This window comes from Phaenicophaeus curvirostris, chromosome 6 (assembly GCF_032191515.1).
Source record: "Phaenicophaeus curvirostris isolate KB17595 chromosome 6, BPBGC_Pcur_1.0, whole genome shotgun sequence".
Taxonomy (NCBI): Eukaryota; Metazoa; Chordata; class Aves; order Cuculiformes; family Cuculidae; genus Phaenicophaeus; species Phaenicophaeus curvirostris.
This window is the reverse complement of record NC_091397.1, coordinates 11,071,652-11,181,857: the sequence shown is the minus strand read 5'-3', so window position 1 is coordinate 11,181,857 and position 110,206 is coordinate 11,071,652. Positions and strand designations below refer to the sequence as shown.

The window sequence follows — 110,206 nt, the reverse complement described above, 5'->3', positions numbered from 1 at the left end:
TGTATAGTAAAATAATAAAGGAGACTTTGGGGGGCATCTTTAACAATTTCAACTAAAATTAAAAAAACACAAACAAAAACTCCAAAAACATAACAACTTTTTTCTCCTGAAACTAGCAGGTCTTGCCAGGTCTTATTTCTGAGAAACTACTTCCGTTGGTGCCCCTCCTTCAGCCCTGACAGGGCTCCAGGCCAACCCTCCCTGCCTGCAGCTCATCCCCAATAGCTCTTTCTTCTAGGAGCGGCTGTGGGAGATGCTCCAAGGGCAGCATCACCAGCACGGACCTTCAACTCCTCCAGGCACCTCACTGGCAGCAAGTCTTGACCCCCAAAATAAGTGAGCCTGCTTCTTAGGGCTGCATTTGTAAGAGCTGGAGCTGGATTCAGAGTCCTCTCATCAAGTCCAACCATTCCTATTCCTATCAAACACTAAACCATCCCCCTTAGCACCTCGTCCACCCATCCCTTAAACACCTCCAGGGAAGGTGAACCAACCACCTCCCTGGGCAGCCTGTTCCAGTGCCCAGTGACCCTTTCTGTGAAAGATTTTTTCCTAATGTTCAGCCTAAACCTCCCCTGGTGGAGCTTGAGGCCATTCCCTCTTGTCCTGTCCCCTGTCACTTGGGAGAAGAGGCCAGCACCCTCCTCTCCATGACTTCCTTTCAGGTAGTTATAGAGAGCAATGGGGTCTCCCCTCAGCCTCCTCTTCTCCAGGCTAAACACCCCCAGCTCTCTCAGCCATTCCTCATAAGGCCTGTTCTTCAGCTCCTTCACCAGCTTCATTGCTCTTCTCTGGACTCGCTCCAGAGCCTCAACATCCTTCATGTGGTGAGGGGCCCAGAACTGAACACAGGATTCAAGGAGCGGTCTCAGCAGTGCCGAGTACAGAGGGAGTCCCTCCAGAGAGAATTGTTTTATTCTGCAGGGCCTGGGTGTAGGCTCAGGGTTTAGGGAGCAGGCAGAGCAGAGCCACAGTGAGAGGTAACACAGGGAGAAGGTCTGCAAGTCCCATCCTGGCTGCCTCCAGGGCAGGACCTGGCAGTAAAATGAGGACATGACGGATGCAGCCCTTGGAGACTCATGGCCCGGAACAGGCCAGAGATTCTCTTCTGGTACCAGGAGGTGTCTTTAAGTGCTCAAGCCCTTGCATGGACCTGGCATCTCACCTTGAGTCAGGAGCAAGGTCCTCATGAGTTCAGGCACAGCTTCTCTCACCCACAGCCCTGGTCAATTCCAGGTGAAAACAAGAAAAATCACAGTCTCATGCACGTCCATCCAAGAACCTGAGGACGACCGCACAAAATCAACACAGACACTTTCAGTGAGGGCTTTTGTTTTTTTTTTAAATACATTTATTAACCAATGTTAACACATTAAATGACTCTATATATTGCTAGTCAGAGCAGCTTACAAAATGCCAGAATGCATCATAAACTGGACAGCCACAATGAATAATTACAATGTGCATAGTGGCTAAGCTCAACACTTTAATATAGCTTTATGATTTGCAGAAAAATTAATTTTAAATCATGGTTCCTAAAACAATCAATTGTAATTTTACCTAAAACTTATACAAAACCAGGCCACAATCTTTTTTTTTGTTGTTTTGTTTTTTTTTTTCTTTAAAACACACAGTTTTCACACTGTAGTAACTTGGAAATGTGCAACCGTGTCAACAGAGACAAAAAAGCCAAAGTAACACGAATCTTACTTTCATGCAGCTATCAGTTAAATATTACATATTCTGGAATGATTTTACACCAAAAATATTTCCACAATAACTTGCTTTCATAGGGGTGGATCGAAGTTTTGGAACTTGTAAAGTAATCAAACAAGATTGATTTTTAGTTGTGAAGTGTTTGACAGTCACAACACAGAGGCGACAAAAGTTAATTACACATTTATCAGGCAATAACGTAGCTGTGGTAATAAAGTTACCATCTACTTACTATTTTTTCCAATCGACTTACCACTTAATTTCTGCAACATATTGGGCATTATTTGGCAGTATCTAGTCAATTAGCTTACATCACCACTGTAAGTAAAAAAGATCAGGAATTCAGTGGTAGTTCACAGAAGTCTTAGTTATATTTTCATCTTTACATGACCCTGACAAATCCTAGAGAAAACTTTTTTAAAGGCTTTCCTCCTGATTCTTCAGCATCCATCGTTCCATCATGTAATTGCTTTCAATAAATATCAAAGATCTAAATAAATATTTACAAATTATTCCTCTAACTTCTCAAAAAATAGCTGGATGATTAATGGGCGTATGACTCAGTCTAAGACCAATCTTTAAAAGAAATTAAAATGCGAAGACACTTTAAAAGAAAAGCTATTTAAGTAAGCTTTACATCTATTTAAAAAATTGTCTCTGAACATGGATGCAATTCATATATCTATATATAAAACAAACAAAAGGAAAATAATTTTTCAACTATCGATCCATTCCTATTGGTAATGCTTCTTAATCCAGACATTCCGCAAAATACAGACTTTTTACAAATCACGGCATCTTTAATACAAGAAAATTAACATGCATTATTCTTCATTCTGAGTACAGTGATGGAGCTCATTATTAGGCAATGACCCATTACTACAAACATAACGGCTTCTGTGAAACTTAAGTGCTTTCTCTCCTTTTATTATCAAGTTACAATGGACCAGGTGACACCAGATTGTAGGCGATCAAAGGACGTTTGGGGAGGCTGAAGGGGGGGTGCACTAAAGAAATTTGTATGCCTCATAATTCCATGTATGAATAAAGGTAGTTGGATTTTTTTTGTTGTTTTTGGCTTTTCTTATTCTTCTTACAAGCACTCATGTTAGGACAAAAATGAAATGTGCAAACTTCAAAATTTAAATATTCATTTTTCTCTAAGATCCAGCTCAGTAAAAGATTACCCCAGTTCCCTGTGATTTTAAACTACAAGATCAAAGCTAATATTTTGTTATAAAAGTTATATATTGAAAAGAAATAATGAAAATAAAACACAGTTGGGAAATATTTAAGAAAAAATACGCAGGACTAGCACCTGCTGTGTCAACCCTGTTCCCTAAATTCAATCATGTACCCACTGGTATAACCAATAGATAATGCCTTTAAACAGTAAAATTAAGCTGAACAAAACCAGCTCAACAAGGTTAAGAAATAAATGTTACATCAAGGTAGTATGCTTCGTTTTTCTGAAACAGTTCTATACTTCTTACATTCAGATCTAGTTTTTAAATGTTCCTTTTGTTAAACTTGTATGATTTTTCTAGTTTTAGATCTGCTGTTTTTAAAGATTAAAACCTCTGTAAAACCTAAAAACGTTTTAAAATTTGCCGAAAATGCAACAAATCCTCTAGTTTAAAATTATTTAAAGTAACCTGCTCCCACAGATGTTAAATTCCTTCCGCTGACAAAATTTTGGAGGAGCATTAAACAGAAGACTGAAATTACTGTGCAAAATTTCTTTTACGAAAAGTGTTTAAAGGCTGGTGCAAAATGGGAAGCAAATTCTAAACAATTTTGGCTTCTTGGAAACAAAAACCGCTGTGTCTGAGAATAGCAATCATCGGGGTGGTTTTCTAGGGGAAGAATAACTCTTTCATCTTTTTCTGCGGCAGGTACGTTTGTGTTCAGCATGCCAGTGCTCCTGCTGACACTTGATGGAGCAGTAGGAAGTGTTCCAGCAGCAGTGGTACATGGCCTCCTCTTCACAGTTGTAGCACTGGAGAGAACAAATGAGAAGAGATTACCACCCTCGCAGGGTCCCTCTGTATCAACACACAAGTGTTCTCACCGGCTCGTGGATTCACCAGCACATGCAGAGCAATACTCCTCTTTTATTTATGCTTGGGGCCTCCAGAGGCAGGAGGGCATTTTTCACACATGCTGAGTAAAGCAGCAGTCTTTAGCAAACCTGCACAATGCTTTCACGTCTTCCGGAGTCTGGATGAAAAAAATCATCTCCCGTTTAAGAAAACTCCTCTCTTCAGGCAGTGGATGGACATTTTTCAGCCACACATTGCAGGAGCCATATTATACGCTACACTTGGATAACAGCATCTGATCCATGTCTTAAAATCTACGATAAATTGATAGGCACTTCTGGTGTGAACAGGTTCTGTGCAAGGTCGAAAATCTGCTTTTCTGAGGTCTGTTCACAAGCCTAACTTGTCCAGAGGTTGTAGGGGAAGATGTTTTTCAGGCAGAAAAATCTCAAAAGTCACACCAGCACCACTACTAGAGAAGAGAATAATTCATTACTGAATGGTTTGTCATAGCCCATTTAGGGCAGGTCTGCAAGGAGGCTACTGTTGTTGGGCACTGTTGGCTACCAGAGAGCACTGCAATCTGGTGAAACCTAACCCTTGTACTACACCAGTGCTACTGACAAGAGCAAGAAAGTGCCTTTTGCTTCAAGTCTTCCAGAAGCCAGAGAAGACCTGGCATACACGGGATGGGCTCTTGCCCCTTGTCATGCCTGCTAGGACAGTACAAAACTTCTGAAAGAAGAGAGGCTGCACAGCCCATGGTTTCAGCAGAAATGCTTGCTTCTAGGGAATGCTGCAGCAAAGAGGATTTCTACTCTAGAACACACAGAAAATTTCCAGTTTCTTGATAGCTGGAAGAGCTACCTGGAAAACAACCCTGTGGCCTTTGAGAAATTGGAAAAGGAAAACAACACACTGGTTAACACCAGTGGTGGTCATCAAGGAGGTACGGGACCCAGACAGACAATGTGCTCTGTCTCCAGGTGGCTTTATACCCCTTAAGGGAGTGCTGCAGAAGCATTAACTATCATTCTGACAAAATCCTATAATGTAGGGTGGCACTGCAGCTACACGAAGCAATTACACTCAGCACCCTTGAAAGCCAGACTCTAGAGGTCACAGATTTGTCTCTCTGAATTTGGCCTGCTCAAAATCAGAGAGCATCTTTACGAATCCAGTCTGAAATGCCTATTGCACAATGGGGAACAGAGTTACCACACAGTGTGTCCAGGCTGTTTTCAAACCACAGAATAATACAAAATTTACTTTTCATGTCCTGTCTAGCTACAGCATTGTTAATAAAACAGAGAATTACAAGGAAAACAAAGCCAACCGCCTTAAAACAAAGCAAAATCACAACAACTCTACTCAAACTAAAAGACAGATCCAAGAAAGTAAATATTTAGATCAGCTAAACTGACAACTACTTCTTTACTATGTACCTACAATCAGCAATAGGGAGACCGCCTTAGCTGCATGTGAAGGGAACCTGTCCATTTTCCTTCTGCAGCTTAGGTCCAGGGATGTCTATTTGTAGAAATTCTACAAACAAGTGTCCCCTCGAGAGCTGTTTTCCTGTTTTTTAATGTTGCTGGCTGCCCATAAGCCTGTGGGAACCATTAGGATCATCTGCTGGAAAGGTGCAGGGAACAGCTGTCTCTTCATTATGTACAGCATGGGCCTCAGCCCAGAAACCAGCTTCACATCTGCTTGCTGAGAGAGATCAAAAAAAAGCTAAGACAGGAGAGGACAACTGATCTATGGGTCCCACACTTCACTTTACATATGCTGACCAGAAATGTGGGATGTAAATCTCCATTTACAAAAGGAAAATAGTGTCCTTCAAGCTGGTACAGGACACGTGGCAGAAAAGGCAACATGCCAGCTGGCCTCAGGCCTCCTCTCTTCTTTGTATTTTCCTCTTTTTAAACATTACCAATCATTTGGGTTTTTGTTTCAGACAGTGCATGTCATAAGAATGCTCATGCACTTAAAACCAACCTGTTGCAGGTTAGAATAACTATACATGTAAATATGACTGAAAGAGAGAGAAGTTAAAAATAAACCATGCACCAATTCAAATCAGGCTTACAAGCAAATAAAGAACCTAGGAGGAGAAACTAAAAAAGAAACATCAAGATGACCTTTAGCCTGTATTTTGGAGGCCATCAAACCACATAATCTCATTATGATTATCCCTGCCTTTACATTTCTTCCTTTCTTTTGCTATTTACTTGAGGTATCTGTATCAAATCCAAATTTTCTGGAGGCATAAACATGAGACCGGTTTAAGCCAAAGGGATTGTGACCAGCTAGAGTAGCAGAAAGCACTGTTCTTTAACTATGTGTTAGGCTCCTTAGGGGTGGGAGCACATCTTCTCGTGTGCCTGTATTCCACCAGCAAAATGACCTGTTCATCCTGACTGGAATTTTTTTTTTTAGGTATGAGAAACAGACAAATATAGCATGAATAATAGCAGCTGTATTCCCAAGCCTAGACATCTGCATCACAAAAAAACCCAGAGGTCTCTCCTAATTAAAAAGCGAAGCCACCAAAACTCATTTAGTATGTCTGTTAATTACATGCGATTTTGGTAAAGGGGTATCATTACTATTATAGCAGCATACAAGAGTGGTACTACACACCAGGGACTGTCATCAGTACCACTGAAGGAAAAATCACTGGGGAGTTGTGTAATTGGACCAACTCCAGCCGCCTGAGGCTGTGTGTTGGCAGGCAGATCCATCAGCTTGAATACAAAGGTGTTTATCCCCACCCTCTCTCTCCTACCACATGCAAACCAGCTGCCTGTATGATGCCTTCATTTAAGGTGGTAGGGCCCCCAGATAGTTCTGGGGCTGCAGATGCAGGCACGACTGTCAAATGCTCTTTATACCTTTAATTGTCTTGCTGGGAAAAAAAAAGTCTATATGTACATGATTACGAGACACTGATGTGGTACCAGGACACTCCCTGATCAGGCTAGGATAAAGGATATGGTAGAGGCACTTTGCAACAGATGAAAGTAAGTTTTGGGAGTCTCTTTCATAAATTTTGCCTTAAAAAAAGGAAAAAAGCAGCTATAGCTACAAATCCAGACTTAAGCAATAACTCAGTCATGGTAACTTGACTCTATCAGCTGAATAGTGGCAACAGCTCACATGTCCACTCCTAACTTTTGACAGAAGAGAGCTAATTTGATGTAGTTCCATACAGTACGCAAAGGCAATTTGATTTGCCTCTCAAGTGCCACAGGCAAAAGCATGCATACAGACACCAGCAGCCGGTGACTCATTAAACCGAGTAACTTGATCAAGTCAAAGACTTAAATAACTTCTCTGGTTTGCAGGGACAGGTAGTCAGGGAGGAATTTTCTGACTGACAGAGACGCATGCACTGCAATGTGGTAACACCCACAGTAAAATCCCTACGAGGAACAGAAATTAAGACTTTACAGGAGCTCTGGCATTTAAGTAATTTTTCACTTTACAAAAAAAACAAACTTGTAGTAGTGATAGTCAGCAACCAATTGTCTGGCCTTAGTATTTATTTCACTCTTCTACAGAGCAGAGTATTCTCTGCAGGGACCATCGTTTCCTCTGTAAGAACAAGAACTAATGAGGCTGAACACAACAAACAAACAGCGCTTTACGGTGGAAGACAAACTGGAGCTGGGGCTGGCTGTCCCCTGACAGTGGGATGGTGGCTGTCCATCACTGCTCAGATCAGTGTGCCATCTTGTGGCAAGGAATCCACATGCTTCTCAGCTGCATCTAGCAAAATCAAAGCTCAAAAAGAGGCAAGCAGCAAATCTTGTACCCACCCTGCTGTGTTTTATAGCTAGCTAGTACAATGCAGTGCGATTTCCTGAATGGTGGCTTTCATTTCCTTGTTCTATGAAAATCAGCAAAGAAATAGCAAAGTTTGTGTGATAGGCTCACTGCTCCCCACTGTAAAAGTTTCCACCAGTACTGTTACAGGCTAGCAACACAGTATTATAGTACCTGCAACGTTTGAGTAGATGCCATACAGCCCTGTGGGTGAACATACTTCCAGCTTGGAAAGAAAATATGAGACACAAACCAAAAAAGAACCAGGGAAAAGTCTGCAGCGTGTAATAGAGTGGTAAGTTATATGTCTGTTATCACCTTTCTAAAGGGCATACAAATATGTTTTTTATAGGCAATGCTGCAGATTTCAGCTTAAGGACTGAACAATGGAAGGAAATATATTTCAGAAATTCTTAAGACTTTCTAGAAAGTAATTTAGACTTAAAATATGAAAGAATATATAACAGCTGCAGAAGAAGCTGAAAGAAGAAAAGGCCAAAAGGATATCACCACCAGCATTATTAGCAGGGGAATCCAAACTGACGCAGCCAGCTATTATATCCTCTGGGGCCTTGAGATCAAAGGAGTGTGAACATAATACAAAACACGTCTTATATGGAGTAAAACTGCATTTAGAAAAAATATTTTTATACTAATATCTGACTGGACTCAAGAAGATGGTGCTGTTAACACTACATAATTAAGACAGGAAGTAATCAGAACTTTGAGTTGAAATTTGGAGGTTAGGAAAATTTCAAAGCAGTAATATGAAGGAGAAAACCTTAAAGCTGAAAGACCCATGAAAGAGCAGTTCAGTTAGAAGTAAGAAAAAAACCACATTGAATTGGCCTGCAGTATGCATTATACATTCCCATTTATTCTCTTGTAATAATTTTTTGACACTTACCCACTGCTTCTTCTTGGTCTGGGAAATCAGTTGCTTATGCTGGCCTGCTAGCTTCTTAATTTCTTCTAAAAATTCTTCTTTGCACTTCTCCTTTACCTGCTTACATTTTCTGTCCATTTCTCCTTGTGCGTTGGCCACAGCCTTGTTTACAGCCTGCCTTTTCTCTTCTTCCATCTCTGTACGCAGCTGCCAGAAAGTCAGCAAAGCAAGTCAATGGACAGCTATTGGAACAAACGTATCTTTTTAAAGCCTCCATTCTTTAAACTTCCATTACTGATGTGGGTGGAGGTTGCATGGTTAGAAATTTCTCCTATTTAGAAAACAGAAAGTTCTGTCCTTTAGAGTTAGAACTTCCGTCCCATAAGAAAAGTTCAAAATAAAAATGTTGCTGTGTTTCTATTCTGCTAGGCATCCACAAAAACAGTTAAGTGGTTCCACGTATATTTTGTCAATGATCAGTTTATGAATTTATCTTAGATGAAGATTTTGTCTTTTCCAAATCTACAGCTGCGTATAAATCTACAGCAAGGGCATAACGGAAAACACATAACAGAACATCCATGAGTTCAGTAAGCGGTACCTTTTAGTATTCATTGCCAGAGGGATTCCCTTGCCCTTCCTTAGTTATCTAAAATTTTGGTGTCTTAATCCTGCAGGATTAACACATTAACTCCCTAAATTCATTCTATATTCCTTTCCTCCAAAGGGAAATTCATCTTGCCTTAAGATTGGTACTTAAGAGAGGCAGAAAAATCATCTTCTAAGCTGTCCTGCTCTGTACAGCCAAAGGTAATCAGCTCAGGCTTAGATATCAAATTTTAAACAGGTCATCACTAGCTAAGAAAATTCAAACAAATTTCAGTGAATCTACTCAATGTTCAGGTAAGAAGGTCGACAAAGGAAGAATTATTTATGAAGAGCATTCAGACAATGCAATTGTTTACAACCACACTTGACAATGGAGTCAAATACTTTGGAAACAGATACGAATGAATGAACAATTAGTTTCTTTTTTTTGATCACAAATTGATTTTACTGGACAAATATAAAGAAAAGCAGGAGTTTTCTATTTAGACTATGATCTGTTGATATAGCAATGGCCCAAAAAAGCAATAATGAAGACCATTTTGACGTGGTCTCTTTGGAAAAGGTTTTTGATTCACAGAATCACAGAATCACAGAATCACAGAATAACCAGGTTGGAAGAGACCCACCGGATCACCGAGTCCAACCGTTCCTACCAAACACTAAACCATATCCCTCAGCACCTCGTCCACCCGTGCCTTAAACACCTCCAGGGGAGGTGACTCAACCACCTCCCTGGGCAGCCTGTTCCAGTGCCCAATGACCCTTTCTGTGAAAAATTTTTTCCTAACGTCTAGCCTAAACCTCCCCTGGCGGAGCTTGAGGCCATTCCCTCTTGTCCTGTCCCCTGTCACTTGGGAGAAGAGGCCAGCACCTCATTTTCTTAAGAGTGGATTCATTTTCTTAAGAGTGGATGTTGCAAAAGTAGGTAAGAATGTGAAAGAATCCACACTCCTCCTCTCCTCAAACCAGAGTGTAGGTGGTGTTTGACAAGTATTACCTTTTCCACTGCTTCTCGCACAACTCTTTCAGTTTCTCTTTTATGATCAGCTTTCATCCTGTCCTTGAAATCATTAAAGATTTTGGTGTATTTGTCGTGGCACATGTTCTGACACACTCCATCATTACTGGTCTGGGTGCTCCGATGCAGCATTTTTGGAGAAGAGGCACTTAACTTCTTGGTCTGAGTTGAGACTGAAACTTTTTCAATGGGCTGAGGCATTGTAGGAATTTCCTGGCTTGAACTTACTGCTTCAGTTTCTGGTTCTGGCTCCTACAGAGAAAGAACAAATTAGTAATCCCAGATATCAAAACAGAACAACTTAACTTTCAGCTCTCCCTGGAGATGAAGTGTTATATGACTAATGCCAGCGCAATTAATGTGAAAAGTCTGTTGAAGACCTTCAGTGCTAATGGGACACGGGATGCCTGAGGAAAACCAGCATAAGACTGGGTAGGATCTTTGGTCAGGCTCTTCTGACTTCAGCTAGAAGCACTCCAGAAGTAAGCACATGTATGGCATCAGTATGCCACACTCACCAGCCCTGCTTCCCAAAAAATACCACCGACATCAGAAGCTACGCTGAATCACTGCAGATCCCGTGGGATTACAAAACGGTTGTTATAGACTTTCCCCCTACCATTTTTTTCTGAAGAGACTGAGTGGCCAAGATATCTGAATTGTTTTAGAAAACTCTGGGCTTCCCCTGGCCCAAAAGGCTCCACTGGAGTCTGTAATATTCCTCTAATTTCACAGAACTGCTTCAAAGATTGATTAGTACTTCAAAGATGCTTTGAAGATGAAAGGCTAATGAGCGTCTAAGTCTTGCTTCCAATAATATAGAACTAGACTTGAATGACCACAGAAGCTTTCTGTAATTACAAAATTATCAAGAAAGAAATCATAGTTACTGTACTCTACTGTACTGTACTGAGTTTAGGAGCTTATGTTATTACACTGTAACGGAAATTGTTCCTGCTTTTTACAACAGGTAGAAGTAATTTCCCTGCAAGCTCTTATTGATATTTGAAATGTCTGAAGACACAGATGAACATTATTTCATTTTTTTTTAACTTAGATTATTTAAAGCTCATTATAACAGTGTACAAACAAAGCATACAGTCCTTGTGACATCAGACTTGCGCAGGACCAGACTTTGTGCTTGACTGTGTGATGGGGCACTCCTCACAGCAATCAAAAGGCTAACTCTGTATTCCCTCTCTAATAGGTCACCGTGATTGACTTATGGATCACTGATCAAATATGAGGAGAGCTAAGAAGGCAAATGTTAATGCATAAATATATGAAGCTAATTACAGCATTTGCTTGACAGAAAACACAATAAAATATCGAGGCAACCTAAACTGCAGCCTCTCTATCTGGCACTCAAATACAGTTTGTGCCCCAGGAAGCACAAACTGTGTGTTGCTGTCTCCACTGATGGAAGTGCCTCATGGAGCTAGCCTTGCACTACTCAGCACAACAGGAGGTAGATATCAGGAGTGGCAATGTCTGTAGTTCAGGCACCAGGGCCATCCCACAATACTCTGGGGCTAAAATACCTTAACACTACTTTATAACGGAGCCTTCAGTCTTCTTCTGAGGACGGTGGGTATGTGCAGCGTTTTCTTAGTGTTAAACAAGGGGCTGAAACAGGGCCAGGAAAAAGTACTCAAAAGTTAGGAAATACGACATTTATGGCTGTCTCAGCATCTGCCCCCTTGTGTACAAGCATAATAATACAGTCCGTTGCTTACATGATCACAGGTTTCTGTGTTCCCCACTCCATTCAGCGTGCAATTTGGATAATCAAGGGAGGAAGTTCCATGGATAAGGGTGGATATGACATTTAATAAACCTAATGTTCTTGGTTGTGCAAAATACTTCGTAATTTCTGCTGTTTATAGACTTAGTAACTAGCTTGAATTTGTTATTTAAAAAAAAATATGGTGAGCTGACTGTTGATTTATTCATGATACGTAATATTACCACAGTGATACCACTTGCTTGCATGTAGGAGGTGTGATCATGTTTGTTAGGAAGGAGGACCAGGCTATGGGGCTGGAAATTCCAAGACTAATACCGTAAAATCAGTAGAAGGTGATAGAACCTGAAAGACTGTCTATTAAAATGTCAGACTTTTTGCACTTTGCTACCTGTACAAATATGGTAATTGAGGTTATTTACCTCTTTCTTGAGTTCCACGCTCTGGTTACGTCGCCCTTTCTTTGCTCTTGGTTCCTGAGTAACCTTCAGCTGTGAACATCAAGAAAAGCATATTGAATCATTCCAAAACCCAGTTCATATAAGTAGCATTCATTGTAACATAACTGATGCACCTTTTATTTTCTATTTAGCAAATAAAAAGCTGAATACTGTTCTTAAATGAGAACTGCACGCAATAAACTTTCCACGTTACCACTAATAACTATGACTGCATGAAGGAAAAAAATTAATGAACAAGTTTTAACATTCGATAAATATTTGCTATAACATCCTTAACCATTCTTTTCTTAATTTCACACACAAGTCCAAACATTTGTTTTCTGGAATATTCTGACCATAACTGGGTAGTAGATCTTGTTGGAAGCCAGAAAACAGCAGTAATTGTAAAAAGAATATATATATGTAAAGATAGTAAGATTATCCAGACTTGCTACAGCTGATTATAACTGTGTGCTTAGAGGGGTATGAAACTATGCTTTAGAATAAAAGTCAACCTCCAGCGAAGGAAAAAAGGCTGAGATCTAAGTGGATGGTGTATTATCTTACAGTGGCTTAGAGCAAAATTTTTATTCTTGTCTTTGAAGTATCCAATAGAATACTGCAGATTACTACAGAGCACTGACTTTGATGGCTGTTATGTTCCCGTAACAGTAAAATCAGCCAAACAGGTGTAAGTGTTAACCAAATGAAGGATGAATGGCTGGAGTGGGACAGAAAATATGCAAATAGACACTTTAAACCCTACGACTGACCCTTCTGACGAACTGGGAAAATACTTCTGTTAACTTTTATAAATCTTATTTGTGACTGCTTTCCTGTTTCATCATATATATTGGTGTATGACTGGATACATGACAATAAATAAAGGGGCTACAAAGGGTTAGCTAAGAAAATCAGGCTAAAAAAAAACCCTAAAACTTTTTTTATAAAAAGCGTCTCCTTAAAGCATCATCTAGTTCTATAAGCTTTAAGTTTTTAGCTACAAATGGGACAATAGACCCATTTGACAAAAGAGCAAATGAAGAGGGTCAAAACACTGATTTTTTAAAATACAAACCTTAAGAGAGGATAATGGTTTTAAATAAGGAATAAAGATGTTGCCAGGGAAAATGCTGCCAAAAATACAGAGAAGCATCCTGCAAGCTATGAAAGTCTTACTGCCAAGTCAGTAATAGTGAATACATAACACCCTCTTGGACAATGAATGACTAGCAAGGTTCAGCTGTGATAAGGGAATTTCCACATGGCAACACAAAGTTTTGTATCTTGTCTCTTTGTGCTTTTCACCTTTGTTAAAGCAATACAATTTTTCTTGTTTTGCAGAATGATTTTTAATGACTTTAATCAGTTGCTGGTCACATGGTCCTTAAGTGCAACGTTTGCACATAATTTTAGTTGGACTTCCTGAAAATGTCATAGTTGGTGTTACTCAGGGATCTGTAATGCAGAATGCAGTCCAAAGTGAATGCACACCAGCTGTAAAAAAGAAGGCAGTGTTGCAGTCTATCTGATATCCATAACATTTAATCTGAACATTCCTGTTCAGCTTTTGAAATCTTAGTTTGTCTTATCAAGGTGCTGTAGTTGATGAACATTTTAAAACTTCTCAGAGGTCATCTAAGAAACTGAGGAAAGAGGAAAGCTCTATATTCTTGCCATTACTGAGTCACAAAGTATAGGTAAAATAAGCCTTTAAACCCTCTTCTTGTCGCCACACAACTACAGACAGAGCTCAAGGCTACTTTAATAACAGATTAATTAAAAATAAGGCATCTTTCTACCTATCAGTAAATTGCCCCTATTGCTGACGTTGTGGCAGTGCTCACCTGCTCATTGCTGGTGGAAGAGATACTTGACTCTGCTTCTTCTTCCCCTTTATCCTCATTCTTGGACTTCCAGAATCTCCCCTCGCGAAGAAAGCGCTGGTGCAGTTCCAGCTCATCACAGGCCTTCTTCCACCCCATACTGCGTTTCACATGCAGCCGATGGATGTTAACTGTGATATCTTGAATGTTTTCAGAGGGGATCCAGGCCCTTTTGAATAGACAATACAGAAAGGTTCAGAAACACTAAATACAGATGAAGGATCTTGACCTGAGAAATTGAATTCAGAAGCAGTTTTTCACAGCGTTTGATTGCTGACAATTCCTTTTTACTCAGAATTTTGTATATTCAACACATTTGAAAGAAAAGGGACCACATACCATTAGATTTTTGTGTTATTATAAGATCGTGTTAGCTGTGGGTGCTATGGCTAAAGGCCTCCACCAGCACCATGAGCAGTCTCATCTCCTACCTGCTTTCCTGCTAAATGCCCTGAATCAGACACAAAAACAACTTTACTGAAGGTTAACATTATAATCCAATTTACCCCTTTCCCTTTTTGCTAAAACTGTCAAAGAATGTACCTTAAGTAGAGACATTTTGTAATTTGGGCCCCTGTCTATCAGGACTGGACTCATGTGAGGACCATTATGCTCTTTTTTTTTTTTTTTTTCTGGACTAAATTTGCACCAGTGAGTTGGCTCCTAAGGTGCTTTGTCCACTTAAATACTTTCAGAGAGTCTGCACCGAATTAGATGCGCAGCTCTTGACATTTTGAAAGGTTATACCAAGCAGCATTGGACATTTAAGAGAAAGAGTCACTGCCATGCATGTCTACATAACAGAGTAAGTACTGTAACAAATTAAATGTCTGCGGTCAGTCTCCTAATTCTTGCAATACAAATTTCATTTTCATGCAGTCAATGAAACAAAGCTAATTTACACCAACCAGTAATCTGGCCTTTCATACAAGCCCAGCACAGCAACTAAGCAATGGCACTCAAGTAAAATGTACTTTGCCTATCCTATCAGCACATGTTTAAGAAGATGCAAGCACCTCATCCCATCAGTGTCATGTTACTTCGTTAAAGAGTTTGAAGCTGTGTGGACTTAATGCCAGAAGTACTAATGAGATAAGCTGCATTTGCAAACAGATTCATGGTAAATCATTCTGTGATTGTGGCACAAATTAAGATTCTTTACTCATTTTATGCCTATCAGAAAGTCTTGGTAGTTCATATAACAAATGAAAACAAGTTACACTAAAGCAATTTAAATAAACAGCCTCATAAAATACTGTTACTAAACTGTCTAGGCCCTTTTGGGATGCACCAAATTATATCACCTTCCTTTAACCACAAATTATTTTGCAAATGTGTCCTCTCCTCACATTATAGGCACATAAATCAAACAGCAAAAAAAATTAGAACATTCACTGTACTAGCACTACCATAACCTTCCCCAAATGCCAAACAAACACTGGAGATAAAAGTAAAAGTTGATCTCAGAGAGTGAAGTTTCCAATGTAAAGAGTGATTCTCTGAAACTGCAAACTGGCTCACAGCAGGAGCTCTGTCAATGTTCTAGCAACTAGACAGAAACATTTGTGATGTATATTATGTTACTAAACCACGAAATTGCTATGTGCCTGCTCAGAAGAGAAAATGGCACGAAGTCAATACTGCTGGTAGTAAGAGCACATTTCTGTCCAATTTTCACCTTGGATTAGCAAGCTGCTACTGATTGGAATAAACAGCTGAAGTTCGCTTGCCTTCTTTAATTAAAAATGCATTAAGTACCAAGCCTATGGCAACTATGGAGAGGGAATCTCCTAGCCACTTGGCAACTTTGGATGTGTTAGACTGAACTTTAAACTTTCTGAAATAATTATGGCAAAGTACTCAGTCTTTCTAATGTTGGCAACTAGCTTAGCCAGGATTTATAACATGATAGATGAGATAAGTTCACTTAAGTTTTGTTTGTAAAAAGCAGCACATGGAATTAATAAATTACCTTTGGTGGTGATGGCCAAAAAAGCGAACATCAACTTGATTGTCCTCTTTCTGCATGACTTTGGCTGGCCAAAACCCAAAGCCTTTCATTTTGGCCCAAACCAACTCATGATTAGGTATCTGGAAAAAATGTTGTATTCATTATTGAATATGAAGTATTACATTGATTTATCCCATAAATATTTCGCTGTATACATGGTTGCTGATTATGTGTAATGTTATTTTCATTTTTTACCATACACATTTTCCTGCTAGATGTATTGCTGGGATCAAAGTAAAAAAATACACAAGTCTGGAAAGGGCATAAATGTCTATTGAAAACAGAGATTTTAAGCACCCCCAAAATCAAACTTGGCTTTGCAGCTTTATCCAGGAGCAAAGTTTTATTTCTGTAAGCTCCTTATTTTCTTGTGAGACTGTTGTAACTGGCTGATAACCAAGTTTTATAACCTATATTGTTAAAGCTTTGAACTTCAATCAGCATTTCACTCATGTAAAATATCTAGGCTTAAAGAGTCTTAACCATGTTTTTGAAACAAGCCTACTGAAATGGAATATTCAATACATTAATGACACTAAAATTGCAGGCTTTTATACAGAGAAACAAACAAATAAAAATCTGTGTCAGCAACATACACAAGGATAGCAGAACCAATTGTCAGGTCGTGCATTTGACAAATAGAAACAGTTCTTGCAAAGCTGCAGTTCATCCAGCTGAAAAACAAACAAACAAACAAACAAAAAATAAGAGCCCAAAATCCTATTTATGTGACTTCAGTAGTATTCCACAATCTTAAATAGTTAATTTTTTTTAACTTCCTTGCTAATTTGGTGGAATTAATTCTGTATGTGCAAACTAAAGGTGTGAAACTCAGAGTGGATGAAAGACAAGCTGAAGAAACATTATTTATATTTTAGCAAAACAAGGCAGAGTGAGGAGACTAATTCAACTCTTAATGATTTATTATAGCTAAAATGCAAAGAATAGCTCTTTAAATTAATCAAATATTTAAAGTACATTCTGAAAGAAATAATTCAACTGTACAAATGGTGAAAATGTAACAGCTCCCTAACTTTATTTTTTCACCTCCTTTGAATGTTGAGAAATTCTTCAATGCCAATTACAGAATTTGGCAGGAATTTCACCTCAGGTTCAGTTTATATTAGCAGGTACAATTAATTTGAGTCCAGTTATGTATTGCTAGATTATTTTAAAAACTAGAATTTGAATATCACTATCTTGCAAATGATAGTTTAGATGCAAAAAAAAAAAGAATTCTGAATCAACTGGTTAGAAAGTTAGAGGAAAGTTTAGAACACACCACACCCTTTTTATTTTTGTCACATGAAGAATAATTTTCTTAGATTCTGAAATGAAAATCAAGTATCTTGTCCATATATTTGTTACTTGGAACTACTTACTTCATGACATGTGTCTTTGTAAAGCATCCTTGCTATATCAGCTTGTTCACTGTCCGCTATAAATTAAAAATAAAAGGTATGAACAATTACAGTACGATCACAGTCCTCACAAAGACTTGATACTGTCATTGCTATGACTTTTGTGCTGTAATTGTCTTGCTTGAGAATCTAAAACATAATTTAGTCACTTGGGTAACCCTTCCATTTAAAATATTCTGACAATCAGTTCTATATTTGTTTTCTCTCTCATATTGATACGCAAAAATACTGTTGGGAGCTTTTAAACTGCAATAAAATATATATCCAAGGAGCAGCAGCAGGGAGACAGGGTTGCTTTTAACATGAATCCAGTTTTTTTCTGCTAGTGTCTTAATGACACACTGCAGTTGTCCTTAAACATGGCTCTCTGCTGTCACCACTTGACAAGAGCACAGGTACAATCACACAAATATTTCTGCTCAGAATTATGCTTCACAGTCTAATTATCACTATGTGTTTCTCTTTACACCCATGTATTTCTACACACCTCTCCCTACCATCGGCAGTGTGGATCTCCTGATGCTGCAGAGAGGCTGATCCCACCCTCCTCCCAGTTTCCCTGATGCAGTGAGCCATGTTTCCCTATGGTGAGCCATGTCTGCAGGGAAGAACTGCTCCTTCCTGAAAGGGTGGCTCTAGAGAACCTTGTTACAGGACCTGGGTATAGCTTCTGGACACGGTGGTGATGTTTTTCTACTTCCAATCAGACCACCCCACCCTATCAGGCACTTATTACTTTCCCAGTGGCTGGCAGCTTCTCCGATGGCTGCACCTCCACACGCTGCACCAGCAGGAAATTTCTAGTGTTGATGTAGCTATATTTGTTGTCAAATACGGCAGATATAGCTCATGAGTGAAAAACACGTGTCTATAGTACGTTTTGGCTTACACAGCACATCAGAGGTCAGACCTCTTTCCACCCTAGAACAATGTATGTATATTGGCAGAAATCTGCAGTGTAGACTGACTTCTCACTTAGGCTGCAGGGGAAACAGGATGGCAAATGTGTGAATTCCCACTAACAGGTTTAGCCAGAAATAATGAAAATAGTTGTGTAGTAGGTGGGCCAGAAACGAGCCTGCAAAGTCCTCTTGCAGCTTACTTTGATTTTAAGGGCTTTCAAATGACCTCGTCCAAACTTATGATTATCTAACACCAATTTCAACCCTGAACTCGTGAGTGTCCTATAAAGATAAATTAAACAGACCAAGCAATAAATGTAGTACTTTACCTCCATAGAAAATCACTGTATTGTGTAGCAGCAGCTGAGCATCTGCTTTGAACTCCTCATAACTCCTGTACTTTCCTTCATTTACTTTCTACCAAAAGAAAACACAGGACCGTGAAAAAAATTGTTAAAGTGCTGTACCTGTTTTATGTACAGAGCTTTCACAGAAATCTGCATTATGCAACACAGATCAGACACTGCCTTTCCTGCATAAAGAAGGAATACTTATACCTCTCTGACAGTGTTTATTAGTAATTCTGGTAAAGGTAGATCTGGAGTAGCTTCATCACAAAGTGTAGCCCAGTATATTTGCACAAATTAAAATATATTCCCTGAGGTGTAGATTTTGTATCTTAAAATACCAGCTAGTTTCAAATCAATGTTGGCTGTCTTTATATTGTACTTCCAGGATCTTCACTTGACAGTCAGTGTTTTCTGACAAAGGCTGATTATCTTAGTCATCCAAACTCATACAAATGTTTATATGGAACCATGCAGTTCATGTTTCTAGTATGGTCATTTGTGTGATAAAGAATGCAGCATTTTCAGTTACGCTCTGTCAAGAACACCTATGAGAATTCAAACAAAACATCACCTGTTTCTAGGATGTTACCGAGGCCAAAAGACCTTCTGTGGAAGCAGGTGAAGGTGACACAGTGAGAGGAAAGCCTGACCCATTTTCAGGCTCAACCAATGTTGCCAGTACTTCAGGTCAGCCAGTAGTGCTGGTCTCAAAAACTGATAGTGAAGCTATTGTTTATCCATGTGTTTCCATAACGGTAATAATACAACAGCTTTTCACATATGTGGTAGTAAAGGGCAATTTATACTAGAGCATTGCATGGTAACCTAGTTGCAGCAATGAATAAAGATGAATATGCTGTTCACTTTGGTCATGTACAGTTGATTTACGTGAGTCATGTTAACACTTTTGGGGTTTAGAAAAAAGGACAATGTATCTACTAGTACCTTATTTTTGGAACAATTAATGCAAAACAGATGTTTCAAGAAAGTGTTGGTTTTTCATAGTCAACAAAACAATTGGCACTTTATGAATCACTTAGATGTTTATAAAGTTGCCACCTACACAAGGCCTTAATGACTAAAACTGGAATATAGTCAAAAACACTGGGCCAGACATGCAAACATGGGCACTCAAGTCCACATTCAGTGACTTAGATAAAGAGTACTTTCTCTGAAGATTTCGGGTACCTACAGCTCCCAGTAAAATCACAGTACAAAATGAATATAGGATACTCTATACCTGAAAAATAGGCACCATTCAAAATGGCTTTTGTTGGTTACCTATTTATGAAGAAAAGTTTGAAATTTTAAGTTTCCAATACTGAAATACTGATCACAAGGAGAATTAAACAGGATTAATACTTTAATTCTTAAGGTTTATCTTCAGTGCTAAAAATACACCGTTACCAGTGTGGAAGCTAGAAAGTAAGCCACTCTACCTCCTGTATAGTAGGAACATCAACAGCTGAGTGCACCAGCCTTCTATACATTGGGTGTTTGTTGTCCTTCCCTTTCTTGTTTAGATCTATAGCCTGAAAGGACCATAAGACAGTGTAAGTTACTGCATTTAGAATCAGCTGAAAACAGACACACACAAATTTTAAAAAGCCAACATTTGAAATATTTCAGGTGGGGAATACACAGGACCAAACTGCAGATTCACAGTCTGAGAGATTACATATGTGTCAAACCTGAAAAATGTCCATTTCAGAGGAGCCACAGGCCCATGGCATCAACTACTCCTGCCAGAATATTAATCCAAGCAAAGAGACATGGTAAGTCTATATTGACATACACACACCACTTATGACGGGAGAAATAAAATAACACTGTCTTGTACCCCTCCTCCCTGCACAGTCACACACGGCCAAACGCAATGCATCCTCTGCAGTGCAACCCAACACCTCAATAAACTTCCCTGTTTCAGACTCACCCGCTCCTTCATACGAGAGACTATGAATCGCAGGTATGTGCTCATCTCTTGTTTACTTGTGTTTTTTTTCTTGATACTCTGTCAAAGAAAAAGAGGTTTATATTACTATTTTAAAATACTACTTCAAAATTCATCCAATAAAAGTTTTCGCTGCATCACATTATTTGAAAAGGTAACTTTGAATGACATATCATATAATTCTTTAGGGAAAATCTTTTCTGGGAAATTAGTAACACTAACATGTCAAAATAACTATGTATATTGCTTTGAGTTATGTCTGGGCTGAGGACTTCAGCTACAGAAGAATTACAGGTTTTATATCCACTTGTATGCACAATACTTTGCAAAACCTCTCACGTAAAAAATTGTCTAATTAGAATAAAGCAATAAAGAAAGTCATTTTAGGGAGCAGCTTAAAATTTATTTAATGGTCCTTTTATTAGCAAGGCATTAATATTTCAGGTAAAATAAGAAATTATTTTAAAAACACTATCCAGTACCATCTACAAATTCTGTACTTAGGCACAATGACACCATCTAGGAGGAAGTCAAATAGGCTCTAGCCAGTAAATAGTCAAAGCACTTCTTACAGCTTGAGAAACAGCAGCTGTTGATTTTTGTCATTCTTCAAAAAAAAAATCTAGTTCAGATTCTGGAACACAGACTGCTTCTTTTTAGCAGTTCAGGATCCAGTTTTCTCCCCTCATCTTAGACTAGTATAGAAATTTATATCTACCCTTTAAAGTCAATCGAGGCTAGTGGGAAGCACTGCATACAAAAAATGCTCTGCTAAAGAGAAGATGGCTCTCTGCAAATACCTGGCCTGCTCCTACAAACCAGCCTTTCCAATTTCAGGTCACAGCAGCTGTGCACAGTTCTGCCTGGCCTTACAACAGCTGGCTGAAAAGTGCCATCTCCTCCCTGCTCTTTCCTACAGTAGTTCTCAAAAACAAAAGGGAAACAACAACATGGGTTCTAGGCTTACTATTCTGAAGTGATTTCCAGCTGCTCATATCTCTTGCAAAATGTTTACAACTCTGAAAGCACCGAGTGCCAAGCTGAGCTCCCCCCTTCTCATGCCTCACATCACCACCAGTATGCAAACTGTGTGGACCAAGTGGCGCAGTTACACCTGCATATTCAAATTTTGATGGTCCTTCGGAAGTTCCACATAACTGTGCAGATGACTGTTGCTTAGCAAACACAAGAAAAAAAAACCCCAAAACCAGAATCCATGTCCTAATAATAAGCTATAAGAGGTATGAGGCTTACAAACTATTAATCACTAGAAGTGTCATATTTCTTACTGAATTATTTATGTATGACCCTGAACATATAGAGGGAGCAGACACATTGAGTACAGGCCAACTACTTTTACATATTTACTTGGGAAGAGTATAAATTACACATTAGTGTGATAAAATTGGATAAGATTTGATTGTGTGCCCTCTGCTTATGTTCCTTCTGCAAGATACCAAAGATTGAAAATCACAGTCTGGCCCTTGCACTACAATAAGCACACAATGTGTGTGTCCCAGGATTGTACTTACTACCTCCTTAAATCAGAAGTGTACACAACACTACTAGTGAAGGTGTTTATTTTATTTGCTTGCTTAACAGTATGCATAGGTTCATTACAAACTATGCTGAAATACCGGTTCAGTCATGAGCCTGTATAGATGCTACAGTATGCATAACAACACTATAGCTTTTTCCCGACAGGACACTAGCACTGTTGGATAAAACTCACTATTGTGAAAAGGGCCAGCATCTGGTCTTTCTAACACTTAAGTGCTTAAGCATTATTTTCACAATATTAAAGGTTCCCAGACCTTCCTTCCAAACACTGGAATGAGACAGAATTTTACTCTGCATTTATGTCTGAATCACCTTCTGTATATTCATGTTATACTTTGTCTGCTGTGCGAGCGTGCATTCTGCTGGAATTCAATTCACCTATTCAGCTTTGCATAAACCAACATCGCTACTGCAAATGCAAACCCAAATGTGCATTAAATTATCTGCATTATGAAAGGCTGCTGTCATTTTGTCATTTTAGGCAGTGGAGCGCTGTACGCTTGCTAATGACACAGCATTTAAAAAGACTGAAACTTATTAGGACACAATAAAATGCACTTGCACTGACTAGTTCTTCTGCACTTCTTTTTCTGACATGGTTCTGCATTTATCATCCTTTGCAAGTACTTTAGAATTCATGCGAACAATTTTTCATGCCCTGCTGGGCAATGCAGTTTGTAAGAAACTGTTAAGATAGATGGTTTACAGTATTATCCTTCAGATCATAAGAAAAGATAGATAACTGTCTTTGTATTGTTATTGATGTCAGCAATTAATACCATCTTAAGCACCAATGAAAATATCATTAACTTTCCAATTCAGGCAAACTTGAATTTCTCCACTTTTCCTTCAATTCCCTGTATTGATTTATTTTTAGAAAAAATTGATCTCCAAGTTCCTCTACTAAATGCTGAAAGGCAATGAATTTTGGGAATTGGAGACTATGAGCCAGCAAAATGCCTTTTTATGCCCAGATTGCTGACCCTTTGTGGAAAGCAAGTTATAATCCAACCCCTTCATTTACTTTACAACAAAGGTTAGCCCTTTAGGAGGCACCACTCACAAATTCTTCAGAAGCTATAATGGAAAATGTGGGGTTTTTTAATAAAAAACTCCCTTTGACATCTTGCAGTGTTCACAGAGAAGTCAACCTAGAGTCACGTAAAGCAAGAAAGTAGATAATATTGGAGGGGGCATATGATTTACATAAAATCTGTTCATATATCTCTGACACAAGAATATATATCCACTTTCAGGTCTCTCTATAGCCAGAGTGAAGTAGAAAGTATAAATGAAAGTTAGGTCTTTCCATTCCCTACTTTTGGGAAACAAAAGCACAAAACCAATGACGGTGGCTTGTGAATCTGCAAAAGAGGCAAGATCCACTGTGTATCTTTTCCCACAGTCAGACCTACCAAGATACGCCACTGCAAACTGTGTTTAAGTTTCTTTCAAGGAGTCTGCTAAGATTCAATCCAGCCCCAAAAAATTATCAGTATCCTTATACTAGTAGATATTCTATTTGTAGGACATATTATCTTAATATATGAATGTTACTATGTCTGGCTGGGATTAAGTTAATTGTCTTCATAGCAGCTCATATGGTGTTAAGGTTTAGATTTATAACCAAAACAGTGTCAATAAGGCACTGATGTTGTAGCTCTTGCTAAAAGGTGTTTGCACAGTGTCAAGGCCTTTGTTGTTTCTCACTCTGCCCCCACACTGACACTGGGGAATACACAAGAGCTTGGGAGGAGACACAACCAGGCAGATGACCTGAACTAACCAAATCTTCCATGCCCTGTAACATCATTCTCAGCATTAGAAAGACAGAGGAGGGAGTTTAACGGGATTAGCCATCTTCTGCCTAGAAATTGGCTGGGCATCAGTCCACCCCAGTCTACCCATGCAGGGTAACGAACAATTGCCTTTGCATCATTTGTTTTGTTTTCTTTCTCTCTTCTTTTATCTCTTCACTTATTGAACGATTTTTATGTTGACCCAAAAGTTTTCTTGCTTTTACTCATCCTTTTCTCTTCCTCTGTCCCACTGGGAGTTAGAAAGAAGCAAGAGAGTGGCTTGTGGTGCTTAGATGCCCACTGGGGTTAACCCACTTTCCTCATGTAGAAGATTAATGAGATCTGGTACGTGGAAGGCCAAGGCTGCAAACCAACTCTTTGCTTGTGGGTGCAGGAGATACGTAACATATACCTTATCCTCCATGGCACATCTATTTCTTAGAAGCTGGTACCCGACAGTTGGTTTTACATTGCTTTTTGTAGTCAATAGTCCAGATAAATAGTACTGCTTAGCTGTTAAAGAGGCAAGCAATATATTGCACTGTGCAGGTGCGACTTATTTAGCAATTCTAACATGCTTATAGAGCAGGAATTCACTGCAAGACTTTATGAACAACACAAGGTCAGCAGCACCGAAGGGTACTGCCACTGAACACCCCATGCTGCAGCAGCACCATTTATGACAGAAGTGACTATCCTGTGCACCCTGAGTTTGCATGTAGTTCTCAACACCCAGGGTGACAATGGTCACGATGCTGCATTTGAAGAGAAAAAAATAAAGAAACTTTAAGAAATGAAAGGTGCTAGTGCCAGCATTCTGTCTAGCTACAAGGGCTTCAATTACATTTACCCCACATAAAGACGTCTCCTTATAATCTTCCATTAACAAGTATTTTTTTTTTGCTTCCTCCCTCAACTGTCATGTGTATACACACATCAAAGAGCTTCATATCAGTTCAGTGATGGATTAGGTGAAGGCTGCTCAATGACAGATGCATATTTCTAAGGCACCAGTTCCATTTTCAGAAGCAATTCAGACTCCAGGGGCGTATCTGCAGAGGGGAACTATGCACAAGATTCAAACATGCATACACCACCGTTGTTCATAAACTCCATGCTTTACTGACTGGCCCCTGGATTTTTTTTAGGGCTTAACTTTCCAGAGGAATTTGGTGCTACATATGGAAAGCTTTACTGCTCTGCTGCCTCTCAAACTCCCAACTCTCAGGTCCTCAATTTTCCTATAATATTAAGAAAGGTATACAAGCACACAGGATGGGTCTCAGAGTAACCAGTGTACCATATGCCCAAAGCAGCATTGAGAAAACCATCTACCTGAGCAGAATGTGGCATTAGACCTGCTTCTTTCAAGACCATATACAGTTAAACTATATTTTTCAATGCATTAGGTGCTTTTTTAAACACTACGGCCAAATCCACAAACTGGTTTGTACTTGTATGGTGCATAGAGTGCCTTCTGAGAAAGAAGCATCTTTTAAACTCAATATACTTTTACATGCACAAAGGAGATGGTAGGAGGCTCTAAGTGGAAGCTTCCCAGTTTTCTCACTGCTGTGGGCAAATTAGTTTATTAAATATGCCTTATGCAGTGGCCAGTTCTGCTGTCTAGCTGACTTACCCAAGGGCGCACGCAGCTGCAAGGTGCATGAGGGGGATCTGCTGAGCACTAACACCTCCCAGGCTGTGGGCTCTGTGCACTAAGCCATGTGGTACTAATACAGGTCCTGTACTGCGACTTCCCTTCACCCACCAATCCATGGCTATTATTTGTGTGATTACACCAAATCCTGTTTATAGAATGTTTCATCATATCGCCATCTAACAAACACTTACTAAAGTAAGTCAGTAGAGCCATATTCTTTCTTTCTTCCTTTTATTTTACATTAACCATACTGACTGGCAGCTAGTACCTACACCTCCCTGACTTAAGTACTTGTGTTACTTCACTTAAGTAACTTTCATCTTCCTGTGCTTCTATCTTTCTAATGTTTGTTGTTCTCACTTGCCGAATTATTTCTAAAGTTGATTGCGAACTGCGTGATAGTGTATTTTTATGCACTCCATGAAATGCTTAGTACAGTACCACAACTCAAAATTGCCTATTTATAGAATACTTATCAGCACAGCATTTAATATTTAAGCTCTACAGTTTACTTTACTCTCATATATATATATAAACCAGAAATACTGAAACACCTATCATGATAGGTAAATTGGTTATAATTCCTTGCAAAGCACATGCATAGAAGATCACACTGATCAGGAGATTGTAAAAATTTAGCAAGCAAAACCTCATGATTAATTATTTCTTTTTGCTTCACAAAGCAAAATTCATTCCTCTGGGACAAACTATATGTCACCATGCCTAATTTTGCCTTTCTATAAAACTATTTCAAAATTTAAATTAAAAAAAGAAGTTACCACAACATGTGATCAATATTCTCCTACTCAGATTTTTTTACATATCTATCCCCCCTGCCCCAAAACCCACTAGCATTTTTGCGGTACTTTCTGCAGACTTTAGGTGCAGAATTAACAGCTGAAGAAAATTAATTTCCTCCTTTTAACTAACTAAAAGAGCAGCAGTAAAAGTGCAAGTCTCCTGCAGCCTTCAGAAATCAAGTTGACTAACCTTGTGTTAAATAGACCATTCCAGTAGTGGGAAAGGTAATCTCTAAGTTCATTTGATATCGAGTCTTTCTCTTGTGACCTGTCTACCAGGAATTCTGATGATAATACCAATTTATTTCACTTAAGACAATGATTAGTCAACAGTCAGGGAAAATTTTCACCCACTGCAATGTGGTTTGAATTGAACTTTGACTCCTGTCTCCTGCTGAGAATTATATAGGGTACAAGATATTCAGATTGGTACCGCCAAGTTAGAATAACACAAAGCCAGGAACTGGACATTCTTGCTTACAGATGCAGCGGAGAAAAAAACATGAGCAGGGAAACAGAGTTCAGAGCAAGGTCTGCAAGAGACCATAATAAACATTATGGGAGGAGAAATATTCTAAAGTTATGAACAAATCCTTGGCAGTGTCCTTTATAAAATGTTTCTGACTAGTGAAGTGTACAAGATAAAGCTGCACAGGTTGATTGAACTAGTACAACCAGTAATTTCAAAATGAATAATCCAAAGGCTTGCTGACCTTGGCAGCATTACAGAAGCAATCTTTACATAAGAATGAAGTGTTCTTAGATTATTTCTCTCAATATATTAGGTTTCAAACATACTTTCACTTCACCTTTGTGAAGAGCTTTGAAAGCTCTAGGTGAAAAATGCTATGTCCAGTTACAAGAATCAAGTATGAAAATATATGCATCTTTGTCCCAGCTATTACTTTTCTTGAACATACATATTTACTGCTGATAATGCAAAGTAAATCCCATTGCCCTTATGCAAGTCAGTTAAGCTCAGTTACGTCCTCTGGCCATCAGCCAGGGCTATCCGAATTATCATAGCTTTTTGAATATAGGCCTCTCTCTTGCTTTTAAAATAAAATTAGGGCTGTCATTTCCTAGGAAGGTGAGGAGAATGTAGTGGACAAATACTGAAGCCTGACAGAGGATGCTAACTCCTGTGCCAAACTAGATCTCCTTTGCTTACAGGAACTCTGCAAGCCTCCTTAGTCCATGTGTGCACAATTAGGACTTCAAGTGATTTGAATTAATTACAAGGAAAGTAAGGGCTACTAGAATAGAGGGATAAGGATGCCATGGTAGTCAAAATGGTAATATTCACAAAAATAGGTTGTTCATCATGTTAATGGCCTCAAGCTCCACCAGGGGAGGTTTAGGCTGGACATTAGGAAAAAATTTTTCGCAGAAAGGGTCATTGGGCACTGGAACAGGCTGCCCAAGGAGGTGGTTGATTCACCTTCCCTGGAGGTGTTTAATGCACGGGTGGACGAGGTGCTAAGGGGCATGGTTTAGTGTTTGATAGGAATGGTTGGACTCGATGATCCGGTGGGTCTCTTCCAACCTGGTTATTCTATGATTCTATGATTCTATGATCATCTAAGGCACTAAGCAAGCCATAGATCTCTGAGGCAGGAAGTATTTAGGAACCCCCAAAACCTCTCCTTAGTCTTTGTGTTACAAAAAGGGAATAAATATACTGAATGACAGACACAGTGCACATGGTCTGAGTTCCACAGGATTTTTTCCAAGGTAAACATGTGTTCAATGTCATTGCCATAAAGGTTTTCAAAGCTCCAGGACAAAAGTTAAACTGATCTCAAAGCTGATTACCCTACACGTCTGTGTATTTCATTCAGTGATTCAGCATTTCCACCTTGATGACAGCTCTGTTATAAGACAGATGTTATAGGACACCTCATATACAAGGTGGACTAAAACATTTACATTCCCTACTCTCACCAGGTGTCATCTAAAATTATTCCTAAACTAGTGTGGAGACAGGATCCAGTTTACCTAATTTTAACTATTTCTAAGAACTATCAATACTTATTACGAGAACTATTAAAGACATCTATTTAAAAACCTGAAAGCAGTTCACCCCTATAGGGTCATTCTTCTTTTTTAACAAAGGGAATATTGAGTAGCTAAATTAAATGCTAGTAATCCAGTATGGAGAGATACAGTACATGTCCTTATTCTCTACTGTTTTTTCCCTGTCAATACTTTTTTACTCCTTTCCACTTCCTTGAGGCAGGCTTGATTTTCTTCCTGTTTCACTAATCCCTGAGAATTTCCCATCTGAGGCAACAGGTTTTTTACACTTGGTTCTAAGGTAACAGCAGTCAGAAAATGCTGGTTTGAAACAGAACAACCCACGTGCTTTCAAAACCTGCTTCTCCGTACCACAGAGTGCCTGAACCCTTACATTCCTTGTGGCACAGATCATCTGAAGGTCAGTCTGCTTCTCTACAGCTAGACCTAAGCTTTTAGCAAGGGAATTTCCTCTCCCTCCAGCAATCCAAGACAAAATGCAACTGGCACTTTTATGCCTTTCTATAACAATAATTTTATCTTTAGTAATCATATACATGATTCCCTCCATTTAAAGAAGCCTAGGAATGTGCTCCATTGGAGGAGGTGACATGGAGATGACAACAGTAAAGAGACATATCTGGCTGATCAAAGGCCAGATCCCAGTAAGCACCATCCTCATTAGAATGTTTAGTCTTCTAATGATATGCAGACAACACACCTGCTCATTGTTGGGAATTATATAAAAAATACTCCTTGCTGTCTCCCTACTATATTCATAGAAAGAAAAAGCAATATAGTTATGGATGCTATGGTTGAAATCCACATTGGCCTTTTTGGACCAAGAGAATCTACAGAAGTAAACGAGAAAGAGGATTTCACCTCATATACTTTGCTACTTCCCTCATCAGTAATATGATTGTGGCTTTATAATGTAAAATATGATTCCATTAAAATATTACGAATGCAGTCATCAAAAGACAAAATTCACATTATGATTCATTAAAATGATGTTAAGAAAAAACAGTAGCATCTTCTACAGCAATTTGTTTACTCTTGTTGAAGATTTCCACAATATACTGCATTCACACGTGGCATACATACGTACACACACTCCCATACAGTATACTGTGTGTGTTCAAGTGCATAAGTAAAACTTACTGAAGTCTTCAAAAATGACCATCTGCTACATGCACCATATTTTGGTACCTCTGTAGAAAGGCTTTAGGTATGTACCATTGTTTCAATATTCAGTTCTTTATCCATTAACCTGGCCAGACCATCTGGACACCTTAATGAATCTATTAATGAATATCAATCTGCTAATCAGCACATGAAATCTCGTAGGTACTCACCCTGCAAACTGGGCACTGCCAGTGACTACTGCTGTCTCTAAGCCTGAACTCATCAGACAAACACTTGGAATGATACACACGAAAACACAGGTCACATATCAACACCTCTCCAGGCAAATGGCATTCAAAACAATACCAGTCATGATTTTCTGTTTCCCAGTCCTACAAAAAATACAAAATATTTTGGTATGACATTCTGTCAAAATCTGCAGCAACTAAGAACAAAATTGATATGTCTTGAAATCCAGCAGCAATTATACATTATAAACATTTTAAGAAGTGTATAATGTTTAAAAAACAGGGGAAAACCTACATATTTAAAAATCTTCATCAGTTTAATACACACTAACTCCAATAGAATATGAATGCCAAGTTTTAGTTTTTTCAAGTGTCTGATTAGTAACAATTTCAAATATGAGCTCTGTCCACAATGAAAAGTGGGCTTTTCTGCCTTTGTGTAAAACACTTGCTGACCTCTCTGAATTAGACTACAAAGTCTAAGTTTGTGCACCTCAGCAGACCATCCCTATTTTCTTCGACTATTTTCCCTTGTTTTGATTGTTACGGTGTCTCTTTAACTGTAATTTTGCTAAAACTGGTAGTCCCTTTCCATCTTTGCTCTCTTAAAACTGACAACTTTTCAGTATCGAAGTGTTAATTTATGAGAAATAAATGAAATCATAAACCTATTACTGCAAGAAATGTTTCTGCTAAGCATACCCAATGCAATAAAAAAATAGTGTGTCCAATAGTATTAGACGTATTCCTGAATTGTTCTACAGAAGACAAAGGGTATGGTTCTGCTGATGCACAGCTGTCTTTAATATGCTCTTCCCTGAAATTCAGCCCCAACGGCCAAATTCTGACCTTTGAAACATGTGCACAAGCTTTGCTGAACTAAATGAGAGCTGCATGCATATAATTTGGAGGCAGAATGTTGCTCTAGGAATCTGTAATACTAAAATCAGACAGAACTTCCAGTGGCCACTGTTAAATGTTTACGTTTGTTATCTGAAATGCCACACTTTTCCCTACACTTAGAAGAAAAAATACCTGTCATATATCAGATAAAACTCCCAATGCCTTTTCATGTCAAATGTCACTTTTCAATGGGTTCAGATCTCTGAAAAAATTACTCCTATTCTTCAACAAATTATCTTGATAAAATCCGGTCAAGTTATTTTTTATATCATGTTGTAAAGGTGGAGTTAACAATTCCCACCAACTACCAGAACTGGCATTTGTCCGATTCTCATTTTCCCGTGCCTGGGAACTACAGTCATTTAAGTCCTTGTGTGAGAGGTCTCCTCCAACAGAGCAGCGTAAGAAGTGCTACACAGAAGTGATATTTCTAGTCCCTTCTGCCGAAGAGCAGCTGTGTTGTGTACATAATTCATCTGACCCCAGCCCCCTGTGAATATAAGAGATTTACGGACAGCCTCAACCCAGATTTCCTATGCCTAAGTTTCCATACCATGAATGTTAGACTGCAGGGACAGTAAGTTTAGGGGGTAAAAAACCCAAACAACCCTTAACCAATTACATTTTAACTCAGAACTTTGCCCTCCTTTGTTGTTCAGATTAACAGTGTAACTTGACTCTTTTATCATTTCTCCTCAATTAAATTTACTTGCCAATTCTGTTTATCCCAGAATGGCGTAACACCACCACCATATCTGACTATAAACAATGCATTCTCATTTCACCAAATCTTTTCTGCCCCACAAAGTCCAGTGGCAGTGCACGTTAGGAGATCTTTCTTTACAATACTTTAGAAAAAACTAAAGATACTGCATTGTCAATATACTTGATTTGCCTGTACACTAAGAAAAATCAGGATAAAGTATTGCTTTATATTTCCTTCATATTAAGAATAATGGTATCTTCTTTACGAAGCTGTAAAAAAAACCAGGTGGTAATAAAAGGCCAATTAAACAAGAAAAATAATCAGTTTTGATTAAAGATCTATCCAGGTAAAAATCAAATTCGAAAGACCCCAACAGGTCCTGGTTACTGAGGTACGTTACCACAGAACCAGGATGTCAGGATTCTTAATTTTATTAGTTACTTACTGGTATATGCCAGATATTCCATTGTTAGGAAATATTCTGGCAAAGAGATTTGGAATTTCATAAACATACGGAAATATATTCGCTGGCAACAAAAATTATACACTCAAGCCAGGAACCTGACATTAAATAAAATACCAGAAGAAACTTATTTCACTATTCACACCGTAAAGTTTTGAAAGCATCATTATTTCTAAATATAATCATTCAGTTTTTTCACAGAAAAGATTTTTAGTTTAATGCAGTATATTTAGCACATAATATACATAAAACATTCATTTATGCAATATATTGAAAAGTTAATAAAGCAAATAAAAAAGGTACATAGCCCTTGGGAACAACTACACTATTGACCTCAATAGCAAGGTCAGAGGCATTAATTTTTCTCCAACAGCAATGAAATGTTATTGCTTCTCTTGGTTTACATAAGCTTGTATGGGAGGAGAATGCGCTCCCAGCAGGGCTTTTTTTCATGCAGGAGAGCAGACTCACTTGATCAGCTCCCACTGTGAGCGGCAGAGCTGGGGCAGGAGGAGCCCCTCTCTCCCACTGGAACCACCACCAGCCCCCGGGAGGGAGAGAAACCACCAAACTACATACATACAGGATGCAGACTGAACTCAGATTTGGAAGTGATATGGATGATGGTGGTAGTTAATATAGGAAACTAAGCTATCCTAATGGAAGACAGAAACGTAATAGAAAATATGACAGAATTCAAAACCACATAGTGCAAAAATTGTTCACCTTGTTTTTTGCTGCTGTCTGGGAAAAAGGCTGCATACCGTAGGCCTTTCAAAATAAAAACAAAACAAACTTTGTATCTATACTGTAAGCCATCCGATTATCAGGATATACACAAGGCTAGAAAGAATTCATGCACAGTGACCAGGAAATCAAGCTGTTACCGCTAACATCTGGCTGCAAACATTTCCTCCTGCATTTCTGGAATGCTACCACCACAGTTTGTTTCTTTAAAATATCCCGTGTGCTTATACCATTAAAAGAACCCAACACCCATCTTCTTCCCCATATATACACCCACCACCAAGCCAACTGAGAAATCATCAAGAATATTAATGATTGTTAATGCACTTTCTTTGATAAATAAACCTTCTTTGAGCATCTAAAAAAGATCCTGGTAACGTAATTTACTACATAGGCAATGGCCCCACCAAGATCAATGCAACACCTTCTTTACTGCAGATTATCAAAGATCAAACTAGCACTTTATCAGCACGACTCACAGTCCTTATTTGTGTATAAAAGGTGATACATTTTCCTGGGACCGTGTGGAATGAATGATCTCGGCCATAGGGACTCAATGTGCCAGTCTCCTTGTTTCCTGATGTGGGGCAGGGAAAGCTTCCCAGGTCACCGCGCTGGCAGACGAAGGGAAGCCCCTGCCAGCAGAGCCCAGCTGCCCAAGCTCAGCAGTTCAGCAGCACCCAGTGACTGGCCACAGCCCCCGAGATAGAGCGGATTTGGCAGAAAAGCTGCATAGCTCAGGTGGAACAGGAGGCCTTCCTTCATCATTCACTCAGCTGCCTGTTGCAATTGTAGGCAAATGAATTAGCATGGCAGCAAACGGCTGTTTGGGGAACTGTGTTTAATAGCCAGTGGTCTGTTAAGCAGAGTGGGATTTTGTAGGGATATCTGTCATTTCTGGTCACTTTTTCTTTATATTCAATCCAGTCAAATATTCTGTCACATAGGTCACTTTGCACTGGCATAAATAGTTAAGATTTCTCAGTAAAATGAATGATACAATGCAATAATTTTGAAAATATGGCTTAATTTATGACCAACATGTAAGCTTACTTTTTTGCCATTTGTCTTAAGTAGGTTGTCTTAAAGAAAATATATAAATTTATTCTGAAAGTACAGAAAAATAACATGGGACAGAAAGTGTCAGGCTATCCAGAACATTTGACAATTTAAGTACAGACAAACCCAATAGAAAAGAATGAATTATCATGTCGTAGCCTTTACTGTAGAATAAAATACATAGTTGTTGTCAAGGAAAGAATAATTTTAGTGCATAAAGAATATGTCCATTATAATGCAAATATAAATGGAAAAGAAATGCTTACTCATTAGTAATGGAGATTTACTTAGCTGTAATTGAAATAGGGAATCTGTATGTTAGAGAACGTGACATCCTGCTGTATAATTAGCATACCATTAAGTACGAGATGTGAAGCACATACTGACAGTAAAATTAACAATAACTTAGAGGTCATAATTGTTACTATTAGGTCAGTTCCATACCTTAGCAAGCCCATAATTATCACAAAACAAAAGATGTAAAATCAATTAGTAAATTCTTATTTTCCTATTAATTATGTTTAGGCATAGCACATAAGAGCAATATAACCTCCTTTGTTATACTTCGTCTGAAAGGACCACTTTGCTTTTTTACAATGCATATTCCATTAATATAGCTCATTTCTTACCTGTTAATCTGTTTTCTCCAAGTCCCTTAATGGTAGCCCAGATACTCGGTATTAAGTCACTCTACTATCAGGTGGAGAAAGGAAAAGGAAAGCGGGGGGGGGGTGGGGGTGGGAAAGGCAAAACTCTATTCATGGAACTCCCCCTCACGGGGATTTGCTGGTTTCACACTGTTGAACTAGATTTCCCCAACCATCCAAATTATGGATATCCTTTGGACCTCATCAGTAAGCTAAAAAAAAGGGTCACATACATGGGAAAAACAATTATAAGTCAGTTATCTCTTTGGTGCAATCACGTTTATTTATGAATAATATACATACAGTTCTGTTGTCCTAAATTCAATATGATGCGAGCGAAGGAAGGCATTTTCCACGGAGCTCATGCTTCCCAGCATTTCCTGTGTGGCACTTGTCCCATAGCACTCTTTGGACTTTTTTTTTCCCCAGAAGTTCTGTTTCAAGTGCTTTTCCAGAGTTTTGTTTCTGCTTAACTCTGTGCTGCTGTGGTGTTTCTCTGTATCTCTCATCCACACTCATGCACACACACCTCCTTCCAGATCCCTGGATTTTAGTTCAGACTCACCTATGCGCAAACTCAAACTCATGGCCACCCCTGTATAGTGCTTGTGCTTTAACAGTCCCTACACCTCCAGCCATCTAGCGGATAAATAACTTAAAGCAGGTTTTCATATTTAGTCTGAAGGAAGAGTACTAGCAGATGCACAGTAGATTTCACTCGCTTTGCATCATAACAACACTTCTGGTTTGTTACAGTGGCAGAACCTAGAATGGCAAGAAGGTCCATGCCAGCGAAAGAGGTAATTTACAAAATATAAGCTATTTATAATAGTAGTATTTGCATGCTACATTTATTTAAAGATGTTTTTTAAACTACTGACTCAAAACATTATTGCAATTACTTCCTGACTACTTCACAACCCTTTAGAAAACTAAAAAATACCTTAATTAATATCTACCATTTCTCAGATTCCCATGAATTTGACGTCTAATGAGAGCAGCCATGCCTAATTTGAAGATACCATTTCTGATATTTTAGGATTTGGGAACAGCCATAAGGAACATTTCTTTCTCTTCTCCCAACCTCAATCATCTTTAACATCAGAGTTCTTTCAATTTTCCCATTTCCAGCTACGAGGGAAACTTTTAAAATCTTGGGTTCTGCTGTTAAGGTTTCTTTACTGGCTTTCAGTAGCTCTTCACCGGAACCCAAGAAAGCTGACTACCAGTCCATATCAAGTAGACACATACACTGAAAGAAACGCTTCCCACAAGAATTACACATTACTCTTTTCACATCTTTCATTTTGCTTTAGGTTTTGTAACCTGCATCCATCATCATCTGCTATTGCAAAGTAATTTCTAGCTTCTGTACTTAATCTTCCATCTTTCTCTTTATATAACAAACCACTGTGGGGATGCCCTACCTATGTGCACTTCTATCCTCTAGTACAAAACACTAAGGAAATGCTTCTCACTTATACATTTACCATGAGTAGCTTCTGCACACTTAAATTATTTGTTGTCTGTTCACCAGTAAGTTTCTCAAAGCGTAAACAGCAGAATCTGTGCCTCATACAAAAGGCAGTCTGAAACTGGCTTAGAGGAGAGAGGTTTTAAGAGCCCTTAAGAACTGTGGAAATGCTAAACTGAGCTCAGCTTCGAAATATCTCTCCTTGCCTGTCTATCCACTGCTTTTGCAATACTGCTGAACTTCCATAAGAGAGCAGAACTTCTATAACGAGAGCAGTTTTATAAAATGTGGCTGTTATCTGCAGAGCTGGACCGATTGGAGCCTTTCCCCCAGAGGAAGACTACAATGCACACCTTGTATGTGTACACTGGCCTCTTTTTTTAAGCAGGCTGTATCTCCTTGGGTACAGCAGCTGGTAAGAAATCTTCCACTTATCATGGATCTCTGGCAGATGTACAGGTTTTCACAGACACTAGCATGCATCAAATACTACCTGGGTTGAATAACATAATGCGTCAAGCAACAGCATTCCTGGTATTTTTTCAAATACAGTGGGGACACTGTGTACGTTTTTAGCCAGAAGCCCTAGCCTGCTGTGAGGGGAGTCCTCCTTCTGTCCTTTGGGTCAGCCTTGACATCGCACTGCAACAGCCCCGGCTCCACCTATTCCTTAGTGAGCACAAATTCTCCAGTAAACTTGCTTTCAGTAGCCTACTGAATCCGCTTTTATCTTTTCATTAGAACGATAGGTTAGGCTCCAAAGTAAGGAAGGCATGATTAATTCCTTGATGGCTCAGAGGACTTTTTAGTCTTTACAGCATGTACACGATGAGCTAGCTAGCTCTTTAATGAAGTATTTCCCTTTTATCATTGGTGTACAGGATCTGTACTTGATCAGGATGATGGTTTTAAATTACAAAGTTTCTTACATCATCCCTTGTTTTACATTTAATGTTAGACTAATGCATTAGAGTAAATACAGCATCAATATAAGCTTATTTTCTCCCCAACAGTTGCCTTGTATATATTTACTACATACACTGCCTCCTGGTTTGCATCCATTTTTTCCCACTGCTTTTACTCATCAGAAGTGCTCAGCAAATAAACAAGCATCCATCTCTCCTTCAAATCCAAAGACTTCAGCAGCTGGAATTCCTTTATGAAAATTGTTTCACTTTATCGTCTCCTTCCTTTTCTAGAAAACGACCACAGCAGGTAGCTACAATGATGTGTGCTTTTACAGGCAGGATAATCTGTCCATTGCAAATCAGTTGCCTTTATAGATCCTCTCCTTTGATGACCTGGGCTTCATCTTTAAGATGGATTTCCATAAATTCACTCTTTAGGACACTGTAAATATTCATTACCCATATTTTATCACAAAGAAATCCAAAGCAATTATGAGTTCACATGTCATCACAATTATCTAGGCATATTGCTTACTTTTAAGTACTTGCCTTCTTTTTCTCTTTTTCTTTTTTTCTTATGGCCAAGATTTTAATAATCTTTGCAATTAACTGATTGGGGGCTTTTTACATTATTTTTACTTTCTCTCATTTTAAAAATCAGTTTTATTCTAAAACGAATCAACAGAAAAACACCACAGAAACACAGAATGGTAGGAACTGGAAGGGACCTCTGGAGTTCATCCAGTTTAACCCCCTGCCAAAGCAGCACCTGCAGCAGGTTGCTCAGGAACAGATCCAGGCAGGTTTTTACTATGTCCAGAGAAAGAGACTCCACAACCTCTCTGGGCAGACTGATCCAGTGCTCTGTCACTCTCACAGTAAAGAATTTCTTCTTCATGTTAAGGTGGGAAAGGTCAGTCAGGATACAACCCAAAATCTCCTTCTCTGTAGTGCGTATTAAACACAGACATATTTATAGGTCTTTGCTGATATCTGCTTCCTCTTCTGATGCACTGATGCAAGAAGACTCATGTTCTGCCGTGAATTCCACAGCCTCTCAGAATACCTCTAGCCTTTTTTCACTGAGTTTAATCTTCAAGCCTAAGTTTGTCTAATTAATTTATTGCCAGTATCTCTTAGAAATCTTTTGCTTCTGGCCGAAACCACCAAAGTCTTCTCTGGATGCCTGCCAGGACAGGTAGATTTTTATTCCCTCTCTTATATTGTAGTTATGCTCTGGACAACTCAGGATGACAGGCTCCAAAGTATAGGGCCAGTTTCTAGCTCCCACAGCTAATGAAGAAGTGAGGTTTTCATAAGAAGTGTAGTACCATGCCAGCAGCTGAAGTGACTGCTAAACCCCTTCTCATGTCTATCTTCTCAGCCTTTGAGCTGTGTTCCTGAAGCAATGAATAAACCTCAGTTTCCCTCCCAAGAAGATTACATTTGGGTAGCAGTAGTTTACATTATTTGAGGTGAGACAATACAAGTATTCTCCTCCAGGATATTAGAAAGAGAAAACAGATTCTTTCTTCATATTCCAAGTGAGTTCAAGGTTAACAGAAACTTTCGACATTATCTCCTCAGAAACTGGATTTGCTTCTGCTATTAACATCACCTTTTTTTTTACTTAGGATGAGCCAAGAGGAGGTTTGCAGGCTATTTTCATTAGGGAGATAAATCAGTGATGGAGTGAAGTATTTATTAGGTGCAATGCTTTTTATTTCCACATAATGTATGTGAAGGTTTTGTTCCCCTAGGAAAACAAATAATCCAGACCAGAAAGAAACTATCTCTTTGCTTGTATTTCCTACTTTCCTTCCAAGCCTCTGTCCCCTCCTCTTTCTTAAAATACATTTGCATTGCTTCTCTGGCCTTCTCCATGAAATTTTGTAGTGTTTTTCTAGGTTGATGCTTCTGCAACCAACAGCAGAACCTCCTACATGCTCTGCTTAAATCTCCAATTTCTTATCCATGTGGGTTCCCCCTCCTCCAGGTTTGGCTGGTTTTGTTTCCGCTATCAGTGACATGAAGGCATGAGGGCTGCTGTTATTGTGAATGAAGCATGAATGTTAATAAGCCCATCAACTTCAACAGCGTTTTATTCAGTGACCAGCATGACATAATAATAAAAAACCTTAAAATGGTTGCCAGAGACTAGAGCATTTTGAACCCACAAAGTTAATAAAACCAACTCTACTAGGTCATGGTCAACAAAAAGAAGTGGGAAAAACCCAAGATTCCTATTTCCAGAACAAACACAAGATGGACTGATCTATGTCACCTAGTCCATTAGCAGAATTTCAGTCCCATGATGGAAGTTTTATACAAAACTAGTTTGACTAGTTTCCTTCAAACCCGTAAGTAAATTATCATTCTTCAAAATACCCTTTCTATCAGAAAAAAACATTTTGTGGAATCTGTGAATGTCATCATTATCAATATCCAAACCAGTCCAAAACAGTGAGTGAAAGCCTCAAAGAATATAGCATTACATTGACTAAATTTTTAAAATTCAAGTTTGCAAAGCTGGGAGAGGCAAGTGAAGATACTGATGAGGTTGTTTCACCAGTTTAAAAGAAGCATCACCTCTTAGGTAAGCAATAAGATGGATTCTACTAGTGTCATCTTCTGTAATATGAAGATCCTCTGAACAGTCTGAGCTCCTTTTTTAGGGGTTGAAAAATAAGGATGAGCAGAGGAAAGGGAAGAAATACTCCTGAACAGATGGGAAGAGAAAAACAAGATTGGAAAAGGAATGCAGGGAATTGTTCATGATTCTTAATCCATCTGGAGACAGGAAAAGCCACAGCAGTGAAGCCATTCTCATGAGCTGCATGCTAATAGCGTTAATGTAGAGACAGAAGAGGGTCTTGGCTTTAATATAGCAAGAATCATGGTTATCAGGTGGGAGTTCACAATTCTAATTTGCTTCTCAATGGCAAAACAGTCTTATGCTTTGATTCAGTGATTTGAAAATATTTGCTTTTCTGAACTTTCACAAATCCACAGCAGGATATTACAGCAGTGGACACTAATTTTTAAAAAGCAGAATTTTACCCTAGTACACTCGGTGATAACAATTTTCAAGAAAAATCCTTTGCTTTCAGCACACAATAGATTGACGTGGTGGAAGTCTCCTGGCAAAATAAGCTCTGAATGATGAGACCTTAGAGGATGGAAAGAGAGATGCAAAGAGAGATTTGGAGAGTTCCGGAAGTTCATTTGCCTTGAATGCTCTCATGTGACCAGACTGTTATGTGGCCTGACCCTCAAAGTCTCCTCATACTTTCCTTGAGGTGTGGAATATGAGATGGAAGCCAGCCTGAATGTTTTTCTCCCATAGAAGCATTCATTAACTCTGTATCAGCAGATCACCAAATGTAAAGAACACCAGTACTTTCACAATTACTAGGAATCTGTCTGGAATGTTCCATCCTTGAAAATCCTGAATTTGTTACAATATGTGAGAAAAAGTAACTATCATGGCTTGGATCAGTGAAATCATGCAGGACTTCAGATTAAAGGCAATACGGATGGATAAGACTAATGGAGAAATTTTGAACACTGAAAGAAATTTTTCTTCATTTGGTGTGACATGTTCTTCCTCTCTGTTCCTTCTATTTGTAAGAGCTTTCATAATCAAGGCACTGGCTATCACTATTGCTGTTTCATATTATCCTTCTTCTCCTAACTGAAATGAATGGGATGCACATTAAAACCATTCCTCAGCATAGTTAGTCAGAAGCCCCTAGTTTGCTAGCAGTATCTGGCTGGTTTTGTTTTGAGCTTTGGGTTGGTGTTTTGTTTTGTTCTTTTTTAATTTAAGGTGTATTTTGTGTACAGATTCAAACCCTCACAGTTCTTCAGCTTTTTTACAATTATCTTCATATTTATGGAGACTCAAGATGACACAGTCAGTTCAAGAAACAGCTTCTGGCTACCAATACTGACATAGCAAGGAAAAATCAGTATAATTACAAATGCCATTAGGCATGGCAAGAAAGAAACTCAGCCTTTGCTCAATCCGAAGCAATTTAGATTAACACAAACATAACAGTCAAAATACCCCTTTAACATGGAGTGATCCTAGCAAAATTGAACCAGCAACATATCAAATCTCAATAATCACTAGCTGTGTGACAAAGGTCAGTAGTGTTAACAAAATCACCTTCAAAACTCACACTGCTGGCAGTGCGTTACAAGAAAGGTTAAAATGATGGGAAAGCAGACAGAGTGAAGAGATAGGTTATTTACGCAGCCTTGAGACTTGAAAGTATCTGGAGTCTGAGCAAGCACCAGTACCTTCCGTACACAAAATATCAGAAAATCCCCAGTTATGAGTTAGCAAGTCATGAATATATGGGTGTGTTGGGAAAAAGCACATTCTATTCCTAATGTTTCCTGAAAACAGGAAAGCAAGCAAACTGCCCCTCCAAATAGCATGTTCTCCACTAAACTAAAATATCCTTCGAGGGAAGAATTGAAGAGAAAATAATTTAAATACAGAGGACCAAATGCACAGGAAAATGACTGTAACTAAATATCAGTCTTCACTAGCCAGAAGAGCTGCTTGATCTTTCTATATGCAATTAATTAAATTATCAGAAAACAGAACTGTAAAAGAGCAACTTCATGAAAACATAATCACCTTGTACTTCATCACTGAATAAACAGCTCACACTGCCCTAAGTAGGCGTGAACAACTGCTCTTCACCTCTCATTAGAGAAGCTGGCCACTATGAACCAACTTTACACCACAGCGGTGCTATCAGATATGTTGCATTAAGATGCAAACAATGAACCCATGTCACTAACACTTCTCCATTTCAAGAAGCATGCAATATTGTTTGGCTTTATGAACACATGTAAATTGAAGTTATACATTCATAATACCTCTCTCTGGGTCACTGCAGTTTTATGACTAATCCTGAGGAGAACAATTAGCATGTTAAATGCTCAAAATAGTTCTGTGCACACTGTCTGTAGAAAAATCACAAAATATGTAAACTAACTCTTAAGAACTGTATCCAACCCCCAATAATGCTACATGACACTGCAGCTTCAGTTTGATTTCTCTTATTGAGATTAGACCGACCACTATTTTACATAGATAGAAGAAGATAAAAATCATGGCATAACTGAAAATAGAAATGAACAGGTAACGAGATTCATAATTCCTTTCTTCAAAAACTACATTCCCCTTCTATTTTATTGACTGCATTGAAAACATAGTTAACAACACTGATTTACATTTTTTTTTCTAAACCCAAAGAGCAAGGAGATATTTTCTTTAATGTTAATAACAAATAAAACTTCTGAATTCCGTAAGTTCTGTGAGAAATAGAAATAAAGCTTTTAGAAAGAAAAGTACCATTACCGGATCTCAGGACTGACATTTCCCTTTCAAGGCAAGAAGCTGCAGAGATTTTGTTGAATTGCATAATAATGGCATCGACAAACAGTGAAAATACAGGATTCCTAACTAAAATCCTGGATAGCAATGGAAAATAATGTCTTCTCTCATTTATTTTGTGTCAAATGCATTAATCATCTGCAAGATGAGAAAGTCTGTAAGATGAGAACACATTTTGAAAATCTGCAAAACATCTGTACAGATGGCAAATGAGCAAACACAACGAGTACCTGCACAAGCCCCAGAAGTATAATATTTGCACTAAAGCTCTTGTATAGGTACCAATCCTTAAATATCAGCCGGAATGTAGTATGCTTGGCAACTGATCCCATATTTTAAATTTAGTACCTTACATAAAAATATTTGTCCCACATATATCTGAGAGAAAAAGAGAACAATTTTATACGCTTTTAAATCTCATAATTCTCTCTTCTAGTTTTTCAGAACATTCATTTTCATGAGTTGTCCCTTTTAGAAGGGCCTCCTCCTGTCCTCAAATTGTTTTATCTTTTCACCTCAGCTTGTTCTTTATGATTTCTCTATATGAGACTTTGCTTCATTTTTTTTACCTGATGGTACTTACTCAGGTACTCCCATACTCAGCAAAGTAGCATAATTTTTTTAACACATACCTCTGAAGGCCAACTGTAACCCTATCGGAGATGGTGTCCTTACTGCACGGATATATTATTTTGACAACCCATTGGGCAAATCTTTGAAACCCACAGGGAAGCACCACAGATTTTCTAATAAATCTTTTCCAAGTAGAGCTGCGTTTTCATAACCTGCATGCTTTTAATTATTGTTACCATTCAGCAATCAGAAAATAGTTGTAATTAAAGCCAGTCCTTCCAGGCCTTGTGGCAGTCTATAGCAGGCAACTATAAAAGTCATAGATACAGGTGCTCAGCAGTTCTGCAGCCAGGCCAGTAATTAATTTACTTGAATATGGATTTAAAATGCTAAGACTTAGATCCAAAATTTAAAAAAAATAAAGAAACATCAAGAAAATACTAAAATAAAAAATGGGAGGAGGGAGGACAGGAATATGTCCCTTTGCTAACTCCTTGAACCAGCCGGTCCTTAATGGCTTTCACTGTGGTGCTAGAAAACAAGGTAAAATCCAAGGGAATTTTTGTATTGATGTCAATAGGTGGTGCATCAGTTCTCAAGTCTTCCTCTTGCACTTTATGAACTTTCAATGTTCCTGTATTACCAGTCAAACCAAGTTTGACAATTGGGTTAAGGGTCTGTCTGCAGCCGCTTGCATTTCATGACCCTGAAATCCCTGTTCCGACACTAATAGCCCTATTTCACAAAGTTCTATCTCCTACAAGTGGATTTCCAAAGAGACTTTTGTGTGTTTGTCCTCAATGAAATGTAACTTGAGCTCATGGTTCAACAGTCACCAGTACCAGACCTGAGCAGTACAGAATTACAAAGAACTACATTGATCAAGTGCAGAAAAAGCATCCTTAAAACTATCCAATGCATAGAACATATCAAACCTCATGGGTCCACATCAGTTGCTGGAGAATGGAAAATTCTTGATCTGATGTTGAGTGATGACAGTGACACTTTGTTACTCATTAATGTTTTTGAATAAAAGAACAAAGAAAATGGCTTTATACTAAGTCAATGTGTTTTGCTTCTTGTGTCTGCAGCATTTTGATTCAGTATTAGGATCAAGATGTTAGAGGCTGAGTACTGTTGAAACATGGGCTGACTCAGAGCTGATGCCTATTTTTGCATAAAACTGTTAAGTCAAGTGCACACTGGTGTTCTGAACAACTGAGATGGCCATCAGATATATGGACACAGCACAATGCATCAGTGCTTAGCAGTCATGCTGAAAATACAATCAACCAAAGGGCTATTCATAATGTGACTTAAGCAGCATCTTCAGTCAAGTCAAAGGCAACTCTTTTCATTCACTGATAAAATAATTTTGTAATTTTAATGACTTAGTGGGAATTTACGTGCTGGTTATCTAACAAATTTTGGTAGAAAAATGCTGCTAATAATTAGCAGGAACATTTTTTGAATGATTATTCAAGAAATGGCTCTCGTGGGGCATTTTGATTCTTCTTTTATTTTTCCTTTCACCAGTAGAGGAAACAAACGTATCAAATACTTGAGTTAATTACAGATCTCAAACTTTACATCACCTCTGAACAGATAAAACTGACAAAAGAAATATCTAGAAGAGCCAAGTTGTTTATTCCCAGAGGGAATAGTAAAAAAAAAAAAAAAAAGCTACATACTGTTTAAAGGCTCCCTTGAGAGTTTCTAATGAAATCAGAAAATCAGAATGACAATCTTAACAGTGACATAATGTATATTAAATACATACTTCAATACTTTAAATTACTGCAACTGACTTTAAACATAATGTTTTCTATTATGGACACTACTTGGTTCCACTTTCTCTCTCTTTAAAAAAAAATAACCTGTTGTTTCATTTCCAGGATCTTATTGATGGCTGCAATAATGTGGTGAGTATTTCAGTGGGTTTTAGAATTTATTTTCCTATAGAGTTCTTCTGTTTTTCCTCAAAATTTAAATTATTATCTATGTCTGAGACAATGCTGTCTACTTTGCCAGTAGTTAAGCAATTTGTATTTCAAAGCCACGGTTCCTAGTTCAAGTACTTCAAAACTTTGCCAAACTATTTTTTTTAAATAATGAAAACATGGCTTGTAAATACAGAGATCAGGCTTCTGAACAAGGCAAAGCAATTGAGCAAGTTTTTTTCCTGGTCTATGAGAATATTCTCAATTACCTTTGTGAGTGCATAATATCGCAGCTATGGAGGGATGGAGAAAAAACGTGTTTCATCCCCTTCACGTAACTTTCAACCTGTGTAACTTGATTGAAATATTTATTCTACACATCCAGTGGAATGATGCTTGGATGCTTGTAACTAATTTGCTAAGAAAATCCTTCCTAACTGAATGCCCTGGTGTTCACAAATATCTGCAAACCAGATTTTTTCATGTGTGTTTGTATATAAATGTACAACTTCTTCTTGCACTTTTGAAAAGCAGGAGTTCTTGGTTCCTCAGATTCAGATTAAAGCAAGACTAATACAAAATTCTCATTTTTTTTAAAGATACTGTCTTTGGGCTTTGAGGATGTCTGAGGATTTCAAGTAATACCAATAATATTTACTGTCTTCCTGTACAGCTGAACAGAGAAGACTACATAAAAGTCAGGGACGACTGAGCAAAGGACTTTGCCAGAAAACTCAGAATTTGAGAATAAACAGCTTCTATGGAATAGAAAAGGCTAAAAGTATTTAAGAACGCATTACTTCCTTGTTCACAAGCAGCAACACAGCACTTATAAATAACTTTAAATAAGAATTGAAGCAAGTTTCATGCTAAAATACCAGAAATTGTGATTTATGTTTGCAAAGATTTTATACTCACAATCTCATCTCCTGGCAACCAATATCCTTCTTGTTCAATACCAGCTTTTGACCCTTTACAACCCACTGTCAGGGTTTCCACAATAAGACCATCCTTGACTGCTAAACTCAGCTGACGTGTGGTTTCTTTTGGATGCATACCATGGACTCGAGACATATACCTGCACATAAAGCAAAAAAAAGTCTGTAAGTGCTACTGTTAAATTACAAAATACAACAGTAAAAAATACCCTTTAAAAATGATTAAAAATAATAAACAGTCTAAGTTTTAGGTTGTTTTTGAACTCTCAAAATTTACACTATTCCCCTCTTGACTCCAAATCATATTTTCTTCCTCTTGAAGTTATCATACACACACATAGATGAGTAGTAACACAGTAAAAAAAAAATTCACACTCCAAAACTAAGAGGTGCATTACGTGGGCTTTTCTCTGCTAAACTTTCACATCCATTTGGGACCCTAAAAAGACCTCTTTGTATTAACTGAAACTTGCATTTCTGTCATACTTCCTATAGCACCCATATGAGGCTGGAGATGTAGCAATGAATCTGTGATGCTCGTTGAGTACAACACATTTGAAAAAATGTGAAATTGATGCATCACACATGAAACCCCAATAGCTGGAGTTATAGTACTAGGTGATTCTTCTCCTCTTCTTGAGATAACGACAGTGATCACACTACAATTACTGCACTGATGAGAACATATATAGCATAAACTGTGCATGTATAAGAGATTCAGTTGTGTGAATTGACCTTTACCCAGTATAATTTACTCCCAGATCAACACCAAATATTAACTGGGAGTAAACAACAAAATTATTTTCTCTCAAAAAAGACAACCTCACTGGTTTAAGATGATTACACTTAAGAATTTTTTTTTTTACTAGAATTCCAAGAACATATCTGTGAGCCACTGCACATGCAGAAATGAAGCAAGCTGTAGTCGCAGTCAACCAGCAGATAAGTGAATTGACTTGGAACCAATCGGAAATATCTTTTTTGTGGGCCTATTTTTCTAGCTATAACTCCCTTACAGTTAAAGGGCTAACTGAATTTCTCTCCCATTTTTCTTTCTCCAGGTACTCTGCCTTTACCTGTCTCCTAGGAGAGAATCTGTAATTTGCCTGCTTTAAGACAAATCTGTCAGCTGTAATATCCTCCATTTCGTGCTTGATAATGAATTCCAGCAACCATAATGCTTTAGTGACTGCCATCACAAACATCTCAAAAAATATAATTAGTATCAGGAGCAAACTTGAGGAAATTTGTTTTAAAGAAGTAACATCACATGATAAAGGAAGTTACATCAGCTCAGATTTTTTTTTAGTAACATGCCTGACAGGAAATTTTAATGCCTTAGAAGTTACAAACTTACAATAAGGGATGAAGACCACTCAACTCTTCAACTAACCCTCCTCTTTGAAGACATAGGACTCTCAAACTTATTGTTCTGGATGCATGAAAGTATTTTCCAAACCTGCATCCTTTCTCAAGCTTTTACTGAATCTTTTTGTTTTGCTCTAAAGAAAACTAAATGCATATAATCATATAGGAAAATTCTGACTGAGTAGAAGCAGATATTTGTGTAGTAAATTATACAATAATCAGAGCAACAGAGGATATTTATAAATTTCTGCCCTCTACCAGAGGCATTTATGTAAATGCATCACACATGCAGGATCTTGGGTATTTTTTTCAGTGCAAAACCCTTACAGACAGATGCTGCCATTTACTATATTCTACATTGTCTACAATGTCTACCACAACATGGTCCAAGTTTGGTTGATTTGTGCGTTCTACCACTGTATAAGAAGTAAGTAATTAGATGTGAAGTTCTGTGCAGGTCTGTAACTCAAGCTAATACACATGAATCTTATGCCACCTAGTAAAAATGATCAAGGTCCAAACAATGACTGAGGACAGGCACGTCAGCTCAGTTTTGTATCACACTGGGTGGATGCTCATCTGCTCAACCTGATCCTTCTGTGTTTCTGTAGAAAACAAAACTGAACATGAGAACTTGATGAAGTGATATTAAACCATATACATTAGTTTCCCCAAGTTCTCCAAATTCCAAGGTCTTAAACACACAGACTCAAATCTGTTACTTTGCTTTCAAACAGAGTGCAAGTGAACACCATGAGTATGCTGAGACATAATGTGCTGAAGCTTTAAAACTGCTTGAAAGAGGCAAAAAACCTCATTTGTTTATATACTCATGTTACACATATTTCAGGTGTGTGTATGCGCATGTGCACATATTTATGCAAACACAACTAGCTTTTCGAAGTGCAAATTATTTTTGTCAACATTTGCTAACTTTAATGGGCTTTCAGCAATTGTCATTTTTACTCTGCACTAACAGCCCCCGCATGAGAGCCACAACATGCATGCCTTCTGCAATTTCTTCAAGTCTTTAATAGGTCTTGCAAGACTGAGAATAGGTTCTATCATTCTTCCCATTTTACTGATAGAACCAATCAGGCACAGAGCAAGGAAGTGATATCCCTACAGTTATATGGTAGGCTGATACAAGTCTGAGAACAGAAATAAACTATTAACACAGTGCCATAATCTTCAGTGCATCCTGCTGAAGAAACTGTGTATTTTGCATTGCATCATCCATAGCTGCAGAAACACAGTGCAACAAAGCTCTTGAACGTAAGCTACACATTTTGTAATTATTGCTTGCTCACATCTCTGAAGAGAACAGCTACATAATACAAACCAAAAAGCCTTAAACCCACTCTAATCAGCTAAGAGTTTTAATCTGCCTATTTTAACTGTGGCGGGGTGTGCACAAGTGAAAAGGAGCACAAAGCACACAATCTCCCATTTCGCAAATCCAATCTGTGCTCTCAACCAGAGTGAATGTACTGCCACCAACTAAACAGTCTCTTCATTTTCTCCAGCTGTAAATCAGGAGTAATAAATCCCCAGCGGCTTTTTGAAGAATACTTGGGTCAATGTTCAGACTGTGCAGTCCGGAGATGCACAAGGGCTACTTTTTCCATTTTTACAGTAAAATGCTATCAGCTTTCATAGGAGAGCACACACATGTAGAGAGAATGTTTCCATTTCAAACAGTAGAATGGCTGTTAGAAAAGTGCTCCCTCCCCCTGAGCTTTTACTAATATTAAAACCCATTAACTGTACGTGGCTAGATATTAACAAGGACTATAAAACAACATTGGCAAGGATGGGATGAAATCCTATCTTGTTTCTTTTCAGCCAGAAGGATGGCAGTTAAACTAAGAAGCTATTATGGCAAAGGATTTGAACCAGAAAAGGCAGTTAAAATTCTTTAATAAAGAAATGTGAAAAACTGTCACAACTTGTGAAAGACACTGGAAACACAAAGTAAGTTAAACTCCAGCCTAGAGACAGAAAGCATATTTGGAGTCCTAACTACCACATTAGACTCATTACTGAATTAGGGAAAAACCATACTGAAATGGTTTTGTGCAGGAGTGACACTACTAATCCAGTGAGTGCAAGTCTTTTCCTGGCACTGCATGCACTGAAGCATCTGGCACCAAGAAGTTAAAAACAAGTAAGAGAGAGAAAGCAATCCCCGATCGCTGTGTCCAACAAAAGCTGATTAGCCTCACCTTGGAGACAAGGAGTTGAAGCAATACTGGTTTGTTATGCTTTTGCACAGTCCTCTATACCAACAGATTGGGAAGTGTAATTCAATCCCTATATTGCTATTATGTAGCCAGCCTTGAGAAGTAAAGCAAATACCCTTTCAAATGGGTGAGAATAAGGCATGGAGACAATGTAAAATCCCCTAAATCAGCAAACCAGCCCTAATCAGATAGGAGGCTAAAACAACGGTTTCAAAAAAAATTTAACTGTGTTAATCCCTGCTATATAAAATGAAGGTCTGTCTGATGGAAAGAGGAGGTTTGGCCTGATAATCTACATGTTAAATTCCACGTCTCAGCAAATGAGAACGTCTGCCTGTACGATACAGAAGCAACTGAACTGCTACTCCATATCAGAGTATTTATAGGTCAGCATTTCCTCCATTTATAAAGTGGCAGCCTTGACATTAGCATGGAAGAATCAGAAAATCCAGAAAAATCACAGATTTTGTAATCAACTTGTAAAAGCCAACTAAAGCATGTTTTCATTGCAACACTACTTGGGAAACACAGGATAAGAATCTTTAGCATGTGCGTTGTTCATTATCACCCTTAAACAAACTTCAGCATCGTCACACCGTCAAATGTAAATGTAAATGTGTTGATCTTCAGAAAAAAGTTACTACCAACAGAATCAGGTAAATTTAGATGTGCACAGCGCCAATATATATGTACAGCTGTCTTGACTGCAAAAGAAAACATTTAGAGGAGAATGGGAAAGGATAATCATCGATTCATTTGTAGATATTGTGTGTGTGCTCATCCATATTTAGCAAACAAAATACCAAATTAGAAAAATGTGAAACAACAATTTTAAACCTATTTGGGACTGCAGATAAACAGAAGACAGGTCTTTTCAAATTTAGCAGCCATAAAACATCAACATATTCTTCTGTTTATATACTGTATTCTTGTTACTCATCCTAAAACCTTGACCTCCTCTCAGACACAACAGGAACTCCCCAAGGGGTCACCACAGCTGGAGACGAGGACTCCAGCAGTCCTCCCAGGCTTCACAGCATGTAGGAATCCCACAACCATCTGCTGCATCCCCCACCTGAGCCATATTGCAATCATGGGGAGGACTGCCACGTAAGGAAACCTAGTACGTGCCCTTCCAGAGTTTCTTTCTCTTCACAGCAACAAACTGCAGGAGCTCTCCTAACTCGTGCTACATTTAAGTGGCAACTGGATCTTGATACATCTCTTTGCTGAACAAAACTGGACTGCAGGAGCACCGTAATACACCTCTAAACTGCTTGCATGCCCAACATACAGAAGACACAAGTACCACAGTCTGTCATCACATGAGCAATTCATGCCTAAAACATTCAATAATTCTTTTCTCAAACTAGCTAACATGCTAACGAGGTGTTAGCATGTCTCTCTATTCAAAACCTGTATCTAACGCATGTGTTTTATAATGTACCTTAAAACTCAGGGAAAAGGCTTGATTTGATTGAAAGGGTGTGGAGAAAGCAGATCCTAAAGCTGCCATCACCATGGGAGCAAAACAGATACAAAAGTAGCTGGCATTTGCAGGGGATCAGATGGTGAACTTTTTGCCTACAGCTGTCACAGGGCTGACAAGTTTTCTGCTAGGTATTTTGCAAGCCACAACAAAGCCAAATCCTGTCCAAAAGAGCTTAATATCTATGACCACAAAATAATGCACAATAAATAGCTAACTCTGCCCCCAAAGAGTCCTCTTGAACTCAACTGCATTCTCCTGAGATGCGGCAAATGGTTTACATGGATGCAGCTGTATGGTGGCCAGAAAAACAAAGCTGGCCATGGAAGGACATAAGAAAGTTACTTAAACCGGAAAGTTGACACAGGCATTTTAAAACAGAATCTCAGTTTTCTGAAAATTTGCATTTTCAGCCACCTCAACTCATCAAGAGAAAGACTCTGAAAAAATGCTATGGCAAGCACCTCTGCAAAAGACTAAAGTAAAATGCATATAGGAAATAGCTGCCTTTTATAAAACGCAACAGTGTGACAAGTGTAGGTAGATGCTAATTTTAGCGGCAAACACTGTAATCTTGGTCTGATCAATTATCTCTGTCTATGCCGAATGCCTCCACCTTCCACAGCATGAAGGCAAGTAGCAGTCTGCTGGCAGCAGCCTATTTGCTAAGCAGCTCCCACAGCGAGAAGCAGAGGTCTTAAGGCTTCCCCGTACGCATACTCATCTCACAGCCGAGATCTGATAAAATTTGGCAGATTCCACTGAACTCAACTGAAAGACTGCCATTAATTTTAAATGTTACCTACAGGTATATAAAAATGTCCTAGATTCAGGGACAGACCTTAAGGAATAATACATAAAACGGAAGAAAAGCAGCTAAAAATCTATTCTGAGTTTTATATTGTGTTCCTGCCTCTGGTGAGAAAAGATGCCTATTGCTTTAGATGCACGGAATGACAGCACTTTTATAAGAGACCCATGCACTACTTTTTTTTTTTTTTAATTTGCAAAGAATGGGTCACTTGGACATACTGAATAAAAATTGAAGAGATAGCTATGACTTTTTAAATGATTTTTTTTTTTTAACAAAGAAAAGCTACATAGCATATCTTGAAATACCCAGACTTAAGTCTCGGGAATCCACTAGCTATCCTTGTGGAGCGCCCGGTGAAGATTTCTTCTCATAGTTGTGTTTCCAGGTCCCAACTTGGAAGCACAGGCTGCCTGCTTTCACTAAATGTAGCACTGTGGCACAACTCAACTTTCACAAAAGTTATCGGTATCTGCATTTCACAACAATATATTTGAAATACATATTCCCTGCTTGCCGGAAACTGAGAACCATTCTGAGAGCTGAAGACAATACAGACACACAGAAAAAGTAGAAATATTTACAGTGGGGATGTAGGGGTACACCTTAGTTTTCTAAGATACTTTTTGATATGTTTACAATTTCTGAAGTTTCAATTATGGATTAAATTTACTAAGATAATCAAAGCACGACATTTCTCCTCTATACTTGCACTTCATAAAAAGAAAAACATTTGAACAGGCTGCATTCAATTCCCACTGCACCCCAAATACCAACATCATCCTGCACAGACCATGCAGACATTGACAGAGCTGTTGCCTTTGCAATAAAACACTGATTATATGATCTACATTTCAAGCAGTCCAAAATTCCAAGTGGGGGACACAGAGAAACTGAATTACAGAGAAGTGATGAATTTTGTTTCCCCTCTGACAACAGTATCTGCAACATTCATTTTGAAGACACATACACCATCGAAGTAGGAAATGTTTTTAAAATTTGTTTCATCTCTCTTTCATGGTCTAGAAATAACAGCATTTGCATAAATACAGAATCTGATTTTATGCAGTTTTCCTATAAAACTAAAAAATCCATAAAAACTTGATAGGGGAACAGTGAGATCCAGCAGTTCAACGAAACTCAGAATTGCCTGATCATTCCTCTGCTGCTGCTAAAACAAAGCTAAGGAGCATCCTTGTTTGTGCATACTCCAGGCATCACAGCAGTTTCCTACAATGTTAATCACCTGGGTCATTTCTGTCAAAACTATGGTAATTTTAACTGGGTAATTCTTTGTATCACTAATTTAAATTCTCATTCACACAACTTCACTACACACTTAAGACTGTGTAACTCATCAATATGACCATGAAAAGCAAGTAATTAAGGTATCAAGCTATTCAATTCTTACCAACACAAATCTCCCTGTCAGAACTACTACCACCTTCGTAAGGAGAAACTTCTTTGAAAAAAGGTCTCTAGTCCCATTTTTCCTAAAAAGTCGTGTGTGATACTGCTGGTAACGTACCCATGTGCACATGGAGCACTACTGGCAAACGGGCACTGATCATTCAGGGGCACTGCATGCATGGGTACAATTGCTTGTGTTTATGCAGAGCCACTGTTCCATCCAGCACTTTTCTGTGGATGTACTGAAGAGGGAAACAAGTAATATCTGACTCAGAATATAACAACCTGGCTAGTACCTTGCAAATGAAATATTAGTCAGTTCATATTGAGCGTCTCAATTCAAAACATGCTTAAAAAATACACGTTCAAATGTGATTCAGTTTTTTAGTGGTTTTGATCTAATTTAATTTCCATTCCTATCTGAGTTAAACCTAACAAAAACTTCTTTTCTTTGCTCAGATTAGTTTTATCTTGGCCAAGTTTCAAAATCATCACACTGTCACACAAATGCTCCCCTAATTACCAGCTAGGGAACAGCACAATGGCTGGAAAAGCCATCAGGGCAGGGCTGCTGCGTTTGGTTATGATATTGTTTATATGAATGGCAATATGAAACCGCAGCCTAAAATAAATGGCATGAATACTGCTTTAGAGATCATTCTCTCTCCACTGATTACAGAGAAAGCCTTGATGAGCACTTCAGACCAGATAACAAACTGCCAAATGGCCATGTCACACTCATTTTATCTTTTACTTCTAATGGAAAGCCACATCTATTTACAGCAAAGAGACCAAACATAAGCTACAAGTTTCACTTTCAAGTATTACAAAGATGTTACGATTCAAGCAAAAATCAATACCGCGTGTGACATTAAAAATAAATTGTTCTGCTTTTAGCAATTAGATTTAAAGATAGCCTGTTATTTTTCTGTGGAAACTTAAAAACCTTCAACACCATTATTAGTAAAAGTATGGAGTACATGAGAACATTCATTAAAGCGAAAATGGGGATAGGGACTATCAAATCAGTTACACTTCCACCACTTTCCTTCTCAGTATTTATACTGAGGTTAATAGTTTGCATCTATTTCCATGGAAAGTATTAAACATTGAATATCACAGTTTTTATAGTAACAGACAGTAAAGAGAGTTAAAATGAGTTTGCAGTCACTAGCAAACATCAAACAAGGAGTATTGTTGTTGTTAATAACTACGTGTTTGTGCTGTTAGTGTGAATAATTTTATCTACCACTCATATTCGTGCTTAGCACAGAAATGACTTCACCTACTGCATTGATGAAGAACGCTGACCTCTGAGATGAAAAAAGAAAACTGCCTTACTAGCAGTACCATACAAGAGCAGAATTATTAGATAAGGAAAACTGATCAAGCAAAATTTGTTAGAACGTCTGAGTAACTCTATTTATTGTTTTGCAAAATTAACTGTTGGATCTAGATGAGTATGTGTTAATATTTCTGACCAACGAAAACAGAAAAAGAATTTAGCCTCACCTCAACCTCAACAAAATAGCCTTTTATGCAAAACCGCTACAGGCATAATGGCTGCACAGCCAGCTACACCATCCCTTCCATTCCACGCAGTCATTACAAAGCAGGAAAGAATGTAGCAAGGCTGGAGGGATCTCTGTCAGTCCCATGGTGAAGAGTTTTCTACACCAAGCACTGCATTAGATTTAAAACAGCCAGCAGTAAAACGCAGATCCAGCAAATCAAGTAGCAGTTTTCTTTGACACATGATGGGACAGTGGCTCAGTACCAAGTTGAAGAAACAACTATCCCTAACAAAACACAAATAATGCTTCTTAACATATCTGGACTTCTTTTTGTGTATTCTTTTAGCCGGTTTAATTAATGTGATTAAACGGAATCATCACACAAATTGAAGAAATTATCTACATTAAGGAAAGAGCTCGATGGGAAAAAAGAGTAATTATTAATATGCATTATAAACTAAAGATGACATTTTAACTAAATATACTAATTCCAAAATTTTAATTCTACTCTACTCAGATCAAATGCAGCTAGGTTCTTTATAACCCTTTTTCCAAGAAAAGTTTACAGTTTTTTTCCTGTCTTTCTTGCTTCCACCCTCCTTAGTAAGAAATGTGCTAAAGTAGTTCTTAAAACGGACCAGTAATATAAGTGATATATGAGTTACATAATATCCAAAACAGAAAATCATGATGAATTCACAAATAAAATTAAGATTAAACACAATATAAACAAACAGATAAAACCTTTACAACAAATAGTTATCTACAGGTAACACAGGTGAAATTGCTGCATAATTGTACAATTGTACATAACGAAGGTATGCCATTGTGAACGTTCCTTGTGCAGTCGATGACAATCCATCATTTCTTAAGGGTCCTATAAAATATGAATGCTACCTTAGTTCCTCACTTCTCTTCAACATTTTTGTGAATCTGGATGTTAAAAAAATCTTATGACCTTGCTGAACATTATCTCATAGGTCAGTCTCAGTGCAAATTTACCAGTAAAACTGCATATTGGTGATGATGCAAAAGCTGGTGAGATTGCCTATACTTTCCTGCACATATGCAGCCTTTTTATTACTGGGGAAGGGGCAGGGATAGGGGATGGGGAAGGGAAAGGGGTAGGGGACAACGAAGAGGAAGCAAGGCAAGGCAAGGCAAAAGGAGATTGACGTAGTGTGGTCAGACACAAAGAAGCGCCTTGTCCTTGCCTATAACAGAAAAGAGGAATTTAAAACAAAGCATTTCCTACCCTGTCACCACCTAGTGTTTCTGTATTTGTTTTCTCTAATGAATATATCTGTAACTAAGCCAACACAACATAATACAAACAGAATTCAGTTTTTGCAGGGGTGAACGCTTAATAGACAGGCTGCCACTAGAAGCAGCTATGTGGCCTGCTGAGGAAGTACAACATGATTTCTTACTGCAGGACTTCGTACTCCACACTTTTGCTTACCCTTGCATAGTTATAAACTGCAATTACACTGCACAGCACGGAAAAAAAACTTCACTGCACTATGTGAGCTTTCCTATGTGAGTTTCAATGTTGACGTGTTCCACCACAGTTCAATTGATCAGGGTTTGATGAACACCAATTCTGAAGAGCTGCTTTTAGTAACACTATTTGCTTCACAAAAAAAGATGTAGAAAAGTAGTCAGTAACACTACAAGCAACCGCTCCCTTCTTCTGTGTCACAGGAGGATGTTTTACTTCAAATAATTGTTTTCAGATAAGCCTGCTCTCCAGTAAAAAATAGACAAGCTATTTTAGGTAAATGGCTGGACAAAGTATAAGAAACTAACAGAGCAGAAAAACTTTCTAAGCTTTCATTTAAATCAAAGACATACCAGGTGCTACAATGCTTCCGCTAATGTAAAGTTAAACAACAGGACTATCTAGCTATAAATCCAGAGTCATCTGCTTTCCTAATCATTCTCATGGCTTACTGGTTTTGTTTATGCGTGACTATTTAGTTGCCATATGTAAAATACTAGGAAGACCTAAATTTTCATCAAAGGCATTATAAATAGTTACAGATTTTTTCTAACAAGTTTCTGAGCTTCAAATAAGCAATACTGCATGAATCTTGTTCTTTCAATGTTTTTTCCTTGCCACTGCATTGCATATTCTTATTTATAGATGTGTATGATTATTCCCTACCCATTCAAATTGCTCATTTTCTTATTTGTACTCTCTTGTGATTATTCTCTACCTGTGCAAATTGCTCATTCTCATCTTTGCTTTAATCAGTGCTTCTAGAAATTGTTTTCTGTTAAAGCAGACAGCCTAAAAAGAGAACTGCAGAACTAAGGCAACAAATACAGATTTATAGATGGGAGAGGCCCTTAACTTTAACTACTCGGAGATTGACTGGGGAAATTTCATAGAGTGATATTTGGAGAAGAAATCCCCCTCTCAGGACTAAATGTCAAACTGAGAGGGTCACATACTCAATCTACAACCCCTAGCAACTCCACCTCAAGTGCGGGACCAGAAAATCTCATCATTTTACAGTAATCTTTCATACTGAGTAATTCTCTTCTGGCATGCTATCCCATCAGTGCTGATTAATGTCAGTCTGCACAAAGCTACCAGGGGACTGACAGAATCTTCTCTTTACAGGCTTGGAATCTGCTCATTTCTCTTAGATCATCCGACTTTGTTGCAGTTACATTAAATTAGAATATAACAAAAACGCTCTATTTGGAAAAAAACCCATCAATTCTCCACTTACAGCATATCAGTTTTATTCTAGCTAGCAGTCTTTCCATCAGAGTCATCCCCTTAAAAGCTGGGATATCTCTGCCCTATGGACTACAGTCGCGCCCTGTTTTATTCCCAAACTAACTCATTTTCAGGACCCATTCTGGAGAAAGGCAACTTATTCCTCCAGGAAAAAAGGTAAGGCATGGCCAAGAGGTTAGCTTGCTCCTGTTAAGAGAATGTGGATGCAAAGTATGCCAAGACTGGCTCCTTCTGCCAAGGGCACTCCATAACTGTTCCAGCATGCCGTGTATCCTCACATGTCTTCACAACATCCCCGATGGCAAACTACCATGCCTCTACCTTCAAGTTTCAAGAATAGCATTGCTGTGGGCTGTATTATTTTGGGTGCTTAGAACTGAAGAATCACACACACACATAAAACAAACAAAGAATACGTCAGGGCCAAAGAAACACTTAATGAGCCAATGGCAATGCAATGTGGTCACAGCACATCTGCCCCAGATGGTGACAGGTCACGGTACACAAGGACAGTATAGACCCAGCCTTTGTAAGACAGAGGGAGACAACCCAATCAACTAAATAAATTATGAAATTCATGAAAGGGAGAGAGAAAATAAAAATGAGAAGCAAGTACAGAAGAAAAGAATTATGTTCTGGTTCTTCATATTAGTCTTCACTAAATAGTTTAGAAACCAGAATTATTATCTGTTTACAATGACAAAATCTTGAAAGCTCCCCTTAACAGTTCTAGAACACCACATTTGTCAACTGGGTGTTTTAGTAACATTAACTTAATACATAATGAACTCTGAACTAATCATAAGGATCATGAAATGTTCATAAATTGCTACTGAGGAAACCCAATACCTTGAGAGAAAATGGTTAAATATTTAATAAATAGTTAATTAAATCTTGAGAGTCCAATTACATTTAAGGGAATTTTAAAGAAAACACTATAAAAGAAACTGGAGGACTGGAGTAATCAAAGAAAAAGAGCTTCAGAAACACATTTGTACAGAAACACTCATCGCTTTGCTATGCAATTGAGTGTCAATAACTTACCCGACTTATTTAAATATGCATGCCTTTTTCCCAGTGTATTTTAAGGCATTTTATTCCATAGAATCAATTTTTGAGGTTACCCCAAATCCAAACCAGATAGAAATTAATAAAGAAAAACTAGAAAGTCGAAGCATAATTATAGTTTTTAACACACTTCTATGTATGAGAATTTGTTAAACTGCGCTGGTGTTCACAGCGTAACTAATACCAATAGTACTCATCTAAAGAATTGTTATGTTAGGGTCAAATTATCCCAACATCAAGTCTGGACAGAAAAATAAGTCATATATCTTGATAAATACCACTTAGAAATATAATTTTATTGTTAAGTAATTTGATAGTTTAGAAATGTTAGATATTTCTGGTAGTTTTTAAATTATTACAATTCATTGACCTGAGACACACTATGACAATACAAGCCAAGTGAGAATATTTATTTTGCATAACTTGATAGAAATATTACTGTTGCCTTCAAATGAGCTTCACCATGAGATAAAAATGCACTGAACACACTGAATCCTACGTACAAAGACAGGAACTTACATATATATTTTAAGTTCTCTTCAAAAGGCAGTTCTAGTATTAATTCCTTTATATTCACTACGCTGTTACTTCTTGTTAGTATTGGCTTTCAGTCCTTCAATTAGGAGCTTAAGCTACTTAAAAATGCTTATCTCCAATCAATGGAAAGTACCTTTTCAACTACATTGTACCCCTACATATAATCACTAAAACTGCAGAATCTCTTTCATATAATGATTTGTTGATTTTGTTTTTATTTATTCTCTGGAACATCAAGTCTGTGCGATGTGGTCTCTTCCCTACCACTGCATTTATTTCAGTACTTACATAATACTCCAATTAACAGTGTGACATTCTTGCCATTTTTATTCACATTGTTAATTCCTTCAAAAGTAGACATCTTTCTTGTGTTTCTCAATACTTCTCTGCACACAGTGACTTTTCTGGAATAACTGCCAGAAGTTCAGTAAGCTTACTAATTTCTTAAAGACTTGAACTTGTGTATTCAAGTTTTCTAAGCAACCCTTTCCCCAGTGTGAGACAGTTTTCAATCACTTCCTCATCATGCATTTTTCTATCCCTGCCTTTCCCCTTCAACAATTTAAAAAACCAAAGTGTATTTGATTTAGTCTACTTTTAATTGAAAGGACTTTTTCCTTATAGGTTTTTCCTGGTAACATTAGAAGCACCTTCTAGTGCTCTTGGTTCCTCCTACGCTGTCCTCCTACTCTTCTATTCTCTACAGAAAATGCGTGGCTAGTTCTATAGATTTTTCTTGCATACTTTCCATTGCCAGTATCTTCTTGAAGTCCTTCTTTACCCCAGGTATTTTTTAAGAATTATACATGAAGAGCACAGCTTACATTTTATGTATTTCAACGCGACATAGAAATTCGTCTTTTTTACACATTGAGTTGAAACAGTTCCTAATCTACAAACAATTAATCTTCTTTTTATATTAGCAGCATTTCCTTCCCAGTCATAAAAATATTCCTTGATACGTACAGTGGCTGTTACTCAGCACCCAGAGAATAAGAAAAGCAAGAAGACAATTAGATAAACAGGAATATGTTAGGAAGAGGGAGAAAATCATGCTGAGCTGCCAGTTAAGAGAAAAGCAAATAAACAGATTTGCCTAAAAGTACCAAATCACCTGATGAAAAAAGGAGTAATAGAGGTTCTGCTCTGAAGGTGTTTGGACTAACAGGTGATAAAATATACACAACAGCCTGTCTCTAGCAATAAATGAGCCCTCAAACTATGGCAAAAATAAAATAAAAAAAGAAAATCAAATTAAGAACCACCTTTTCAACTTGTGAAGTTCTCTGAAAGTACACATTTGTCATCCACTATATGACACAGTAGGATGACTGTCACTTACCTTAGACGTGTATTTATAAAAAAAATATTATCTTGCTGTTTTTCTGTGTCCTTACTCAAGAATAAGACATGCTTCCATAAATTCCATTGTCATTATTACTTGCAAATACTTGCATTATGCAAAGTCGCTCCTTCAGTCAATCCCAAGGGTTATTAACACTTCTAAAAAAATGTTACTTATCCAAGAATGAGAATCTTCCCTTTAGCTCCAACTATGTAAATATGGTCATAACTTTCACTTTTGCCCACTGTTAAGTTTTGATCTTTCTTATTATTCATACATTTGCCTATGTGTCCAAACACTGGTTTATCTTTTAAGGCACTGCAGTTGTACTTGATCAAATGATCTTTGAACCTGGAAGAACACAACAGCTGCTCAGTTTTCATCATAAGAGATATTCTGACGCCTGGCTAATTTCAGAACTTTATTTTTAATATTATGTAATATGCACAATGATTTACTAAGTTATCCATGTTTCTTCATCAACAACTAGTACTCTAAAGTAACTCAAAGGTCTTTATCTTTGCTTTCTCAAAAGCTACCTCCTTAAAAATATCCTATAATAGAAACTAGATGAGTATTTATCACTCTTGCTCCTGATGTGCATGAGGAGCATTTACAAGGTCCAAGCACTTTTTAGATTACTCGTCACTGCTAACACCTTACACATCTTTCTTGAAGTGCTAAGGCTGTTTGCATCTCTGTTTAGTCACTTATTTTTCTTCTGATTATGGATGAGTCATACAATCTGGATCTAGATTGTTTTTAAAAAATGAAACTACTTTTCAGTTACCAAGAGCAATACTTCTTTTTCTAGTATATAATTACTTGTTTTCTCAACCTTGTTTGTAATGATAGGATTTGTCTTACCTAACTTTACCCAGCTAAATGTTATTCGCACTATCTTAAAATAGACATCACTCATAAGAGTGGGATGAATCCCCAGCTAGATGTGCCTGTCTCCCTTTATAACATATAAAGAGCATAAACAGCTAACAAGCTCACCTAATATACAGCCTGGAGCAAGTAATTTGAAATGTTAAAGTGGAAAGTGCATAACATTAGTTTACCCACTTGTCACCTAGGACACATGATGCAAATATATACGCTTTAAAACACTCTGAAACACAAATGCAAACTTGTATTGGGTTTGCGTGGCAAGGTTTTAGTAGTTGGGGGGGTTACAGAGGTGGCTTCTGTAAGCAGCAGCTAGAAGCTTCCCCTGCGTCTGACAGAGCCAGTGTCAACCAGATCCAAGATGGATCTGCCGCTGGCCAAGGCCAAGCCCATCAGCAACAGTGGTAGCACCTCTGGGTTAACATATTTAAGAAAGAGGGAACCTGCACAACACCAGTAGCAGCCAGAAGAAAGGAGTGAGAATATGTGAGAAAATGAACTCTGTAGACACCAACATAAGTGAAAAAGGAGGGGCAGGAGGTGCCGAAGACCATGGTGAGGCAGGCTGTCCCTCTGTCCTCCTTGCAGCCCATGGAGGTTAATGGTGGAGCAGATATCCACCTGCAGCCCATGGAGGATCCCACATCAGAGCAGGTGGATGCCTGAAGGAGGCTGTAACCTCATGGGAAGCCTATGCTGGAACCAGACCCTGGCAGGACCTGTGGACACATGGACAGAGAGGAGCCCAAGCTGGAGCAAGTTTGCTCCCAGGACTTGTGATCCCATGGGGGAACCACACTGTAATAAGTCTGTCCTGAAGGACTGCACCCAATGGCAGGGATCCATGCTGGAGCAGTTAGTGAAGAACTGCAGCCTGTAGAGAAAGACTCATGTTGGAGAAGTTCATGGAGGACTGCCTCCCATGGGAGGGGCCCCATGCTGGAGCAGCAGAAGAGTGTGAGGAGTCCCCTGCCAAGGAGGAAGGAGTGGCAGAGACAACATGTGATAAACTGACCAGAACCCCCAGCCCCCACACCACTTCGGGGGGAGGAGGTAGAGAAAATCAGGAGCCCAGGAAAAAGGGGGTTGGGGGGAGACGTTTTAACATTTAATTTTTATTTCTCATTATCCTACTCTGATTTGATTGGTAATAACTGAAATTATTTTTTCCCTAAAGGGAGTTTGCTTTTCCCATGATGGTAACTGATGAGTGATCTGTCCCTGTCCTTATCTCAACCCAGGAACCTTTGTTATATTTTTTTTCCCCTGTTCAGTTGAAGAAGACGACTGATACTGTCCACTTTGGTGGGCACCTGGAATCCAACCACGTTCAACCAACCACACATCTCAAAAATCAAATTCCCTAAAATACAATCTCTCTCCTAAGCCTGTTTGGAACTCTTTATCTCTGCAAGGTGTTTTTTGGTTTAATGGTGCATTTTTCTTTCTTGAAGGAGCCAGGTACACACTAATTCATATGGGACATCAGCTTTTTTCTTTTCCCTGTTTACTGTTCACTATGTTCAGAGAACCTGAATAGTTACACTTCTTCTACTTACGAACCCAGTTTTGCCTGTCACTTCCACTGCAGAGCTTCCAAACTCCATCAGTGGACCATGCTCTGATTTTCACTTCTTTAGTCACCTGTACTGTTTAGAATTCCCCCCTGTAGCTGTTATTGGTTCACACTGGTTCTGGCAATTGAAGAGTTACCAACTAGTTACTTCTGCTCTTCTAAATTATTCATATTGATTACTTTGACAAAGACCTCCCTCCATTTTTATTACAGTGGCTACTCCAAGCTATTGTAAAAGGTATTTTAACATTGTAGACCTTTCTACACATTGCAAGCTCCATAGAACAAAGAATATCTATTTCTTTTTGTACACACCACATAATACATTTTAAAGAATATTTTAGCATTAACAATAGAATTAGGCACAGATGGTCCATCTCATGTATTCTTTAATAGCATCCTATGCTAATCTCAGCAAATATGGCTTCTTATTTGTTTGAGCAACCTAACATGACAGGTTTATCTTTCCTTCTGGAAATGAGTTCTCCACTGGCCTATCACATCTACTTAAAGAATTAGATTATTTGCAGATTTTATTGCCCTTCTCTCCTTAACTGTTTTATTTCTTGCATTTTGACCAGGCTACCAAGGGAGTATAACTCTGACACACTAAACTCAGTTCAAGTACTAGAATACTGAATATTAAATAGAGACGCTTATACAAAACAAATACAGGGTGAACAAGACCTCAATTCAATGGATTAAATCTCACTTTAGGATCTTTAGGTATACAGTTCTGTAAGTTTGTTTATAATTAGATAATCACTAACACAGAAGTGCATGTAACTGTTTCACAGCCTCTCACAATGTTTATTGCCTGTTTCCCATGACTTTTGATAGCATCAGCCTTCCCCCTCATCAAGACTGGTTTTGGAATGAATCACTTACTTGGTTATACGGTCAATGTTAGCAATTTGCTTCTGGTTCCGGATTATTTCTATAGCTGCCCAAAGATGCTGGATAGCCTTTGTATCTGCCTGTCGTCTCTTCGTTAAGCGTGCCATGACCTGTTTACTCGGTCAGCTGCAGCCAACAAATAAAAAAAAATACACCAAAAAGTTAACCATTACATACAAAATCATCATCTTGTAATGAATAAGATTACAGGGAAATTTTTGTTAACCTATAGCAACTCAATCTGTATACAGTAGCATGTGTTCTTATGCTTAAAGAGCAGTAAAACTGAAAAGAAATAGTTTACAAGAACCCCTTTCACATCACCTAATCTATACAGAAGACAAATGGTGAGCAGTAAAAGTTAACAAATTTTAGTTAAGTGAAACAAGTTACAGCAGTTACCTACTTATCAAACTGGTTATGAAAAGTCATTTATTTCACATCTCAGTTTCCTAAAATTTGGTAAAAAGCAGAACCTACCGTAGCCTGAAGCCTCCACAGCCTCCTGCATTGCCCCAAGCCCTTAAAAAGGGTGAGTGGTGCTTGACTACATCACACAGTGTAAGCATGAACTCTGACACAGAGAAAAAGCTGGACCCACAGTTTAGTAAACAGTATAGTTGCCAGAGTATTACTTTCATATTTTCATCATTTACAACTATTTAAAAAAATCCATTCTACATGCACAAACTAGAAGCATATTTTCATGGATGATAAATACATAAAAAAATATTCTGGAGGAATTCCATTTCCTGTAACACGCTAAAACCCAACAGGACCAAAGTGCTTCTGATGGCATTTACCCATCTAACCAACCCTGAATGGGAACATAATGAGCATCTGGCTTTGTTTACAAATTTTCCAAAAGCTCAAGGCAATGAGTTCATATAAGCCATAAATCGCCTACAGCTCTACTACAGGCACAGAATCCCTTTTTTAAAGCTTAATGATGCATTTTGATCACTAAATAAGTTTCTTCCAGTGCCACCACTTTCTCAATGAAAAAGATGACTGATTTATGACAGCTACCAAGGTCTATAATTTATTTTAGAGCTCTGTCCTCAAAATGAACTCTGGTATGCATGCAGATACTTGTAACTAGCAGAATATTAATTTCAGTAACCCAAAATAATATAAAAAATGCAAAAACCACCATCTGTGCAATGTAAAAAATGGGAATTTAAGTATTAAGTGTCCCTCCTCTCATATTCACAAAAATTAAACAGATTCAAATATGCCATCAGTTGCAGCAATGCAATTTTCAAGTCCATGGGACCTAAAGGTACTTGTCTAAGAAGACTGTTGAGTTTCAGAGTCAGTATTAGCTCAGTGACTCTCATGTGCTCGACAGTCGTAATGAAAAAAAAGTGTAACATTCTATTATTAAGGGGAAAAAAAATGATTGAACAACATTAAACTTAATGCTATGCAGCCCATTTGAAAAAAAAATAAAAAAGATGATGTGAAGTGATAGGCGCACATCGAGTTGCCAATCGTGTGTGAGGTACCTCTGGCTGCTGGAGATAGCAGGGGAGGGCAGAAGAGAGCAGCGCTCACAGAGACACAGTGTGGTCATGCATGGACCCCACATTTCTGCTTTAGAAAGCTCTTCCCACTGGGATTTAAAGCAAGGGCAACTGGATGGATCCCCCAGAAAAGAAAGGCCAAGAATACATTTTTAGGGAAGGATAAAAGGGAATATGACAGACATACAGATAGGAGTGCCAGCCGATAGATAGCCTTGCCTAAGAACTATTCAGAGAAAGAAAGCCTCTGTTGGGAATAGTGGGGGAAGACCCTGTATCCCTGTGAGCTCCTCTGCATTCATCTCACAGAACATAAAGACATTACAAGTAAAAATCCCATCCCGATTTCTAAGAGAAACACTATAATAATTTGCAGAATTTAATTCTTAAGGAAAATACAGACCTGCAAAAATGGAGACGGGTTAGACACTAACACAAGGGTTAGACACAACCTTTACAGCCCTACTGTCTTAGCATAAAACTCCTTTCCTAATGCAGAACTGACTAAAAGTCACATTTTTTTTTTGTATTCTAGCTCCCTACAAAGAATCTGCTTTAAAAGCTGTCAGCCCATGCAGCAGTCGACAGGCTGGACATGGAGCCTCTTACACAGCGTCACATCCAACCATATGTGAGGATCAAGGGGGAAATACTCATCCTTCTCAACCCTGGTAACAGTGTGAAACAACAGGCCTGTTCTCAGTTTATTTAGTAATAAATGGAGTGAGTCCTGTTATCCCAACTACTTTGAAAATAAGTGTTATTTTTGGCAGCCTGACATACAGCTGCCTGCATGAAAGAATACCTGGCACAGCAAGAAGGAGGGCATTTTCTCTTACAGCTCTGCAATGCCTGGGAACCTCATGTGCTGCCCCATGACCCTCTGACATACCTGGAGCAAAGGCTGACCTTTGGGGCTGAGGAACTCCCTTGTGCTTCTCCAGGTTGAAGCCACACACAAAACAGGGAGAAGGAGAGTGAAGGACTGCTGTAATTACAGGTTCTTGGAGCTGCCTGGTTGTGGAGCTGCACCTTCGATGGCCGCCAGCGGGAAAAGGAAAATCTCACCCTCCAAAGTCCCTACTGGTTCCCCATTTCCTTTGGAGTGAAACTCCTGACCAACTCTTTGACCTATCTTTATCACACTTACTGTGCTTGGAGCACCAAACGCCATGCCCTGTGCCATGGCTAACTCCAGCCTGCAGTACAGGTGTGCACCTCCCACAACCCAGCCGCTACAGGAAGGTCATTCCATGGGACCAGACAGGACCTGGTCTGAAACAACCTCTGCACAAGGCAGGGAGTGCAGACGCCTGCCCAAACTGCTCCCTCCTGGCTGGTCCCCAGTCCCCACAAGGGCTCACAGAGGCACAGCCACATACTGCCTCCTTCTTGTCTGGAAAATACAATGCTAAGAATTACCACTTACATATGGGACACAGCAATCATACAAGTTCTGTTCTTTTCCTCTTCTATTTTTTTTTTTTGTAAGGCACAGTTAATTTTAGCAGGTGCTCCGCCTTCAAAGAATATACATTTCATTTTCATAGGTTAGGTTTACTATTGAAGGCCACTTTTCAAGTGTAGACACCCCACTATTGCAACAGGAGTTCTTATACACCACATTTCCAAAAATATAAAAATAAATTTTCTTTTTCCCAAAATGCCAGATCACTTTAGCAGTATTTTCATTGGGTGAAGTAGAAGAAATATAGAGACTTTTTAAAGAAAAAGATTAAAAGATTGGGGAGTATTTATTGCTTTCATTGCAGCCACTCTTCCTTCACAGTAAAACTAACCACAAGTCTACTCCGTGCACTGCTGCAAAAGATATAAGCAGTTTTCTCTAATATTATAAAATCTTAACATTAATTTGTGTCACATTGGTAATAGTCCACAAATAGGGCTACTTCCAGGCAACAGAAAATGCTCCAAGTATTTTAATATGCACAACTTACCCATGCAAATAATAACTTCAAATTTAATGGGAGACATATCATATTCTTAGATCTATATTTATCACTCCTGAGTATTTGCTTATGTGTGGGTACGCACATAGAAACACAAGAGAACAAGCACAAACATCCAGTGCGTGTGAGTATGTGTAAGAATCTATGGCCTGGAGGTTAAATACCAGAAGAGACTGAGTCATCCAAGCAGTGTCTTAAAGCAGTCAGAACTCCAGAGGCTGGTTAGAACCACAATACTGAAATGTATATTTACGTATAAATGTTTGAAGATGTTTCTCAGCCCCCTCTTTTGTTACAACATTCATTTCAACATCCTGGAAAGAAAAACTAAAAGCTGAAGTAAACGCTTAATTCCTGCTTGTGATTTGCGGGTCATCATACTTGTTTAGCTATGGATTCCCTGTCCATACAAAACTATTTGCTTCATGCATTTCTGTCATGTTCTGCTAGCAAGTTTATGGTAGGATACAGCTGCTTAGAGAAAGACTGGCAAACAAAGATGGCTAAAAATCTAATAAGTTTTACCAGCAAGATGCATCTTAGGTTTTGTAGACATCCATGAAACCAGCACAATATAAGAAGGATTTTCCTAATAAAGGAAGTTTTGCATTGCTGACGTGCCAGCTCACACACTGCCATCACACTCTCACTCACACAGGTCTCAAAGCAAATAATTTATCTTCTCATTTTCAATTCTTTAACTGTTCCTCAGTGCAATCTGAGTAATGTTTTAATATACTTTATATTTTAAATCCCCCTTGAATATACAACATTTTGAAAAATATACCCCTTTATTACACAGCTTTCCTCAAGAGCCAAATGTGAACCAGGAACAGTAAACAAGCATGCTCAACTAACTGCGCTTTATCTAGTGAATGCACAGAGCGTGGCTTATCTTCTCAAAGCCCATAGCAAAACATGCTTTGCCAGGCAGTGGCAATGTTACAGCAGTGGCAAAGCAGACTTACTGTCAAAATAGCAAGGCTACCAGTTGTTAGACACACACTTGGCCAAATCAAATGATGTACAGTTGCCTGTTGCAAGTAGTGGACGTGGAAATCTGTGCTGCAAGTCAAAAAAAAACCCAAAACCAAAACGAAAAATCACCTTGCAGCATGTCTAGGGATTCAGCCCAAGGAACCTCCTGACCTGCGGCTTCCATTCAGTTTAGCAGACACTATCAGGTACTAAGCTTAGCTGGAAACTCTCCCTACAGACAGAAACAACTGAAAGGTAGTCTATGTCACGCTTTAGCTGTTAAATCATAGAATCATTTAGGTTGGAAAAGACCTTTAAGATCATCAAGTCCAATTAAATACCTAACAACACCAAGTTCACCACTAAACCACATACCTAAGCACCTCATCTACATGTCTTGTAAAAACTTCCAGGGAAGGAGATTCTATCGCTTCCCTGGGCAGTCTGTTCCAATGCTCGATAACCCTTGTAGAAAAGAAGTTTTTTTTAATATCCAATCTAAACCTTCCCTGATGCAATTTGAGGCCAATTCCTCTCATCCTACTACTTATCGCTTGGAAGATCAACACCTGCCTCACTGCAACCTCCTTTCAGGTAGTTGTAGAGAGCGATAAAGTCTCCCCTCAGCCGCCTTTTCTCCAGACGAAACAGCCCTGGTTCCCTCAGCCACTCCTTATAACACTTGCGCTCCAGCCTCTTCAGCAGCTTCGTTGTCCTTCTCTGGACACACTCCAGCAGCTCAATGACTTTCTTGCAGTGAGTGGCCCAAAGTGAACACAGTACTTGAAGTGCGGCCTCACCGACATCGAGTACAGGGGGAAGGACAATCACTTCCCTAGTCCTGCTGGCCACACTACTTCTGGCACAGGCCTGAATGCTGTTGGCCTTCTTGGCCACCTGGGCACGATGCTGGCTCATGTTCAGCCAGCTAGTGATCAACACCCCACGGTAGTTTTCCACTGGACGGCTTTCCAGCCAATCTTCCCCAAGCCTGTAGCACTGCATGGGGTTGTTGTGACCCAAGTGCAGGACCCAGCACTTGGACTTGCTGGACTTCATGCAATTGGCCTCAGGCCATTGATGCAGCCTGCTCAGATCCCTGTGTAGAGCCTTCCTTCCCTCAAGCAGATCAACACTTCTGCCTAGCTTGGTGTCATCTGCAAACTTACTGAGAGGGCACTCGATCCCCTCATCCAGACCACTGATAAAGATATTAAGAAAGAACTGGCCCACACTGAGCCCTGGGGAACACCACTTGTGGCTGGCCACCAACTGGATTTAACTCCATTCACCATAACTCTTTGAGACCAGTCAACCAGTCACATTTTTACCGAGTGAAGAGAATACCCATCCAAGCCATGAGCAGCCAGTTTCTCCCAGAAAATGCTTTGGGAAACGGTGTCAAAGGCTTTACTGAAGTCTAGGCAGGCAACATCCACAGGCTTTCCCTCATCCACTAAGCGGGTCATCTTGTCATAGAAGGAGATCAGGTTAGGCAGATAGAACCTGCCTTTCATAAAACCATGCTGACTGGGCCTGCTCACTTGGTTTTCCTGTATGTGCTGCACGACAGTGCTCAAGACATGCTGCTCCATACACCACCAAGGTCAGCCTGACAGGCCTGTAGTTCCCCAGATCCTCCATCTGGCCCTTCTTGTAGGTGGACATCACATTTGCTAACCCCCAGTCAACCAAGACGTCTTGGGTTAGCCAGGACTGCTGATAAATGATGGAAAGTGGCATGGTGAGCTCTTCCACCAGCTTGCTCAGTACCCTTGGGTGGATCTCCTCCAGCCCCATAGAATTGTGCATGTCTAAGAGTAGCAAGTTACTAACCATTTCCCCTTGGATTATGGGAGCATCATTTTGCTCCCCGTCCCTGCCTTTCAGTTTAGGTACCAGAGAACAACTGGTCACTCCATGGGACTTAGGAGAAGAGGACATTAAGTACCTCATCTTTTTCCTCATCTTTTGTCACTGTTTCCTCTGCATTCAATAAAGGATGGAGATTCTGCCATCTTCCAAGGAAAATATGATGCTTCTGAAAATCTAACTAGTGACTTGGACCTTGCACTGAAGCAGACGGTGTTGCAGTTGGGTCCTGCTTCTCTGATAGGAGCTGCTAATTAAGAGCTGACAAGTAGTAGTGTGTCAAATCTCCTGCTCCTACTTCACTGTAAGAGGCCGCTTGTGGTGTTAGTCCTTTTCACTGCAAAACAAACAGGTTAAACTTCATCCCTGCTATTAGCCACCATTTGGCTGTGATTTGGTATGCAGTTAATTGCAATGGAAAGACAATTTAAGAAGTTAATCCTTGCCACTGCTCAGCTGCTAGTTTCTGCCTTTCAGCCTCACATCCCTGGGGCTTGCTATTATGTCTTCCAAACTTCACGTGAAAAGATTTCAAGCTCAATGGAAGGAAGAAGCTAGGCTCAATCTTAGTTTTTGTGGCTTTCATGCTGTGAGACTGGCTTGGTTTAGGTGGCTAGGAAACTTGGACGCAGACTTAGCTTCATATTTATATGCAAATTGTAATATGGGCTATAGCATCTATCCTTAAAAGTATAACTTTTTATAGTAAGTATAGAACTGCATATATCAGCAGCACAAGCAATTCCAAATGTTTAGTGCTTTGTTCTGCTTGGCTCTTGTATTAAATACGAGCTTCTTATTAAAATCCAGATTACAAATTCATGAGTTGATGCAGAGTTTGGGTCCCTGAACTTTATACACATCTTTGTTGTACTCAGAAGCTCTGCAAATTTATAGTCCACAATTTAAACTGCTGTTAAAACGTATCTTTCATCACCAGCTTAGTGGCAGCTAAGCTCTTCAGTCTTCCCTTCCTAGAATAACTGAGAGAAAAAGTGGCAACTACCCTATTTTTACATATGGAACGTACACTTGAAAATGTTTTGACTGAGCAGCAGGGAAAGACATGCATGAGGGGGAAACCAGAAGAAAGTTTAACTTCAGGTCTGCCTTCCAGATCTAGTGATCCAAAAGTGTGGTGAGTAGCTGCAAGGGTGAGGACAAAGCTCTTGGCAAGGCTAATCCCACAATTTGCTTGCCTTCCTGAGTGTGCAATATTATAAGCATAACCTAAGGATTAGCTGGGCAGCTGGTAGCAGGAGACCCTCTTTTACAAGAGTGAAGGTTATAAAAAATACAGCTTTTACATACGATCTCATTTTTAAATGTTTAAGAAAAAGCAAGTGTTAGATATCATTAGGTATTTATTCTGGACTTAATCCCAACCCACTAAAATCAACAAATGCCTTTCTGCTGACTTTCCAGGGTTTGGAATAAATTTTGAACTGCTGACTGCTCTCCGTATGCACACGATGAAATACTCAAGGAGGTGTTCAATGATGTTAGCGAGGCTGAAAGACGCAAAAAAGGCACACGGCTTTGCTAATTAAACTAAACTGAAAAAATCAGACTATAAATTAATAAAAGTTCCTGAATTCTTCAGTGTGTCCTTTTTGTATTAAGGGATTTTTAGTCCATGTTGTAATGCTATCATTTTGGAAGCTACTAAACTCTAGAAGATTTTTGGATGTTGCACATGTGTCATTCCTAATGAAAATCTTTACATTTCACTGTAAGTGTGCACACAGTTTGTTCTACAGGAATGTTTACAAGCATAATTATCCTAAATATTTCACATGTGCAAGTGAAATAACTGTACTGTTAGGCACAACTCCACCTTTTGCATTTCCCAATTGTTAGCTTTGTAACCTTGATGTCACAAAACTTTTTGAGTGAGGTTTTGCATAGCTCCACTAAAGCGCAGTACTAACAGAGAACAAGACTACACGAATACAGAACTGTATCGTTGTGCTTCTTTCTTTCTGCAATTTCATTTTTTTCCAACTTCAGTTCACAGAACACAAGAAAGCTTTTGCCATTACCTTGTGCCATTCCAAGATGGCAGTGAGCCGCTGCAGAAATCAGAGCCAAGGACAGTACAGAATTAAAGGCCCCAAGAATACTTCTACTACACATATGTGTGAGCTCTATTTTAATCCCCGATACTGCATTGACTTTGTTTGTATTGTATTTCATTCAAAATGATTAAGTTAAGTGTCTTTCACTGAGGCTAAGGTATATGATACTTGAATTTTAAGCTCAGGCGTTATGAATCATCAGTGTACAAATAGCAGAACTCTCTTTTTCTTCTGAAATCAAACCTGGACTTTCTTGTTTAATTAACTCAAACTCTTAGAGAGAGCTCAACACAAATGTTGAGGTGCCACCCCAAAAGAGAATTTCTGAGAAAGTCTAAGTCAGTATAAAAGGAGTATTACAAAATCTGAGACAAAGCATCAACAACAGCTTCTGAGAAAGACAGGGTAATAGCCATACGCCTCATACAAAGGCTGAGAAAGTGGTTTTGTTTGCTAGCTAATATAAATATATGTACAGGGCTAAAATGTAATCCTGTATTCTGCTGCCCCTCCAGCCAACCCATGTCTGGAATTTCACAGACAATATAGCAAATGCTGTCCTAAAAATTGGAAGGAAACTATCCTTTGTTTCCATCTGGCCAAAATTACTGAATAAAACTTTATCTAGCAAAGGAAGTTTGGAGAAGAGAAGAACACAACTACCAAAGCAAATATAGTCAAAATGGCTCAAAATAAAGAGCCAGAGCTGTTACCAGTAATGCAGCTACATCAATTTTTTTTAGTTGACAACTTTTTTTTGGTAATGGTCATTCTGTTTTGCTCCAGGTAATGTGCCTGGGTAAGCTGAAGCATGTAATATATTTTCTGCTAAAGACTTGTCTCAATATAATTTTTCATGTCTATGGGTTCCAAACAAATATTTTTAAATAAGCAGTATTTTTCCTTAATATTTCAACTTTTGATAGGTATTAAATACATGGACGATATTTATTTTTTTACAGTTAGCAACAAAATTCACAGTTATGTAGGAATATCAAGAACCACAGAGGTGTTGTTCATGTAAGAAAACAATGGTTCAAAGCTGCACCAAGGAGATTTACACTGGCTATTAGGAAGCATTTCTTTACTGGCTGGTCAAACAGTAGAACAAGCTTCCTAAAAGGTGGTCAATGTCCCAAGCTTGTCAGAGTCTAAGAGGCATCTGGACAATGCCTTTAACAACATGCTTTAACTTGTGGTCGCCCTGAATTGATCAGTCAGTTGTATTAGTTGATCGTTGTGGGTTCTCCCAGCTGAAATAGTCTATTCTACTCTACCCTATTGTATTCCACAAGTGAAAATGCATATACAGTTAATGCACTTAGCAAACTTCTGAATAAGCATGATTTCAATCAAAAACAGTTTAGTGCAGTTTGGCTAAGGCTTAATTAACGAAATTAAGCTACACTAAATAAAGAGTTTCCTCAATGGAGCTTTCACTAGTATAAACTGCTTTAAAAATACAGTTCTTATAAAAAGTGATGCAACTTTCTCATGACGATAAGCTTCAGCTGCTGTAGTGACAAAGCCCCTTATTTCCAGGATGATGATGTGCTAGTATTAAACAACCTTTAAGTTGTTCATCTCCAGAATACTATTAATCTTTCTTTAAAGAAATAGTCCACACAAAAGACAATACAACTAACTTCCGACATCACTAAATAGTAGATGGTTCATATGAACTACAGAAAAACACTCTACACACTTCTCATCCCCTGTTATGACTGAAAAATAACGAGTTCTCTTCAGATTTATTTACTTGGGGAGTTACCAAAAGTAACACTAGCACTCAAATCACTCTCAGTGATGCTTTGGCTGCCCTGTAGGAATGTACAGATGCACGGACACACAAGCAAGTTACACACACACACACACACACGCCTTGATATAAGAGGCTTTAACTAACACGTTTTAAGTTCCATTTGCCACAGACTAAGAGCATGAAGAGGGTCAGTTACAGAAGATTAAGTGACACGTGGAGTCAGGATCATGTTCTGAACCCACACTGCATGCCAATACAGGCTTTCTGTGGTTTAACTACAAGCACTATGAAATTCTGTGTTTTCCAAAGCAGCCTAAAGCTAAAGCACTGTTAAGATGCTTGAGAAGAATCCATGAAAGAGTTAACGCCTAATGAGCAGTCTGAGCTATTTCCCCATGTAGACAGGCCCTTAGCAAACAGATACCTCCTGTCCACTTGCCTGGCAGTAGGGAGCAGAGATGATTAATCCAGCTATGCATCTGACAGGCTCCAGTGCTCACTTGGTCTTAAAAGGGGAAAAATCATGGCCAAAGAAGGCCGGTTCAGTTTGGATGACAAATAGATGCCACTTTGATTCTGCAACTCTAATTAAAATGAGAGTTGGAAGATATCTTAGAAAATGCTAATAAATGCAGATGAGAAGAGCAGCTCTTCATCCGAAAGCAAGCTTTTGATCATCATCTTCCTTTCTGTTCTGAAACCTAAGAAGCTTGGTTATTCCACAAGCCTCACCTGAACTGATACACTGCATTTCTCTGTCAGTAAGTAAGCTATAATAAATAAAGTATGATGACAAAAATGAATAAATCATTTTTCATGGGAGATTATTAGGGAATGTAATCCGGCATCAAGTCAGTTTCACACCAAACAATAAGAAAAAGAGATGCATTTTCCAGGTCAAAAAATGAGGAACGTATGGAAAAGAGCTAAATCAAGAAAGAATGTAAACTCTTTGCAGATTATGTAAGCTATATGGTAAAACAAGGAGTCGATGTTGACTTTTTTGCAGTGTAACGCGAGATTCCAAATTGTTATTCTTTATTCTCTTTCTCTGAACTTCAGCAACTGACAGGAGCTTTAAAGTACAAATTGTGATTCTGCTGCTAGCAACAAGACTTAAACCTTAGATGTTTATAAAAAACTATTCCTCCATCAGGCTGCATTTTTATTGACAAAAGGCAGCTGAATCAATTTTTGCTGATCCTTAACAAAACCAAAGATTGCCTGAACTTGTTTCTTTCAAAGGTATTCTCTTTGGCTCTCCCTCTCTATAAATAAAAGCATAACTCCACAACTTCTAAAACTGCTCAGATACTGAATTATTTGAAAGTCAGTGCATTAGGTAGGCATGACCACTTCCCTCCAGAAGTTGGACCATGAGCAGAGTAAGCCAAAAAGAGACTTGCTCTTGTCAACAGTCACCTCAGGGAAAGCTGATAATATATAAAGAAAACAAGTACAATTATGAAACTATCGCTTCCAAACTGAACCTCCTTCAAGCCCAAAATGTCTGGGCTCACCCTTGGAAACCTACAGAAATAGGCTCAGAACTTAGAGAGTTAAACTACATTGATCTGTAATGCAGGTAAGATGAGCCAAAGATAAACACTGCCAAAGCTTACAGGCTTTTACAGCATGAATCAAAAGAAACTTTAAGGCAAGGAGAGGATCAAATTGTAAAACCTGAGCTTTAGATCCTGCTTCTGAAATTCAAGGTGAATGTCAGAAATAACGGACCTGAAAGGTTCATGCAATGCTCGCCCATCTTTGGAACACTTCATCAAAACAAAAGCAACAGAAAGAATAATAAATTGAAGAACTGGAAGCCTTTCCCTAAGTCCTCACCTCGCCTGGTTTTCTTCTCTCTGTTTTTCAGAGAGTGTATTTCCTAGGTTGGGAAATCTGCCTTTAAAGGATTCTCTGAAGTATATTTGGAGTGTATTCTCTCTCCTTCACAGGCAGTACTCAAACTCACTAATTACATGCATTCCTATAAAGCTTTCCTGTCCTACTGCCCCAAACCAAGGATATCATCATTCCTTAGTGAGGCCTTAATCCCTATCCATTTCAAAGGTCCACTTTTTTTTCCATTGACATTACAATTTTTTTTTGTACCTCCAAAGCAGTTAATTTATTTTGGTTGCACTTTCATACTTTAGAAAGCTCTCCCCCAAAAAGGTTCATGTCTGGACAAGGATGAGTCTTGCTTAGAGGACAATTTACAGACATGCAAGAACAGCAGTTTTCATGAAAACTAATGGACAGTGATAAACAACAGGATTCATAACTAAACAAATCCTTAAGTGGAAAACAGCTGAGTTACAATCACAACCCTTTTCTTTTCATCTTTGCTGCAAAAGTTGATAAAGGAAAAGTACTAAAACAGTAAAACTAAGTTTCAAAACCACAGACTTCATAAAGAGAAACTTTAAAAATCAAAAAATTACTCAAAGAAATGAGTATCTTCCAAAGAAGCTGACAAAAATGTGTTGCCATTACTTCAGACAACATTAGTTTCTCAGGAAACCTCACAAAAGCTGACAGCAAAAAAACTCTGCCATACCATTACAGGTTGGGATTTCCTTCCTACACATTGTTCAAAAGAAAGAGGAGTATGGAGGTATATATCATTTAATCTTCCAGCCAGCTCTTGGTGTTACTGATGGCACGGAGGATTTTGGCATATGGACTTTTCTGGCATACATTTTTTCCCAACACTACACATGCTATCTTGGATTGCAGTGTCTATTTGTTGAGCTGTTCCAGACATGCCGGTGAGAGTTCCAATGTGATCCCTTTTGATACATTTCCTACTACCTGTAACATTCAGATGCTTCTAACTCTTAGTTCCCATCTTCTCTTACCTGAAACTGACTTACAACATCTTTATTTTTTAATATAGAGAATTCTTTTCAAGGCTTTTCCAGGACTAGTTGCAGGTGAACTGAATTATGCACTTTTTTGATACTGAAAATCCATTTCACATCAGCACGATTTTTGCATTTTCTATCTGCTCTATATTACTTCTCTGGGAAACATTATTTTGACCAATGGTTTGCTATTATATTCATATGCACATCCATGGCATATGCTAGAGCTACAGGTCAGAGAGACAAAAGAGCTCCCTGCAGCTCTGTTTGATTATGATACTTCTCACTTGCAAAATTATATTCGGCCTCTCCCCTGGCAGGTGCATCTGAAATCAATTTCTTCAAGCACTGATGATGATGGTGGTGACACAGAGCAGATTACAAAGGCCCGTTAGGGAGGAAATTACTTCCTGAGCTCTCAAGAACTCTTCCTGCTGTTATCTAGGGCTGAAGTTTATTAAAGGCAACAGGACCATACTGTTCTCTTCATAACCACATCCTTCAGACATGGCAATATAGGATTAATAATTTTGTCAGCAGAAGTAGAGTTCATTTTTCAAATAATTTCAGTTATTCTACTGCCAATATTTGGTTGGTTTTTTTACTTTACTCCTTCAGCCTGAATGTGGAGGTATGAGCCAGAGCTCCGACGAGTCTTAGCCCTATAGAGTGAGGGAAATTTATGGAAGTGCAGCACCTGACTGAATAGCAAGCTATCCCTGTGACTACCAATAGAAGTTAAAGCTCAGCAAAATTAGCTAATTCTAACATCAACTTACAATAAATTTCAGAAAACGTCTTTCATGAAATACAGTTTCCTATTGTGATTTCTGTGAAAATCTTTTCTGCCTTACCCAAAGAAAATGAACAGCAAGCGTACCTTAACATTATAGTGTTATAACAAAGGGTAAGCCTGTTGACTTGAAGCCTGGATTTACAATGTAATATTCTACAGGAAACAGAGGAAATAAAATGCTAAAGTTCTGGCAGTCTTTCCAATCAGTATCTTATTTTGTCATGTGGTGTTCTTTCAACTTCAGCAGAAGACCTGGACTCTGACGCACTGTTGAAGCGCTGGCCCAGAACAACTCCAACTTGAAGTCTGATGCACAATGAGATGTTTAGCTCTGGGCTACTTCATCAAGCTCCAGAAAGCACCTGGAACACATTCTAACACTTCATCTTCCTCTTAAGCTGCCCCCTGTCCTACAGAACTGAACCAAAAACGGAAACTGAGAGGTTAATTTGTTCATGACGAGTTTTTGAAGATGGATTACCAGTTTGCTTGATTTCAGACAGCTACTCCTTCTGAAAGTGGTCATTTTCTCACAGGGGTGTGAGAAATGTGTATTCTAGCATAAGTCAAATCCATTAACTAAAAAAAACAAGTCTAAATTCGGGAAGACTTCATAATAGTAGTGATTTCCTTAGAGGCTTATATACATATTACTTTTTGATACACCTACCTGCTAAAAATATTTCTAAAATGGTTTAGAGTTTGCTCAGCCTCTATTTCTATTTCACTTGTTCATGCTTGTTTCATAAAGGTTTCATCTAATTTTTCATTTTGTTTTCCTGAGTATGCCATGACAGGCATGTAAGAGTATGAGGCTGTAACAGCATCTTATACCTTGAGAGGCAAGGTATAAGGCTTTGTTTCAGCAACACCTTGCTCTACCCTGTGCTATGAAGTCAGGGATGTTCCTCACTTCTTTCACCTCTATTAAAAGAAACAGAATGCATCTGTCCAAACGATGACATATACTGAGGGAAAAATGTAGGGAATCCTGAACTGCTTGTTTTGAAGCAAAAATAAGACTATAGTATTCTTTTTAGCCATTTCACATCTGTTCTTCCAGTATTGAGAGATTCTGGCTTTTATCACCTTCTTTCTGTTGAAGATAAGTCTGCTAGTTTATTTTTAGACATGAGATTTCATACCAAAACCAATTGTGGGTTTACAATCTTTGCTGAGCTTCAAAACCAGAAAAAAATTCATCTTAGGGAGACTTTCGAAGCAACATTTGTCTGAGGCTGTTGCCACCACAGTGGTCACCTGTGGTTCGAAGCACTAGTTTAAACTGACCACAAGAAATTTTACTCCCTAGTCTAGCAGCATGATTGTTAAAGTTGTCACCATCCTGTCTTTGTTAGGGTTCGTGCTCTTTCTGCAGCCTTCAAACGTAACAGTTTTGGTGTGCTAAAGAACATGCTAACATTCATGTCAGTCTCTGGATTGCAGCTTCTGAGTTTATGACAGATGGGAAACCAACAGAGGAGTTAAAATCCTGCGAATCCAAACACAGCTTATAGCCAGTAGCCATCTGGCTGGGGATCTACATAATACCACAAGGGGATGGGGGGGAAAAAACAAAAAAAAGACAAAAAAAAGGCAATAACATTTGCGCTTCCATTTCTCTTCCCCTTTCTTGTGCTTCCTGTTCTGAATATAGTTAGTAATCACATTACAAATAGCCTTTCAACAATTCCATACAGGTTAAACAACTACAGTATTTTTTCACTATCACCTTTCACACAGAAAAACAGATTCACTATTAGGTAAAAGAGTCCAACATCTGACAACTCATAATGTTTGTCCATGGCAGGTAACAGTCAGACAGCACTTAACCAAAGTGTATGCATTTCAGGGGAGAGTAAAGCATGGAAAACACCAAGAAACCCCATTCAGCAGCGCTGCCAGTTGTTTTATTAAAACAATTCAAGGCTGAAGTTGTAACGCAGGGCCCCTGAAGTATAATTACTTTGGGAAAAAATGTGGCCAACAGAAGTTACCTAACCTGTTCTGAGAAGAAAGCAGCGATTTACCCTCAAAGTGTGCCGGGGAAAGCTGAAAATCTGGTTTTCAAAGGAAAAAGCATAAGCTTCATTAAAGTTCCCTTTCACATAGCAGTGTCTCCTGCTAGCTGGAGCCAGGAAACACCAGAACATGCAAACATTCAAAAAGCATTTTTCACCTCGACCTGCTGAAATGTTAAGCTAGGTGTTTTTGACCCAGAGCTCTGTGTTGGCTGGGGCAATTTTCTGAAAAGAGATTTCTGATGTAAAGAAACAGTAGAGCCCATAGACCAAGAATTATTTTCTCTGCGTGCCGTGCAGCAAAAACAAAAGCATATTAAGCAAGTCGAGAACAGGAAATAACACTGACAAACAAACCGATATTCTTTGCATAACATGGTCTCTCAGAGGAGGATATCTGAAACTTCATCTCCCCAAATCAAGAGATGTTTATTCTACTTTTGGCAAGGTTGCTGAATGCTTGTGTACTCCTCCTAGTCCAACTGTTGCATGATCCTTTCAGAGAAGCAGTCACATTGCGGTAGAAATGAACATTGAGCTGAAAATATTTTTAATGAAGCTCTCTCCTTCTGAAAATGTTTTATGAGTACCAAGACCACAAAATGGTTTGGGTTGGAAGGGACCTTAATGATCGTCCAGTTCCAACCCCTCGCTGTGGGGGACACACACTTTCCATTCGATCAGGTCGCTCTAAGCCTCATCCAGCCTCACGCTGAACACTTTCAGGTATGGGACATCCATGACTATTCTGGGCAACCTATTCCAGTGCCTCACCACCCTCATAGTAAAAAATTCCTTCCTATTATCTAATCTAAATCTGACCTTTTTCAGCTTAAAACTGTTACCCCTCATCCTATCAACATAGCCCCTGATAAAAGAGTCCCTTAGAATCATAGAATCATAGAATAACCAGATTGGGAGAGACCCACCGGATCATCGAGTCCAACCATTCCTATCAAACACTAAACCATGCCCCTCAGCACCTCAAGAGCCTTCCTGGCTCTCCTGTAGGCAAGATGGCTTGTGGAAACACACCAGTTTAGACACGCATGTGGGAGTGCATCTTCAGATCTCTTCAGCTCGTCTGGAGTTTCAGGCACCAGAGGTGAACACTGGAAGCTTCATCTATACAGCCAGTGTCCTACAGTGCGCCTGTTGTTCTGTTAATTGAACCTCCAACAGGAGAGAGAGAGAGATTGAAAAGAACGGATTAAGTGCAGTCATCTATTTCTGAGCTAATCACTCTACGCTCCCCTCACACTTGACATGATCTACTCAGTGCAACTATTCATCTTGTGAAGCAGAGATTGCAAATAGGTCAGATGAATTAAGCCCTAAAATTAACCATTTCTCTCCACGGAAGATAAAGTGAGATTTGGATGACTACTTCATGTGGTGGGACTTAAATCACACGCATTCCACTACGGATATCTTTTTTAAACAGTTCCAACACTTAAGTAGTTTAAAGTCCTGTTTCCAACTGAATTTCTTACATCTCAGCAAAAGGCTCCAGACACCACATTCTAGGTTTTCCTGCTATCTTGCCTTCTTTGGATGACAAATTTCACTGATACGGTTCCAGTTTCCATATGGTCATCTTTCAATACCTAAAGATATCCTATCTGTTTAAAGTCAAGAAATGCAGTTGTGTTTTCCACTGAGAAAGGCCTAAATGACTGCATTTCTTCCTTCAAACCCAAAAAATAAACAGAGAAAATTAAATTATAACCCTAGTAATATAGTTGCAATTTTAGTAAAATGCCTGATTAATGGCAAGGTGTGATAAATATTCTAATTTTCAATGTGAATAATGTATATTGTTAATTAATTTTTTTCTTGACAGATTGAGTTTTTAATTAAGAAAAAACTGTAGTGTAAGACATTTTTTCATTTTTCTTACAAAAAGGGTAATTTTTATAAATGTGCCTATCCAGCAAGACAAAATGAAACTCCAAAAGCAAAACCATAGAATTTTCTTCAGTGTTTTACAACAATACGTTGATCAAGCAGAAACTGAGCTAAGAAAGAAAATTAATGTCCTTACTTTAGGAGGCTAACTTTCACTAACTTTGACTGCTATGACACATGGCTGTTTATTTCAGTTCAGTAGCACTTTCATTTAAAGTAGAAGTACAAATTTTTCACCCCTTTACATAACTTCGTGGCTTTCATCCTCTACATTATGTCACTACTGGGAATGTCATCTCATCCTCCTGACTTTATCAGCATGCATATAACCAAATTTATTTGGTCAGTCTGACTTTGAAATGCACTATCTGCAACGACGTCCAAACACTTTAAAAAGTGCAATAAAAAAATCCGCAAACATGTAACCAGTGGAAATTTTCAGTACTGAGTCCTGTCTCCAACAATTTCAAATAAAAGCCTCCTTTTCTTCCAAGAGTTCCTTCAATTTGACCTTGACTTTAATAGATTGGAATGTAAAATAAACAAGAAACATGTTGAAAGCCCAGGTACAACCACCCTTCCCAGAGACACTGAGGGAGCAGCCCCCCAGGAGTCACCCTGCACACCGGCAGGGCCCTGCTCCCTTCAAGGACTCCTCTTTAGAGAGGGTGCTAGAAAAGCAGTTCAAAACATTTAGGATTCATCTGACACTGTAATTCAAACCTTCAGCCTCAGAAGCCGTCTTTATCTCTTTCTGTGATTTATTAAGGGTTAACAGCATGTTCTTTGACCCTTAGAACCTGTTACTCTTCTCTGATGAGCTAAATGACAGTATCTAAATTCCTTCCTATATGTTTTAGGTACCAAGGATGAACTCACACGATTCAACTCTGGATGCGCTCCTTGCTGCATTTTAAATAAAATACTTTTTAGAGTAAATTTCAGAAATAAAAATTAAAGCAAAAATCAGATAGAAAATACAATTCCATTTTATCTCAAAAGAAATTGCCTACTTCCATGCATTCAGTTTTTATCTGACTACTGCTTGTAAATTGAGGGATTTTTTGCATGAACTCCAACAACTGATTTACAAAATAAATCCCAAAGTAACATGTAAAAAACATTCCATTTCACTTCTATTTGATGGTGTATCAGGCAATTTGGTTCTTTTGCAGCTGGCACCACCATCACATCACCAGGTTCTTTTGTTTCAGTCCATGCTGGTATCATTTCTGCACAGCCACACAGAAAAGCAGGGTACTGTTCTGTGCACGTGTTTGATATGGTACAATGAAATACAGAGGACTATCTCATTCCTAATGACTGATAGAAGCAATGCTTCAAAAAAAGTAGGTGCTACAAATGCCATAGTGAACCTTACTAATTGCACAACGCTTTGCAGGTGACAGAGAGGAACGAGGTCTTTCCAGATGCTCACAGGTAATGGGCTTATGTCTTAAATCAAGAAATTTGATTACCCTTCTCTAAGCATGCTTTGCTGCCTCTGTTATTAGCCTTTATATCATCAAGCCCTTTTTGAAAATTGAACCACTATATTTAACTGTATGACCTCCACGGTGAATTCTATAGGCTAAATGCACACTGCTGAAAACACTATTTATATGTTTTAAAATTACAAGCTACTCTTAAATATCTGACTTTTTGATCTTATTTTATGAAGCTGGAAAAGAAGGAGAAAACAACAAAACCTGATAGTTTTGCCTCTTATTTTGTGTTATATATCTCAAAACTATTTGTTTTACTATTTAATTTCCAAAACAAATAGAATGCATCCCCATCCTACTTCTGTCATCTCACAAAGATCTATTACTCCTCTATATATTATTTAGAAACTCTACTCTTTACAGGACTTTGAGAAATTTAAAATTTAAATTTTATAGGCTGAAACCACTAACTCTTTATCTCTCTTTCAGTTTTTGGGCTCTCTCTTATGCTTGCCAACTGCAGCAAGATGACTTCCTGATAGAACACTTCAATCCACATCCCTCCAGTAGGACCAAAGAGAAAAGAAGTTCCAGAGTTCTTTTTTTCCCCCTTCAGCTATTCTCTTAAAGAGTTATGGATTTTTCTTTACTCTTTGAAGACATCTGTGTGAAATTACCCACACAACAGTAATCCTAACCAAATCAAGGTTTATTAAAACAAAGAGAAAATGGAATTAAACCAAAATAAATTGTTTGCTTAACATAGCTGAATTTACAGTTTTCATAAGTTGAATTAGATAAGGCATAAACCAGATAAGCTTAACTTCAGATAAAAAGAAAAAAATGAATCTTGAAGTTTATCCTTTGAAATTAAATATCCTTTCTGACCACACCAGTCAGCCTGTCGATGCTGCCTGCTGCTTGGAGACCAACAATTCCCTCTTTTATCTCCCACAGATATGCTTAATAAACCCTGGTTCAAGTTTCCTAAACACTTTTCTGAAGACAAAAAAATGGGCTTTGGTAAACAATTTCAGTCTCCATCTCTGTGGAGTTACACCACCGAGGAAATGAAAACCTTAATTATGATTTATGACTGCCTTTTCAAGGTTTATGACCCAGCTCAAAAATTGCCTTTTGCTAACCATCTTGGTTGGCTCTATCTACGTTTTGGCTAGACCCACAGGCAAACCTCACCTAAAGCCGATCCTTTTTTCTTCCACTTGTCACAAGCAATGAATTATAGACAAGGGCCAAGGCTCGCTCTTACAATCAGCTACATCTTAAAACAAAATCCAACGGACCTTTACAAAAAATTATTCTCAAATGATAGACTGTTCTTTGTTTCTGCTTTTATGGGGTTTAGGACTCACATATACACAGTTTTTGCTTCAGTTTCCCCTGCCATTTAGCTGGTGGTATTTCCTGATATCAGTGTGACTCTTGGACAGCTATAATAAAATCTGATCTGTAATAGTAACTTTAGCCACTTTGGAAGTATAATGAAAATGGCAAGCTTGTTTCTTCCCATGCACAACTGTGGATGCAAGCATGCTTGCAAAAAAAAATGGCTTAGACAAGCAGAATTTATTTCTGTTAAGCAAATGAAATAAAGACAAACTGACAACAGTCCCACTAAACAGCCTCCACACTGGGACACTTGCCAGTACAGATGTAACAGAAGAATGAGGGGAACAGTGCTGAACAGATCCCATCAGTACCTCAGGGTAACTTTTCTCAGTCTAGAGCATGGTCTAAGCCATTCTCAACCCTTTGTTCTTCAGCCTTTCCAATAATTCTGAAATGGAAAAAAACCCAAACAAACCAACAACCCAGACAAGAAACCCAGAAGCATAGAAGTAATGGAGATATTACTAAAGAGCTAGTTAGCAATAGCGATACAGTCCAGTGCTAAACCAGGACTACTGCAGGCAGGCAAGAAAAAAAAAGCAACCAGGATTTGAAAGCACATTCTTATAGGAGGTAAGCTTGTGACTCCCAGAGCTCTAACTACGTCACACACCATTTTTTGATATAAAAAGATGCTTGGAAGAAACCCTTCAGCGGCAGGAATTCGGGGTGTATCTGCACTTAGGTTCCCTAAAGTCAAAAGCAAATTAACTGTGATCTAAGATCTCTTTCACAGAACATTGTATTAATTCAATTTTTTTTAATTATGAAATCATACATAGGACAGTCTTTCCAAGCTCCAGACCAAGTTAATTTCATCCATTACAAAGGCACATAGAGTTAATCAAACATTCAATTAAAATAACCATACAGAACTGCATTTAAATTGTATCATCACTCTGATAAAATCTAAAGCAAAACATAAAACAAAGGTCAAACTAGAGAACGCTATGGAACAAGTTAAGACCCATGAAAAATGAGCACAAGAAAAACAAAACCATTCCCCAGTGAAAAATGGTAGCAGAGGATGTGCAAAGAGATGTTATTCCTCTCCTTTATCGCTGCTCATCTAACAGAAGAAAAGTTGAAGAAAAGGAACTTCAACATTTATAATGGGAAAAGAAAAAAAACAACTCTGCCTGAGTTACAAAAGAAGGTGCGTGACCAAAACAGGACCTCACTGCTTCCACATCTCTCTCTCAAACCTGAGGACACAAACCCCCTGGTATTGGTGATTTTATTTTTGGTTTGTCTGACAGTTTCTTACAATGAAATAATTTTGTAATTGACTTAAGGCAAGGATTCCTTCTTAAAAATAACCAAAAGAAAACCCCTTAATGCTTTGGTAATCTCTCCCTTAATCCTCTCCATACATATCACTGGAAAAAACTTCAGAAACTGATTAATCCAAAGATAATTATACTCAACTGTCCTCCAAAGAGGAATAAAAACGTACCGGAACTCAGCAAATGCACATCTTCCTTAAAAAAATAAATTACTTAAAATATTCTTTTAAAATGCTTTCAGATGCATCTATAGATAATATCAATACAAGTTAATGAATCTCAACTAAAAATCTCCAGTAGATTCATTTCAAAAGGAGGTTTTTCTTAATTTTATAGCATTTCTGCACACACTGAGATGGGTCCAGGAATCTCCCAACAAGTTCAATTATTCTAATGTAGAAATGTTTAGATAGCTTGCCTGTATCCTTGAGGAAAAGGGAATGGCTCTCCTTGTTTTTACAAAAAAACTATGTAATAGATTAACCATAAGTAGCATGATACCTTGAGTAGTAATCACAAAAAAAAAAAAATCAGCCTTGATACAAAATTAGAACTATTCAGAAATACATTAATTTTAGATCCTGACCTTCTGCATACCACTGCAGCAGAATACAATTAATGCTCTTCTGAGGCTCTCACAGTGTATATTCAAAAGAGATTTTTTATGACTAAGTGATACATGAAATGATACAAGGGAACTCTGAAGTATTTCACAACAACAGAACATTGAAAAATAGTATCTGCCATTTTTTGCATACAAACATTCCACATAAGCAATGTCGAGCTAGACATACCACCAGGGTAGGTTTCCTTTACCGGTGGTGATTTTGGACGGACATTATTGTCTCTATGTTAAAACACATCAGAATGACAGAACTCTGTCAACAAAGTAATGTTTTAGAATCAAGGTCTGTCTCCTGGGGGGACAGAGTATATTTTAAGGACTTACTAAAATGCTAGAGTCAGAAAGGCACATGGAATTCAGACAGTTATCACTACTTCAAGTGGATCCTGTACAAAGTGATAAACAATTCTAAACGTATACCCTGGTTCTGCACAAGCACTGAAGGATCACTGTAGGACAACCAACAGATGTACACACAGCTCAAAACAACTACATGTAAAGTCTCTGGGTTAGCATTTACAATCATTTACCTGAGTTAAAAGAGGACCTTTTGATGTTTGAGTAATAAAGGTCTGATTCACCATGGCACTTGACTACAACATGGTTTACCTGGAATTCAGAGAACCCTCAAGCAGCATCCTCCATGGCGAAATGTTACCCATCAACACGGACCTGCCCACGGACAGTCCAGGCTAGGGACTTAGCTGCCACTTGCATAAATATTTAAATATTTATTCTGACCCTCAAATCTGAGACAGCTGCACGCTCCCTAAGTTTAGAAAGCCAATATCTGTGTGTCTGGCTTATACACCAAATGCAAAAGCTTAAGACCATACTAGACAAGAAAAAATAACTCTCCCATACATTACAGAAACCTCAATATAAGTTTTGCTGTGATATTGCCCACTGGTTTGCTCCTGGAATTTCATTTTTCCTCATCTTTAAGTAAGAAAAAAATTAAAATTACAGTCTTCTTTATTTTTGCCAAACAAATAAAGTAAAATTCTTCTAAAACTGGGTATTAATAAAAACTATATTTCAATTTTTCTCAGAAGAATCTGGAGAAGGAAAATTATGTACTGCATTTTCTAAATACGTTATGCCTGCAGTGACCTTCAGCTCTGACAAAAACTGGCACCACTCATTTTTTTAATTACTAACACAAAGCTCTGGATTAGTTAAAGAGCTTATCAACTCTTCACTACTTCAAATATGTTGTTAAAGGCAAAAATGTAAACGGCCTACATTCATAACATTTTAAACGCAAAAGGTGACAATGCTCACACTGGCATTGTAAGAAAGCAGCGGAAATACCAGTACAGAGGCTGGCATGTCCAAACCAGTCTGCGAAGGAGATGGTTGGTGAGATGCTCACCACCACCAAGAAGAGCATGAGCATAAACACAAACATGATAAGAAAGGCTCTTTTTCACAGGTGCCCGGCAAAGGAGAGGACCCACAAGGACAAGGTGTAAGACGCGAGGTCTCCTCAGGCAGGTCCCAGCAAGAGAAGGAGCGCAAAATGCTTTCATTGGAGACAGCATGGCATGACTGCCCTCAAAAAGCAGCATGGTGATGGAGATGGTAAAAGGAACTGCACACAGGTAGAAATGGGTAGATGTAGTATTTTATGGGATGGCTCATTCCATGGGATGAATAATTCCAAGAGAAAACATTATCCTCCACCACTGTATCAGGCAGTTCATTCCACAAGCCAATGCCACTGCAAAATCCCACAGTTCAAACCATAAATGTATGTATTTGGCCAACACACTCAGTACTGGACTTGCCACAGGATACACAAGTAGTTCCAAGTTCCTAAGCATCATCCAAAAACCAGAAAAGTATTTCATTTCCAAACCTCACAGATAACCCTTCAAAGAAAGATACTAAGATTGGAAGACTGAGTAACTCACTCTCTCTAGTGCTTTTCCTAGTTCCCTAAAGAAATTGGATTTTTTTTGTCAGATCTTCCAAAGAAATTTGAAACCCTGCCCACAATCTAAAGCAGGGGGAATTGAGGCTTTGAAATGTTAAAGGGCTTGCCCAAGATCTGTAAACAGCAAAGACAAATCTCCAAGCTCCATCTCTCCTCCAGCTCTTCCCTTACTCCACCATCATGAATCAGATATAATCTCGTGTCACAGCTTTGTCCTAGGGATTACAGAAATTATTTTCAAAGACTATTTTTATTATTTTTCCCATATACAATCAAAAACTCTGGCATGAATTCTACATAATTTAAGAAAAACAGCATTTCAGTTCAATTCTCAGCCCCAGTTATATTCTCTCCACTAAAAATCAAGAAACTAATTTCAACACAACCAAGATGAATAAACACTCTTTTCAGTAGAGCAGCAAATCCGGTAGATGGATATCTTGAAGATAAATGTTTCAAGTTTCACATCTCATCACTGCCTACAGCCCTCAAGTTTCAATCCTGACAAAAATGAATAGCTTTTATGAATAACCATGTTCTGGAAGAGACGTTGGACTATGTGGCTGGATAAACAGGCAGATAAAATGGGAGAGAAATACAACACGTCAAACATCTATTCACCACAGGTGTGAGCAGATAAGAAAAACAGATCAAAAAGAAAGCAAGTAGTTTGGTTCTATTATTTATTATAAGATTTTGGCTTTGTAAATATAAATCAAATACAAATGTACAGCACTGCCAAAGAAATAAATTATATCTGGTATCTATACATTAATATATTCCAGCAAACCAGACTAAGGTACAAATCCAGTCATAATTCAGTCAAGAATCTGCACTGAACCATAGTATTAAATTTCTACGATATGTGAAAAATAAAACAAATTTAAGCAATGCAGTTCTTCAAAAGCAAAATGACTTTTAACTCCTAAAGCAACATTATTAATTTATCATTGTTACAGCTTAAGAATTTAGCCATATCCTGTAAACTGCTTCTCCCTCACACAGGATCATTAAATAGCTCAATCTGGAAAAAAAATCCAAGGTGTATTACAAAGAGTCCGCATTTTCATAGCAAAGGAGGTAGCAGACAGTGAAACAAGAAATAACATAGTGGCATGAAGTGCCATTTTCCATTGGACTTATCATTTATATGATAAACAAACAAGTGCACAAAAAACCTGAGACACTCCATTTTTTTCTCCTGAAAGAAAAAAAATCCGTTTGCTACAGGGTAACTAGTTGGAAGATAGGTGGATGTTCTAGTAGTTCTGAAAGGGGCTGAAGCTGACAGCTAAAATCTGACTCACTATGAAATACCTTCCTAACAATTTTGGGATAAGCTGCAGATCTCTTTTAAATACAAACACGGTAAAGACATTCAGAATCCTACACAACAGGCTCATTATCACTATGAGTATTTGCAAATGCAATTCAGAGTTGTCCTTTCTGGATTTCCTCCAGGAGGAGCAGTGGACTTCATCTTTTTTTTCTCTTGTAACTAAAAAATAGTCAGATTTCTCTTCTACTCAATTTGATATTTTTCTGCAAGTCTTTATTTTCAAAAAATAACAAGGGAAATATCAGGGTCACTTAATTTCTTTCAGGTAATCCCTCACATTGATATAATTTTTGTATACTTAATTCTATGATGCCTCTACCATCACAACCTGCTCACTGCTGTTCTACTTAGCCATCGTATCCAAGTTCTTCTGTAGTGACTTCAGTTATTTTAGTCATTTTCCCACACCAAGAGCCTCTTCAGTTGTCTAGCTATTTGCTATAAGTTTTCATAGATTATAGGCCACCTCCCCGATACCCTCCCTATTCCTTGTTATATCTCATTTCCTGCAACCGTGGGAAAGGAACACGGGACATTTCATCTGTGCTCTGTCCGATTTTCTTGATGGTTGTTAATTCCTTTTATCTCCATTTAGCAGCTTTTTATATTCAGGGAGTAAAGAACTAGGAAAGAGTAAGAGAAGTCTTTCTCCCCAGTGGAGTAGCACATCAAGCTCCTTTGCCAGCATCTCAAAATGACCAAAGATTGTGCAAAAAAAGCAGTTATCAACCAATAAATTACAAATATTGTTTTACATCACCCCAAAACTACTGTGAAAGTTTAGTGCAGATGGTGAACACGAAAACACTAATTATGAAGAATAAAAAATAAATTTACTTATGTTTTTAATTGCCTACAGTTAACAGCTAGAAGAAGAAAGCAAGCAAGAGAAGTACATATTGGAAAGCACATCTGATTATTTTAAGAAGTTCATACTTTTTTACTGGGAGCGTTTTACCTACAGCTTCATGTAAGCTTCATAAGAAAATGTGAAAATTTATCACAGTCTCCATTTATTCTCTATTTTTAATAACTTACAAGATTAACAAAATTCCCACATGTTCTTCTCAACATATTTCTATTTTTTGTTTTTCTTTAGAAAAGGAAGAGCTTGTGTAAAATCTGTTCAACTAGTTTTTGAGAAAGAATTTAAAAAGAGTGCCTGACCTGAGAAGCACTCTGGAAGAATCCGCTAAAAGTCTAAGAAATAGAAAAGCTGAGCTGCAGGAAGATTGCTCTGACTATTTTGGCACTAATTCTCCTCCCTCGCGTGCCACTCCTCTCCGTTTTAAGCAGAAATGACAACGCATGGCCAGTTGCTGACAGTCAGTTCCAACAGTATAGCAAATACACTTGTTGAAGAAGGACTGTCCTGCAGGTATATCCAAGTTCAACTCCTGGCTGTGCTACAGACTTGCTGTAACACCAGCAAAGTTTCTTCATCTCAGTTAGAAAAAGATATCATATCCCTATCCTTTAGCAGTCATCATTAAATGGTCATCATTTCTATAAAACATAAAAAAACCCTAACATATACATTCTGATTACAATACTGCCTACTCATTCTTGAAGATGGGCATTCAGATTCAGTGAATGACCACTGAAGAAGCCACTCCTGTTTAATCACACTCTGAAAGAAACACAAGACTGTTTCCAAGTGTGTGGTTCGCATTCTATAGCACAAGCAACATCTGTGCTGAGGTATGAAACCTAACAATTTATGTAAGAACAACATTTGGGTCTCTAAAGGGGCAGTTCCAGATTTTATAGTTGTCAACGCTTCAACTTGCTGATGACAACAGAACTTTGGACGCCATGGCAAAAAGTAAAGGATGGGCTACAAGCAAGCAGAAATCTTCCCAGAGAAGAGTCATTTGCTCTGAACGAATACAACACAGTAGAGTATAGGTAAGAGAATTGCTAGCAAGATTTGATGTCTCTTGGTGAAGATTTTAAGTGAGATTTTTTCTCTTGAGAAAGATGATGCGCCTTCTTGTGTCATTCTTCCACAAGTTATTAGTGCTTTGTCAATGTCAAAATAGCATTCATTTAGTTACTAAGCACAAAATTTGCTACCTTTAATGTAGCACTTTCTTTAAAATCAATGTGAAAATCGTTCAGTCATGTATCTGGCAGCAGGGCCAGACCAATGCAGTGGTGGCTGAATAAATTCAAAGTACTGGACTTGTAAGCAACAAGTCAACAAGGGTTGCTGAAGCAAACATCACCCTAGCACTCAATGCTGAGACACATAAATTGCATTCTAGGAGCCCCCAGCTCCCATAGCATATGGTATAGGGGTTTTTCCTCTTTTTCATGTAGGAATTTTAGTGTGTAATCCATAGGGCAAAATTTGCCATAATTGCTCTATTCAGTAAACACTGAAAAGCTGCCACGATACAACATGTCTCCAATATACACATAATAATGGATTCTTCCATATGAAATGCTAATGATTAGAAACTACAGACTAGCTTACAATCCGCATTTACTCAGACTGGCTGTATCATCATCCTTGCACCAATACTGGTCTGTGGCTTAAGCATCTTTTTATTGTCTTCCATAGGCACTTCCTTCCAGACACAATTGATCAAAGACACATTTACTGTATGCCTCCAGTATCAAATGAAGCTACTCATACACATGGGATATTCATGAGTGAAAGATGGAGTAGATGACATAGGTTAGAGCATAGTTTCAGCCTCTGTTGGAAGACTAGAGAAATGTCAACATCCAATTCACTACAAATCTAAATGCTAACTTATTAATATCAGCAGACATTTAATAAAAGTAATAAAATTAGTTGTTTTCCATGGCTCAGCAAACACATTCAAATTTCGACCAGCTGTCTTCCCATCTACCATACCTGTAAGGCCCAAAAATACCAGTTCTTTCTCTAAATCAAGCTCTGATTAGAAGGACTGAGTATACTATAAAGAATCTAGAGAATCTTTTACTTAGAGGATACTTCTTCTTGTCTTCAATCTTCCCTGGGGAGCTTTTTTATTGTGCTCAAGAGAAGGAGTCGTAAGGAGAAATGTGTCCTAAGCTTGGAGGCTCTCAAGGTAAGCGTTGGCTAATCAAATCCTTACAAGGAATGGCATCTAGCCTTTGCACTCAGGAACAAACCTCAGCTGAGCAAGTTACAGGAATTAATTTAACAGAAACAGACCACATGTCTGTCTTCTTGCCTCAAAAGTTTATCACAATCCACTCTAAATGATGGAGAAAAATAAACAAGCTGGGCCATGAGCTGCCATAGTACCTACAGCACACACTCCCAAATGGCCAAGTGTCCTTCCTCTGCAGCCCACTCTGAGAAAGCAAGGAGAGAAGTGGAACAAGTCCTCCCTGGGGAGTGGCAGCTGGATAAGGTTACTAGTTTTTTCCCACAAGCCATCTTGGCTGAGGATCCAAAGCCTTGGACGTTTTTATGCTCACAGCAATTTGTAAGATTTATTTTTCAATTTTTCCATTTTACACTTGGGGAACCAATACACAAAAAGCTGTGTTTGGAATGCCCGGTAGAGGTACCTAGCTTCAGCATCACAATTACCAGGGTGTGCAATTGCATAAGTCTGACAAGAGGGGTTTAGCCTCTGCCCCCACTTAAATCAAAATAACTACATCCAACAACTAACACTATCCAGGCTATTCTGATGTGACCAGTCCGGGGCATCTCCAGTTAGCTTACAGCTCAATGAGTTATTTTGGTGACTTTATACAAAACAGAAAATAGTCCCCATCACAAATTTCTACTACAGGCAAAAATAACATGAGCACATTAAGCTGCTTTTGCTTGTCACCCCTGATGAACTTCATATGGTAACCAGACCAAAAGCCCCTGCTGAGCCCCTGAAGCTGAATTTGAAACGGAAATATCACAAAACAACTCTGCCAGCATCCCAGAACATGACTCACACTGCTTAAGTACCAAATCATTACATTTATAAGATTCTCATCTGGATATTTCGCATGTATACACCAAGCACTCTGAAAATATGTTTGCTGAAGGAAGCAATCTGAGCACCAGGGCTCCTAGCTTAGTACCAACTCCTCTGGAGCTAGCTGACTTCAGGCAAGTCACTGCATATCTCTGTATTACCATTTCCAAATGCAAAACTAATTACATTAATCCCCTTTGTGCAACACTTAAATATCTATGGATGAAAGAATTATCCTAAGAACAATTTATGTTGTTAGAGCAAGGAACTACAGCACTATGTGGAAAGTCAGGGCCAAGGCTCTCCTGTCAGTCTACCCCTCTTGACAGGTATGTACTCTGAGTTTAGAATATTACTACAAAATGCTGTTTGTAGTTGATGGGCCTTTCTGAGCAGAGGAAAATGGGGAATTGGGAAGGGAAAACCACTGAAATACCACAGGGAATGCTGTGAACTGTCCTAAGGGCCAGCTTTCCAAAAACGTCTGAAGACAGAGATCGGGTCCATATGTGGCAGGATTTCTAGAACTAACGTTTATTCCAAGTCCCCTTAAAATCAGTGGTTAAGTAGTGTAGCCTCCAGACACTCCCTGCAACTTCAATCACTGAAAATGTGGTGCCAAGTAAACAAACTAAAAAGACAGTGTTTAATGTTACTTGTATGACTGTTGTGGAAAACTTTTGTAAATGTAACTTTTAAATTGCAGTTTAGCAATCCATAAATGCTAATGAAATCCCATGCTGTCTGCCCTGTGATATTTTTTTCCTATTAAAAGCTTGTTCTTTTTTTAACCTAATATGCACATCACTAGTCTAAGCACATTCATTGTTCAAAGTTTAAATTTACAGTTAAAATAAAAAAAAAAAAGAGATTGCTTACCAGTAACCCCAATTCTTTGAGACATGAATTCTTCATGTATATTCAAACGAATGAGCTACATGTATGACCTTTCACTTAAGACTAGTCTTATATCTTTACAACGATGTAAGGTACCGACAACTGTGCCACTTTCAGTTTCCTCCCAACCATAGAAACAAAATTCAGGGAACTTCCAAAAATTTAGAGGGAGAGCAAAGTAATCAAAAAGAAAACATAATTGTGAACTACACATCTATTAAAAAAAAAATTACCTATTGGTAAATCACATTTTTTTCTCTTTTTGAGTGACAGTGCATACTGTGACATAGTTTATCACAGTGACTTAAAAACTACACCCGGTCACTAAGTAGCTGAAGTTAAGACTTTTGTACAAACCACTCTAGCACTTCTTTACTAATATATAGGTGTGAGTAACATTACAGCACATGGTGAAGGCAGGGATGGAGCTCCAGATAGCATGATCTCCAATATCTCAACTATTTCTTAACAATATTGTGTGGTCTGGAGAAGTATTCTGTAGTAACAGCAGGAGATTCATCTTAGCAGTCTGATAGCAAATTCTGACACAGTCTCTAAGTGACTTTGACAGCCTATGTGAAAATGGCTGAACTGCTAAACCCTTCAGAAAACACACATGAATAGCCTGGAGCATTTGAATGTGCGAAATACAAGCAGAAAAAAAAAACAGTATAAAGGTAGAAAAAACACATTTTAGAGGCAGAATACCAGAAATAAAATTTAGAGATTAAATAAAACCTGCTGATTAAAAAGTATAATTCTACCATGATTTGAGGCAGAAAACGAAGGTCATTCATAAGAACGTATATACTTTGAGCAAAACCCTCTGAGGAAGTGGCCTTGATGAAAGCAGAAGTAGTGAACACCAAGCCCAAGACCTTAATGAGGCTAAGTGAGAGTTCAAACTCTTTTAGCCTTGAGCAGATATTCCATAATAGTGATAATAAATGATACAGAAGGAGGAAAAACCCCAGCAAAAAGCCACATGGATCTCATTTCCATAATGCGCAGCACGTGGGTGCTGGATGGCTTTCCTCATCGAAGTATTCCTGTCTCTTTCCATATAAAAGGCCCACAGATGACCAAAAAAAAAAAGACAAAACCGAGGCAGACGCTGCTAAATGGGTAAGACCCCTGTCTGTCCCACAGCGCTGAAAGACTGGTTTTCAACCCTTTCACTTGCACATGACAGGCTGGCTGCTGTCATAAGGGCTCGTGATGGCATTTTCTATGGGCTTGATCCAGAAGGAACAGGTAGAACTATTTACGCTGGGTTACACAGGAGCTACAGGAGATCAGAGTAAGTGATCAGAGTAATTCTACTGAAAGATTTGGTGCTACTGTGCGCCTGCAACCTAAACTGAAAAATACTTTTGTTGAAATAACAATGCCAAGACAGATATCCCCAAATATGTTAAAGGCCAAAATAAAAATAGGAAGAACCACAATTTTCAAAAGCACATGCTTCATCCTAAATCTCTCTTCTCTCTAACTACATAGCAATGTTATGTATTACTTCTATTAGCAAATGAAGTCATGCAAAAACCACTACTAACAACAATACAAATAAAAGTTAATATGCAAATTCCAAGGTATTTTCAAAACACTTTTTTTCCCCATTTCTAGAAAAATAAAACAAAAAACCCCAAACCCTCTTTTTGTGGACAATCTATTTGAGATGAGTATGATTTCACTCACAAGTATTATTCAGAAATTTTTTCTTGAAAGCATTTACACAACAAAAACCTTTAAAAAATTTTTTCCACGTACTTCTAACATCTGCATCAAATGGAGTACATCTGGGCTGTGGATGAAGCGTCTCCAAGCAGACAAGTATTCATGGAAGAACAGCGGGACAGTTCTTGTGAGGATTAGACTGCTGTGGTTATGCAATATGGTCTACTACTGGATTATTTTTAACTCCTCTGGAAAACCATTGCAGGTTAATATAGATTTTTAATATCTATCAGTTTTAAACATAAGCTTGCAGCTTTAAATTTCATATTTCCACAGAACAACTTTCTATGACACAATGTGGCTTGGGTTCTTTTCTTCATCTACCTGTTACTCTACAGTAACACACAGCAAGTTCTTCCCACTGTAATTTAAGCATGACCCAGAGACATCAAGTGGTAAATACAAAAGGTCTCTTTGTACGTAGACGAGGAACATTTCTGCACCAGCAGATGATTGCCACGTGCAGATCTGTGACTGCTTAAGCCCTATTGACACGTATACACACCACCACATAAATGGACTCCCCTTCCCTTGTTTATACACACATAAAATCCATGCCCAATAACCTTGTAAAAATATATATAAATATAGTTTTAACTACAATACAAATAGGTATTATTTCTCCTTCCAGTGAATTATATCCTTTCATGCTGCACAATATATCATACATTGAACAGAGCACTCTACTCAGCAACTTAACCCATGCTGCACCAGCTTTTGGTGAAGTGACTTCTACAAAGCATTCCTGAATTACATCTCATCTCATTGCTTTTCTCATCCCTCCTAGATCTATCTAGTTTTCTCACTTCTCCCTTTTGCCTCCATTATCCCTTTGCTGTCATTACACTTGCACTTCATGGACTGCACTTTCTCTTAGATTTCATAAATGCTGAACAGTTTCTTCTTCTATGAATGCTACTAGGGAACGTGCCACTTGGTATTTTTCCTGTACTGTATCATGCCTCACTGTATTTATTCATGCACAAATAATTTATGTAATTCAGAGCAGGGATTTTTCCAATTTTTTTATCCTACGCTGTTATTTTGTAAACTGTACATATGCATTAGTCTGTAAAAAAACAACAGCAACAAAATCCAGACGAAACTTCACAGAAATGTAGGTTATCACAATATAATTACCCAAACTGGAATTTGGCCTGGGCAAGAGGAGAGGTCAGGACACATCCTTATTCTTGTGGAAAGTGCCAACAGATCATGAAAATGGCTTGGATGACTTAAAATCGTAACTACATAAACATATACTTTAAATTAAATTTCCAAACACTGTACACCATCATTGATCACTTTTTAATTATGTAACACATCTGTCAAGGGTGCTAGGGCCTCTTAGGAAACGCCTTCTCAGGGCTACCCCCCATTGCAGTTTGCTGTAGCCTGCATCGCAGGAAGTGAAGGTTGTAATTTAAATTCAAGACAAAGCAACTGTAAAGCAGTCTGCCCGAGATGTGAGGTCTCTACGACAATGGCTAACTGGCAGCTCTCCACTGATTTTGGCAGTTCAGGTGATTTCATTATCTCAGTGGAACTCAGAAGCAATGCTCCAAAACAGGGTTGTAATCTCCAAACTGTCAAAAGCTCTTTTGTTTCTTTAGTAATGTAGACATGAATAGGTTTGGTTCTTGTTGTAATACTGTGCTTCATTTATTTGATAGTCATTTGGCAACCACACCCACAGAACAGCCCAAACTCAGCGTACAGTTGTTAACTCTCCCGGGCAGGAGTCTACTTCACATGCAGCTAAACACCCTCTCCTTTACACTCCTAAACTGTAATTTATTCACCCAAAACCATTCACAAGAGACATCTTCAGCTCCTGAAAAAAAATGTATGTGGCATTAAACTTGACTTCTTGCTTTTACTATCACTCAATTCTTGTTTTCCTTTGCCATGCAGCTGGGTTTCAGCACTGTGTTTATTTTCCTCGTTGAGTGGCCTTCCATGACTAAAGTCCCTATTTAGAGGTAAAGAAATACACTGTGTGGACACAACACATTCATCTGAGTCTGCAGCCTATTCAGTGTTCTTCCAAAAGAAAAAAAAGTATCAGACCCCTATTTCAGCTGCCTTGCTGCACTGAGGTCTTACTCAGCAATGGGATGGCATTCATAAAACTTTGAGTCAAATTCCTCCCTTACAGGCAGATTCCTCGTGTATATAAATCATTGCATATTACTCAAAGAAATCATATCCCAGAGTGCCCAGATGAAAGTATAACAAGAAACTGTACCTAAATCATCACAGAATAATATAATAAAGCAGAGGAGTTATTAAAATAGTCTAAGAGTGAGACCATTGAATAATTTCCTTACTAAGAAAATACTACAAGTAAGATGAACAACTGACCCCTTCCTCGGTTTAGACCATCTCTGCTGAAGGTACTGTAACACTTAGAGCTACTTACCATGATCATAACAGTTCATTTGACAAAGCTTTCAGTGTACATCAGGAAAGCACAAGGAAATAAGCCAAAGGATCCAGATGCAGACAGATGGAATTAGCATCTCTGGACTCTAAAGCTTCCAGTTAACAAGATGGAAATGTAGTTTCCGTCTTGATATAAAACAAGACTTATGTTCCACCTGCATTAAGGCACACTAAAACAACACCTCTGAAGAGCATGAACTTTCCTTTTAATTTCTTTAGGGAATTAACTGAGAAGCGTATGGGTGACACTTTAAAAACCACTGCTACCAGGTGCATCACTGCCAAAGAACCTATTGTCTCTTTTTAAATGAGATACTCGCTTATTGAATACCAAGAAGAGGTTTATTTCATTGTGAGTAGCACACACTCAGAAAATACAGTACACTTAAGAGCATTATGACAAACTTGTCCTCCATTTTTCACTGGCACACATTAGCTGCTGCCACATTAATGTCTCTTTCTAGATATCTAGATCACTGGGCTACTATTGCCTAACAGCAGCACTAAGTCTAGGAAACTGGTTTGCTGCTGAATACCTAAAATATAGACTTTACCCACTTTTTTACAAGATTACGCTTCAAGAATAAGCCATTTTTTAAAATATTGTTTAATTTCAGAAAGTTATTTGGGGTTATAATTTTAAAATGTGGCTTTCATTTTCATGCTCACAGACTACATCTGTTATGAAAATATTTAATAGCAAGCTGCTGCCTAATTAGATGACTTAATGTTGCAAAACTCTGTATTTAAAAGCAAAAGAACTGCCAAAGATGATCAAAATCAGACTTTTTCCTTTGTTTGCTATGATTTGCATTTTTTTCTATTTATATTATGTACAGGAAAAAAAAAAGAGTTGAATGATAAAACCATGAATCCACATTGTGTTCTCCTTCATACTCTTTACAAGTTAACTGGGTTTTTATAGGGTGTCTGCTTTTTGGGGTGGTGGTTGGTGTTCAAAAGTGACATTCAGAAGCCAATAATCCAAAGTATAACACTGTCCGATAGGTAGATAACCTAGCTGCAGTGTGATTAAATAATCTCACTGCCAGACCAACGAATGCAGCATAAATTAAAATGGCTGCAAGCTCCTTCAAGCATAAGATTAGATATCCAAAAAAGGTTTTTCTTACTTTTTATCTTGCATTTCAAAGAAAATGTAATCATTTATTTAAAAAAAATAAATCCATGTTTTCCTGACAGAAACAGTAGAGTATTATTCTAATACACAGTGACTAAACCATATATTTTTAATGTCAAAGCTCAGACTACATTTTGCCACTCTCATACTGAATAACCTCATTCAAGGAAAATGCAGTCCTCGTTCAAGAAACACAATGGTGCTAGGATCTGGTCCAAAGTGAACTGTTATCTCACGCATGAAGATAATGAATGTTAATTTAAAATAATGTTCTTCCAACTCCAGGGTTTTTTGGGTTTTTTTTTCATATAATCAATCAGGCCTGAAAATGTGTGCATGCACTCTGGCTCTCACCAGCTCCCTTTCTCTGTCACTCATCTATAAACACTTCATTACATATTCTCATTCCCAGATATTCAGGAGAAAATTTTTTGCAGGTGTAAACTAATATTGCTTCACGAAGGTCAACAGTGCTGCATCAAATTACATTAGAAAAGACACTGGTTGGGTCTCACACATACTGTGACATGTGTACCTTGACTTTCACTTAATGCGCATTTCAAGCCAAACTCTCCCTTTTCTTCCTTTCATATGTGCATTTCCCAGCCCTTATTTGAACTCAACAGAGAACCATTATGGCCCTTCATTAACTTGCCCCTGAAGGTCTCTATCTCCACCAAACACTTTAGGGACAGGCTCTTTCCTACAACCAAAGAAGGAGCTGTCAGTAAATGCTAGAAGAGAAAGAACACTGTAGTGTGAGACTGCAAGGCATTCTGAGAGGACAGAGCAGGCCTGACCCAAAAAGGAGGAGGTTTTAATGTTAGCTAAAATATTCAGTTATTATAATAAAGAAAATTTAAAACATTCTACAATGGAAGAAAGACAAATTCTTTACACATAAAAGCAAAAACCAAGTCCCAAATTATTATTGTTTGAGAACTAGTATGGAAAAAAATAATATTCTATAGACTCCTAAATCAGAAAACTGGCTGATTTTCGGCACCTTTTTAGGAGACATTAAAGACTGGCAATGGCTGGAGACAAGACCCTGGATTACATGACATGCTGGTTTGATCAAGAAAGGCAGTTCTCCTGCAAGAAGAGCCAAGCGGAAATTTGGATACCATTCCTTCCCACTGGCCCAGGGAACAATAACTGCCTATCCACCCACATCATCCTGCTTCCAGGCTCCTTGGGGCACCTGTACTCAGGGTATCTGCACCACCTTTAGCTGGTATTTATCAATATTTCCAGTGCCACTGTAAGGGATGAAACTCATTCTACTTCATTGAAACCTACATGTCTTCAGAAGTTAGTGATACACATTAGGCTTATACATGGATGATTTGTAAATGGGTCATTTTTACAAAACTTTTAAAAACTATTGAGAAAAAGAATGTCTGCATGGATTAGAAAACCTAATAAAACTGGCACCTGGAGATACTTGACTGATAATCCAGATTTCCTAAAAGGTACAAGGTTGAATAACATGAGGAGATCCCATGTCTGGAATCAGAGAGAAGTTAGAAGTATGCTTCCAATTAGGAGGCTTAATAAAGTAGCCTTCTGGGAGCCAGCGGTGTGGAAGGTGCACAGGAAAAGGAAAGATCTCTTTCTTACAAGTATTTCCTATATGCCTACTGACTTCAGGTCAGCATAAAGCTACAAAACTTGAAGATGCAATTACAGACTGAGTGTCTCCGCTTCTTGCTTTCCAACACTGCCACTATGAAATGTTTCCAGGTATGCCACATCACTCTCATTCAAAAAGATGCAGTAAAATAAAATGATCTTTATTGTAACAAGAAAACAACTCCCCTCCCATCCCCCAGATTTGAATACTTATGGCAACTCTTACACAACCTGACATTAAACTCTGGTCAGATTGACAAGAGGTCTGACCCCATGAGTTACCAATGAGCAAAGCGTACATCCCTTCTCATTCTTCTCCATGTTTTACCAAGACCAAGAAAAGCTTCCAGGAAGCTATTTTGATTGGTTAAAGTTATTTTAAATTATCCCTCTTAATTGAGAAAATGTTAGTGTCAATGCCAAATTATTCAGTGTGTTGTATTATCTTCAAATGTCAGTCTGCATGTGATGACTGACTCCGAAACATCCAGCTTCCTGAGAAAAGATTCATGCAGCTGGTTCTTAGGAACACCTCAGTCTCAACTTAAAGTCTCAAGTAAGGTTAAATGAAACTAAAAATGGTGCTAGTCTGGTTCCCATGAAAACAACTAACAACAGTTCCTTGCTTTTTATAGAAAGCAAGAAAACTTCTTTTTGATTTCAGAACTGCATACGAAAGAGAGTGAGGAGAATATTGCTCTTTCTAAACCCATTGTTGCATGGAGTAAAAAAGGATTGTCTAGGTTTTGCTGGTAAACACTAATGAACAGGATGAATCAAGGTGATTTTCAGAATTTGCAGGTTTTTAATTTACAATCTGTGATAGAAAAAAATAAAATCATGTGATTATTAAACTTGCTTTCACATACACTGTTTCCATAATTTTGAAATCCTGTTAAAATTTGGTTTCCTGCTGTATCTGTTTCCTAGCTTTCCTAACATAAACCCAAACCTTTCTTCTCACAATAGTATCAGTTTTTCCATTAACAATCCTTATATTTTTTCTTTTACCAGTTTACTTGATAATTAAAGCTTTCTATAACATACAGGCTTTAAGATACACAGAAAATATTTAAAGTCACTGATAGAAACATGTTAGCCATGTTTCTACTGCTCCCTTTATGGATACTATAAATTCCTTCAAAGGCTAAGGTACATGTAGGAAAAGTGCCTTAACTTCAATGGGAGCAATAGTAATTTTAAAAATTAACATGTGCAGAAGTCTTTAAAATAACAATAGCCATACTGCTGATATTCAAAAGGCATGAAAAATGCCTAAGTAATACTGCATACTCCAGAAGAAGAATCACAAATATTCCCTAGCATTACATAGACGAAACAAATTGTAACTGTGTTCTTCCATGAATATTGGGAGTTGTATGTAAAGTTTAATTTTCTAACTTATTTTATTGAAATAAACTTCATCAGCATCCTCCAAGGCCTATCCTTTCTTATGCCTGTGAGAAAGTAGTGCTTATATGATCAAGGCCTCCATCATTATATAAATATTAATCTATTTGTAGCAATGAATTTTCTGCAGTGAACATAATCAATTTTCATCAGTGAACAATCAGTAGCCTGTGATTACATTTTATGAAATAGCAATTCTTTTGGTTTGATTTGGCACAATTTTGAACCTGAATCTGAAATAACTGGCTGAGGTTACGCATAAACACTGGGTTTAAGCTTGTCCCTGGCTCAGGAGATACTGACCTCAAACTTAACAACCAACCAAAAGGAAAACTGGAGAAACAAAAATCCCACCATTTGAGGTAAAACTTCAGGTTGTGAAGGAAGGTTCCCCTTCAGGTTTATTTTACTGACAATGACACTAAGAAAATAATAATGCACAAACAGTCAGTGCTGACTTGGCTGTTACTTGGTTTCCGACTTGAAACATCTGTATTTGTAAACAGGTATCTGCAGTGTGAGATCCTCTCACTGAATATACAAATGTTGTGTGAGACTTAATAGGAAATGACGGTAGCATGCTAAGAAAGATAAAGCTCTCTTGTCTCTCAGATCTTGTCAAAGATTTGTTGAGCAATAAACATATCTTACATCCTTTTAACTTATTCTTCACTGTATATTATTTCTAGGTACTTTGGGATTCTGCTAATCATTTTCTCTCAACCCCACTTTGTTTCACTTCATTTCTTTTCCGAAAGGTTCCAATAAAACCTAACGCTGGAAGATAAGAATCGCTCTGCTAAAATTAGTGAACTAAGTACCATATCCCATGAGTCACTGCATGCGTCTCCCATCCACCTATCTGCAAAAGACCAGATAATACTGCCATGCTCTAAGTGCACAAGATCAAAGTACAAATAACCACTTTCCAGAATGCTGCTTTTGAGTACTACACCTACTAGCAGACTCCTACAGCCTATAACTAAAACATTAGTTATCTGCAGTAAAATCATGTATCTGAATATAAGGCAAGTTGGTTTCATGTCTATTTTTAACTTACTAACAAAGGGAAAGGAAATGAAACATAGGAGAAATGAGGGGCAAGCAACAGTATGTTTAACTCTTCCTTTTTTAAATTACTAGATCTCAAATCAGTAGTATGCTTTTACGGTCAAAAGTGAATTAAAATAGTAAGACTAGTTCTTTGCATGCAAAAAAATGCAATTTTACTAGCATTTTTGTAAATACGCTTGACTTCATTTTTAACCAATAAGTGCATTTTGGCACTTCAGATTTCACTGTCTCTGGTGCTAAAATTATTTGCTAAGAATTAGTTCTATATCATACCACAACTGAGAGTTGTATGAAGAGTCACACTCATTAATTCACAATGTTTTATTCTGCAATTATTTTATTTCATAAATTAACACAGAATATAGTGTAAAGGCATACGGAAAGATATTCTGACTGTTGGTACACCACTAACAATATTTTGCTTGTATTTTTTTAATACTTTTGTGATTTTGAAAATACAAATATTATGTTTCTGCCATTTTAACCAATAATGTACCTTAAACTCAAATTACACATCTCCATAATTTCACAGCAGACACTTCTGCACTTCAGTGAAGTAGAAAATAAAGAGACTGGAAGAAAATCAAGATCAGTCTTTTTGTATACAAAACTCCCAATAACTACACTTTGGATTTATCTGTGTGGTACAGCTATAGGATCAGGCTCTGACGGGATATTACCAAAGCTGGCTGACCTAAAATTAGACACTGTGAGCTTTAACTTGGGTTCATGGACATGTCACAGTGTATCAACACTGTGCCTGCTGCTGCCTGCCCACAAGACTAAAGACACCGTTTGTCTCAAGGAGAAAAAAATAGGAGAGACATAAAACAGTATGAATGAAACATAAGGGAAAAAGAGCCTCTAGCACAGCTTACGATTCAAGTTACTTCACCTTTTAATAACGTGTGTATTTAAAGAAATTGATTGCAGCCATCTTACATCAAAAAGCATTTCAAGCAAATTGTGTCTGTTAGCGTGACTTCAGACACTCAATGGAACAGCATAGTTGGAACAAGTAACTTATTTCTCCTTTTGAAACACATGCTAAAAATACATCATGCAGTTACTTCTCTAGTTTTAGCCCTTAAGAAAAAAAAAATTCTTCTTGCAATTCAATATTCTCAACTCCGTTAAAAACAAATAAATAATCAGACTGAGTTCAGCCTTGCTCCAATATTTCGATGGCAGCCATTGGTTTAAACAGATAATAAAACTATGTTTAAAGACTAGAATTGAAAATACGGAAAAAATCTCGGCTTGACCCAGCCTTGGAGTCAGAGGGAAATGCATGCAGAGAGGCCTCTGCAATCAGAGTGCTCTGGGTGCTGCGGGAGTTCACCCGTTCCGGCTGGAGGCCACAATGCTCATTACACTGTACACAGCCACTCTGGTATCTATCAATCTATCAATCTACTTCTAGTTACCTCCACTACATCAGGCAGCAAAAGCTGCTTTTTTTTTTTTTTTGAGAAATGTTATTTTCTACCATTTAAAGACAAATTTGAGCTTTCCAGCCTTATTTTGTGTAGATGACACAATATTCTTTCACCACTACCGAATTTGCATCTCTATACTGTAATAAAGAATTACTGAGTTTAAATTACTTAATTTAGGAATGTAAGAGTTAACTTACCAAGAAATTCCTGCAAAATGGAATCATTACCTCATCTTACAAACTACCTGTTTTGCAGGCTATATTCTCCCAACTGGCAGGTTAAACCTTAGAACAATAACCCAATTATGAGCTAAATTTACATTCAACTGATCAAAAATCATCCAGAATCTGACAAGAACGATCTTTGTTAACAACATTTAGCACAAGCAACACTGACAGACTGAAATGTATGAGCTATATAGAAGATGACATACGTTGCAATGCCCAGCTACCAAGGGCACCACGCTCCAAGTACCAAGCAAATACTACGGGAGCATTCATTACATCCTGAGACAAAAAAAAACCCAAAAACCCTAACACAAAAAACCCTGCAGATAAAGAACATGATCTGATATTATCTCCTAAACAATCAATGCAAGAAGGATGGTTAAAGAAAATGGTGCTCCATAGAAGGAAACTACCCCAATTAATAAAATCAGTGGTAAGAACTCAAAAGAAATGTGTATATTTACTGGATAGACATGGGAAAAAGAATTGCTCCAAGAATTATCATCTATCTCGCAAAGAACAAAAAACATTTACTTTATCTCATTTAGGAAAGTAACCTCTTGTATGCATCTGGCCAGTCATTTTAAACACCTCAGCATTTTGTTAACCAACTTCATTGTTGGTGTGAGCCACATACACTTTGGGTAGACTAATTTTGTTTGTAATTTGATTTAGCATTTGTAACAACCTACAGTAAGGCTAAGACGCTTATTTTACTGACATCCATGCCACTCTGGAGCTAGCTAGAAAGCCTTCAACCAACTGAAGAAGAAAATCAGAACTGTTTGCTCAAGACATCTTCATCACTACCTCGTCGCTCTTTCAGACTTCTATCCTGGACAGATTAACTACCTGACATCCTCACACACTTCCAGAGTCAAACGCCCTAGAAAAATTTACGCATTTTTGAATTGTAATAACATAATTTTCCAACAGACTAGACAAGGCAGATATTCATGGAGAGATTTAGATACCTAGAATCGAGAAAACACCTCCAAATGTTGTCTTTTATTTATTTCTTTAAGTATTCCATCCTAAACCAGAAACCACAGCCAGCACAGGTCAGTGGTCCCCAAGCAGTGTTCCACTGCCAGATACGGACAACAGTCTAGATGCAGCCTATGCCACTTCAAGGTGAATTTGAGGCCAAATTCATTGTCCATCCACAACGTTTTCCCCTCCAGGAGCACCACATCGCTAACAGCACCCAGTAGGTTACATTTACACGCAAGGTGGAAATGCCAACCACACTTCACCACGTTTCACCACCACATTTGCTCCTGAGATGATGTTAGGCTGAAAAGACGATCGAGGCTCTTGCAGGAGCTTCAAGACTTTGGTGAACAGCCCCTACTACTTAGTGCTATGAGGGCAGACAGGACTTCCAGGCAACCTGAACCCTAGCTGGGCAGAGACCACCTACTATCCACAAACACTAGGGACACACAGCAACAGATTACAGCAAACAGCCTAGCAGTTACATACCGTGCGGCACAGCAATTACAGTCATTAAATTGTTACTTCTGTAGTGTTCATTTTTTCCATGAAAATTTAAGAGGTATTGCTCTGGTTCACACTACATAAGGACTAAGACAAGCTACTAAAAACTTTAGTTCTTGGTGAACAAAAGCTATTTTTTTTACATTTAAAAGGAAAACCTTGATTAGCTTAAAAAAAGCCCCAAACCCAAACATATCAGCATCAGATTAACACGCAGGGAGGGGACTTCCCTGTTAAACTACTGCTGTAAAGCTCCAAACTGTGGAAGAAGAGCATCTTCTAGCACACCACCCAAGTCTTAAGACCACCACTCAACATCCCCATAATCATCACTCCCCTTACGTATCTGATATTGACTTCATCACTAGATAATTTCTATCACACTATCTAGCTCATGAAATGGAGCAGAGGACTCCTTTTTCCTTGCTCAGCCCTTTGCTGCCGAATGCGATTCCAAATATCAATTGCAGATGCCTCCTTCTGATGGCAGAGACCCCCATCCACAGCACAACCAACAAAGAGTCATGAACACAGTAACTTTTTTTTCTCACTCATTAAAATCAAACTCACCATCAGAAAGATACAGAGTGTTCTCCTACCCAGCCCATCAACCATTCCCATCCCCACTTAAATACCCAGTAAAAGCAGAAAGGGTTTGTTTAGGCATGGAAAAGCTGGCATTAAACATAAATCCACGTGGGGACTTATTCTGCGGTAGTTTCACTTTTATACAAAACAGCAGTCAGCAAATTGTCTACCTCCCTAAAGACTTTCTGTATCGCACTCAGAATGGTTGATAATAAATTTTTTTTTTTAAAAAAAAAAAACCTAAAAAATCTGGAGATATGCCAAGTCTTTCGTGCTGAGGGACTCCAAAAACCCAAGTAACTGCAACCATAACCACAAACTGGCATTTCCACTCCCACTCTTCCCCCCTCCCAACACCTGCCTCAGTGATTGTCCTTGAAGAATTAAACAATTTCCTACAAAGAACAACAAAAGTGTGAAAAAAAAAAAAGCAACATCACTAGGACAAGAAAGCATTTTCTATCTTTGGTCCTTTCTCCACTGCAGCAAGTTCTTCTCAAAACTACAACAAATAGCATTACTCCTAAAATACAGAGACTGTGGCAGCTTATTCTAGCGAGTTAAAATGCCAAATTAAACAATTATAAAACCAAGAAGCACAGAATTAAATAGTTTTTCCTCCTCTTGGGCCACCGCAGCTCTGTTCTGTTCGCCACATTCACAGAAGACACACACACACACAAAAAAAAAAAGAATAATCGCAGTCTACTGTTAGGAGGAGAAAACCCCAAAGATACACTAAGTTTTCTAAGTGCTTAACATCAGTATTTTACTGGGGGGCCGTTCTCTGAAATGCACAGAAGGTCAGCAAAGCGTGCCGAAGCTCCGCATCACCCTGAAACCCCACACCTACACTCGCATCTTTTTCCCGTGAAAGAAAAGAGAGGAGGAGCAGGCCTCTGGACAACCCCCGGGGTCGGGGAACAGGGGAAAACGCCCCACAGCGCGAACTGAGGGGCAGCTGTTTAGAGACGCGGTTTCGGGGACGCACAAAGCCGCTACCGCCACCCCCTCCACAGTTCATCCGAAAGGCAGCAAAGCCCGGGTGATCAACCAACACGGGAAGGCCCTTTCTGGCCGGGGCGGGGGTTGGCGGGGAGGGGGGGGGCCGGAGCGAGGCGAGCCAGCGGCGAGGAGCGGGGCCGGGGCTGCCCGCGGCCCAGAGCCGCCCTCGGCGCGGCCCCGCCCGGGCTCGGCCTCACGCGAGGCCGCGGCTCGCCGGCCGCCCTAGGCCCCGCGGGCGCCCCTCGCCCCGGGCAGGGAGGGGGGCGCCGCCCCGCCAAGGGCGCAGGAGCCACCGCCCGCAGCAACCGCGCGCGCCCCGCCGCCGCCGAGCGGCCGCACGGTCCTCCCCGCTCCGGGGGGAAATAAAATTAAAAAAAGAAATCGTCGTAATAGTAGTAATAATAGAATCCCGCCTTCCATCTCCCCCCCGCCGCCCCCCAAATTCGATTATTAATCGCCCCCTCCCCGCAGGGCCCCCCGCGGGGCGCGATCGCCCCCTCCCCTGGCGCCCAGCCCTTCGTGGTCCCCTCTCCCCCATCGCCTCCGAACGGCGTGTACATGATTTTGTAGTTTTAAGGCGCCATGTTTATAATCCTCCATCATATTAAAAAAAAAAAAAAAATTAAAAAAAAAATCCACCCAGCATAAGACACGGCGCCTCTCGCACCCCGAAGCCGGGGAGGCAGACACTTAATTATCCACAGGGCTGTAAATTCAATCCCCCCTCCCGCACACACCCCCCTCCTCCCCAGACTTGAAAGTCTCTCTCACCTTGTGCTGCTGCCGCTGCTTCTGCTGCTGCAGGGGAGAGAGAACTTCAGCCAGGGGAAACTTTTCAATCCCTTCCCCAGGCCGCTGCTGCCTCCTCCTTCCACATATTTTTCCCCTCAGAGTTTTATTGTGTCTGAATTTTCTCTCTCTCTCTCCTCTTCTGTCTGTCCACAGTTCAGGTTTCTGGGGTAAACAGGGTTTAGGATGGTGCTAGGGATATTTGGGAGAAGGAGAACTCTAGTGGTGTCTGCTGGAGTTGCTATTTGTTTCTTTTATTTTTTTTTTTTTTTTAATAATGCGTTTGAAACGGGTCTTTATTTATTATATACGTATTTTAGCATACTCTTAGGTCTGGACCCTATCTTATTGCAAGAGGAAAAATGTGCTGCTTATCTGGCCCTGATACATGCAAATTCCTCCTATCATGAAGTCCAACTTGGAGAAATTCTGGATAATGTTTTTGAAAGTGGATACTCACCTTGATTTATAGAAATTAAACCATGCAGACTCACTGGTCTGTCTTGGAGCTGGCTTTATGTTGCAAGCTGTAGATAACACATTTCCACTGCTTAACTGAGAGATCCATAATAATATGCAATATACAACTTTATAGGCATATGTGTACATGTACATAAGTAGCAAGAAAACGTGTACATTTTACCCTGTTATATAGGCTGTGAGAGAAATATTATTAATAGTAAATGTCTAGGCAAATACATGCTAAAGTTTCTGAAATGCTTCAGGAATTCTTTGATGGAAAAGAAACATACTTAACAATTAATTAATCTTGACTAGAAACGTGACATACTTCATCAAAATGCTTAGTTCTATAAACGTTTATGCACGCAAATAATTTTAGTAGTCACTAA

At 38.5% G+C, this 110,206-nt stretch overlaps 1 protein-coding gene across 3 annotated transcripts; it reads right to left on the bottom strand.

Moving 5' to 3' along the window:
- Positions 1 to 1,321: 1,321 nt before the first annotated feature.
- ZMYND11 (zinc finger MYND-type containing 11) lies at positions 1,322 to 109,559 on the bottom strand. 3 transcript variants are annotated; one of them, XM_069859326.1, is made up of 16 exons: positions 109,338 to 109,559; positions 63,691 to 63,825; positions 45,776 to 45,935; positions 32,820 to 32,864; positions 30,004 to 30,165; positions 20,793 to 20,870; positions 20,299 to 20,391; positions 18,839 to 18,926; positions 17,569 to 17,624; positions 16,783 to 16,860; positions 16,148 to 16,266; positions 14,137 to 14,344; positions 12,272 to 12,340; positions 10,085 to 10,357; positions 8,500 to 8,685; positions 1,322 to 3,715 (listed from the first exon to the last, which is right to left on the bottom strand). In XM_069859326.1, exons 2-16 carry the CDS (start codon positions 63,804 to 63,806, stop codon positions 3,593 to 3,595), a joined length of 1,854 nt encoding a protein of 617 aa, XP_069715427.1. In that variant the 5' UTR covers positions 63,807 to 63,825; positions 109,338 to 109,559; the 3' UTR covers positions 1,322 to 3,592. The 3 variants fall into 3 exon arrangements, with proteins under 3 accessions (XP_069715427.1, XP_069715428.1, XP_069715429.1); XM_069859327.1 differs by lacking the exon at positions 32,820 to 32,864; XM_069859328.1 differs by lacking the exons at positions 30,004 to 30,165; positions 32,820 to 32,864.
- Positions 109,560 to 110,206: the final 647 nt, after the last annotated feature.

What these genes read in the sequence shown, in the direction of transcription:
- ZMYND11 (XM_069859326.1), bottom strand. Translation starts at nt 63,806, where the DNA reads ATGGCACGCTTAACGAAGAGACGACAGGCAGATACAAAGGCTATCCAG. An exon ending in AGACAGCAGCAAAAAACAAG is followed by an intron (nt 30,166 to 32,819) that starts GTGAACAATTTT and finishes TATTTTTTGTAG; the next exon opens with GACTGGGAAACAGAAAATCA. An exon ending in TTTGGCCATCACCACCAAAG is followed by an intron (nt 14,345 to 16,147) that starts GTAATTTATTAA and finishes TCTATTCAAAAG; the next exon opens with GGCCTGGATCCCCTCTGAAA.